Source organism: Lissotriton helveticus, chromosome 9 (assembly GCF_964261635.1).
Source record: "Lissotriton helveticus chromosome 9, aLisHel1.1, whole genome shotgun sequence".
Taxonomy (NCBI): domain Eukaryota; kingdom Metazoa; phylum Chordata; class Amphibia; order Caudata; family Salamandridae; genus Lissotriton; species Lissotriton helveticus.
In genome coordinates this window covers 1,192,719,301-1,192,863,479 of record NC_136070.1, presented here as the reverse complement: position 1 = coordinate 1,192,863,479, position 144,179 = coordinate 1,192,719,301, and positions in this window count along the sequence as shown.

Sequence of the window (144,179 nt, the reverse complement as noted above, 5' to 3'; positions counted from 1 at the left end):
ATTTAAAACAACCTTGGATGACATAAAAAACCAAATAGAACGCCATTCAAGAGAGATTAACGAACGTAAAATTCGGAAGTTCAAGAGGGACACCTTGGATTACAGACTTGGTGAAGTCTACTCATGGGCTGACATCTATGCCCAAAAACGCAGGAACCGCCCATATAATTCCAACACTGACACTTCATCAACCGATAGCGAACCAACACAAAAACCACGCAAAACCCAACCAACCCGGGTACCACAAGATCAAACCACAGCTGAAGAACCAACTACCAGCAAAACACCAAACATTAATCCTTTTTTAGAACAGGGTCAAGCCCAAAAAGGAGACCCAGGAGAGGGAAAAGACAAGGACAAAGAAAGATATCCTCCGACCACTCGGAGCACCACAGCAACAACCAAAGACAAGGAGAAGGAGAAGAGACCCAAAAAGAACCCATGACAGAACAACTAGTCATTAACATCAGCAACCAAGACTTCAGTACCTATGAATTGGGATTACTTCAGAAGGGAACCTCCTTCGTACCCACCACCTCAACAGACCATTTAGAATTGGAAGTGAGCTTTTTCAAGTTAATGCGAAAACTTAGACTTAGACACTTCTTTGACAACATTGTACCAGAGCGTCCACAACAAGAAAAAGATCAACTGTTGGGATTACGTCCCCAGATCTCCTTTCAAGCACCTATAAGCCATAAGACATTGGATCTATTTGAAACTATAGTCAAACAAGATCTCAGCAAGATCAAACACGTCAAACCCAAAATAAGGAATATCACACAAAAGGACCTTGATACACTGCACAAATTGGCAACTAACGACCGAATAACATTCACCAAAGCGGACAAGGGTGGAGCAATCGTGATCATGGACACTACTATGTACGAGAACAAAGTGATGGAACATGTCACTGACATCAATACTTACTGTAAACTGGATTACAACCCGACAGTGGAGTATTCGAAAACATTACAGACCATTATTGATCGAGCTCACAACCAGGGTGTTATCACTGAGAGAACTAAAAACTTCCTAACAACCTCCCATCCAAGAAGCCCATCACTGCGATTGGTGCCGAAAATCCATAAAAACATCAGGGACCCACCGATGAGACCAATCGTTTCCACACGAGGAAGCATACACGAACCAATTGGTCAGCTGATTGACAAATATTTACAACCTACAGTGCAATCCATGCAAACCTACATCAAGGACACCTCACAATTCCTACTGAGACTACAACAACTAACTCGGAATCCAAACGAAAAATTGATCTTATGCACTGCAGACGTGTGTAGCCTATACACGAGCATACCCCATGATATGGGGATCGAAGCCATGGAAGCAGCACTTCTGAACACTGAATTGGACCAAGACCTACAGACGTTTCTGATGGAACTTATGTGTTTCACTTTATATCACAGTTATTTCAAAGTCAAAGAGAACTGGTATCAACAACTCACCGGGATGGCCATGGGCAATTCGGCCGCACCCGTGTATGCGAATATTTTTATGCAGTGGTACGAAAAACAACACATCCTCACCAAAACAGCATGGACCGACAATTTGAGAATGATAATCCGATACATTGATGATTTTTTCATTATTTGGAATAACACAGAGGAGACACTACGAACGGAACTTACCAAGTTCAATGAGATAGACCAAGGAATCCAATTAACCTGGGATATATCAGACATCTCTGTCAATTTCTTGGATGTGAAAATAACTTTAACCCAACAGGGTTTTACAACGGAACTCTATGTCAAACCGACAGATAGGAACAACATGTTACTACATTCGAGCGTCCATGAACCTAATTTGATAAGGAACCTACCATTTTCACAGATGGCCAGAGTAAAAAGGATTACCTCTGATGACACAATCCTAAAAGTAAGTCTTAATGAAATGACCAACAAATTCATCAACAGAGGTTATCCCCAAACCTTAGTCGAAGAAACTAAAGCAAGGATAATGAACATTGACAGGACCAAGCTTTTAACTCCAAAAATAAAATCTGAGCAAACACGGACTGTGGTGGTTTCTAAATATTCAACTGCCAGTAAAAAATACAAACAAGTCATATTGAAACACTGGCCAATACTCAACATTGAACCTGACTTTAAACAGTCATTCAGTCAACCACCGTTATTCGCTTTTACTAGGGCTAAGAACTTGGGAGAAATCCTACAGAAACAACACACTGAGACTACAACATACTTTGGAACAAAACCTTGCCTTAACTGTGGCAATTGCAACAGTATAATTAGAGGAAACATTATCCATCACCCTATGCAAGGCAATGCTATTAAACTAAGGGTCAATGCCACCTGCGACACCAGCAATTTGATATACGGGATAAGATGCCCATGTGGTAAGATGTACGTCGGTAAGACAGAACGACGCATCAAGGTGCGTCTCACTGAACACAAGTCTAACATCCGACTTAAAAACCTGAAGTCAGCATTATCTTCACATTACGTTGAACAACATCATAATGTTTTGCAAATCAAATACATCATTCTTGAAACCGTGCAAAAAATGGAGGGGATAGACAACAACAAACACCTCCTAAGGAGAGAGAACTTCTGGATTCAGAAATTGTCGACCCAAAAACCGATGGGATTGAATGAAAGAATCGAACTGTCCTGTTACCTGTAAACATTTGCTCCAGTGACCTTATCTTGTGATTACTGTGTTTGTTTACCTTTAATACTGACATTGTTTTCCAGCATCTTACCCTGTATCTCCCATTCAGTTTCAGTTTTCACACAATCACCACCAGCCTTTATGCCAATTATAACCCCAGCCACCCCCAGTTTGATCCTAGACCAGTGCACATTTTTATAATGTCTTTAATTTTTATATTTTTCTTATATTTCCTCCAGCCGTCATTTCTTAATTTTTCCAATTGTTTTAAACCGCACAAAGATCACCCCCAAACTATAGTTCGCAAAACCCCATGCTTTCCCCATGACCGCTCGAACTACACCGACCCACACGATAGACTTCCATAGTCTTTCCACCTTTTCTGACACGTGACGCGTCACATGACCGGCACTTTTCAAAATATCCAAACGCGGCCAGAATCCCCTGTGCCGGCGTTCTCGGAGACGACCAAACGGACCGCAACACTTTTCTACCTCATTCCAGGTTAGTTACCGATACCCGACAGAGCCTATCTTTGAGTGCTTCTCCGAAGCACCCAACCAACACGCGCTGACCACATTTTTATCGTTTTTTTACAGAATTGACTAACTTCCTCGGACAGGCATGTAAGTGACACGCCGCCCTCACATTTATTACATTTATTCCGTTTGCCCCTAACTGCCCCCAAACACGCAGGACCTTGCACACTATTATGCACCACCGTACAATTATTTTCGTCAACATGTACATAGTGTGAAACAGTTGATAATATGATCATGTTTATGTATATGTTTGTTGGTTTATTTTCACATATATTGGTACGGGTAGAAGCCTCACTAATGGCCATTTATATCATTGTTTCACAGTGTCGATTCCCTGATGAAGGGCATGATGTTAATGCCCGAAATGCATTGGACACGTTCTATAGACATTGCCTGAAGTGAATATTGTCTACAATAATGATATATGAAGTTATTTTGAAAAATTGAAGCTAAAAATGCAATGAAACATAAAGACATCTAAAGATAAACCTTTTGCATGGAAGTCTTTTTCCACTAGAAAAGACAATAATATGTGTGCCTGCCAAGGGATGAAGCTAGAGACCCTCTAGCTTCACTTCTCAACGTATATTGACTGACGCCGTTGGGCACTCGACGTCACCTTGCGGAGCACCAGAAAATCACCACAACATTACCATAACAGGGTGATCATTTTTCAAACTGCTGTGCATCCATCCGATCTCATCCACTATATTCATATTTACCTTGTCGATATATTTTCAATTTTTTTACCATGTGAGGATTGTTTGTTCACCATGGGAACTATGCTAAAATTAGGTATGGGAAAGGGGGGGACCTTACTATCCCTATTTCGGTTAATAGGGGAGTTAGACAGGGGTGCGTCCTGGCCCCTACTCTATTTTGCATCAACATCAACGGCCTGGTGCGCGCCCTGAGTCAATGCAAGAACATCGATGCCCCGAAATTGGCTCGGGGTTGCGTGCCGGCGTTGATGTTAGCTGACGACACGCTACTCCTGTCTAAGTCCCCTATGGGGCTACAAAGAATACTGGATGGTTTTTCACTTTTTTGTAAGGATAGGGGGTTGGAGATAAATGTACAAAAAAACAAATATATGGTTTGTAACCCCGGGAAATTGCTTCATTCTGGCCCTTGCTTGAATGGCTCTCCCCCCTGGAAAGGGTCAGCGAATTTGAATACCTGTGGGTCACCCTAAATGAAAAAATTACCTGGGGTCCCCAGATCACTAAGGCTAATCTTAGACTAACCCAAATCTGGGGGGTTTGACCAAAGGTTTTAGGGACACCCATCATAAACCTATGAGCCCCGTCTTAGAGTTTTACAAAACTCAGGTGAGAAGTGTGTCACTGTATGGTGCGGAGATATGGGGCCACTCAAATATAAATTCAATGCTGACCACCGAAAATAAATTTCTAAGACAAATAGTCGGTCTCCCGGTAAGCACCCCTCTATCCCCTCTCTGTATGGACCTAGGAGTAAGACCAATCACCGAGGTTGTAGGATGTAGGCCACTTTTTTTCTGGAGAAGGATATGGGCCACCCCGGAACTCGTTGTATATGGAACTGAGCTAGAGGAGATTCTTAGTATTTCAGGAAACTGGAAGTTTCCATGGCTCATGTATGTTAAAAACTGTTTGATTGCTCTAGGATTTTGTGATCTGTGGGAGAACCCCAGATTGGCCTGTGCAAGCATTACTAGGAAGGTCCTGATAAGAAGATACTGGGATGTTCAAATGGGTAAATTGTATCTCAGCCCTAGGGCTGGCTCCAGGCTGTCTATATTCCTAGATGTGAAATGTACATACATGTTGGAGACTGTACTTGAAGTCATTTATCCAACTTTGGCCAGGAAACTTTATTTACAATTTCGATATGGTTGTCTCCCGCTCAATGCATACACAAATCGATGGGTATACGGGTGGGACCGGGTTTGCCCTGCTTGTCCAGCCAAGGAGGAGACTGACCTGCACGTGCTCTTTTTTTGCCGACGATACGCCAAAATACGTCTGAAAGAGCTTATAAACCTGTGCAAGAGCCTGGGCTCTGGACATTGTATGGAAGTCTACAGACTTTTAAAAACAAATACGGATTTGCACATTGTATTTGCAGTTTCCAGGTTTCTGTGCCATATGTGGTGGGCAAGGACTGACATTTTTAAATTGGGATGATTTTTTAATTATTTATTATTGCCATTTTTGTAAAAAACTGGAATTCTCTTGTTTTTAATGTATTTAAAGACCGCTAAATGTTTTATCTTGCTGCTTCTTTTATGGCTCACGCCGAAATAAATAATTTTTTGACTTGACTTGTTCACCAATTCTTGCCATCAAGATAAATGCTCTGCACATTGTTTTCTCATTTCTGGAAATAAAACAAAAAAGGTCTCAAGTGAGCCATTACATGTGCTAGAAGCAAAACATCCCTCAGACAATAGCGGCTGCTACCTGGTAGTAGTGGTGAGGCGGGGGGAGGGGGTGTTAAAAAGAAGAAAAGGGGGAAAAATTAAGAAAATCCCACTTACCTTCCCACCGGTTGGCTCCCCTACATTCTCTTCATTCATGATGCACACAGGAACAGGAGGCACCCAGGCTCCCTGCCCTCAGCAAATCACAACACTGCACTGCAGCGTTGTGATTTGTCTGAGCGCCGGGGTTCGCTGCTCAGATGTGATGTGTTTGTGCTAGTGATCAATGTTCTTTAGTGGACATTCCTGACAACCTTCTCTTGTCTTTTTCCATTATTTTCAAAGCCTATGGCCCTGATTACGAGAGGGACAGAAATTTTCGACCTGTGCATGAATCCCTGTTTACACACCGGTCAGAATGATGAGTTTGGCTGTATTTAACACATACGATAATTATCGAATGCGTTAAATACCTCAGCTGTTGTTAAATTTCGGCAGGTTAAACCTGCCAAAATGTAACAGGGGAATTTGTACAGTATTTACTGTATTATGCGGATTGTGGGGCGTTAAACACCAAAATCCACATGTTATTCCCCAAAAATCATAATAGGTGCTATTTAATGCACATGATAAATAATGTACCCCATGGCATTATTATTTATCATGTGTGATAAATAGCACCTAAATTCGTAATCAGGGCCTTAGTGTTTCAGGGCGTACCTGATATTTAAAGGCTAAGCTTCCACGGAAACTAAAACAATTGGTGAGACAATATCTGCTATTCTTGAAAGGCATATATTTAACAAACACAAGGACTGGCAATGCCTATGGATCTGATAATGGAATAAATTGCCTTTTGTTTTATTGATGGGATTAGGCACTCAATAACACATCATACATGCACTTTATCACTCATTATGGTACTCATGCATCAATTCATGTATACACAAACTCATTCTTACATTCGCCCTCCAACACAACCACTATAAAGCACACACAAGCTCAAAAACAAAGGCATGATCAATTAAAAAAGTGGAAAAAAGAAAATATGCTGTCATCTAAACATTGCAGGCAAATGCTTGCAATAACAAAAGAACCCATAGCAGCAAGTGTCTGTCTTTGTAGAGGTACCGTAAAACGTCTATTGTTGTTTTAGAATTCCAGCATTTCTGCAACATTTAGAAGCAAATTGCTGGTCTTCGAATGGTAAAACAATGCTAAAATATGGATCAAAGTATACCATAATGGTTTCCTGGTTTAGAGGAAGTGGCTGCATAGGATGCGGTACTCTGCCCCAGAAAGTTCAAGCTCAGGAAGCCATACTGCTGCTGTCTCTGGCAGCTGAATAATAATTGCAGCCCCATTGAGGGAAGATTTTTTTTCTGTGGAAGCACACAAGTTCTGCCCAATCAAAACATGTGCTCCTCACTGCCAATATATGGGCGAAGCCAAAGTCCCTCTCTATCGAATTCCTTAAAGCTATATTTTAAGTTGATCACATTATGTTTGGCGAGGGAAACGGCCATTACAACGAAGCCTTTACAACGAAATCGTTAACCACGCATGCAGTACAACGCATGCGTGGTTAACACGAAAGCCTTTACCACGCATACCTTTACTACGAGGTTTGTAGTAAAGGTATATGTGGTAAAGGTAAAAAGAAAAAAAAGGGGGGCTTGGGGGGGTCTCCCCCCCAAAAAAGAAACTCACCTGAAGTCACGTCGGGTATCATCGTCGTTTAAGAGAAAACGGAAAATAAACTTCCGCTTTCTCTTAACCACATATGACGTCACCACACTAGTAATTGTGGTAAATGTAATGCGTGGTAAACGAATTCCGTTGTAACGCATGCGTGGTAAAGGCATGCGTTGCAACGGAATTCGTTGTAACGTCATATATTCGTTTGGCGACAGCTGTCAAACTAAATCTGAAATGCTCTTGGACGTTATTTAGGGGTCGTCAGGTGTCACAGCGACGACTCTGGCTTGACTCAAGTGACCCCATAGCACTGTGCTTGGTACCCAATGCCTCAGAGGAAAGTAACAAACTTGAAGTGAGACAGGTGAGAACTATAGGTGATAGACACACACGTGACAAAGAGACAGCAGAGAGAGAGAGAGGCAAAGACGAGTGAAAGGTGACGACAAGATGAGACAGGCGGTACAGAAAGAGATAGTTGAGAAAGAGAGAGCTAAGGACACACAAATAGAGGGGGGAAAGGTGTGAACTGGTGAAAGACAACTGCGAGGCAGATGTATGTGGGTGAGACTTGTAAGAAAGACAGCTCAGAGATAGACAGGAAGACAAGTAATACAGAGGCAGCTGAGATAGAGGGGAAACAGGTGAGAGAGGTGAGAGATTAACGAGAAAGAGGCTAATGAGAGAGGAGGCGAGGCAGAGGGGGAGTGGATGAGACAGTTGAGAAAGGTAATAGAGACAGTGATGAGAGAGACAGCTTAATGATAAGGGAAGATGGGTGCGAGAGAGAGGTTCAGTAAAAAGATAGGCTAAAAAGACAGCAAGAGAAGTGGGGAGATGGAGAAGTTAGACAGTAATGGCTGAAAGAGGGACAGAAGAAAGATTGGTGATTGGTGATAAAGTGACAGAGCTGGGATCCCAGTTTAGAGAGAGACACAGAGGCAAGTTGCTGAGGGACAGGTGGGGAGGAGGAAAGGTAAGACATATACAAGTGATGGTGGTAGTGATATTGAGGTAGAGACAGCAGGGTGAGAAAGAGACAGCAACAAACGAGAACTTTAGGAGAGCAAGATGTAATAAATAAATACAGACAGAGGAGAAAAATGCAACCGTTCAAATGTCATATGACATCACTTCCTATGATGTCAGTGGGAGCAAATGACACGTGATTTGACTTCTGCTACCTCTGGCATTTTGTTGAATCGATGTCTATGAAACTTAATATTTTGCAAATGTTTTTTAAAGTGTTCAAATACTTTACACATGTTGCCTTGAAGGTGAGTGTACCATTGACAATATTCATATTGACTAGACTAAACATAGGGGTGTTTTTTTAATCAAAACATGTTACCAATTTAGGATATGAAAAGATAAAATGTTCAGCGAGTGATATATTAAAACATGTGAGAAATGCATGTGTAAAAGAAACACTAATTTAACTAGATTGTCAATGGCTCAAAGGAGATTAATGTGACTAATACAATTGATTGGTATTTAAAAATGCAACCATAATATAATAAGATGTCAGCTGCGGTTTCCCCCAAAGTTTGAGATAAGAAATGGAACATATACAAGCATTTGCATTAACTAGTCCATACATAGATAGAGAACTCAAGTGGAAGTATATCTTCACGTCTTGTTTTTTAGGTCTCGCCTGTCGATGCGCATGCGCATCGAGCAAGCGAGACTATAGGGGCTCATCCACTCTTTATCCAACTTGCAAGGAATCGTGGCGATTCCTTGCAGTGCCCGTGACTTTTAAGCTCAATGCGCATGCGCATTGAGCTTAAAAGCGCGTGCACATGCCCCCAGCCGCCTGCCTTGCCTACTCTCCCGCCCCCTCACTTCTTGATTGCACGGCCGCTAGGCCGTGCCTCCCCTACTCTCCTCCTCCTACTCTGTCTGTTCCCGCACTCCTCCCACACCCCCGCTCCGCCCCCTCCCCTGCCTGCCATGTCGCGTCGCATTTCTCCTCCCCCCTCCCCCCAGCCGCCTGCCTTGCCTACTCTCCCGCTCGCCGTCTGTTCGATAGCCATTGTTTTGTATTTCCTATTTGACATTTTTTTTTTCAGCCATGCAAATCGTTAGCATTCCCTTATCTGTTACAAATATAAGTGTTACTGTAATTGAATTTGCTTATGTCACGTCTTATTTCCGTCACGTCCTCGAAGCATAGTCAGAGATAGAGGCGCACTCGGACGTGCAAGCATACTCAGACATAGAAGCAGAGTCAGAGATAGAAGCACACTCAGACGTGCAAGCATACTCAGACATAGAAGCATACCGCGTGCACATGCCCCCAGCCGCCTGCCTTGCCTACTCTCCCGCCCCCTCACTTCTTGATTGCACGGCCGCTAGGCCGTGCCTCCCCTACTCTCCTCCTCCTACTCTGTCTGTTCCCGCACTCCTCCCACACCCCCGCTCCGCCCCCTCCCCTGCCTGCCATGTCGCGTCGCATTTCTCCTCCCCCCTCCCCCCAGCCGCCTGCCTTGCCTACTCTCCCGCTCGCCGTCTGTTCGATAGCCATTGTTTTGTATTTCCTATTTGACATTTTTTTTTTCAGCCATGCAAATCGTTAGCATTCCCTTATCTGTTACAAATATAAGTGTTACTGTAATTGAATTTGCTTATGTCACGTCTTATTTCCGTCACGTCCTCGGAAGGCTGAAGATGGGAGGGAGCCAACGTTTTTGGTGTGATTTCTGGTCTCTTCATTTGCAAGGCAGCTCGGCTGGTTTAAGGCCGCCTGCAGAGATCTGTGTGAGGCTTATGGGTCACAGCTTGCATTATTATCAGGGAGACTTTCACCACCATAAGGCTCAAGCTGATGTTGTGAATGCTGTGGGTGAGGCAGCCTGTTAGTAATACGTGCGCACAAGAAGTTTTCAGTGGGCATTTATCAGAAGTTGAAGTGAGCAGGGATTAACAGGATCTGTGTTCCACTGCTTTTGATTTTACTGTCAAATTTTCAGAGTTCTGGTTCTCTCAGTTTTCGAGTTAAAAGCATAAATCTTTTTAACTTACAAAACAGTTCACGTGAACACTAGCACTCGCTTGCCATTTGCTCCCGCCCGCCTCCGAGAGCTTCACTTGAAAGGCATCCAGTCCCCCGCCCCCTGCTTCACACTTTTCACGGCCGCCAGGCCCTGTCTCGCATTTCTCATCCCCGCCCTAATTATCTACCCCTGCTGTTGCTGCCCACGGCCTCCCCACAGCAATGCCAAGAGCTTGTTTTTGCCAGCCGCTTTCCTTTCGGACGATGCTTTTTAGGTCGTCGTTGTCGTCGTTGTTGATTTTTTTTTACTTGTTGAAAGCGACCCGTTATTCTTTTGGGCAGGTGATTGTTTGCGGGCCACTGGTTGATGTTTCACACTAAGCCTTCTTTGAATGTCACATTATAAATTTCCCATTGCACCTGGAGTGTGCATAGTTCATTCAGTGGGGACCTTTAGTGCAGAGTGCAAGTCGGTAGCATTGGCTACAAAAAATAAAAATGCAAAAGATTTACAACAAAAAACCCATAAACAATTCTAAATGCACTAACTCTAATGCTGCGAGACCTATTGCATTTCCAATGCTTGTTTATTTTGTTTTCTAAGCACTTGTATTTCTGTATTTCCAAAGGGAAAATCCAAACCGAATAGGAGGGAAAAACAGGGCTGAATGAGGAACTAATTATGACATGGAGCTTTTTCTTGATTACCATATTTTCCACTGTTCCAAAGAAATGTGCATCTAGCAACAAAGAAGAAAGTTGATTGGAACCTTTAGGGGGATAATTCGTCCACTCATTTCTTCTTCTATTGCATTCTGGTACTTGTTGCTATATTATTTCATCATAATCACAAAAGTAATTAGAAAGCCTGGCAGCTGTGGCCAAATCTGGATGCAACTAGGGGCCATTTGTTTTGTAATTGTAATTGTAGATTGTATTTAAATATCGCTTACTACCCCTGATGATGTGACACGAATAGCACGCTACTCCGGAACTCAAGATTAGAGGTTAATATATAGCGATTAGTTAAGTGTTATTTTGTTTTGAGCATTAATTGTGTTAGGTTTGTGCTTTTGATTTCTTGTGCGCTCAGTAAAACTTAAAGCAGGGATAAAATAATGGGAATGGATTTGAAAGAGAATGTAGTAAGTTGTTTTTGTAAGTAGTGCTTGTGTCATGTGAATTGGCTAAAAAAGGAGAGAAAGGTTTGAGGAGGAGGATGTTTGGGGGTTCATAGTAGTCAGAAAGGGTTGGAATGAGTCAGGGCGAGGAGGGAAGGGAGAACGGCTTGAAATGAGGATATTTTGTTTTTAATATATATACCCATATGTGTACAGAAGTAGTAATATTTACATGGTTTGAAAACCCCTGTTGTTAAGGAGTTGTTGATGACTGGGATGGCTGTAGAAGTGGATAGTTAAATGTTTTTTTAATATTTGAGGTGTACTTGAGTCATGAGGCAGCCTGCTGGCTTGCTCATTTGACAAGATCCAGATATTCAGTCGATTATAGATCTTTGAAGGAAGGTAGAGTTTGTGCTTGTCTTTCCATCGAGGGTTCTGTCGGAAATGGGTTTGAGATGTTGTTTTTTGTTGTTTAAATAAGAATCCAACATATTTGCTTTTGTTGTATAATGATTTGCCAGTTTGTTACAAACTTCTTGAGAAATTGGGTAGGTAGCTTCTGTGCATTTTTGCTTATAGAATTTTGTCAGTATTTCATATAATTCTTTATTAGCACACTTTGCATTGTGGATTATGTTGGAATAGTGTCGTTTTTTAGGTCTCGGAACTGCGAACAGATTGCGAAGCAATCTGTCGTTCCGAGACTCTATTGTGATCATTCTCGGTTTCAAGGAGTCAAGGGAGACAGACAAGTGAGGTGCACGCGCAACCTTGGAACTGGGATCAGGTCGCGCGCGCCTCCTGTCTCCCATGGCTCCTTGGAAGCACACAGACACGCACGCACACACACACACACATACAGCCCCCCCCCGCCGCGCACACACACATACAGCCCCCCTCGCCGCCGCCAGTGCGCATACACACACAGAACCCCCCCTTACACACACAAATCTCCTACCTCGTCTCGGCTTGTCATCGCGCTGCCTTGCCCCCGCTCCTCTGGTGCGCGCGCACCACTGGTTTCTATTCCCGCGTCGGCCGGTTTCGATTCCGTGCTCGTGCTTGTTTATTTACTTTTGCTGTAGGCGTCCACCGACACTTCTGGTGAGGTAGGCTGCCATATTGGAAGGGAGTCTGCTATGATCACTGGCCTTAAGTCTACATCAGATACCTATATGTAGTATTTTTTGTCACTTTGATCGACAATCTCATATTCTATTTAATTCCAAATACTTACTAAGAAATTGAAAGTATTCAATCATAATGTTCTTGCTTGCATCACTTAAAAATAACACGAACATATATATATTTTTTAATACGTTTCAGCATGGGACAAAGAGTGAAATGTAATTTCTTGTACGCTTGATATACACGTGCTGCACTGTAGTGATAGCTTTCTTACTGTGCCGAATGTTCGGTCGCTGAATATGGGTGATAATCCCACTTGCAGCCGCCTACGCAACCCGGAAGCACAGCTAACTCCAGGTCTGGGAACTGCTTTACTACTCTGATAATAAACTAGCTATTTTCTCGTGCAGTGTCAGTCTGGAGCAAAGTGGTTCCTGGAAAGTGTTTTCGCACCTTCTGTCTCGCGCCATGCAGTTGGAAATGGGAACCACCTTAACGAAGGATAGTGCTGGAGCTCTATCCTGACAGCTGCCCTCACCTCTTCATTCTGCTTCGCTCTCCTAGAGCTGCCTTTGTTTTTATGTTCCCACATTGAACTGTTTATTTTCGGACAGCTAGCAGTCTCTGTGTCCATCGCTTTGAAACCCTGGTAACGCTTTTGCTGTCCATTGTCCAGAAAGGGAGACAGCTTTTTGTCAAGAATGTCCTGCACCGATGAATACAAAAACGCAACGCGTTTAGAGTTTCTTGTATTGCTTCCTAGAATACCTAAGCACCACACGACTAGTGACTGGAGAAACGAAGCATCCTGCATCTAATGTGCCACGAACATAGGAGGGCACTGCACGGGTGCTGTCTATTATTTTAATTTATCCAGTCTTCGGTGATCGTGTTTTTGATCACCGTTCCTAGAATATTGATTTGTCGAGCCATTGAAACAATTGCGAGTCCGCTAGCAGATATCCAACAATGGACAAGAAATTCTTTGACGTGGTGCTGGATGAAGTGCGAAAGGTAAAATATAAAAGTTCGTTTTAAAAGGTTTTTTTGTTTCTAAACCGGAGGTTGGTGCATAGCTGGAAAGTTAACCCGGTCCATGCGCGAATAGCTAGCTGCTCCCGTGCCAGTTTTTTTCCTAGCATGCAGGGATGTCGTTCTGATTTTATAGTAGTGGGATAAACAAGAGACCAGTCCAAGAATGCAAAGAAAAAACTGCTCTAGAGCAGTTACTCATGGACCTGAGAAACTTGGCTAGGCTGGTGGTGGGTAGATAAGGGCGAAAGAAATCTGATACACTGCATGGGTAAATATTGTAAATCCAACGCACAACTCTACTCATTAGAAGGTTTTCGATGTATCAATTTGATATTCCATTCTTCAAATGTCTTATGTTAACACTCCCCATTTCTGCATCTTTCGTACACACTTGGCATGTATTTTATTTTATTTATTTTTTATTTTAAAAGTTTTATATAGCGCTAGCTTGACCCGTATTTGTGAGTGCTGAGTAGTGAGTGCAGACTAGTGAGTGCAGAGTAGTGAGTGCAGAGTAGTGAGTGCAGATTAGTGAGTGGTGAGTGCAGAGTAGTGAGTGCAGTGTAGTGAGTACAGAGTAGTGAGTAGTGAGTGCAGATTAGTGAGTGGTGAGTGCAGAGTAGTGAGTGCAGAGTAGTGAGTAGTGAGTGCAGAGTAGTGAGTGCAGAGTAGTGAGTGCAGAGTAGTGAGTGCAGAGTACTGAGTAGTGAGTGCAGAGTAGTGAGGGCAGAGTAGTGAGTGCAGAGTAGTGAGTGCAGAGTAGTTAGTGCAGAGTAGTGAGTGCAGAGTAGTGAGTAGTGAGTGCAGAGTAGTGAGTAGTGAGTGCAGAGTAGTGAGTGCAGAGTAGTGAGTGCAGAGTAGTGAATAGTGAGTGCAGAGTAGTGAGTGCAGAGTAGTGAGTGCAGAGTAGTGAGTTCAGAGTAGTGAGTAGTGAGTGCAGAGTAGTGAGTAGTGAGGGCAGAGTAGTGAGTAGTGAGGGCAGAGTAGTGAGGGCAGAGTAGTGAGGGCCGAGTAGTGAGGGCCGAGTAGTGAGTGCAGAGTAGAGAGTAGTGAGTGCGAGTGCAGAGTGCGAGTGCAGAGTGTGAGCAGTGTGTGAGCGTGCAGGGTGAACAGTGTGTGAGCGTGCAGGGTGAGCAGTGTGTGAGCGTGCAGGGTGAGCAGTGTGTGAGCGTGCAGGGTGAACAGTGTGTGAGCGTGCAGAGTGAACAGTTTGTGAGTGTGCAGAGTGAACAGTTTGTGAGTGTGCAGGTTGAACAATTCCAATCCAAACCACATAATTCCATTACACACCACATGCATACACTCCATAACACATGACTAAAAGACATTGCCATTTACAATGCCATTAGCTCTAACTCAAATATATCCGAGACCTATTGCATTTCCAATGCTTGTTGCCTATTTGCCTGTAGACTCCTATATTCTGTTGTGTTTGTGTAGGCATGTCTTGTCTTTAGGATTGTCGCTTTGAGCCAGTTACACTCAAGTCTAGCATTTTTTTAGAGTATTTTTTAAATTCTGCATTCATCCAAGGGAATATTTTCTTTCAACGACTTTTGGAACCATCATTGTACAGAACTGATTGTCACTAGATCTGTGTTTGAAGTACGCAGGTTTTCTAGTTCTCCCAAAATTAGCCTATTCCAAGCTCGATATGTAGTTGCAGGCAAGATGGTTTTAGTTGTGGTAGGTTTTGGAGTCTTGTTTTGTAAGGCAACAAGATAGTGTTCTGACCAGGTGAATAGAGTAATTGTTTTAAGGTGACTAGGTCTAGATTGGCGAACATGATATGTAGTGTATGTCCAGTGATGTGTGTGGGATTGGGAACAAACTGTTGTAGGTTGTGTGTGCCTAGACCAGTGAGGATGGTTCTGGGTTGTGACATATTAGGTTTGTCAAACCATATGATGAGGTCACCGCAAATGCATATGTGTGAGTATGCTATAAATAGGTTAATGATTGTATTAATAATGTGTCTGAGAATGTTTCTTTGCTAGGTGGAGGTCTATACAGAAGGAAACTGCATCATGAAATGGTTGGTGTAGGGTTGGAGCTGACGAGGAGGGTCTTTCAATCCTGTAAAGAAACATCCTCAGCTTTGGTGAGATTTGTTGCATCTTTAAATGACAGCTAAGCTTCCCTCTTTTTTGCCTATGCGATTTTGTGTTACAGTTTGATATACTGGTGGAACAGCTTCATGCAATCCCAGTACCATATCCGCCCCCAGCCATGATTGAGTTATGAAAAGTAAATCAGGTTCTGTGTCTATCAATAGATCAAATATTTGATACTTTTTTTTAACGGAATGAGCATTCATCAGTATCCAGTCTAAAGAGTTGATGTTGGAGGCAGTGTGGTCTGATTGGTGGTGTTAAGTGTTGGAGGATAGAGAAAATGTTGTGTTTTTTTATTAATATCTTTCTTCAAAAGGTTCAGAAGATATTTTTTGGGTCTGGTTGTGTAGGTGGTGATGAGTATGCTTGAAATTTAGGGCTTGGGCTGAGAAGTTGCATTTGAAAGGGGAATTTCTTTTGCAATGCACATCGGGAAGCACGATTATGAAAAGTGTTGTAGCGTTCCTTTCTTTTGCATACGTTGAAGGTGGAATGTGTATGGATGAAAAGTTGTGGTGAGACATGAGGGTCCCGCTGTATCGCTCTGAATTTAGCAATGGATGATAGAGTGAGTGTTGTTGTTTGTTTGTTGTTTGAGCAACTGGTGTATGTGTTGCCTGGGTAGTGTGAGGTAGAGATGGGTTTAAATGTGTGTTATGTTTGTGGGTATTCAGAGAAGAGTATATGTGTGTTGGTATGTTGGAAAGATTTTGAATGTGTGAGATTTTGTTTTTGTGAGGTAGTGTTAACATGTTGTTGGTAGTGACTTGAGGTTTAGGGTTTGACTGTGAGCAACTGGTGAGTTGAGTATGTTGAAGGAGAAGGGGGTGGGATTGTGTTTGAGAGTTGAGTTTCTGTGTAGTGTGAGATTGGGGAAATATTTGTCTTGAAAGATGGTTGTAGGCTGGTAGAGGAACAAAAGCGCCTTATTGATGGAACAGAGTGTTGAAAGAGTGTTGTCATTGATTGTATTTAAGTAGAGGAGGATAGCTGTGTGGTAATACAGAATGATCTATGGTTAAATAAAGGTTTCAAAGGGGTGGCAAGGGGAATGCTAGGATAAGGCAGAGGGTATTGAAAGGGTTTTGTTTGGAGAGGGTGTGAGTGTGTGTGAAAAATTCTGTGAGGTTTTGTTTTATTGGTATCAAGCCAAATGTGCATTTGTTTGTTTGGTAGTATAGAGTTGTGATTTCTGTAGGAATATCTGGGTGTAGGGGTTCAGGGATATGTAACAGCGAGTAATACATATGGGTAGATTTTGGTGAATGAGTGAATGGTGTAAAAACATTGTTAGATGGTATATAGTGGAGCGCGTTCCTTGAGTACCTGGTTCTGTTTGTGGTTGTGTTTTGAAGAGTACTTGTAGAATGTGAAACAGGCAGCATCTCTGGCCGTGTTAATGGTGAGAGAAATTGCACAAAATCACAATCTTTTAAGACACTTTTAGAAATAAGCAGAAGCACAGTTTAACACCAGAAATGCTAACCTATAGCTCTAAACAAGCACTTAGAATGTGGTCAAGGAGAACACAGCTATTTGGCTGATAAACAGACTCACGGACCCTGCAGGGTTCTGTGAGAGGAGAGTAAAGAGGCGAGAGAGAGCAGGTAGGAAAGCAGAGGAAGAGAGATGCTACAAAGAAGGAAAGCAGAGCAAACAAAGGGGAGCTGAACTCCTAAAAGGGGAGGGGGAAGGATTCAGAGAGAAAAAGGGATGCAGAGCAGATGATAAGAGGCTGCAAAAAGGAAAAGGAAGGGGATTTGGCAGACATTAGCACACAAACAAAAAAGATTTTCGTTACGTAGCAAGATAATGAAAAGCTAACAAGTTTAAAGTCCAAATGGACCACTGGGTGTACTACAAGTCACAGATTATCAGGTAATATTTGCAAACAGTCAGATCTGGATTAAAGTCAGATTAAAAGAAGGAATAAAGTCACTCCTCTATTCTACAGGTGTGTCTGTCTCTAAAGGGGTCACACGTTCATGCACAGTCAGGTCTTGATTAGGATCAGAGTAAGAGAAGGAGTAAATCCCTCAGCTTACCTGCAGGCATGTCTGTCTCTCAAGGAGTCATAAGCACCTGGACTACAGTGGCCAAGTCCATATACCCATATGCAACAAACACGCCTTGCATGTATGTACCAGAAATGAAGACCTAGGATCACAATTTGGGGTAGTGAACAGAAGTTTTACTGGGGAGCAAGTAGGTAGTTCCTTCCCCCACAGGAGTACAAATACCGATGACTAGAAACAATGGGAGGAAAATGCAGAGTCACTTTCACAAGAGGCACTGGCATAGCCAATTGGTTTAGCTTTTCTTAACCAGACACTGACTAAGCCTGTAGGTATGGATATAGTTGGAAAAGCAACCCAGACCTCTCACCTTTGGCAATACTGGTTCATGTTGCATGCCCAGTCCCAATAATTGCTGTTTTTGGCACTCTGGACCTGCTAAAAATTTGAGATTTTATCGTCTGCTGTTTAGGTCTCACTCAAGACAACTGTGACAAGGTCCAGACCGAGTAAACAAATATCATACATCAGTATTTCGCCCAACCGTAAACACTAAATAGCACAAGACATTAGTCAAGTATAAATTGGCACTTCTTTTTTTATCAATTAATCAATGAATAACATTTAGAAGTTGTTCTTCTGGTTGTCACTTTTGCAATATCGCTTTAAAAAATTTGAGTAACTCAAGACAATATTAAAAGTCAGTGTTTTTTCTACTGTTAATACATATTTTGTAGTATTTCTGCTATTTTCCTCCTGTTTAACAATGTTTTCCTTTTGGAAAATGCAGTAGAAAATTCACATTTATGTCAGCAGTTTTTTCTATCAATGATATACATGATTATTTGGAATACGTTTTTAATTTTTCTTTTCTGCAGAGCTGCTTTTATCTAGGGAAATATATATGAGACTATTCAAGTGTTAGGTCAGCATTTCTTTAAATCAATGATCAATATTTGAGAGTATTTCTTTTGTTTTCCTCCTCTGCAGAAACACTTTCATTTTGGGAAATGAGAATACCGAAGAATTAGCCCGCATTTCCTTCTGGCAATGATCTATTTTTTGTAGCATTCCTTTATGTTTTTTTACTCAGCAATTTTGTTTTCATGTTTGAAAGCACACAACAGTATTCACGTTTATTTACGTCAGCATTTCTTTAAATCAATAGTTGGGAGAATTTAGTCTGTTTTTCTTCTTGCAGTAATGCTTTCATCTGGGGAAAAGCTGGAGCATATCTAGATATTAAATCAAAGTTTCTTTATATTGTTTTTCTCCTCTTCAGTCTAGGAAGCACAAGAAGTATTTCAAATTTTAAGACAGCATATTTAGGAATCGTACAAACAGCACATTAGACAGTTGCGACCGGCACGACTCGCGGGTGGGGGGTGTCGCAAGGTCGTGCGGGGAGTTAATTAATAAAAAAATATATACAGTTTTACTTACCTGGCCGGGTCCTGGATCCAGCATTTTCTCTGCTCTCCTGCTCTCCAGGAACAGGAAGCAGAAGCAGGCAGCCAGGCTCCCTCCCTCCCCTAAGCCAATCACAACATTGCTCAAGCAGGGTTGTGATTGGTCGGGGCGCTGACCAGCCAGGGGCTAATGGGTAAGCCATTTTCTACATGGAGAAAAGGCAGAATGCACATGACTGATTTGGGTGGCTCCAGAGTGCCGACCAAACAGTCAGCGCCCTCAGAAGTGGGCAAAGCACTCCTCTCCTGCCCTAGAGCAGACCCACCCTCCCCCAACTAGACCCTTCTGCGTTCTCGCAGTGCTAGAAGCAGGAACATAAAATGGTAGTTATTACCATTTTATGTTTCTGCTTCTTGCACTGTGAGAAGCAGTGGGGCGACACTCCTCCGCAGTAGTGGAGGAGCCATCTCTGGCATTAGACCATTTTTGCATGCGCAAACGGGTTTCAAACCCGTTTGCGCAAGCAAAAACAGCATGGGGTATGTTCAAACCCTATTTTGCGAGTCACAATTTTTTGCGACTTGCAAAATAGGGTTTTGTGACTTGCTATTAGGAAGGGGCATTCCCTTCCTTATAGCGAGCGCAACCCTATGTAAGAATGGTTTGCGTCCGCAATTGCAGGAGCAAAACACACGCAAATTACCACCTTCACCGAGATTTCCACTGCACAGGACCATGACTTCTTTAGGATACCTTGCTCCACTATGGGCCATATGTATCATAGTTCCGTTTTGTGAATTCTAAATAGCGATTTTTAAGGAATCGCTATTTAGAATTCGCAAAACGGTATGTATGTACAAAATCGCTTTTTTATAGCGATTCCTTACCATTCCTAATTTGCGATTAGCAAATCGCTAATCGCAAATTACCCATTCATTTCTATGGGCCAGGAGGCCCATAGGAATGAAGGGGCAATTTGCTAATCGCAAATTAGGAATTTTTTCAAGGGTGCAGGGGTGTCTCAAGAACACCCTGCTGCCTAAGGGCATGTATGAGCGTCATATGGCACCTTTGGTTTTTTTTGTTTAGAAGTTGGTGGTAATTTGCGAATCCTTATGGGCATTTTTTGAATATTTTTTCTTTGATACATTGCATTTAAGGAATCGCAAAGTTTGCGATTCCTTAAGTGCAATCGCAAAATAAGGAATAGCAATTTTTGCGATTCCTTATTTTGCATCAAACATGTTACATACATACCATTTAGGTAATTAGCATTCGCAAAGGCCGAAATTCGAATGCTAATTAGCTTGATACATATGGCCCTATATCCCTTATAGACCCTTGCGCTCTAAAAATGGCACCCTGCAAAAGGTTTCTACGGTTCAATAAGGGTGGAGCAGGGCAGCACGCTTTCTCGTTACGGGCTGCTTAACAGTGGAATAGCTTGCCTCTCACTCGTCCAACCATTAGCAATATTTGCACATTCAGAAAAGCCCTCTGTTGCAAAGTCATTCTGTGCCCTGGGCACCCCCAAAGTTTTTGCTGACTGATACTGGTGGTAACTGACACTGACTGACCCTGGGCTCTGCCTAACCAGGCCCAGGGCCAGTGCTATGCTGAAAGAGACACATTAGAATACAGTTAAAACACCTACATACATTAGGGTACACAGTGGTATGGTGGGGTTTCCCTGTGATTGGCATGTCCTACTCTATAAACCCCTAGTATATAATAGGGCAGGGGGATTGAAACTACCTAGAAGTCCCTTGTATCCTAGGGCATGGCAGTTCAGAGGCCAGCAGCTCTTTTTGCACCTGCATGTGTGCACTGCTGAAGCTTGAGGTCAGTATAAAAGCAGCCCTGGGTGCCAGGACTGCTTTTAAAAAGTAAATTGTGTCTAAACTAGACTTTGGGGGTTGGGGGACTCAAAAACAGATAGCCTACAATGTTTTGGCATGTTTGCATCTCCCAGGGTCTCCCCTAGGTGTTCCGGGGGTGGAGGGTGGTCAGATATTTATAAGGTAGACCCTTGTTGTGAAAAGCAGCAATTCTCCTAAGACCACCAATGCTGTTCGGCACAAAACACCTTTGATTCACCTTACGAGTATCTATCAAAATAACGAGGCAGGCGCTCGAAACTGGAAAGCAAGAAGTAGGTTTATTACTCCAGAGGAGAGCACATCAACTCAGACACCGGGATGTCTTCGGGAGGTACTCTAACTGCATCTTCGTGTCTCGGCCTTTTATACAGTTTTTGGTGAAGTGCATACGTTTATTGGCATGGTAAAACATCTTTGGAATCCCCACCTCCGGCAGGTTCCCACACAAACCCAGTAGCATTCGTCCCCCACCCAGATCTAACAGATGATCGCTATCTCGCAGCAGGACATCCCGACAGGATCTATAAACACGTGGGATCGGTCAGATCTAAGGGCCTAGGCCAATGATTAAATCAGGCCCCTTTGTCAGCGAAACAAGTCCTGCCGTGTGTAGATAATAAACCATGTCCGCAAGGGTCGGGACCGGATTGAGCAGCCAGGTGCGGGGAGGGAGGTTATCAAAAGGGCTTGCTTGCGCATGGAGGATGAAAGGACGAACGGGTTTGGGGTGGGAAGTGACTCTGGGGCTTTGTCATGATGACAAAAAGTTTTACAGCCCCGGTACATAGTTCAGACTTAGTCAGCGCGCTGGGGGATGATAGTGAGGTCAGGGTGAAACATAGGTGACCAGCAGAGTATGAAATGGCCACAGTGTCTAAAATGGTTGCCGCTTACACGCACGTAGAGGCCCTCGCTAAGCAAGATGGCCCCGGCAATGTTCATGTTTGTCGTTTTTATATCCACAGTCCTCCCTTTGAACATAACTTAGCCAGCTTGTCAGTCTACTTCAATGGCCATAATGTCCAATATCTCTCTGTCCTACATTACTTTCATTTTTGTTAGTTGATTGTCCACAGTCTTAGGGCACAAAGAGTTTAGGCAAAGAGAGCACAAAAGTGGTATACAGTGTATCCCCAAACAACAGCCACATATTGCCAATATTGGAACCAAGAGGATCATTATTATTCTCCAACCCCATTCTTTCAAAATGCCCCAAAACCAGCTTCCAAGTGTCCAAGTCTCTGATTCTTGATGGATTTCTGAAGCCAGCCTGTGGAGGTGTTCAATTGCCTTGAAAACAGAAGGTGAGTTATCAGGGACGTAAGTGCAGCAGCTGGCACCGATGATGCGGCATGCTCCTCCACGGTCCGCCAGTACTACGTCCAGGACAATGCGATTCTGTAAAGCCACCAGGCGGACCGCCTGGAGCTCGGCAGTGTTGTTGGTGAGGATGCCAGCTGTGATGTTCAATGCTGTTTCCACTGCTTGAGATAGATGCCTGATGGCTCGGCTGTTTGCCATCGGACCCCATAGCGGGACCAGGCCCTTTGCTGCATCGAGGAACTGTGATGTGGCAGAGTCCGCTTGGTCTGTGTCTTTGGAACGCCTTTCTCGGTGGTGTTCTGCAGGTGCTGTGTAGGTTGGAGGCAGAACAAAGGCGATGTAGCACGTGCCTCCAGCCTTTTGGGAGCCAGGTGTAGGCTTTGATACCACAGATGAAGTACATGTTGGGTGATGCAACAAATGTAGGGGGTCGGCAGTGTTCAGAGTTCTGGTTATTCGACAAGTGCTGTGACCCACGATCTTTGTCCCGTGGCCTTCGATGCAGACAAGGCCATAGACGTTCACCACACATAGGGCCACTGTCAGAGTTACGGCAGTTCTTTTCTTTAGATAGGAAAAGGTAGGTCTGGCTGGGTTGTTGAACACTTGCATTTCAACTCGCTCTTTGGAGGGGATGTTCATTGGAAAGGTTGCATTGGAGGTGTGAGGGCAAAAGGGAGCAGTCGTTCTTCCTGTTTTGTTCAGCCAGAACTCATTGTAGAACTGTTTGATTGTCCCATCGGATGTGGCATTGTCTTTGTAGCTCTCTTGCAGGAGCATTAACCAGGCGAGGCAGGATCTGTGAACAGAAAAGGGGGAGAGGATGAAAGGAATGGAATGTTCAGTCGCATGTGGTAGCAGCCCACAGACCCAACAGTTGGTGGCATTCACGGCCAGATTGTGCTGGTGCAATAGCTGTACGAAAGAATTATTCCAGAATTCTTTGCGTCGTTCTCGGAGACCTGGTGATTGTAACACCATATAGTGTTCTTTCTTGGTGGTAGATTGCATGGTGGGTGACATTGTTCTGTATGCAGGAGCACTCTCTTCAATGATCCAGACTGTGACCATTAGCAAGAGACAGGTGAGAGATGCTGCTACAAGTGTGCTTGTCTTTGTGCTGTGCAGTTTGGCAGTTTTAGAGTCTTTGCTGTTGTTCTTCGGACGTCTGGGTTCTTCCATCATCTCCAAGAGGCTCGATGACAGGCAGGACCACATACTTTTGTCTAGCGCTTTTCCTGGTAGCATTTGTAGATTTAGCTACCGATCTGAGACTTTTTACTCAGTTAGTGGCCTGCTTCGTCGGAGCACCCTCCTTTCGCCAATCTCAAGTTGTACCCTTTCTTGGATGGTACCGTGGAGTCGGGAAACTCTGCCAGTTCAAGTGTCTCTGTTTGTGGGTAGCAACTCAGGGCTGGTCGATCCTTTGTCAGCAGCTCTTCCTGTACGTCCACTTCTTCGCAGGTTATCAGTGTTGGGGAGACTTTCTTACAATGATGAGCATGCAGCCAGTTTTGTTTTCCTTCCACTCGAAGGGCCGTTCGGGTGGTGATCAAGACTTGCCAGGGGCCCGTCCACCTGGGTTCCAGACTCTTCGTCCTCTGAAAATTTCTTGTCAGCACGAAGTCTCCAGGCTTGATCTCATGTCCTGGGCCCCTGGATACGTTTGGAATGGCTTGCTGCACCTGTTGGTGGATAAGTGTTAGTTCGTTCGTCAATTTATATAAATAATCGGACATTAGTATGTCCGGGACATCATTAATGGAGGTAGGTTTCGGTGCCGCCCAAATGTTCATAGGCTTGCCAAAGACCACCTCGTACGGGGTCAGTCGGTGTTTAGTTGGGGTGGAACGCATTGATAGCAATGCCAATGGATGGGCGTCGGGCCATTTCAACCCGGTCGTGGCCACTATCTTCGCTAGTTTCAGTTTTAGTGTGGCATTGTGTCTTTCTACCAGGCCCGCTGACTGGGGGTGGAAGATGGCATGGAACTTTTGTTTTACCCCCAACCCTTTCAGGATGTTCTGTATTACTTTTGCTATGAAGTGGGGGCCATTGTCACTCCATAAAATTCTACAAAGGCCATATCGGGGGGAAGAACTCTTTCAGTAATACCTTTGCAGTAGCTAAGGCGGTGTTGTCAGGAGTGGGGTATGCCTCCACTCATTTGCTAAAGGCGCACACGATCACTAGAACATATTTTAGACCATGGCACCTTTCTAGTTGGATGTAATCCATTTGGAGGACTTCAAAGGGGTGGTCGGGGACTCCAAACCCTCCCCGTGGAACTAATGTCCCTTTCCCTTGGTTGTGTTGCAGGCATACTATGCATTGTTGTACTAGCCGTTTTGCCGATTCTGCTATCTTGCCGTTATGCCATACTCTGATGATTAGTTCAGTCATGGGGGTAGATCCTATGTGTGCAGGTAAATGTGCCGTGGTCAGTATGGCGATCAGATAGGCATTTGGTAGAAGCCATTAATTTCACTTTTAGTCCTCCAGCAGCCTTCCTCGTCTTTTAGTACCAACCGTGCCCACTCGGTCAGTTCGTCTTGTGTGCCTGTCGTTTGTATGTCCCTTACAGTTGTTCTAGCGTCAGTCCATTTCTCAGCTTGTGACTTGGTCACGTACATTCGTGTTGTGGTTCTGTCCTCGGCTGTGGCTCAGGCGGTAACGTCGGCTAGTGCATTTCCCTGTCCAATGAGATCAGTCACTTTCTTATGTGCTTGGCATTTAATCACTGCTAGCTGCTTGAGGGGGAGGACTGCTTCTGTCAAGGCGGAGACTAAATCTCCATGCAAGATGGGTGTACCGTGTGAAGTCAGGAACCCTCTTTCCCTTCACAGGAGCCCAAAATGGTGAACCACCCCGAAGGCGTATTGGCTGTCGGTGTATATGTTTACTGTTGTGCCAGCTGCTAAGATACATGCTCGTGTGAGGGCGATGAGCTCTGCTGCTTGGGCGGATCGTTGGGCAATGCGGGCTGTTTCTAGAATGGTTCTGGCTGTGGTGACAGCGTATGCAGCTAAGGTGGTGCCGTCGGGGAGTTTGATGCATGAGCCGTTCACCCATAGTTCCCCATCTGGCTATGAAAAGGCAGTGTCTCTGAGATCTACTCTACTCTTTGTTCGTCAGTGAGTGTCACACAGTCGTGCAGTGGAGTCACACTAGGGTCGTTTTCGGGTAGGGGTAGCAATGTGGCTGGATTGAGGGTAGTGTATCATTTCAGAGTAATGTGTGGTGCCAGCAAGGTTAACTCGTATCCTGTCAGTCGGGCGCTAGTCAAGTGTTGGCTTTTGGTCTGGTTGAGCAGTGTGTCGACCGCATGAAGCACTAAAACAGTGATTGGGTTGGAGAGCACTATTCCTTCGCTCTGGCGTATGGATACTGCTGCAGTTGCCACAGCGCACAAGCACGCTGGCAGCGCTCTAGCTACGGGGTCGAGGGTGGCAGAGAAATATGCACAAGGGCGTTATTTGTGACCTATTGACTGTGTTAAGATGGACAATGCACATACCTCCCTTTCGTGTGTGTAGAGGGAGAATGGTTTGGAGTAGTCTGGGGTTCCTAGAACAGGTGCTGAACAAAGGGCATCTCGTAATTCTCTGACTGGCATTCGGGTTTCCAGGGGAGAGGTGAGGGGATGTCTTTGGCTAGGAGGGAGAGAAGGGGTTTGACAATGAGGCTAAAGTTCGGCAACTATTGTCGACAGAAAGAGGTGAGGCCTATCAAAGAGCGGACTTGTTTCTCATTCCTGGGAATGGGAGTATCTAGAATTGTCTGGATCCTGTCGGGTGTGAGTTTCCTCCCTTCCTTCGATAGAAGGTGACCTAAATAGGTTACTTGGGGTTTGCAGAACTGTAATTTCTTTCGGGAAACTTTGTGACCATTTTCGGCAAGGAAATGTAGTAGCTGGATGGTGGCTGTGACGGCTATTGGAGTGGTGTCTGCTGCGAGAAGGATATCGTCTACGTATTGTATCAATGCCACCCCGTCTGGTAATTGTATTGTATAGATGCTTGGGCTCTCTGTGTACCCCTGGGGTGCATACAAGATCTATATGAGCGGGATCTTAGGGTAAATCCGAAAAGATAGCGGCTGTCCTTGTGAATAGGTATGGAGAAGAAGGTGTTTTTAGATCAATGACGGTGAAAGTGATAGCAGTGGACGGAATTAGGGTCAGAATGGTGGTGATGTCGGAAACTACTGGGTACTGTGGCACTACAATTTTGTTTACCTCCCGCAGGTCGATGATAAAGCGATATGCTTTCCCATCTCCCTCTCCTTGTCTCTTTATGATCGGCAAAATAGGACTGTTGCAAACATTGCTCACTACCTCTTCCACTACCCCTGCCTCTACCAGTGAGTGTATGATTTTTGTCAGTGCTTTCTCACCCTCAGGTGATATCTTGTACTGTGGTACCTTCAGTAGAGTCGCGTCTTGTCGTATTGTCACGTGTACTGGGTCAATCATCATTCGTTCTACGTCTGAATCAGCCCTAGCCCACAGATATGATGGCAAAGTGTCTAGTAGGGATGTGTCTGTCTCAGAAATGGGATACATGTGCTGGGAAGGATTATTTCTCTGGTGTTGGTGGTTGTCATATAAGATGACCCGTACCATGTCCGGTGAACATCTGATAGTTGCACGGAAATGCTTCAACAGTTGAGACCCATTATGGCGTCTGGGGTGTTGGACGAGAGAAGGGAAACAACCTTTACAACACAACTTTTACAACGCACTACCATTACAACAAACCTTTTACAACGCAACATCCATTACAACGCATGCAATTACACCGCAACCATTACAACTCATGACACTACAACGCACACCACTACAATGCATGTCATTACAACGCATTCATTACAACGCATACCATTACAACGCATAACATTACCATTCAACACTTACCCTACTGTTGCACCCCCTGGAGTTAGAATAGTAAATTTGACCCCTACACTATCCAACACTTACCCTACTGTTGCACCCCCTGGAGTTAGAATAGTAATTTTAACCCCTACACTATCCAAAACTTACCCTACTGTTGCATTCCCTGGAGTTAGAATAGTAATGTTTACCCCTACACTATCCAAATACTTACCAAACATGCAATGTAATGTTATGCGTTGTAATGGTATGCTTTGTAAAGGTATTATGCGTTGTAACGGAATGCGTTGTAAATATAGTTTTAAAAATTTCGTTGTAATGGCATGCGTTGTAATGGAATGCGTTGTAATGGATGTTGCGTTGTAAAAAATGTGTTGTAAAGGTATGCGTTGTAAAAGTGTGCGTTGTAACGTCATACATCCCGAGAGAAGGAATGTCGTGTCGATAACATTATTTTCAAGATTGAAAGGGATCGGTCTGGACAAAGGGTTGGTGGAGGGCATACCATCAAATCCTATCACATGTGAGCCAGACAAGGGTGCCCTTGGAATCAGTCGTTTGGATAGTGCACTACGTGTTGCTCCCGTGTCTACCAAAAAATGGCGACTTTGTGCCCAGGACCTTTGCGGTAACATAAGGGCCTTGCTGATCAACATAGAGCTCGACTGGATCCCTCCCTTGCCCTTGGCTGTCCTATGCAAAGTTGTATGTGTTGTCGTAATCTGACTGTTGGTACTGATTCTGTCTGGGATGATCAAATGCGTTCGCTCTTCCTGGCATTTCCTCATTAGCTTCATTCGTGTACCCTCTCCCACGTCCTCTTCCTCTCTGTTCACTTACTATTTCCCTCGTCCCTCTGCCCCTACCGGTTCCTAACAGAACCGGGCATTGGGACTTCCAGTGTCAGTACTCCTTACAAAACGCACATTGATCCTGTCCTAGGTCTTGACGTCCTGTATATGGCGTTGATGAATTATTTCTGGGCGGTTGCGCTCTAGGGGTATTCTGCTGGTATCCTCCCTTATATTGCTCCCTTCCTGTATTTACCCCTTGAAGTTGAGCTATCATTACCCGTCCCATCAAGTCCTTCTTTTTCTTTTCTGTAGCCCCATCATTTTCATTTTTCTGGTGTTCAATAGTACTCGGCCATCTGGAGGATGGCTGCTGGTTTTGAGGCTGCCCAACTGCTTTCGCTGGTCTGCTGCTTCTGTGATACTTCTGGCAGCAGTCCTTTAACATAATTTTGGACAAACAAGTGGTGTCCGGTTGCGGTGGACATGTCTTGTCCGCTGTAATCGGAGAACACTGTTTCGAACCTGGAGAAATACTCCGAGACATCTTCTTGTGGTTTCTGGTGGCACGCGGTTACTATAGACCAGTCGATCTTTTTCTCCGGGATCATGGTTTTTACTTTTTGTACTATCTTGTCGGGGAGATCTAATATAGCTTTTACTGGCTTCTGACCAGGGTTTCGTTGTTTGTCTAGAACACCGAGTTGTTCCCAGGTATGACCGAGCAGCTCTGTGTGGTCCATATTCCTAATTTGTTTCCACACATCTGCTGGCAGACATAGCCCAAAGAATAAGTCGATGTCGGCAAGAGTCATGATGGTTGATCCCAGAGCGGTACCTAGTTCTATATAAAATGCAGTGGGATTCTTTCGTAAATCGGGTAAAGATTTATGGAACGTCAGAAAGTCTTGTCTGTCCCATGGCTGATATACCCAATTGTAGACCACCCTTCCTTTAGCGTCCTGATGTTTTATATCGTCATTATTCGCTTGTCCTCCTGGGGGAACCCAGTAAGTGGCTGCTTCTTTTATCGGCATCATGTCATCTGGTTTTTCTGTCGGGGGCCCTGCCATTATAGATGTCTTATCCTTAACTACCCGTCCTTGTTCTATGAGATGGCAGAATACCTCTAGTGTATACTAGAAGAGTTCCGCTACATCACAATCGTTTTCATCTCCCGTATCTACTTTCCTATAAAGAGCCATTAGTCGTTTGGGCCCTACGTCCTTGTGCTTTTCTTCGTAAGCTGTGAGAGTGTGGTAACAGAGACGTACAACAAAGTGTTGCTTGTGGTTCTCGACATAGGAGTTGCATATGTCGGTTATGTACTCTTCTGTCTCCTTTCTATCTATGAGGGTTTTAACTATTTTATCGATGCCTGCTCGTTCGTTTTTACTTAATCGGGGGATCCTTGGCAACCCTTTCTCTTTTGATTCAGCTCCTACCGACGTGTCTTTTGATGGGGTATTAGGCACAAGAGATTCGGTTGGTGCAGAGGCCACGGGGACCAAGGCAATGGAGCTTTCTCCGGCGATGCTTTGGGATTCCTGGCGTTGTACTACAGGATGAGTAGGGGCATAAGGAGGTGGCATGTAGATGATCGGGGCACCTAATAACAAATCGTCATCTACTCTTTGTTTTGCCGGTAACTCAGCGTAAAGAGTCGAGGGCGTTCTAACAGGGTATTGACCTGAAATCTTTGACTCTTGTTCTTTTCTATCGGCTTCTCTTTCTTTTATGTCTTCTTCTAACTTTTTACAAGCTTGGTGAGCTGATTTTCGCATTTATTTATCTAATCTAGCTTCATCTCTTTTCTTTCGTTGGGCTGCTTCTTTCTGCCACAAACCAAAGCTATCAAGCATAGCTGGTGTCATTTTCTTTTTGTGATGGGCTATTTCTAGCGCTTCCATTTTAGCGGGGTCGAAAGATCCCGTCAGTGGCCACTGATTTACCCGGTCCTTCCTAGTGCGTTTATGCCACACTTCGCTATAAGCTACAGTGGCTAATCCATATTTTACGTACATGTCCTTATTAGGGGTGCCCTCCGGTGGTGCCGGATGACTGACCTCTAATTAACGGTCTGGTCCAAAACAATTTCCAAACAATTTAGACATAACAGGCATGACGTATTCATCGGTCAATATAAATATCTCAATAGGGCTGTAGACAAAAGTCTGCACTACCTGTCCTTCGCTATCTGCAAAGAGAGAGAATATTCCTATTCTCTGTTGTTTGCAAGCAGGGAATGTCTCAAATAACTTCAAAGGGGAATACTAGTATTCGAGCTAACAATCAAACAATCAATTAGAGTTGTTTTTCATGACCTTACCCGGACCGTATGGACAGTTCTTCTTCTTCCCCTTCCAGTGCCCGTTTGTCCTCTCACTCCAATATCAGTGCGGCACTCCTGTCAGGTCCCAGTCAGGACCGTAGGTCACTCGAGAGAGGTCCGTTCGGCACTGGTGAAGTTCAGGTTGATCGGCAGCCAGACGAGGGTCTTCTCAAGGCAGGTTAACTCCAATTGTTTAGATGTTCACTCCATCGTTAGGACCTCTCTTACCAGACCCACGTATCGCTGATGGGCCCGACGTTGGCGCCAACTGTGAAGAGCAGCAATTCTCCTAAGAGCACCAATGCTGTTCGGCGCAAAACACCTTTGATTCACCTTACGAGTATCAATCAAAATAACGAGGCAGGCGCTCGAAACTGGAAAGCAAGAAGTAGGTTTATTACTCCAGAAGAGAGCACACCAACTCAGACACTAGGATGCCTTCGGGAGGTACTTTAACTGCATCTCCGTGGCTCGGCCTTTTATACAGTTTTTGGTGCATTGCATAAGTTTATTGGCATGGTAAAACATCTTTGGAATGCCCACCTCCGGCAGGTTCCCACACAAACCCAGTAGGAATCGTCCCCCACCCAGATCTAACAGATGATCGCTATCTCGCAGCTGGACATTCCGACAGGATCTATAAACACGTGGGATCGGTCAGATCTAAGGGCTTGTGCCAATGATTAAATCAGGCCCCTTTGTCAGCGAAACAAGTCCTGCTGTGTGTGGGTAATAAACCATGTCCGCAAGGGTCGGTTAGTGCCTGGGACCGGATCGAGCAGCCAGGTGCGGGGAGGGAGGTTATCAAAAGGACTTGCTTGCGCATGGAGGATGAAAGGGCAAACAGGTTTGGGGCGGGAAGTGACTCCGGGGCTTTGTCATGATGACAAAGTTTTACAGCCCCGGTACATAGTTCAGGCTTAGTCAGCTCGCTGGGGGATGATAGCGAGGTCAGGGTGAAACATAGGTGACCAGCAGAGTATGAAATGGCCGCGGTGTCTAAAATGGATGCCGCTTACACGCACGTAGAGGCCCTCGCTAAGCAAGATGGCGCCGGCAATGTTCATGTTTGTCGTTTTTATATCCACAGTGTGGAAATCGCAAATAATCTCTATTAGCATAAGCTGAAACCATCTTGTTTGTGGCATCCATTTTGTCAGCTATGTAATTCTCCCATCCTCTGCTGCTCGTCTTTTTCCCTGCCTGTGTCTATTTTAGTTGACTTCCTGACTCAGCTAAAAGCAATGTGCATGCTAAAGAGTTTGTAGCTGCCAGAGCACCTGGTCTCAGACGTAACTGTCAATCTCTTAGTGCTGTCATAAGCACTCCTGATCCCCCTCCCACTTTGCTGACAAAGTGATTTCCCATCTGCCCATGTTTGTTGGTAACTATTCCTGTGTATGCTTGTACCTTCTATTTGTAACTACAAGCTTACCAGTGCAGAAAACTCTGTATATAAGCGGCATAGTCTGTGTATTCAAGCCACTACCTCCTGGAACACTTGAGGGTGTTGTATGGATGTGGTCTCACTCATGAGTGATTAAACTTGTAATTTTGACTTTCAGCTTCAGTGTCATTCTCTATTTTATTAGTCTAAGGACCCTTGGACAGAGAAGGATGAACCCGGCACCGGTGTGTCCCTTAAAAAAGCACAATTCCACACCCTTATACAATTAGTTTATTATGCCCTGGGTTAAGTGAAATTTCACATTTCACTCCCCACGTTGTGGTAAAGTGCTGCTCAAATTCGACCTGATGCTAGGAACACTGTGGATGGAGGATCTTTAATATTTCTACTGATTCCGAACCCCTAAAGTCTCCCCTTGTTGCACATGGGTGGGGTCCTGTAGAAATCAGTGAAGTACTTTAAAAAATATATTTTTGTAAGCCCTAATGCTGGAAAAATGGCCTAAGTCATTTTCCCCATTGCAAATCCCAGACCACATAGGTTAACATGACAAGAGGTTAGTAACTAATAACTCTTGACAGGGAAAGGCTAGCAATACCATTCAAAGACTTCCCAGAATGGTACTAATAAATCCAACAATGTCATATTGTTGAATTTCTCCTAAAATGCACAGACAAGAAGTTATAAGACTTCTTTGTTTGTAGATCTAAATTCAGCTTTCCAGTGGTCTGTCCTGATTGGTCAGAGGTAAGTGGATTAGCCTGGCTGCTTTGAAGAGGTGATAAAGAGCCCCTGGGGTTAACCAGCTCTACTGGGAGGGCAGTGTGCTGCTATACAAGAATGCCAGAGCAGGAGGAGGAGTCGTAAAACACAGTCTTCAAAGGAAAGGGGATGGCCTCAGTGTCAGTTTCCACTCCACACTTGTGACCCCAACCAGACCTAGGATTAGGGAAGGTATGTGCAGATGGTGGGGGAGTGTATATGGAAAGTAAGCCATCCTAGGGGTGTGTTTAGCCAGCTCTTACCTCCCTGCTGGAAAACCAGCCATTATGAATTTGGAGGATTTGGTGCACTCTGGGACAAAATAATGCCACATTCTACAGGATGTGGTCATATTTTTGGGGAGTTGGCCTTCTCCCATAGGGCAGCAGTGACCTCCTGCTTGACCCAGAGAACGGGGAATACGTATCTGAGAGGGGCAGATCCTCTCAGATATGCTACTTGAAACCTACTCAAGCAAGACATTTGGAAGCTGAGAAGATTTCTGTGCAAAGATTTCTTAGGCCTGACCTCTGAAGACTGCACCATCTGAAGGTACAGCCCTGGTTCTTATCTTGCTGAAAAAGAACTAAAGAGTGGACTCCCTGCAAGCTAAAGGTTAGCAGAGCTTACCTGGACCATCTCCACCAAGGATCCTCAACCAGGAGAACACCAGTGGATTTGTAAGGGTTTTGTCCAAGTGGATGGTGGGAACTGGAGTCCTCAACTTTCAAGGACCATCGTGGAGCTTCCAGACCCTTGGGGTGAGTTTGAGACACTTGGGATGCCTTGAGGAACTTCAGGAAGAAGTTCAAGAAGTTTGGAGAACTTTAAAAAAAAAAGCTCCATAGAGGGACCGACTCAACGTGGCCAGCCAAGCCGCCTGCCTTCAACCGTGAGCCGGCCAAGCCATCCAGGTTTGTCCCGCTAAAAGCTCCGTAGGTTCCGCTTCCAGAGTTTGACTGGGAGTAGAAGAAATCCAAGGCCGGCGAACCCTCACCGAATCTGGCCTTGTGAAGAGCATCGAGGGACACCGCGAGAAAAAGCTCCATAAAAGTTTCTAAGTCCGAACGAAGAAAAGGTGACCGGGAGCAACCGCGAAAGCCAAGCAGCCTGCCTTCAAGCGCGTGTTCGCCTGGATCTTGGGTTTGCCCCGCTGAACCTCTCCGGAGGTTGGACTTCCATAAGTTTGACCGGGACCTCATTGCAAGGCTATCCGGTGAACCCTCATCGAATTCGGACTGGCTGAAAGCTTCGAGGTATCCCGGGAAGAAAAGCTCCAGAAAAGTTTCTAAGTACGAAGGTAAAAACTGTGACCAGGACCTACCGCGAGTGGTAGCTGCCAAGGGTTCCATCACGGTCGGCCTGAAACTTTAACTTTGAAATCTTTGAAAAATCGTATCTCCGGATCCCTTCATTTGATTTTTGTCATTTTGGTGTCATTTTAAAGATACAAATATTTCTTATTTTTATAAATTAGTGTTGTATTTTTATTATGTGTGTGTCTTAATTATTTACTGAAATTGTGTTTTTATATTGAAGTTAAGCCTTCCTGCTCGCAGCCAAGCTACCAAGGGTTGAGCAGGAAGACCTATGCTGAGTCCTATCTTTTGTTTGTTATAGCCGGGTCTGGTGGATCAGTGGACTAAAGTAGTCACTGCAGGGGCCTGTGTTCGATCTCATGGCTGCAGGTTCAAATCCCGGTGGGTCCACTCAGCCTTTCATCCATCTGAGGTCCATAAAATGAGTACCATTGAGTTGGGTACCAATAAAAATCTGTTATTCAGCACCAGGAAACCTAAGGGTAATCGTGCGCTTTCCAAATACACCTGTTATGTAATTGCCAGTGGCAGACCTACATTTTCCCCTACCAATAATCTACTTTCCAACACCCTCAAACTGTGGCTTATACAACGTAACTCTGTGTCCATTTTTGCCTTCTTTATGCCCTTCATTCAGGATAGTCAGTGCCAGGATGCCTTTCTTAGGTAACGGTTATGTTCTATAAATGAAATAATAATAATAATATTAATAGCAATACCCTTTTGTTAACCCCTTAGCTGCAGTGTTAATTTTGCCGTGGTGCGAGGGGGGATGTGGGCCCGGCGCCGCAGTGCTCAGGACGGCTCCTGGCCATCATGAGTCACGGTAGTCATGTGCTCATGACGGCCGGGAGTTGTCCGAACTCCGCCCACCGATTAATTCGCCCGCACAGGTGGGGAATTAATCGCGCGTGGGCAGAGCGGCAATGTTCGGACGGCTCTCGACCGTCATGAGCACATGACTACTGTGATCATGACGGCCGGGAGCTGCCATGAGCACAGAACGAGTTAACTATCAGTGGGCTTAGAGCCTATCCATTACTTACCATTGGTTGCCTTCTTTCCAATTCTCATTTACTTGCTTCTTATTAGTTAGTTTCCGTAGGCTTCCTTCCTTTGTATCTGTATGCGACTCCCCTGGAGCATGGATGCATTACTTGTGTCCTTGCACTGCTCATTTCTGTAGGTGATACTTTTTTCTTCGCATTTCTGCCAGAGTGTATCTTTTTTTTATTTTTATTTTTTTATTGTGATATGTCAAAAGATAAATGGTGCTGTACAGTTGCTTACATGCAGGTAGAAGGTGAAGCATTAGGCGGATTAAGTAGTAGTACACAGCCATTCAGTCCACAACCCTGAGGTCGGACGGCGTCTTAATAATACAACACCATGCGATAAGCAAATCACTACCTGCATGAGGCACAGATAAGGTCGCTATACCACATGTTTTTATAAACAAGAACAAATTAATCAAATAGTGTAGTCCAGCAGAGTAACTTGAATTAGCAATCAATACAACCCAAGTGTCCAGTTCCGGCCACCAAGTCGCATCGGCCAAGGCCCCCGCCGGTATGGAAGCACTTTCCCGGGGTCAAACCCCGCCTCGCAAAGGCCCATGTAGGTCACAACAAGAGTGTATCTTTTTTATGTGGCTCTCTCGTGTACTTCTCCTCTTCCAATGTCCATCCTATTTAACACTCACCGTCCCGCCTTTGTTGTCAATGTTGCTTACCCCACCTGCCCTTCCTCTCTCCTTTCTTATTCAGTTGTTTGTCCCCACCAAGCTCTTTCCATAGTGCTGGAGATCCCAAGTTTGGAACACGACCCCTCCAAATCAACCGAATCAATTACAGGACACTACTACTTGCCATGGGGTAAAAAGGTCATGTTTGTGTCATAGTGTGAATAAACATGACATCATAAATTTCAAGCAATAAATGTACACAAAAAATTATGAATTATAAAAATAGTGAACAAGCATACAAGAAAATGTGTGAATAACACTTATCAGAAAATTGTGCAAATAATGTCAATGACTGTAACATGCTTCTATTTACATCTATTTCCCTGAGAACTCACAGCACTGAGAGCCGTCCATCCAATCCCTCTGCACACTGGACCACACAGGTGAAGCCACCTATAACCCTGGGGTGCAGTCCCAACCCCTTGTGTCTGGACCACCTGACACGGTCCCGCACCCCTGCACTCACCTGCACACCAAGCAGTCAAAATGAGGCAGACTGAAAATAAGATCCCTTACTCTACACTGGCGATCATGAGACTATTCCTTGGTGGCCAGTGTGGATGTCCCTTACAGCACTTTAGATGGCTGTCCATCAGCTCAGTGCTGTCCTCTGTGGTAATTTGGTGTAGAAATAAAAATGATATGCCCGTGAATAGTTGCTCGGGGCTAATCCAACACCAGGGTGACCAGGGCAATGAGGTCCTTCAATCCTCCCCACGAAAAAAACAGAGACTGGGCAAGTGCCCAAATGTCATGAAAAAAGAGATCTGTACTCAAGTCAGAAAGGTGTACCCCACCACGATGGAACATCTTCTCACCCTTGATGAGCTTGTGAGGAATATTCCTCAGGCAGCCAGGTACCGGACACAGTTTGGCCATTTCTACATTGAGTCACTGCACACATACATTGACGGTCCTTGGTCTGGATCCCTCACCCCACTTGTGAGGATGAATCATGAGGGACCATGCAATGAAAGCATCAGGGAATGATCAGCACAACCAAACTCATTCAGAATGGATTGCCTCAATTCCTTCTGGCCCATCTTAAGCAGTTAATTACCACCCAAGTGTACAGAAATTACGTCTGGGAACTGCAGCCTCTCTTGGCCTTTTACATCCTCAACCATCTTTTGTAGCTGAGGGATCTGGAGATCTCCTACTACACACCATCTGAAAAAGACATTCCTCAAGGCAGGCGGCTTCAGCCTGCGAAGCTGCTGCAACTTGTAAGCTGTGTGCCATAGGAAGAAGTGACTGAGGATCCATACAGTTTTGGAAGGCATAACTACTAAACCAAAGTGGGAAAGAGGCAAGTTAGCAGAGGCAAGGTCAAGGCTCATTTCACAATAATTCAGGGTGGATACAGCATTTTAAGCATGTGAAGGTGTAGTGTAGTTCCTATAAAACCTATACAGGATCTGCGTGTTCGGAAGACATACACTGTAGGATTGGTGTCAGACTGAATCTAAACGCCCCCACCGGGTTTGTTGGCCTTCTGTATCAGCTAGCTCACAGTGCCATTAGAATATCCTCTTACCAAGGAGAGAATAGTTCTTGGCAACCTTCGAACATGACAACCCTGATTCTTCAGGACCGTGGAAACAGTGTACTACCTTTCGCGTAGTCAATAGTGCTCGCTTAGTTTCAGAGAGATACACAGAATAAACGGTCTGGACATTTTTCAATAAGCATTTATTGAACTGTCGTTATTCTAGTGTAAAATAGATGAGCTGCAATAATAACCACTAGACAGTAACAGATATAAATGATTAGAAGCCCTATGAAATTAAAGGATGATAGAGTTCTACCGTCTTGCAATAATCATAAATACATATGAGTACATAAAATACATGATAATAAAAAGTGCATACTCCTACGATGCCTCCCTAACTAGATGTAGCTAAGTTTACCTAGCATGTGTGTAGGTGTTTAGCCAAGAATCCCTCTAGGATAAAGTCAACCCCATTACCTGAATTGAGAGACTGTGGGATCGCGTCTTGGTCTTGAGTTGGACATCCCGCAAGGGATGTTGAACCACTCTGAGCTAGAGTATCTGCATGCAGGAACCTCAGCGTCTCTGGTCAGTGTGTCGGCTGGGAAGTCCTGGTCTCCTCTGCCTGTCTTAGCAATATGTGATGTATATACCCATAGGTCTCCCCGGGGATTCTACCTCACTGTATTACTTAGTCGGACTTAGGATGACATCGGGAATAAACTTTGTACATAGATATTATACAGGAGATTGTAGTCCTGCTGTGCTTCCAAGAATCCGCATGCATAATGTATGAGGCTTTTACCAGGGAAAATCCCGCGTTCTGTGTGTAGTGTCGTATCTAGGTAAAAGGTCAGTCCCTAAGAACCGGTATGTGTGTAATGTAGGGGAGAATATAGGTGAAGGATTATGATGTTACCTGAGCCTATATTAGGGTGCCTATATGGAATATAACATCCACTCCTCATCCGACTGGACAACATGATTCAAATTCTAAATGCATTATTAGGCTGACTAGGCACTGGTACCAAATAACTTTAGTAAAACAAATAGTTGTGCTAATAAAATGTTTTTAAAATTCTAAAATATCTTTTAACAAATATGGAAAAAGGAAATTGTCACTCAAGACATAGCTCCAATATAGCTCTAATATGTTTGAAGCATGTGAAGGTGTTGTGTAGTTCCTATAAAAACCAATTCAGGATCTGCGCGTTTGGACGACATATACTGTAGGATTGGTGTCAGACTGATTCTAAACACCCCCACTGGTATGTTGGCCTTCTGTATTAGCTAGCTCACAGTGCCACTAGAATCTCCTCTTACCAAGGAGAGAATAGTTCTTGGCAACCTTCGAACATGACAGCCCTGATCCCTCAGGACCATGGAAACGGTGTACTACTTTTCGCTCAGTCACTCGTGCTCAATTAGTCTACACAGAATAAACGGTCTGGACGTTTTTCAATAAGCATTTATTGAACAGTTGTTATTCTAGTGTAAAATAGATGAGCTGCAACAACCACTAGACTGTAACAGATATAAATGATTAGAATCACTATGAAAGTAAAAGGATGATAGAGTTCTACCATCTTGCAATAATCATGAATACATACGAGTATATAAAATACATGATAATAAAATGTGTACTCCTACGATGCCTCCCTAACTAGATGTACCTAAGGGTACCTAGCATGTGTGTAGGTGTTAAGCCAAGAATCCCTCTAGAATAAAGTCAACCCCATTACCTGGATTGAAAGACTGTGGGACCCCGTCTCGGTCTTGGGTTGGACACCCTGCAAGGGATGTTAGACTTCTGCGAGCTGGAGGATCTACATGCAGGAACCTCAGCGTCTCTGCTCAGGTGTCGGCTCGGACGTCCTGGTCTCCTCTGCCTGTCTTAGCAAGATGTGATGTAGGTTCTACCTTGCTGAATTACTTTGTCGGACTTAGGATGACGTCAGGAATTAACTTTGTACATAGATATTAAACAGGAGATGGCAGTTTGCTGGGCTTCCAAGAATCCTCATGCATAATGTATGAGGCTTTTACCATGGAAAAGCCTGCGTTCTGTGTGCAGTGTCGTATCTAGGTAAAAGGTCAGTCCCTAAAAACAGTTATGTGTGTAATGTAGGGGAGAATATAGGTGAAGAATTATGATGTTACCTGAGCCTATATTAGGCTAACTATATGGAATATAACAAAGGACCATCACCCAGTTCACTTGACTTGCCTGAAGGGAAAAACCCACACCAGCCCCAAAGGTTGCTGCCCCTCTCTGCAATGAATGGGAGGAATAACTGGACAGATCAACTCCAATCGCCTGACTTGCCTGAAGGGAATGAATTTGAGGGATAACGGGATGGATCAACCCCAATTTGCTTGACTTGACCGAAAGGAAACACACGCCTCTGCCCTATAGGTCACTGCCCCTCTCCGGAATGAATAATAGCATGACAAACAGTTGCCATTCACCTGGATAAATAAAGCTCGGCTCCCCTGCTCTGGGTTTAAGACCAGGTAAGTTTTCATGTTGGCGTTCGGACAAATGGAGGAACCATCAGCTGTCTGGAGTGTAATGTAGGCCGTTTTGCGCCCTGGTCGGTTTTGGACCTGCTACGCCTGATGAACAGTTTGCTCTGGGAACTCTGGGCATCTGTCCACAGAAGGCCACTGCTTGGAGTTGGCCGCTAACTCTGAAAGCTCTGTAAATCACTACAGCAAACGCTGCAGAAAATAACACAAACTGACAAGGCAAACTGCATACCTTGACCATCGCATCTAAGATACCAATGCTTTCCTGATCAGGAAACTATTGGCTATGTCCTGCACCCCCTGCCCTTCATGAAGAAACGTGAGCCCTTGCTTATGATACCGGACTGCCCTGTCGGCGCAATTCCTCTAAGAAGAGGCATAGGGAGGAAAGTGAGAATACGTGATTATTGTTCAGGAAAGCCCTAGAAGTGAGGAAGACTAGCTCATAGTTACCCTTGTACACCTCTCCAAGGAATCTGCCACTAAACTAGGTAGGACAGCACACCAATCCTCCTCAGATCCTCCGGGAACTCCATCATCTTCACCTCTGCATGTGGGTGGAACATCCAAAACGTCTGCAACTTGGAGTGAGACAAAGCATCAGCTGTGCTGTTATGAACCCCAAGACTATGGTTGGCTTCAATAAAACATTGCATTTCAAGCAGTGAAGAACTAAGTGCTTCAGGAGCCTGTGGAGGAGCCTTCAAGAGACCATTAATCTGTTGATGGCATCAACCACTGACATAGTATCTGGCCAAACTATGACACTCTTGTCCCTGAACTCCTCTGACCAAATGGTGCCTGCTGCAACAATGGGGAATAGCTCAAGGAAAGCAACATATCTTGTAACACCATTCTCATACCAAATAGGAAGCCAGTCACCCCAACACCATCTGGCACCCAGAATTGCCGAAAATTAGCGCTTCCTGCTGCATCCATGTGCAAGACCAATTCTTGATTGGAAATGAGCAGTGTTTGCCAGGCCACAAGTCCTTGAACTGATCTAGAAAACTGCACCAGATTTTCAGCCTTCCTTCACTTCAGCAGACAGCAGCTTGTGATGGTGCTGCTTAGTCAAACTAGACATTGGCACTAGTGAAGGGGCGAGAAATGGGAATGACCTGAGTGCAAAGTTGAGCTGGCCTGCGAGTTATTGGAGCGGGTGCATTATACCTATTTGTGGGACAATACCATGTCGACTAACTCACTGAATGCCCTGACCTTTTCCAGTGGAAGACAACACTCGTTGGCCATGGAGTCAACCTCAATGCAGGAGAAGTAGAAGGCCCCACCATTTTGTCAGCCATGAGTGTGAGTCCTTAGCTACGTAGCAGCGTAATGAATGCCCCCAACGCCCACTGGCATTTCGAGGAACTCGGTGGGCCCATGAAAAGGAAAACTTAGATAGGTTCATGATACAGAACAGCATATTGGCATGCACATGTCATAGTAGAATTCACAATTAAACTGAAAACCCAGCGGGTGATAACCTTCCGGGTGCACAGGGAGAAAGTGGAATGCAGACTCACTATCTGTCTTAGCTAGAAGTGTGCCATACCCCAGACACCTTGACCTTCCAAGTGCCTGATCAACTAAAGCATATTTGACTGAACACACCCACAAGTTGTTGGTGTTATTGACAGATGCCCCTTTTAAGGCAGACAGATTATGGATCAATCTAAACTGACCAGGCTCCTTCTTGGTTACCATGCCCAATGGAGAACATACAACGGCATTCCGTGACGGGTCAGTGAATGGGCACTCTGCTCAGCCCAAGGATGCTTCTTTGAGGAGTTTCTTGGCACCGCGCCACTGTGGGCCTAGACAGATATCTGATTCCTGTCTGTAGAAATGGGGGCAACCCCAGGAGTCAAAATTAAGAAACTAAAGGGAAATCTAAGATATAAAGTCTGTGCTATCTTTCTGTTTGGGTACCAGTTAAGCCAACGTAACAGCCAGTCAACCCTAACTGTCATAGGTAAGAGAGGCTTAACTGGAAGCCTTGGGTGTCTTTACCCTTCTCCTTTGACTTTGAGACACTTAAACGCTGTGTGTGAAGCAATCCCACAGAAGGGGCAGACATGCTTGAACTTGCACATCCCGGTTGGGGTGTTTGCATGCTTTTCTATTGAAAACCCAACAGGATCCCGTTTATTTCTGCCAAAGAAGTTGTAGCAAGAGGGGTGTTTCAATGGAGTTTTATTATTGACTGATTTCAGCCATATGTTATTCTCTGTCTGATCCCACCCTATATCACGGTGCTCAAGCTTGGCCCACCTGTAATCCTCGACACTCCGTACCCCCATAGACATGATGAGTCTTAAATCTCTTGTTAGCGCAAAATATCATTGATGTAGCCAATTCAGGTTTCTTCTTCAGCATAACCAGCATGTAAACATTAAACTGTAACAGCCAGTTAGGTATATTTTCCTCAACTCTGGCCATTTTATCTTTTGTTGACGCATTCCCCTCCTGTTCCTCAAACTCGAGCTCTCTTCTTTTTATATAAATTAGCAATAAGACATTAACAAAATTCCTCTTTCTAGGTTTTCTCCTTCACTTCAACTGGTAAATGGAAGGCCAGTTTTCTCAGTTTGGAAATTATTGTCTCTTGCCTGCCAACCCCCTTCAAAGAATCTTCTTTCTGCCTTTGCCCCTCACATTTCTTCGCTGTGTTCGCTGGTTTGGTCCAAGGGTTGGCACATTGGAGTACAGGACAAAGCCCATTGAAACTTACCTGATACCCAAAGTAGATGTGGCGGACAGGTTACTATTAAGTGAGTAACACCAGCTTCCCTAGCACCAGGGGCGAGAACCTTCAGGGATTGCCTTATCTCTCCCAGAATCTTACAAATGTCACTTGTTTGCCTTGCACCTGGGGGACAGGAGCTGGAGGTTTAGAGGAGACTACGGGGACCTGTTGACTGCTGCCGGTAATTGGGGCAACTGGGGTGGTCATTGACGGGACATGTGGGCTGCCATTAGAATTAGGGCTGCTGAGGTGGTCGCTGGAAGGTCAGGTGACAAGGTAGCAGGCTGACTGCTAGTTCCCAACTCCTCACGAGACACCCCTTGACTAGGTGAGGCTGGACTCTCTGTCACATCACCTTTTAGGACTTGTCTCTTAGCTTTCTTCAGGACTGGGGGGAAAACAGTGTATGGTAGAATGTGAGACCTCCTGGGGCACTCAACTGGTTGAACCTCAGGTTCCAGATCTAGTGAATCCAGTGAGGACTCTGAAGACCCACTCTCATCCCCTAACTTCACAAGCATTAGCTTAAGTATCTGGGTAAGTTCAGGATACCTACCCTTTCTCTTATTTACCTGCGCTGGCAAACTGCCATCCCATAGACAAGAAAATTATAAGGAAGTTCAAACACAGTAGGAAGACAATTTAGCAACAATTGCCCAAACAATGCTTGTAATTGTCCCCACAACTTACATGTGCACTGCTAATCCTTGATTCTAGCCCTGGGCAGCTGTTCAGCCTGGAAATCAGTCCCTCTGCTCCACACAGCACCACACAGCCTGAGAGCCACAACCACCCCAGGCCAGGAAGGTTGAGCCGGCAGGAGGGCGCACGACAGAGCACACAAGGACCAGTGATGCCAAAATCTGGTCCAAATTCTATGTGGTTCAAGTAAGAAAAAGTACTCAGTTGAGGCTGGGAGGAAAAAGGGGGGTTAAAATGACTGCCTCGCTGATGTGGACACCAACCACTGATAAAGGTAAAATTAGGATAATATTGGCAGCTGTGCTTATGCAGTACCATCCTCCAAGGGATATTTGCAAGGGAATATCTGTTGGGCCAGATGCTCGGATGAAACAAAAGTAGAGGCTAAAATTGGTGACTGCATTGATGCGGTACCGCACCCCGAGGATATTAACAAGAGAGATGGAATACACCGTAGTGTCCGATGAGACAAAATAAGAGAGGAGATCACTTCCAATGTGATACCGGCAGTCACCCCAACAGATCACAATGATCGCTCCGATTGTTGTGGACATGGCACCCACTGATGTAGTCCAGTGGGCACAGTCTGCAGGGTCCATATGGCTGCTGGCAGCTGGGGCAGTTCTTGGTCCTGGTATTGCAATGGTACAACAAAGAGGGGGGAGGCTATTAGTTGGACCCAGTGCTTCATTTGTAAAAAAGGAAGTGCCAGGTCCCTTGTCAGGAGGCCACTGCAGCTTGCACCACCCATTGCTCCCACTAGCAATGCCCATGAAAGTACTATCACTACTAGCCATCACACTCATATAAGTTTGATAATTCAGCCTTTAAATATATATTAAGATAACTAATACATGCCGCCCAAGCTATTCGTAATGCTTTGGGTTGCAGGCATTATTGATTTTGAAGTATATTTAATTATTAAACAACAGCTGTTGTGCTCCTCAAAAAAATAAGACAAACAGTGCCACCATGTGGCAGGCTGTCATAAGAGCAGGTGTTGACAATAGTGTGCTGGTGAAAAGCACCGGAAACCACTGGCTCAAATTAAGCACTGGTTGGACTCCCTTAAATGCCCCCTAGCCATCGCAAACCGTGACCAGAAAGTGACATGCTATTTTTGTCAGTGCCTTCCTGCCCATCATCATGCGTTTTCGAGGTCAGGGACAGGAAGCACTTCCTGCACCCATGGGCCTCCCCTGGCTAGGACCACTGAGGCATGAGAGCAGAGGAGGGGTGCAGCTCCATGGGTGCCCCACCACTATCTCTGACCACACCTATTATTATTATTATTATTATTATTATAGAGCTTATAGAGCGCCTGGTTACTCTAACGGAGTGTCCCCGCGTTAGAACACCAAATTAGTACCCAACCTATGGGTGTGTCCTCTGATTATTGTTGTCTGTTTTGCTTGCCCCACTTGCCCTCCTGCCTTCTGTTGTTATCCATGCCACTTGCCCCCACCTGCTCTCCTTCACTCCGTTGCTGTCTGTGTTGCTTGCCCCACCCACTCGCCTTCATTCCGTTGTTGTCCACATTGCTTGCCCTCACCATCCCGCTCTTTCTGTTGTTGCTCAAGCATTGCCGGCCCGCACCCCTCATGTGCCCATGTTGCTTGTCACCACCTGCCCCTTATTTCTATTGGTGGCTGTGTGATTTGCCCCAAACCACCTTAAGTCTTACCAATGCTGTTTGTGTTGCTTGCTCCACTCACCCGCATTCATACAGTTGTTGTCTGCATTGCTTGCCCAGGGCAAAGTGTTGCTTTTAATATCGTCAGTGTGAGCGGACTCTATGTGATATCAAGCATTCATTCAGTGCTTGAAAAGGAAATATAAAGTGAAGGGGCACACTATCCTACAGTACCGAATATATGATGTTACTACGCAAAAAATTACAATGCATGCTTTTACAAAGCATTTTTTACATCGCAACTACCGTTACATCGTATAATTTTACAAAGCATGACATTACAACGCATTTTAAAAACTACCATTACAACATATTCCATTACAATGCATACCATTACAACGCATACCATTACAATGCATAATACTTTAAGGGCAACAGTAGGGTCAGTGTTGGATAGTGTAGGGGTAAAAATTACTAATCCCACTCCAGTGAGTGCAACAGTCGGGTAAGTGTTGGATAGTGTAGGGGTAAAAATTACTATTCCCATTCCAGTCAGTGCAACAGTAGGAAACGTGTTGGATAGTGTAGGGGTAAAAATTACTATTCCCATCTACCCCAAAACCCATACCCACCCTAAAACTAAATAATCTCCATTACTTACCATATAATGCTTTGTAATGGCATAAGTTGTAGTGGCATGTGTTGTAGTGACATGCGTTGTAATGGCATGCATTGTAATGACATGCGATGTAAAGGCAGTTGCGTTGTAACAGTTGTGTTGTAAAAGCCGTGCGATGTAATGACTGTGTTGTAATGGATGTTTCCTACAGTACGAGTTTGGTACTGCGAATTAACAGTACTCAACCATTGTAAGTATTGCATCCCTGCTGAGAGTTTTTGGGGCTTCCCCTTTCAAATTAAAGATGCACAGATACCCAGTCATTGTGCGTTTAAAGCACTGGAAAGGTCAAATAGGAGGGAATTGTGATATTCTGTGCTGTGCTTCAGCATATGGCGCCCACTGATTGGGAATGTAGAGTATTGGTTGCAATTTATTTGAAATTATGTTTAGGTCAGGACGAAATTTTAATTACACTTGCGTAATTCACGTAATTTCAAGGATTTGCATGTCACTTATTACTCGAAATTTCCCAAGTCATGCTATTACACCACACCATATAATTACGTTGCCGTTCATGGCAAAATTATAGCAGGGGAAAAACACAACAATCAGAACATATACATCTGTTGTTCACAGAAATTTAATTTTTCATGTCTCGCATGAAATACGTCCTCACATTAAAAATGGACACAATGACACATTTTATGCTAAAATATAGTGCTGAATGACAGATTTGTATTTTGGGTATTTATACAAAATGTTGCAAAATGTTCCTGAAATTTTACATAATTGCCCTAAAACAAATTGCACGAATTGTGTACACGGCTATCATCCCTGCTGAAATAAATACAGTACATAGCATCATATAGTGCTTATGAACATTTGCATTTATGTGAGTGACATGTAGACAATAAATTAACATATATGAATAGTACAGTAATGCGATAGAGAGGCAGACGGAAGAAGTTACAAACAGTTGTCACTGCTACATAATTAATCTACATATTTACACTGCGAGCCGTGAAAGCCTATTTCTCATGTGAGTGGCATGGAAGTCATTTGGGGACTTATTTACAAGCTCCTTTCACCGACGTATGTCACTTTTCCTCTTATTAAAATAGACGCACCGGTGAAGCAAGGGCTTGTAAATAAGTCCATGAGGCCTCATTTATGAAGAATTTTGCATCGCTGTGTGAAAACAGAGATGCAACACTTTTCACTGTGCCCTCCTTGCGACACTAAGAATGCGCTGTATTTACTGTACCGACCTCAGCGTTTGGTGCGGGCGTTAGTGATTCATTCCGCTGCTTTACTCTTCGGTTCCATTTAGCATTACCGAACTGCCTGGCTTCATGATCGATTTACCAAGCCAGCAAGACACCCCTGGCCCCCGTGCAAAAAAGGACACAAACTTCTTTACCCAGCGCCGCCTTGCGATTTGAGGCTTCTACCACTCCCGGCAGAGTAGGTCCATATGGCCTCTAACTAGTCCGTTGAATCATTGTTGGATTAAAAACTTTGGTTTTACTTTCATTAGTGTATATAGTAGGATTAGAAATGGTGGCATATACTTGACGACACTCCACCATTCCACACTGGCTTTTGTTGGTCCTGAGGAGAATCCCTCGAGTTGAAGGGATTCGAAGCGCGTACACCATCGGGTCTGCCTAGTTGCCCGTGTTGCTAATTTATTTTTTTGCAATTCCTTGTTTGGCAACATTACACCCAACCTTGTTGTTGTATATATTCTCTTTTGAATTAATTCAACTGTCTAAATTGAATTGAATATGGTGTATTTTAGACTGTTTTTCATGTAGATATTGTTGTTGGCAGACTCATTACTCCTCCTTTGGTGCATTCACTCCCCACTTGAGTGAGTATGTGTATTGAGTGTATGTTTGTGTGAGGTATGATTGTGAAATGCTTGACTAGTGATGAATGAAGCCATGTGTGACTTTTGTTCATATTTAGTGTTCACTCCTATTGTTGGTATATAATTTAATTGTGATCTTTGTCTGAATTTCAAATTATTTCCTAAAGAGCAATTGTTTAAATAAACAGCTATTAAATAGCATTTGGTTGCATTGTCCCGTTGTCTTTGCGTTCCGGAAATTTTGGTTTAAAAGAAGATATCAGTACTGGCATTTTCTCTGGTTGTTCAACTTTATTGGTCTCAGCCTTACTGATTAGAGCCTCACCCCCTTGTGTTAGTAGTATTTACTGTACGGCGCTCCATGTCGCAAGGATTTACAGATATGTCAGTATTCCTGAAGTATCTGTAGGCACAAAAGTGGCACATTGCTGGGGTGTGTCTGAAAACAGACACAACTCCAGCAATGTGTTCTTTCACCTGAGGCAAACCCCATGTGGAAAGCCCTGCGTCACTCCTTATGCCTGCTTCAAGCAGGAGTAGGGATTTGGTGCAGTGGCTTCCTAGAAGTGATGTAGTGAAATCTCATAGATTTCACTGTGCCACTACTACAAGTCTTTTTGCGGGGAAACGCCCACCCTGCTACATTATACCCAATTAAGTATAATGTAGATCAGGGGTTTACAAAGTGACACATCTGCCTAGATGCGTCACTTTGTAAATATGGCGCAGTGTGGCACATATGTTATGCTGCCACAGCATCACAAAAAGTGACGCAACGGCGATGTAAGGGGCTCATAAATAAGGCTGTGAGTGTTTGTCAGCTGTCGCAGTTGCTACACCGAGCTTATCCTTCTGTACTCCCGGCACTGCCCGTGTTGCTATGAGGGCAGCACTGAAGCAGGTATAGAGTGCAATATGCACTGACAAAGCCAATCGATTCATCACTGGCAAGCTGATGTGATGGTTATTTTTGTATGTTAGCAATCAATGAGAACTAGCTCTGGTTTAAATTGTATGTATGTCTGCGGGTGGAGGAAAACCATTAGGTTTTATGAAGACCCTCACCTACCAACCTAGTTGGTGGCATTCTTCATCATCGGGCCCCACCCGAGGTACCGAGTGTACCTCAGGTGTGCTTCGACACCAGATTACTGCGGAGTGGGTTTTTTGGTTCGTGAGGGTGCTGTGAGTGTGCTCTGAGTGAGGTTTAAAATACTATCCTGGGTGTCCCAAAGACTGTTTTAATGGTGGGCCCCAGGCAGTCAATAAAAACAGAGGCTTTCGGACGTGCACGGTAGGCTTATGGCCTCCGACGTCCTGTGCGGTCAACTAGTTTCAGCCAGACCTTTTCTTCTACTGGCTTTCGTCAGGACCTTATATATGTAGGGTGTTACAGGGGTTTGTATGAGTTTGTCAGTGCCCTGTGTGTAAAGCACACGCTACGGTGCTCATATGTGCAAGAGGTGTTTCCTCTCAAGTTGTACACCTGATTTTAGTGAACAACTCAGCATGGAGCTCAGCCGGGGGCCAGGACCATGTGCACTTGCGCGATGTCGCTGGGCCCGCAATTAACCTGTTGTCCGGGCAGAGGCTCCGTCTTCTTGCAAGTATATGCAGCGAAAATAAATAGAATAAAAACAAAGAAAACGTCTATACCTACATTTGGTGACTATATGCATGCAATAAAAACTTTGAGTTAACAATCACATATGATTTCAATAGACTACAATGTGTGCTTAATAGCAGGCTGGAATACTGAGAACAGGTATAGAAAACTTTTTTTATTTTAATGCACGTTAGAGGAAAATATCACTCTTATTGACACAAAGCAAAGTTGTTATTGGTTTTACATTACTGTAATCTGAAGCCTAAGCACATATGGAAAATTTAACAATTAAAAGGGAAAAAAGAATTTAAATGAAAAAGGATTGACAAAGTTAAGTATTGGACAATCAGCCCAAATAATGAAATGCTCTTCTGTTTTTTTGTGGCTTTGCAAAGTTGATCAGTGAAAATGCCATAATTCACACTGCGAGTAAGCCAATGGCTGAAGTGGGCGACCCACTGCTCCATGCTGTTTGGTGCGGGAAGGGAAACAGCAAATACCACATCTGCTGAACAACACATTGTTTTGCAACGTGGGTGGAACAGCGAATACGTTTGAGCCATGCATTCCATTTACAACTCAAGTCATTACGACGACATGAGTTAGGTAAAGCGGCATTGGAATTTAAAGTCTAACACTTTCCCTACTGTTGCTGGGACTGGAGTTGGAATAGTAAATTATACTATTCCAAAGTTCAGCGCCCCCTAAGGCAAGTTGTTGTATTTTTTGTTCCACCCATGTTGTTACGGAACGCATGGGAAAGGAAAGCGTGGTTGTGTCATACTACCTTGTGGGAAAAGCAAAATGTGAATGACAGTGGAACAGACCAATGGGTGAATGGTGCTGACCCAAAGGCCCTCTACGTTTGTAGTATTTATTATTTGCTTGAAATGTCAAGTTTAAGGAGTCGGTTGAAGTCCTGCCCCCTTTTTGCTTGCAATATCAAGTTTAAGGAGACGGTCGAAGTCCTGCCCCCTTTGTGCTTGGAATGCCACGTTTAAGGATACGGTCGAAGTCCTGCCCCCTTTGTGCTTGGAATGTCAAGTTTAAGGATACGGTCGAAGTCCTGCCCCCTTTGTGCTTGGAATGTCAAGTTAAAGAGACAGTCGAAGTCCTGCCCCTTTTTTGCTTAAAATGTCAAGTTTAAGGATATGGTCGAAGTCCTGCCACCTTTGTGCTTGGAATGTCAAGTTTAAAGAGACGGTCGAAGACCTGCCCCCTTTTTAGTTGGAATGTCAAGTTTAAGGAGACGGTCCAAGTACTGCCCGCTTCTGATACTACTCCCATCTTACTTTGGTAGAATATCTGTAATCATTTTTGAAGATGGAACGAGGAGTTGAAAATGAAGCTCTGCAGGCTGGAGACAATGGGCCCGATTCACAGAATGAACTTAAGACTAAATCCTAAACTTACTACTATTTGGTATTCACAGAATGCACTTACTACTTTTGGGATTCACAGAGTGAACTTACTACTTTAGTCTTAAGTTCATTCTGTGAACCGGGCGCAATGAGTGTCCCCTTGGTGATCCCTACAACATACACCCAGGTGAAATGTACTGGTTGGTCCCCGGTGAGGAAAATTTCTTCCCCAACCAAATTTGCATGTAAATATAGTACACTGCTGAGTTTGGTTTGAGCTTTCCCTTATTGTTGATGCTGAAGTTCCATTCAATATTTACACATTTTAATCTCAAACCTTCCTTTTAATTTCTTGGTTTTTATCTCTAATTTTCTCATTTGATTGTTTCCTTCTAGGGACAGACAGAGTCTCCATAAACTCATGGCAGTCGAACGGATTCATTTGCAATTTCCCTCCTCAGAAAATCTGTTCCAACAATCGTCGAAAATTGATTTTCTAAAGTGCCACTGCTAATGCTTTATTTTTGCCTCTTGGGGGCTTTTGTAAGTGCAGGTAAAGTGAAAAAGATAGTGCGTTGTAATGCCTATGTCGTAGTGACATGCGATGTAGTGTCATGCGTTGTAATGGTATGCATTGTAATGCCTGCCTTGTAGTGACATGCATTGTAAAGCATGTTGCGATGTAATGACTGCATTGTAAGTGCAGTGCGATGTAATGGTTGCGTTGTAAAGGTTGTTTCCCCCTGAGTCCATCTCTGCTTTCATTCTGCCTCGAATGCAGCTCTTAAACATCAACAACTGCTTAGACACTCACTTTGCTCATAGAAGTGAAAATAATTCTTCTTCATCAGGTATTTTATATCCTTTGGACGACATTTGTAGTTGTGCTTTGTGCACTTTAAAGGATGGAGAAATGGTGGATCGGCTTTCCCTCTCATCGGCCCCAAGTGGCGGAAGAGCATAGTCTGTGGTTGGGATTTGGCAGTACTAGGAGTGATAGTGTGGCCCTTACAGGGGTCCCCATCCTGGTGCTGAATACGGGTGGGGTGAATGACTCTCGCCTCAACTCTCTAGGGCAATAAGGTTCAACATCTAGAGCTAGTGGATCAGTGAAGTAATGGATACAGCAAAGGAATCCGTGTCACAGGTTCAAATGTCAAGGGGCCAACTAAGGTGCAAGTACTAAGTAAATAATGAAAGTTAATTAAAGCCATCCAATCAAAACAGATCATGCACCTGGCCTGCTGTACAGAAACTAAAAGGATGTTATTAATTTGTTACCTGGAAATAGCGCCAAGAGACACATTCGGTGCAATGTTGTGCTCTCAAAATCTGTGACTGGGCTTCTGTTGTGTTTTTAAGGAAGGGATTGCCCACTGCATAAAAGAACTGGAAACAATACTGGCTGTTTACTATACCATTAACAATACTTATCACACTATGCACTGTGCTCCTTAAAATACTGTGAGCCAAGAAACGCCTTTACCTAAGGGAAGAAAGAGGCCAGCTCACAGAAACATGTAGACTGCCACGATAGGAAGCAGTCTGTAGTGTAAGGGCTAGCCAGATGTCTGGGCCTAGTGGCACGGTTGCATGACGTTTCAACGCATGCTTTTACCACGCATGCCTTTACAACGCAGGTATTACAGCGCAAGTCGTTACAACAACTTGTGTTGGGGGGCGCTGGATAGTGGAATAGTTTAATTTTCTATTCCAACTCCAGTCCCCGTGGATAGTAGGGAAGGTGTTGGATAGAAAATTAAACTATTCCCTATCCAACAGCGACCTCCAGCAAAAGTCGTTGTAACGACTTTCGTTGTAATTCCTGCGTTGTAATGGTAGTGCGTGGTAAAAGTTTAGTTGTAAACGATGTTCCCCGGTGGCACGGACCTGGGCTATGAAGGCAGGTGGCATTATCCTGGAAGCAGCAGCAAAGGCTGGACTACTTTATTCCCCTGCTGAAGTAACTTCTTCCTTGTACTGACCAGAGATGGCAGGTCCGGGGCAAGCAATGAATGAGCGCACAGGCTGACACCCACAATATGGCAGGATTTGGAAAGCAGATATCAATTCTGGAAGACAAGCACAGAGTATGAAAAGGTGTCAACCCCCTGAATATTGGCCATTGACCACAGGGGGTGTGGCATAAGGGCCAGAGCTGCAGGCGTTGGACCTGGGGAACCAGGTTCGGATCTGGCTTTGGCTCAACATCCTGTGAATCTGGGCAATTAACTTTAATGCCCCGTCCTCAAAAAAAAAGATGTGTTCTTGTGTGATGTAACAGGTGCTTGTGTAAAGCACTCCAATACATTCGCGTCGAGTTGGCGCTATAAAAAAACTAAAACTGCAATAAATAAATAGATAAAATACCAGCTCAGCACTCTTCGGTGTCTGTGTGTCTCTTCCAGAGTAGATCGCCTGTCCAACCATGGGTCAAGGGGTAAGGGTTCGATCAGGTACTTTCCAGGTGAATTAGAGGAAACAGTCTCTTGCAATCTGCAAGGGTTACAGGCTAGTGTTATAGGGAAGCTTGCACAAGCTCGTGCTGGGAGATGGAAACCAGAGGTGTCTGCATTTCCCAGCTAGAGGGGGTCTAGTGGCAGCTGTGCAGCTTTCCATCCTCTGGCATTTCTATACGAGGTGGGCCTCCAGACCACAGGGAACCAGGTCAGCTGCACGCCTTCCTATCTCCCTTGTTGCACAGGGACATGCAGTCTGCCCATGGCTGCAGGGCTCTGCAGCTCTTCCTCTGCCCAGACTGACTGTTGGCAGTGACAACAATTCCATGAGGAAGGTGTCCCTTTCCAGTCAATGATGTGAGTGTCCTTCTCAAGAAGGTCCCTCCAACTCAATGAAGTTTCTTCGATTCGTTTTATGATGTTGGGTGTTCGCCTGACATAGGAGCCAATCAGGACAGACTGTGCTCTATTCTTTATGTACCATGAATTCCTGTTCATGAGGTGAGACCTCCTCCACCTCGGGGCCACCGACAAGGGTGGTGTCCTCAAGAAGTCCTCCTACCCACCCAGGGTCCTACCGTGCCAAGTGAAGGGCCCCATCCTATGCAATTGGCACCTAGGATGGCACCATAGTTTATGCTGTATGTTTTCCTAGACATGGACTGAGCTCTGCACTCCTCCTGGGTTTGCGCCTTACCCATCACTGGCTCCCACCATCAAGATGAGAACCATGAAGGTTGTTGAAGAGCTGGAAGGGAAAGGAGGCAACTTCTTAGATGGTCAGTTTAAGTTCCGCAGGTGACCTGCCAGCGGCCGGTGCAGTCAATGCCCCATCTCAATCTAGGGTTCTCTGCCAGCTTCACTGGGATCATTTTAGCGAAAGTGATTCTGGTATGTAGCCGGAGAGCTTTAATAACAAATGGAATGCGGGATAGCCATTCTTATTCGGATTTATTTTGTGTCTCGGAAGCATGTCCCTCCAAAAGGGCTTTTGTTTCTGAAACATAAATAACCAGCAGCCCTGAGGTGCAGGAGTTTTCTTTCCACCACTTGAGGCCATTGAAGATTGTTCCTGCCCAGCACCGCCCAGCACTGGCGTGCAAGTGGTGGCCTCAGAGCGTTGGCACAACCCTTGCGTGGCGGTGCCAGGCAGGGAAAATACATGTTGGATGGACTCCAGTGGCTGTGTGACAGATGAGCCACTGGGAAGAGGTTTCCAAGGATGGAGCCATCTGAGAATGCCTTAGGTAACCTGCCCCCCTCGAAGTGGGGGGAAGGGAACCAAAAAATTGGCACAGTGAATGAAGCACTGACTAATGGTGGCTTGCCCGTCCCGCCACCCTCTAAAGGACGCTAGAAGTTTTTAAATGAGAAAAGATTAGATGTTTTCTTTAATAAGAAATAAAATCACTTTCAATAAGCGCCCCAGATTTTGTAGTTTCTCAGAAGTTGGATGAGTCTTCGCTCCTACCTAACTCCGAATCAACCTCCAAGTCACATACTCAGCCCTTCCTAAAAAGTCTAAAGACATTTCTGTGATTTTTCCATTGGACGAAACGTAACTGCTCAAAATCCTCACTTTATCCAAATCAATAAAAACAGGCTCCACAATTGGAGACGAATGATGATATGTGTACAGTGCGGTACACGAGGACTATCCACAGAAAACAAAAATTAAGGAGCAGATTTACAAGCCCCTTTCGCCACTTTTGCGTCATTTTTCCCATGTTAAAAATGCCGCAAGAGTGGTGCAAGAGGTTTGTAAATCTGCCCCTAAGTGTCCTGTATTGTAGGCATACAGCTGGATTTATCAAAGGAAAATCGTCTCGCAAAGGGCCAGATTCTGAGAATCTGGCCCTTTGCGAGCGCTATTTTTGCATTTGGGATTCATCATCCCAAATGCAAAAATCGCATTTGTAGAAATCGCAAATTTGCGAATAATTGCATTTAAGGAATCTCAATTAGAGATTCCTTAAATGCAATTCATCAACCATTTAAAAATTACGATTTCGCAATCTGGGGCCGCTATTTACCGCTTGAAATCGCTTCCTTATTTGCGATTCGCTAATTGCTAATCGCAAATAAGGAATGACTCCCCATTCCTGGCCCATAGGAATGAATGGGAATGCCATTCCTTATTTGCAATTAGCAATTAGTGAATCGCAAATAAGGAGGCAGTAGAAATCGCTATAATTATTGAGATTTGTACATGAATCCTGTTTTGCGAGTCTTTAATAGCGATTCCTTAATAATCGCTATTAAGGACTCGCAAAACGGGACTTTGATGAATCTGGGGGATAGTGCCTAGCACTTTCCAAAGCTCCCTGAACTCAGAATGATACTTAAAATGAGGCATAAAGAGATTTGGGGGCATATTAACAAAGGCCAGCGATAATTATCGCTGGCCGTGCTTAGCGATAATTATATTAGAGATTCCTTAAATGCAATTCATCAACCATTTAAAAAATGCGATTTCGTAATCTGGGGCCGCTATTTACCGCGAAGTCTGACTTCGTGGTAAATAGCGAAAACTTAGAAAAATGCACTTTTGTGCATTTTTCAAAGTTGTATGTTACACACACACATGTCCTTTGGACATGTGTGTCCGCAACACCAGTGTACAAGAGCATTTCAGGGGTGCTACAGGGTGTCCTTTGGACACCCTGGCACCCTTGAAATCGCTTCCTTATTTGCGATTCGCTAATTGCTAATCGCAAATAAGGAATGACTCCCCATTCATTCCTATGGGCCTTTAGGCCCATAGGAATGAATGGGAATGCCATTCCTTATTTGTGATTAGCAATTAGCGAATCGCAAGTAAGGAGGCAGTAGAAATCGCTATAATTATTGAGATTTGTACATGAATCCCGTTTTGCGAGTCTTTAATAGCGATTCCTTAATAATCGCTATTAAGGACTCGCAAAACGGGACTTTGATGAATCTGGGGGATAGTGCCTAGCACTTTCCAAAGCTCACTGAACTCAGAATGATACTTAAAATTAGGCATAAAGAGATTTGGGGGCATATTAACAACGGCCAGCGATAATTATCGCTGGCTGTGCTTAGCGATAATTATATTATCGCAGGCTATCTCTGTTTTTTATTGTCCTAATAGCGTGTAATTAACAACGCGTTACTCCAGGGCGATAAAAATTCCAGAGATAGCGAGGTCATTGCCCTTTTGCAGGGAACATTGCTGGTTTTCCAGCGATGTTCCCTGCAAAAGGGTGATAACCTTGCTGATACGACCCACAGGGTAGTATCAGCATAATCCACCCCCTATGTTAGGGATGGCTACAGTTTTCGCCAAAATCTAATGTGTGCTAAAATCCTGTGGGGCTGCCTTGTAAATATTGCGATGTAAACATCAGCGATATTTGCAAGGTAGTCCATCTGGGGTACGCCCAGTAACGTCCACTTTGCAACTCATTGGAGATGCAAAGGGAGTCATTGGGAAAAAGTGTGCCAACATGCGATTATGCATGTTAGCACCCTCTTGCAAATAGGGCGCTGGTTTTATCTCCACTTTTTTGGCTTTGTAAGCCAAAAAAGTGGAGATAAATCCCTTGCAAATATGCCCCAGGGTGAGTTGGCCATGATCAATCAGTTTCCCTCAGAAGATGAAGCGGGGTTACTACACAAGCGTCCTTCATTCGCTTCCAGTGATGTAGACCCGAGATCCAGGGTTGGATTGGAATTGAAAATCGGCCCAGGCACGAAATAAAAAATTGGCCTACATTTGCATAATCACACCTCAAATCATTGCTTTGGCTTAATCTTATAAAAAACTTTAGGAAGGGGAGGTTGGGGGGTGTAAAATAATGCATGCAAACAAACAAGTTAGGCCACTTCTACTCGGGGCCCCTGCCCCCACTCAACATGTGCATACATTAATGGACGGCCAGCGAGACAATGGGAGTGACACCTCTGCCTGTTGCTAAACGGAGGTAACGAGCGCCCATCACCCTCTAGAAATGCCACTCACACACCCACTGGCTGTTTGCACAATAGAGACAGCGCCCAAATGGCCCCCAGGCTGCTCAAAAAAGCAGCCCAGAACTCGGACACCGGCCCCTCGGGCATTGCCCGAATGCCCGCGTTACCAATCCGACGCTGCCGAGATCACATCTCCAGAGCCTCTGGTAATGCACCAATCACTCTTACTCCTAGAAGCGTTGCATTATGGGATCCATACGGGCCCTTTTGGTTGCTGAGCCTTAGTTCCCGTTTTGCTTCTCCCTGAGAAGACACTTGTGAATAGGAGGCACTGCCCAAAGGCAGAAAACCCGAGATAGAGACCTCTTCGCCAGGTACAGACCGGATAGATTCCGCCACACAGTCCATTTCTTTTATAAACCACATATTACTGATCGTCAGCCTCTTTCTACTCGTTCCCCGTGCGGAGTTTAAATGAACTGTGAAGCAAGAACATAGATCTGGTTACCCAAGATCACACAGTTTGATTAAGCGGGGAAGCCGGGTACTCCCGATTTCACATTCAATAACTCATCACCCCAGCTCGAGGCCACCCTGGCTGTGACACAGGGAAAGGACCTGCAGTGCGTCTACATAAGAGCTTCCGCTGTGCATCGACCTCTGCTGTGCTAATTGCCATGTACGGTTAAATTAACTTTATTACCGGTGGATCGTGAAAAGTGGGTCGCTATTGTGTCATTATTCGGTCGTAAATAGTGTCTAATTCCAGGACAGGACAACTGCACGCACTTTACATCGCCCTCGACAAAAGAAGCGCTCAGTGCCACCATAAATAACGTCCCAGGCCTCCAAAAAATGCCTCCCTCCATCTCGCGCCCTTTCCCGCTTCTCTCTTCCCCGCAGTGCTGACTGGCAGCGCCAGGTGCCTATTATCCCAGCACGGCTGATGAGGCCATGGGGAGCCCTCTGAGGAAAGTGTGAAGTGAGGAGGGCCTCTGGGGGAGCGTGGAAGTGTTAAGTGTAGAACATCCATTTAACAAACTCACTTTGCCTCTGCTGAACATCTGAACGAATCTGTGCGAATTCGTCATCTTTCTTTCTTTCTTTCTTTCTTTCTTTCTTTCTTTCTTTCTTTATTTCTTTCTTTCTTTCTTTCTTTCTTTCTTTCTTTCTTTCTTTCTTTCTTTCTTTCTCCCTGCCTGCCTTCCTTTCATCCTTCCCTCCCTCTGTTCTCTGTTTCTTGCTACCACTGCTCCCTCCTTTTTTAGGTTTTGCCTCGCCAAAAAGATGCGCTCTGCGCATCTTTTTCGCGCAGGCGAAAACCTGATGAGAATTGTAGTGTGCTTTGGGTCGGCCCTCCTCATTCATTGGCTGGCTCCGTAAATGGAGCCTTGCCATTGGACGAGGGGCCTGTCCGTCAATGCCGGACCAGACACGGGGGCGTTCCCGACATTCTTTGGCTTTTGCCGACGTCACGCGACGTCAGCCGAAAGCCGGGAACGCCCCCGAATCTGGTCCGGCCGGGCCGCAGGCAAGCGGGAAGTCGGCGCCGGTCTTTCTATGCCAGGAGAAAGGAGTGCAGCTGCCAGCGAGGCCCCGGTGCAGGAGAGCCCCGCCCGCGGCACCCGAGAAAAGAGCCCCGGCAGAGGTAGGACACCGTAGGGTAGGGCTCCCTGCTCCAGGCGGCCTCTTCCCTGCTTCTCACCTCTCTCCTCCCGCCTCCTTCACCTCTCTCCTCCCTCCCCCTCACCTCTGTCCCACACTCCCTCCTCCTCCAGCTCCCCCCTGTCCTGCGCAGAGTTCCGCTTTCGTCAGCAGCTCCTCGCCCTATGGCGGAGCACGGCCGGGTTCACTCTCAAGTCACAGCCGCAGGGCGACTCCACATCATCCCTTTTTGGACTTTTATTTCCCTGGTCCGGGATCTGTGGCCGCGCGGGGCCTGAGGGGGCCTCCCTTGGCTGTCAGTCACTGACATCAGCAGAAGCCCTCTCTCTCTCTCTATTTAATGCTAGAATTATTAGTGCGCCAGCCCGTCCAAGATTTATCTCGCAAAGCGCTTGCGGTGCCTCCTGGTTTCTTCGGGGCGCTTTAGACTCAACTACAGACTCCAATCCAAACTTGGCACACATTCCAAAAGTAGATCAACTATCAAAAGCCTGGTCTACGCCTTCGAAATAAGACACACAAAAGCAAGCAAGCAGCATTCCACACAAAACAAAACACTTCCAAATATCTACATGACAGTAACAAAACAGGGGTGTCCCCTAAAAATATAGGTAACAAAACCAAACGGCAAATCACACATAAACAAACAGAGGCTTCAATTACATAACACCACGCACTTTTTCAGGGCACACACTAGATCACCAAAGATAACAAACACAAATATTCCCCACAATCAGCACACTCGCAAAAACACAGTGTACACGCGAAAAAAGCTTCGAGAGGTCATATAAGGCAAGCATACCCTGTGCAAAACGTGATATGTGCTCACAAAACACAGTTTACTCTGACAGATACGTGGTAAACACTCACAAAACACTGTGCACTCCCTAATACTGTCTAAATTCTGGGGCGCATTTCATACACTGACCAGAATAATCACCCAGAAATATAGTGCGCACTCACCAAAGGTGCCGGATAACACTTAGCGGCCGGAGGGGGGAGGGGGAGGGGGGGGGGGCACATGCCCAGAACTCGCGGACCTTCATGTACATCACCACAGAAGAGACAGACGTGGCACCGCACACTGAAAGGTCTCTGACGCAGAAGTAAAGCGCACTCTATCGTCCATGCGGTTTCTTGGCGCTGAACTACGATTGCCGTTCCTGAGAAGATGTAAGACTGGAACCACTGATTGTACGACTGCAGACAGGCCTCATTGGTGGGTGCACGGTGCCACCCAACCGCTGCTGACGAGGAAAACCCTGAATAGTGTGGCGAATGGGTGCCCACTCTGCACGCTGGGATTGTTAGGGCGACTAGCAACAGCAGCCCGCCGCCAGTGGTAAAACGAACCTTTACTCCTCTGCCCTGCCCGAAAACTAACACGAACTATGAACCCAGAACTTAAAGTAGATGCCAACTTTCTTCTTAAACCTCAAAACGTTTGGTTAAAATATAGATGCGTTTTGAACATCAAATATTTCAACATTCAAGCATTTTCGCTTTATGTTTTCGGTATTTTCGTCAACTGTTTTAGTTCTTGTAATTATGAATGAATGGATGTTAGATCTAAGAACATTAGCTTTGTTTTCACACCACTGTTTTCAGTGATCGGAAATGCTAATTTCTGACCCATTTTAAAGAGCAAACTGGCTAATCCCGATATCTCGACATATATGCTATTTTTGGGTGTATTAGGGTGTTTGCATGGCACCTCGGGCAGGCCACGCCAGAATGCCCACGTCATAACAACAGTAACATAGGTCTTTGCTTCGCGCGCAGCTTATGGTAAGTCATATATGTCTAGTCCCCCAGCCAGCCTCGTTGCCTGCTTGTGCCTCCGTGTGCCCCTGTTGCCTGCTTGTACCTCCGTGTGCCCCTGTTGCCTGCTTGTGCCTCCGTGTGCCCCTGTTGCCTGCTTGTGCCTCAGTGTGCCCCTGTTGCCTGCTTCTGCCTCCGTTTTCGTGCCATAGACAATAATATTGATGCATTAACCTCAAGCCTGGATGTTGTCAAAAAGCGGGTGGTTGCACATGAAACTTGCCTGGATGTCCTGGAAAACAGATTGTCGCGGAGAAGCCTCGTTGCCTGCTTGTGCCTCCGTGTGCCCCTGTTGCCTGCTTGTACCTCCGTGTGCCCCTGTTGCCTGCTTGTGCCTCCGTGTGCCCCTGTTGCCTGCTTGTGCCTCCGTGTGCCCCTGTTGCCTGCTTGTGCCTCCGTGTGCCCCTGTTGCCTGCTTGTGCCTCAGTGTGCCCCTGTTGCCTGCTTCTGCCTCCGTTTTCGTGCCCCTGTTGCCTGCTTGTGCCTCCGTTTTCGTGCCCCTGTTGCCTGCTTGTGCCTCCGTTTTCGTGCCCCTGTTGCCTGCTTGTGCCTCCGTGTGCCCCTGTTGCCTGCTTGTGCCTCCATGTGCCCCTGTTGCCTGCTTGTGCTGTGTGGGTGTGTGTGGAGGGCTCTGTGTAGCTGTGTGTGTGGGAAGCTTTGTGTGGCTGTGTGTGTGGGGGGCTGTGTGGGTGTGTGTGTGGGGGGTCTGTGTGGGTGTGTGTGTGGGGGGTCTGTGTGGGTGTGTGTGTGGGGGGGCTCTGTGTGTGTTTGTGTGTGTCATTTGCGAGAGATAAAGCTAGTGGCATTGTAAATGGCAATGCCATTTATTTATGTTAAAAAAACATAAATAAAAATAATGTCAAGAGCAATGCCAATAGCTCTAACTTTAACAAAGGCAAAACCATTGCATTGTAAATGCTTGTCTTCTTTTTTAGTTCTGTGCGTTCGTATTCTCACCTCGCAACTCAACCACTAACTTTCTACCTTTCTTGATATTTCTTATTTTTCCCTTTATGTTCCTTTCATCCCTCTACCCTTTCTCTTTGTCCTGCTTCTACTGCTCATTCCCTTTCTTTATTCTTTCTTCATTTCCAGGTCTGTGCATACTTATTCCCACTCAACCCTCTCTCCCTCTTCCTTCTGTCTCGGTTATGTCCTGTTTTTGTTGTTTTTATTTCACCCTTTCCTTTCCGCCTTCTTTTTCCTTTCTGTCTTCTGCCTTTTTTTTACTTTGCCCCACATTATTTTGGTTAGTGCTTGTTGTTTTGTTCCATTTTGCATTATTCTCCTCCTTCTCACAGGGCAAATGCACCTGCCAGAGATCTGTGTTTACCCAGAAGGTTCAAATCGCAGCATGGTTGATGAAACCTTTGATGGCTCTAAGATCAGCAAAGTGTATAACACTTCTTGGTTAATTAAGGCGTCTGTTTGCTCTGTGTTGACACTCTTGGGAGTTTTATCTCTTTACTGCCATACTTAACACCCTCAGTCCTGTGAATCCGGGGCTATTGGGCTTTTTATTTATCTAATGCATGAACCTGTATTCCTGGTGGGTTCTTGTTCGTGGGGCCCCACTCCTGCCTGCCTTTGCAGGCTCACCTGAGGACAGTCAGGTTTACACAGGGCTTTAAATGGGATGAAAAAACTAGGGGCCTCTCAAAGGGGCGTGGCAAATGTAATTAAGGGCGCGGCTTAAAACACACAGTAAGCTTAAAATCAGTGCTTAGCATAATAGTGTGCTGCCCGACTATGGCTTCGTAGTACAGTATAGCATATTGAAAAAACTTCCATTCTGAAACGATGAGCCAGTGAAAAAACTATAACGAGGCTCTTTGAAGTCATATCATAGGCAGTGAAGGGTTGCACTGCTGTTGTACTGCTGGGGAGCTAAACAAAATATTCACCCTGAGGGTTGTGGCAGAAATGGAGAGCCCGAAAGGGACCCGCCTCAACACCTGGTTTTTGAAACTGCCAGTGCTGAGCACAGGCAAGACCCAGCCCACTTAAAGCCCTGTGTTTATACTGTGGCATGTTTGGGTCCAGAGTTACAGAGTTTTTATCAGGTTTGTGGTACTTTTTCAATGCAGGTCTGACCGAAAGTTTTCTGCTTTGATATACAAAACAACACAAATGATAATTTGCATTAAGTTGTAACAAAAGAAACATAACACAGCACAATGAGCTGCCGTGTGTCACTTTGTGTTAAGGAGGTGCATGGGTGTTCCTCTGCACACACCCAAGGATTTAGATGCAGATAAATATCTACAAAGACTTGTAGGCATGCATATACGCCAAAATTCTGCACATCCCCGTGGCTGGTGTATTGGTGAGAAATATCTATATTGCAGACCATTTTTTAGGTCGAGCCTGTGCAGCGCAGGTGCTGCTCTGCAAGACATTCTGTATTGGAGTATGTACTTGAAGCCCCGCCCAATCTCCGTCCATATTTGTTGTTGGCTTGTGTCATTGTCCTTCATAAATGATACACCATAGACAAAGGCAGCCAGGTAATAGAGAACTGCACTATCTAGGCTTGGTCACGCTCTTGCAACGTCTGGAGGAAGCAGGCGTCGCCGGCCCCGCACTCCAGTGGTTCCGCTCTTTCCTTGCCAACCGATCTTTTTGCGTGGCTGTTCCGCCCCATCAGTCCAAATTCTACCCTCTGGATCTTGGAGTCCCTCAGGGCTCCTCGCTGAGTCCCACGTTATTCAATCTTTACGTGAGACCGCTGGCTGAGGTTGTCAAGCACTGGGGTATGACTATGGTGTCATATGCTGACGATACTCAGTTAGTGGTCACGCTCAGCGGGGACGCTGATGTGGATGCTCCTAGATTCCAGAACGGACTTCGGGCGGTCGCCAGCTGGATGACCTCCAACTGTCTCCAGCTGAACGCAAAAAAGACAGAAATTATGATCTTTGGCAAGCAAACGGAACTCTGGAGTGACAGGTGGTGGCCTTCGGATCTGGGTCCCACGCCTACTCCGGGTTTCGGAGCTAAAAAATCTTGGGGTGTGGCTTGACCCAACTCTCACCTTCGTCTGCCATACAAAGCGCACGGCGGCTTGCTGCTTTGGCATCCTGCGCGGCCTACGTCCTGTACTAAAATTCTTTGATGTGTCGACCAGGCAACTCGTGGTGCAGGCAACAGTGATCTCTCGACTCGATTATGCCAGCTCCCTCTTGGTAGGGCTGAATCGGGCCGAAATCACCCGCCTTCAGCGCGTACAGAATGCAGCGGCTAGAGCAGTTGTTGGCCTACCCAGATTCTGCTCTACTACTAACACTCTGCGTTCGTTGCATTGGCTGCCGATCGCGCAAAGGATCCAGTTCAAAGTACTTTGTGTGGCCTACAAGATCCTTAAGGGCTCCCCTGCTTTGATTCTTTCGAATCTCTTGTCTCTTTATGTCCCGGTCCGTTCTTTAAGATCATCGAACCTTCAACTTGCAGTCGTACCCCGTTTCAAGTGTAGCCGTGCTGGCGGCCGCTCATTTCAAGTACGTGCCGCGGTTCTGTGGAATTCTCTTCCCATAGAGATACGTGCCCTTGGTGATTTGCTCTCCTTCCGCAGAGCTGTCAAGACTTTTCTGTTCCCTTAATCTTCTTTCTATATTCTCTACAGTTGTGTTGTGTTGTTACCTTGTCGGGCGCCAGGACGCTCCTTTGCTGGAGCATCTGTGCGCGTAATAAATGACCTTAACATAACATAACATAACATAACATCTTGTAGATATTGCCCACCTCAAATGGTCAATTGCCACTTAACCATATATACGACTATGCAAACAAAGAAGGATGAGAGGCAATATAAGCATGCAGTATGATTTAGAATATACAGATAGATACACAAGAGTTATTGGTTGCAGTCTTGGATCTGCCTGAGTGAGCTTTTGACGTCAGCTGGACACGGAGAGACTGCGCTACACTGCGCTTTCGTACAACTTATCGTTCAGATCTGATACTACCTGGCCGTGCTTTACGCTTTAATCCGGAATTGTCCAATATAAGACATACGGGCAGCTACTCGAGCCTTAGTAGGCCTTTCTTGAACCGCTCGTCCTACACTGGACGCATCACCGGTGCCATTTACCTTGGTACTACACTCACAGTGCCGCCCATCGCCCTGAAGAAGCCACTGTATGGGAAAAACACGTTGGCTGTCTAAACTGATGCCAATTGGACACATTTGAAATAAAGAATCCTAGACTGCAATCAACGACTCTTGTGTATCTACCTGTATAATCAAAATCGTACTGCATGCTTTTCTTGCCTCTCATCCTTCCTTGTTCTTCATAAAGTCTGGCTTCTGATTCATTATTAGGCCTGGTAGTCCCTCCTTAGTACCACCTTGTCTTCATTTGTAACCTCCCACGAGGACTGGCCCTTTTACTTCGAGTTTATCTTACTGCAGGAGGACCGGAGGGTCTCTCGTGTGCAATGTGATCACTGGCTTGTTTATTACAATGCCTTTTATTTATTTTTAAAATCCAAAACATAAATAAAAGGCAATAGCTCAAACTTGCGTAAATGCGAGTTCTTTTGCATTGCAGATGCTTGTTTTCTGTTTGCATTTGGGCAGCATTTTTCAGACAAATAAATCCAGGAAATTGCCTTGCAGCATAGGGTCTGTGCAAGTTGGATTTGAATGAAGATGTTCCCATTTCTGTTTGGGATCAACTATGGTCCAAGTTACATTCCAATTCTCGCTCTGCAAGTACCACTAAGACACTGTGTTTTCAATAAGAGATAAAGATGAAACAGGCTAAAGGAAGTAAATGCAGGTCCTGCAATGGAGATAATTGTGACGTCTTAAATATTTTTTAGAATGTTCTAAGGTGATACTATTTTGAACGCAGGTAAGGGAAAAGAGTACCATCACATGCCCAGTACATTTGTCTTTTGAAACAAAACACATTTTTCTTGAAGGTGAGGCCACCTTTTGTTCAAATAGCCTTAGGATTGGAAGGTTCGGGGACCTTTTTATTGACATAGCTCTGCAATTTATTTTGCCCAATGGGAAAAAGCACGTAATATCACTTTTGGCTGATGTAGGAATATGTATTTGTTAAAATAAGTCGTTTCACAGAGGGAATTAGTCAGTAGTCCATGTGGCTATCCAGAGAATCTTGTTGCCAATTACTTTCTTGTTGTATCAAAACATGCTCAAAGGGTTTCCACAGTAGCTAAATTCTTTCATGCGCTTTGAAAATTTTTATTCTCAACTAGCTGTACCCGGCCAAGCGTTGCTGTGGCTCAGTCTGGTTAAATGGAAGAGAAAAATAAGAGTAAGCGCACGTTTCTAATATGTTTAATTTCACAATGCTTGTGGGTATACAATATGTTTTTGTTGTCTCTATACTTTCCTTGTAGTTGTCGCACAGCAAGCAAAACAATAGGGTCTGTTCGGTCTTTCGATTAAAAACATGCACGTATTGGACACGTGCGTATTCAAATCCAACGGTGTGTATATATAAACACCGCTAATGTTGCAAAGTGAACCAACTCCTCCCCCCTCCACCCACTTCCCGGTCTGCCATCCTGACAACAAGTGTCCATCCTAATGTATGTAGACTATTGTCTCTATGCGTCCCTTGTTAATGTTGCAAATTGAACCAACTCCTCCCCCCTCCCTCCACCCACTTCCCGGTCTGCCACCCTGACACCAAATGTCCATCCGAATATATGTAGACTATTGTCTCTATGTGTCCCTTGTAGTTGTTGCGCAGCAACCAAATCGATAGGGTCTGTTCAGCCTTTCGATTAAAAGCACGCACGTATTGGACACGCGCGTATTCGAATCCAACGTTGTGTATATATAAACACGCACTTAATCGAATCCAACGTTGTGTCAAAATTTCAAAGCAACCGATGAAGAACTTTCTGAGATTTAAGCTGTCGAACAAACGAACATTTACACTTTTTATGTGTCTGTTCAGGCTTTCGATTAAAAACACACACGTATTCGACACGCACGTATTCAAATCAAGCGTTGTGTATATAAAAACACTTGCATATTCGAATCCAACGTTGTATCAAAATTTCAAAGCAATAGGTCAAGAACTTCGGAGATTTACGATTTTGAACCACCGAACATTTACATTTTTATTGATATAGATGTTTATATTTATTATGATTTAAAAAAATAAAGTTATATATTTGTACTATAATGGTAATTACATAACCATATGAAAGCTGCATTGCTCATTTAGGTATATATGCTGGTTATATTCTGCTTTTAATTCATATTGTTAACTTTTCTACAACGTCACCCCTTTGTGTCTTTCAATCACTTCTTTCCCATGCGTAAAATTCACAAAATGCTCCCATTTGTTACTGGTTTCAGTCTATCTTATAAACATATTAAAAGTATTATACTGAGTTTAGTTTTTTTTGTAGAACTAGAAATCTCATTTCTATATTTCAATGGAACATTTTGTGTTCTGATATCATTTGGTCATATAGATACTGTAGTTCTTTTTAAAGACTATGGGCCTTATTTACAAGGAGGCGTTAAGAGACAAATAGTGGATTAACGCCGCTTTGTAAATAAGGAGAAGGGCATAGCGCCACCAGAATATCACTAAAAGTCATGTTCTTTTGGCGATATCCCCTTGTAGATACACCCATATGTTTTAATAAAGAATACTTAAAAAAGTGTAAACCGTATGTTGCCTGGACAGTTAGCAAAACAAAAACTAAATAAAATACATTACTTGTTAGAGAAATAGAAATAAATTCAGTACATTAATACAAAGGATAGGTAGTTAAGCATTAGATTGATTAAAGTGCAGAGTTTGGGAATTGCAGTTCATTTCATTACAAAAAGTGAACAACAAGGGAATTTTACATTATTCCAAGAGACCAGGTAACAGCGAGCATTATGAGTGAAGATTCCATTTGGAATGTGGAATCAATGCAGTCCTGGGATCTCTTGAGATATGCAGTAATTAGGTGGTATTGTAAGTGATGCTCAGTCCACCTGGATACAATGATTTTAACCCCTTGCATGCAGCGCAAATTTTCTCGCTGTGCGGGCGATTTGAATAGTGGGCGGGATTCGGACAGCCCCCGCTGTCCTCCGCACACGCCCACTGTGATGCATGATGCCCGGGGGCCGTCATGAGCATGCAAGGGGTTAAATAGTACATCTAGAATTTTCCTCCGGAGTCCAATAGTGCTTCCTTTAAGACATGCATGCACTAATGTTGCCTTTGCAGTAACTGTTCTGTGTTCACAGAAGTTTGCACTATTGCTACCTTTACAGCACCTTTTCTATGTGTCACAGAAGCTTGCACTGCTGCTAACTTTTCACTAACTCTTCCATGTGTCACAGAAGTTTGCACTGCTGCTACCTTCACAGTAACTGTTCTGTGTGTCACAGAAGCTTGCACTGCTGCTAACTTTGCAATAATTGTTCAGTGTGTTACAGAAGCTTGCACTGCTGCTAACTTCACAATAACTGTTCAGTGTGTCACAGAAGCTTGCACTGCTGCTATCTTCACAATAACAGTCCAGTGTGTCACAGAAGCTTGCACTGCTGCTAACTTTACAATAACTGTTCAGCGTGTCACAGAAGCTTGCACTACAGATGCTTGCACTGCTGCTACCTTTATTATTATTATTATTATTAAAGGCTTTTGTAGCGCGCTCTATTACTAAAAAAATAGTATCCTGGCGCGATGAAGGCTGAGCAGTATGAGAGAGGACGGATATCTGAAAGAAAACATGAATAGAAAGATTAAACTGTGGCATTAAAAAGGTGAGTCTTTAGTCCTTTCTTAAAAGTACTGAGAGTAGATGCAGTTTTTATATAGAGGGGAAGAGCATTCCAAGATTTTGCTGCTCTCACTGAAATTGATTGGCCGCCCAGTCTACAATATTTGTATTTAGGAACGGACATTTGACACAGGTTGGCCGATCGCAAGGGGCGGTTAGGGACATACAGACAGAACCTTTTTCTCAAGTAGGCTGGGCCTGTTTGATGGGTAGCACGGTAGGCAAGCACTAACATTTTAAACAAAATCCTGTGGGCAACTGGGAGCCAGTGAAGAGCACGGAGAAGGGGACGAGCACTGGAATGCCTAGGAGTATTAAACAAGAGTCTGGCAGCGGCATTTTGTATAACCTGAAGGCGGTGGATCAGGTATGCCGGCAATCCGCAGAACAATCCATTCGCGTAGTCTAGCCTAGAGAGTACCAAGGCACGAATGACAGTCTCTTTAGCCTCTTTCGGTAGGAGAGGGAAGAACCTACGTAAAGTTTTCAGGGTAGAGAAACAGACCCCAGTAAGTTTATTTAAATGGTCCTCAAAATTAAGGTTCTTACCGAACCAGACCCCTAAGTTTTTCACCGGGCCAAATGTGGCTTTTGGGGGGGGTAAGTCAGCAGGCCAGAGACGCCCACTAAAATCCTCAGGAAAAGAGCCATACAGCAGGATCTCGGATTTACTTTTATTGCACTTTAACTGGGCACGTGCTAACCATTGGAAAACAGAGGACAAACAGAATTGGGCCGCCGACGTATCTAAATTATCTTTAGACCAGGTAAACAAAAGTTGTGTATCGTCGGCGTACGCCATAATTTTCGCCCCTAACTGTTCAGCAAGGTAAATCAAAGGGGTAAGATAAATGTTAAAAAGCAGAGGGCTTAAAGTAGACCCCTGTGGGACTCCAGTAGAAAGTAATTTAGGGGTAGAGGCAAAGGGAGGCAACCAAACTTGTTGTGTACGGTTATTTAAAAATGAGGTCAACCAATCCAATGCAGGGCCAATAATACCTATGTCGGCTAGTCTGGAGAGTAAAAGAGAGTGAGGAACCGTATCGAAGGCAGCAGAGAGGTCTAGTAAAATCAGAGCAGCTCTGCCACCTTCGTCTAGACACTCTCGAATAGCCTCAGATATTTCGACCAAAGCCGTCTCGGTGCTATAGGCGGCCCTGAAACCAGACTGAGCTGGGTGCAGGGCCTCCGTGGATTCAACAAATTTATCCAGCTGAATGAAGACAGTCTTTTCGCAGATTTTTGCAAGCGCTGGGAGCAAAGATATTGGCCGGAAATTAGATGGAGTGGCCGGATCTAGTCCGTTTTTTTTAGCAATGGGAGCAATTTTGCTTGCTTCCAGCAGGCTGGAACGGTAGCCGTGAGAAGCGAGAGGTTGATGATCTGAGTAACCTCGTTTCCCACTGTTTCCGCTAAACCCGCAAATACTCTAGCCGGGCAAGGGTCAGAGGACGATCCAGATTTTAAAGCAGCAACAATAGCAATGATGTCAGAGTTCAGTTGTGGGGTGAAATTGGCCAGTTGCTCATTGCGTAGTGGCATTAAAGGAAGCGGAGTTGCTAAAGACGATGAGAAACCATTACTAGCAATTTGCAGATCCACCTGAATCTTAACAATTTTTTCAGTAAAAAACTCAGATAGTTCTTCACACCATTCCTTCGTTGCGGGCAGCAGAGGTTGTGACGCACAGGGAGATACAAAACTTTTTACAATCGTGAAGATTTCCTTACTATTGTTGTTAGCTTTATTGATACGACCAGCATAGTAGCTACTTTTGGCAGATCTGATGGCTGCGTAATACTTTTTTTGCGCAGTCCGCAGATCCTTTTTAGCCTCGGGGAGATAGGCTTGTCTCCACACCCTCTCCAGTTTCTTACAACCTGATTTAAGGTCGCGGAGGGCATGAGAAAACCAGGGTTTAGAGGGGGTAGAACGGAGTCTACAGACCCGGCTGCTATTAATTGACGCAGTGGTCGCACATTCCACCCATAGATTAAATGCGCTAGCTGCTGCCTCAATATCAGGAGGAAGCAGTGGGCGAGAGGCGGCAAGGCCATCTGAAAGGGTGTTTAGGTTAATCTTCTGTGTATGGGCAGTTTGGGGGTGGATCACAGCAGAAGTCAATAGAGGCCAGGAGAATCTGATAAGCTTATGGTCCGACCAGGTTACTGGCCCAGGATGGGCCATATTGATGTCAAAATTCGAGCATACCAAATCCAGGACATGACCTCCTAGATGGGTTGGAGCAGCCACCCATTGTTTTAGCTGGGCCATAGAGAGAGCTTCCGAAAGGCGAACCGCCTCCGGCAGGTCCGAGCTATCAACATGGATATTGAAGTCCCCCAGAAGAAGATACCGGGAGTGACGTAAAATCCGAGGGACTATAATCTCTTCTAAGGCCTGCATAAAATGACCTACATAGCCTGGAGGACGGTAGACCAACGTGCCACCTATGGAGGAGTGAGCATTGAATGTTAGAGAAAAGTGGAGCACCTCGGCTTCAGCCAGTTGTTCTTGGGGGTCGTCGGAAAAGGTCCACTGTTCTCTAAAGACAGCCGCAATCCCACCTCCTCTACCCTGAGGGCGATCAGATCTAAAAAATTTAAATCCACGTGGAATGGCAAGTTCAACAGAGGGGGCACAAGTTTCATTGAGCCAGGTTTCCGTTATAAAAAGTAAATCCAGCTGATTTTCACTCAGCAGCTCAAAAATATCAGCTGCATGTTTGACCAATGACCTAGCATTAATCAAACCGGCTTTGACCAGTGAAGAATCAGCGGGACGTAAAGTCAAATAATTAAGAATGGGCTGAAAACGAAAATTGCACTCCTGGCAGACCCGGGATGCACTGTTAGCCACTTCCCAAGTGGCATTGCACGTACAGGACCTGGTTTTCAGTGCCATGAGGTACCCGCGAGAGTACCGCATGGGGTTGTTATAGGGCCGTCGTGCAGCGTTGACAGAGTGGTTGGCCCTGGGCCCGTCCGGGGCACGGACGGGCACAGACGGGCCCTCCTTTAGCGCTCCTTCGGTGCGCAGACGGCGCGCCCGCTGCGCGTGGCCGCTGCGCGTCTTGAAGTGCATGTTTATTTGTAGCCCAAGCCCCTCCCTCCGCTGGACCGCTAACTCGGGTCCAGCCGGGTCCGAGCCTGACTCAAGATGGCGCCCGTCTAGCCCTCCACATCAATCGGCACCTGGGAGCCGCGGTGGAACGGGGCACAGGGGGACCAAATCTCAAGCGCTATAAGAGGTAACAGTTTTAAAAGTTTTTAAAAAGCACAGAAGTTATTACACAACAATTCATAAAATCGAATGCAGGTAATCCAGAAATGACTCGGTAATTCGGTGGGAACCTGAAGAGAGCAGAGGAGAACCCTCGCAATCTGCTCGCCTTCACTAAGCGAGATATCGAGGTGCTGCCACCACCTCCAGCAAACGCCCAGACCCACCTACTCCAAATCTATTTGTAGCCCAAGCCCCTCCCTCCGCTGGACCGCTAACTCGGGTCCAGCCGGGTCCGAGCCTGACTCAAGATGGCGCCCGTCTAGCCCTCCACATCAATCGGCACCTGGGAGCCGCGGTGGAACGGGGCACAGGGGGACCAAATCTCAAGCGCTATAAGAGGTAACAGTTTTAAAAGTTTTTAAAAAGCACAGAAGTTATTACACAACAATTCATAAAATCGAATGCAGGTAATCCAGAAATGACTCGGTAATTCGGTGGGAACCTGAAGAGAGCAGAGGAGAACCCTCGCAATCTGCTCGCCTTCACTAAGCGAGATATCGAGGTGCTGCCACCACCTCCAGCAAACGCTTTACAATAACTGTTCTGTGTGTCACGGAAGCTTGCACTGGTGCTAACTTTACAATAAATGTTCTGTCTGTCACAGAAGCTTGCACTGCTGTTACCTTCACAGTAACTGTTCTATGCGTCACAGAAGCTTGCACTGTTTCTGCCGTTACAGTAACTCTTCTGTGTATCACAGAAGCTTGCGCTGCTGCTAACTTTACAATAAATGTTCAGTGAGTCACAGAAGCTTGCACTGCAGATGCTTGCACTGCTACCTTTACAATAACTGTTCTGTGTGTCACAGAAGCTTGCACTGCTGTTACCTTTGCAATAACTGTTCTGTGTGTCACAGAAGCTTGCACTGCTGCTACCTTTACAATAACTGTTCTGTGTGTCACAGAAACTTGCACTGCTGCTACCTTTGCAATAACTGTTCTGTGTGTCACAGAAACTTGCACTGCTGCTACCTTTGCAATAACTGTTCTGTGTGTCACAGAAGCTTGCACTGCTGTTACCTTTGCAATAACTGTTCTGTGTGTCACTGAAGGTTGCACAGCTGCTACATTTTCACTAACTCTTCCATGTGTCACAGAAGCTTGCACTGCTGCTGCCATTGCAGTAACTCTTCTGTTTCACTGAAGCTTTCACTGCTGCTACCTTTATAGTAATTGTTTTGTGTGTCACAGAAGCTTACACTGCTGCTACCTTTGCAATAATTGTTCTGTGTGTCACAGAAGCTCGCACTGCTGCTGCCTTTGCTGTAACTCTTCTGTGTATCACAGACGCTCGCACTGCTGCTGCCTTTGCTGTAACTCTTCTGTGTATCACAGAAGCTCGCACTACTGCTGCCTTTGCTGTAACTCTTCTGTGTATCACAGAAGCTTGCACTACTGCTGCCTTTGCTGTAACTCTTCTGTGTATCACAGAAGCTTGCACTACTGCTGCCTTTGCAGTAACTCTTCTGTGTATCACAGAAGCCTGCACTCCTGCTGCCTTTGCTGTAACTCTTCTGTGTGTTGCAGAAGCTTGCAATGCAGTCTTTGCAGCAACTCTTCTGTATGTCACAGCAGCTTGCACTGCTGCCTTTGCTGTAACTCCTCTTTGTGTGTGTGTCATATAAGCCTGCACATTCCAGAAACTCTTCTGGGTGTCACAGATTATTGCAATGCTGTTTTAACAGTAACTCCTCTTTGTGTGTGTCAGGGAAGCTTACACCGCTGCATTTGCTGCAACTCCTCTGTCTGTGTGTCAGGGAAGCTTGCACTGCTGCCTTTGCAGTGAGTTTTCTGTGAGCAGGGCCGGACTGGCTACCGGGCAGTTTGGAATGCTGCTGAGCTGGGGCCTGATTTCGTTGATGGGGAACTGCGTGTACTAAACGAAATTCGTTTTACTTTCATTATTTCGAAGCACAAGCAGGTCTCCATGAACGAAATCAGCCCCCACTGCAATTAAATCAGTCCCCAGCTCGGCAGCATTCCAAACTGCCCGGTAGTCAGTCCGGCCCTGTCTGGGAGTCACAAAAGCATGCCATGATGCTGCCCTCACAGTAACTGTGCTGAGTGTCACAGAAGCATGCAACAGTGCTACCTTCGCAGTATCTGTGCTGTATGTGTCAGGGAAGCTTGCAGTGCTGCCTTTGCAGTGAGTGTTCTGTGAGTCACAGAAGCTTGCCATGATGCTGCCCTCACAGTAACTGTGCTCAGTGTCACAGAAGCATGCAACAGTGCTACCTTTGCAGTATCAGTGCTGTGTGTGTCAGGGAAGCTTGCACTGCTGCCTTTGCAGTATCTGTTCTGTGTGTGTGTCAGGGAAGCTTACACTGCTGCCTTTGCAGTAACTCCTCTGTGTGTGTCAGGGAAGCTTGCACCGCTCACTTTGCTCTGTGTTCAGTTTATGCGAAGGACGCTCGCTTTGCTGCACATTGTGCTACTGCTGCCTTAACTAGTACTTCCCCTAGGGTGACCAGATCTTGAGAACCAAAAACCGGGACATTTGGGATAAATAGGAGAAGGACCACCATTTTTCATCCACTGAATGGCGTAGAATGGCAGCTGTCATCAACATTGGATCACAGAAGATGCATTTAGAAAGTAAATAAAATGTAATTTCTGCAACCAAAATCATACCTATTAATTAAATTGCTTACTTAGAACAGCTGCTAACTAGCAAAGTTTTAGAACGCCATAAAAAGTGCCTCTCACTGTATTCAGTCCACCCCCTCTAAAAACCGGCACATGAGACAAAATTGCCGGGACAGCTCGTGAAAAACCGGGACTGTCCGGGCAAATCCGGGACGCCTGGTCACCCTAACTTCTCCCTGTACTGTACGTCTTCCCTATATGATGGGGAAGTTTGTGCAGCTGCTATTGGTCGTGTGCTGTTAGGGAAACTTGGTAAGTCTTTTCTCTATACAAAAGACAAACCGATTGGTTTTGTCAATGGTGGGCTCTTGGATATTTCAAGGACTAGTGTAGCGCCGTAGCGCTTTATGAATCTGGGCAACCTTCTCTGCGTTGTAGCAATGCCATTCTTAAGATTTCCGAGGGCGCTGCGTCTTTAAGGGCTCGTTGAGGGTGCCGCCCCCTCTGCCAGCCCGGCCAGGCCCCAGCGACTCTCTTAAGATAAATATGAGGGCGGCATGAATTAAAGATACCGCGCCGCTCCGCTCTACATAAATGATGCGCTCTTTGGAGTCTCCTTGGAGCGGCCGCAAAGTACATTAGCGGGGAGGCGGGCCCGGGGCTCGGGCGAGGAGCGCCGAGCGCGCAGAGGCGGCGGGGACTTCCAGCGCGCCCCGATGATCTATTTAGGCACTCAGGATATTGAAGAGTGCGATCCAGCCGCTCGACAAGCCAAGAAGCATTAGAGAGGCGGGGAAGACGGGTCTTTAATGAGAGTGCGCCTTCCAAACGAGGCTGCTGCCGAGACTCCGGCGGCTTAGCACGGGTACTTGGGCCCTAAAGCAAGCAGGCGAAATGGCCTCTTTTCCCCCGGCTGTAAAAGCCCTTATTGGGGTGCAGGTGGGTGGTCCCTAATACCGCTGAACCTCGGTGCCCCTGCACTTGTTTCACTATTGACAGCTGTGTCCCCTAGGGATACAGCATTACTACGTCCTCTCGGCTTCATCCCTAAACTGCAACCTCGGTATCCCGCTGGGGCCCGGTGCCACTGCACTTGTTGCACTATTAATAGCTGTGCCCTGGAAATACAAAAGACACACAAATAATGGACGGAATGCGGAACAAATAAAACATTCACCCACAGTCATGAGATCTGGGTTAAATTCATGGCCACCCCAGTTTAAACCCAGCCGTATACAAATCAGTCTTGACCCTGCTCGTCTTGTGAACTGTCCACCCCGAACTCCCAAGCCAGGTCCTCCCTGGACCAGAAAAAAGCATCTTGGGACAGATTTCGGGATATCACCCCTCATCAGCCAGGCTAGCTTGAATCCAGTGGCACAGTGAGCCCGGGACCCACGTCTGGGCATATTCGGTGCACTTAAGCGAGAAAGCAAAAGCACACAAATGATGGATGGAATGCGGAACAAACCAAACATTCACCCACAGTCATGAAATCTGGGTTAAATCCATCGTTCTTTTGCTCACCATGCCACCCCAGTTTAAACCCAGCTGTATACAAATCAGTCTTTACCCTGTTCGTCTTGTGAACTGTCCACCCCGAACTCCCAAGCCAGGTCCTCCCTGGACCAGAAACAAGCATCCTGGGACAGATTTCGGGGTATCACCCCTCATCAGCCAGGCTAGCTTCAATCCAGTGGCACAGTGAGCCCAGGATCCACGTCTGGGCATATTCAGTGCACTTAAGCGAGAAAGCAAAAAGACACACAAATGATGGATGGAATGCGGAACAAATCAAACAGTCAACAGCAGTCAAGAGATCTGGGGTAAATCCATTGTTCTTTTGCTCACCATACCACCTCATTTTAGACCCAGCCTGGGAAACCAGCATTGCTCCATCTTCTTAGCTCCATCTCTGAATTGCAACCTCCTCTCCCTTCTGGGGCCCAATGCCATTGCACCTGTTACACTGTTGATAGTATCCGTCCTACAGCACAAACCATTTTTTAAGCTCAGTCTCTAAACTTTAACTCCTTCCCTGCACACTTCTGATTGTTTTACGCCGGCTTTCCCGCCCTGGTCCACCGCGGCAGAGTGCGGTTTGTGTGGAGGGCGTGGCAGGCGGCATCAAGGTCATTCGCAAAGCACTTCCAGTCTAGGAGGTGTGGCAGGCCGATCAAGGTCATTTACAAAGCACTTCCGGTCTAGGAGGGGGCGGAGTAACTTTCCTGCCCACTCTCCTACATTTGATGAATGTGCCAGCGTATGCATAGTGTACGCGCGCAGCAGACGCGCCAAAGGCAAGCCCGCCTGCGCCCATCCACGCCCACCGGGACCAGGGGCCAGGACCCCTGCTTCTCTCAATCCAATCCCTAGTATTGCACACCGCTACTTGAGAGATACACTCCTGGCACTATCCCAACATGTACCAAGTGACAAAACACATTGTACGAAAGCTCACCCTGGGTATATGGAGGGCCAGTTTTCCTGTCTTGGCTGCAAATGGTGCAGCCTAGTACAGTCAGACCGGCCACATAGAGTAGCGGACGACCAGCTGAAACTTAGCTGCATTTATTTTAATGCCATGTCAGTACCCAAACACTCCCTTAACATTTGGGACTCCTTAAATGAGATGAACCCTGATCTTGTTTTCATAACTGAAACCTGGCTGGACGAAAATAATTCCCCTGACATCGCCAATGCCCAGCTGTCAAATACAAAATATTAAAACAAGACAGGCAGGGATGGAAGGGAGAGGGGCTGGCTATTTTTACAAAGACTACCCCACTTGCCTTCATGTCTCAGTGGCACAATTAGGAGAACATAAAAAAACTATAATTTTAGGTGTCAGAGAGGACCACATAATACTTGGTGGAGCAGTGATCTATAACCCACCCGGACATCAAGCAGAACTCAGCGCCAAACTGCTTACCCAACTATTTCCCTCATGTTAAAAATACAAGAACTACTTAGTAGTAGGGGATTTTAACCCCTTCGACGCTCATGACGAGCTGGGCTCGTCATGGCGTAGCCTCCTCGCACGCTCATGACGAGCCCAGCTCGTCACGTAACATGCGCTTTCGCAAAACCCAGCGTACGGGCGGAATTCCGCCCGCACGCATGCGGTTAATGTCCACTTTGAGAAAGCAAACAATTCCGCAGCGACGCACCTGGAAAGCGATATGCAGATTCTCCAACTAAAGCAGTGGGTCAAAGGGCCAACACATATTGCAGGGCACACATTAGACCTAGTATTGTCTAATATAGAGTCCACTCTTATCCAGGAGATCAAACCTCTTACCTGGACAGATCACTCACTTAAATCATTTTCACTCAGCTTGCCGGTTAACTCACCTAAGCCTCCTAACCCCTCGCGAGGGACAAATAGAGTCTGGAGCCTGGTCACTCACGACTCTCTTCAGTCCCACTTTCTCCTCAACAACCCAAAGACCCTGAGTGCTCTCCCGGTTAATATGGGAGCAGTAAGCCTTAAAAGTGAAACCACAAACATACTGGACCTGTGTGCACCTAAATTAAAACCCAAACTGATACAAAGATCCCTATCCCAGAAGTGGTACTCACCTGAACTTAGAGTACTGAAAAGAAAGCACAAAACAACCGAACACTATTGGAGATTGTCCAAACAAGAAAAGGATAGGTTGAGGTATAAGACAGAGTTGAGGAATTACAATAATGCTATTAAGAAGGCCAAGAATACCTATTTCGGGCAGCGAATAAATGAGAAATGCAAATCGGCAAAATAGCTGTATAAAATAGGAAGGGAACTCTGCAAACCAGCGAGTATGTCCCAAATTCTACCCCCTCGGAAGAACTCTGCAAAAAGATCAGCAAATTCCTCTCTGACAAAATTAATAAAATGTATTCTTCATTCAGTACTAACACCCTGTTAGTCACAACTAACTGGGAACACCTGACCCCCCACCCAGACGCCTAAGCATGTATGTGTAGTTTCTCCCACTTCACAGAGGAAGAGGTCGCAAAAGCAATGGGGGAAGTCAAATCAGGGTCCCCCCTTGATCCATGCCCTCATTTCATTTTCGCTCTGATTACATCCACAATATGTCTATCTGTCACTTAGCTACTCAATAAATCTCTTGTCACTGCAGCATTCTCAGAAACTTGGAAGCAGGCTATAGTGACCCACCTGCTGAAGAAAGCAGGTAGGGATGTTCAAAATCCTGAAAACTATCGGCCTGTCTCTCAATTCCCATACCTATCCAAAGTCATGGAGAAGTTGGTTAATAGACAATTATCCAACTTTCTCGAGTCCAACAAACTATTAGATTCCTCTCAAACTGGCTTCAGAGCCACCAATAGTACAGAGGCATCCCTCTTGGCCGTCCTAGACAATATAAGATCGATCAGGGGAAGGCTGCAGCCCTGACCTTGTTGGACCTGTCGGCGGCATTTAGCACGGTCTCACACAACCTCCTGCTGGAAATTCTCCATGAAAAGGGAATTCACGCCAAAGCTCTTCAGTGGTTCAGCTCTTTCTTGAGCAACAGATCTCGTCGAGACGCTGATTGCGAGTGCGCGACGCTGATCGCGAGTACGCGACGACCACAACGAACAAGGGTTTTCCGTACATGGGGACCTCAGTTTGGTGATTCCATTGACTTTATGTATGGACTCCGTGAGATTATCTTATGACATCACAACCCATGAGGCGTGATTGATTAGAAAATGCAAAATATCGATTGTGCACCGGCGCAATAATATCCAGACCATTTTAGATTCCCGACCATCTGTATCTGGATGAGCAGTAACGGACGGGATGCGATTAACCATATGAGGTGTTTAGAGATAAGCACACAGGACTTCGTATCAGTGGTCTATCCAGTGTAGAATTAATACAGAAGGCTGTCATCCAGTAAGAAAGTAATCACGATTGTGAAACACTGGCTTTTATTCGGGGACCCACGCACTTTAGATATATATGAGATTTGTGAAAGAGACAAATATCAGTAAACAGTCTTGATAAAGGTGGTGCACATTGGGCAATACACGAAAAGCGTTGACGCCACAAATATAGTTAAATTCGAGGAACCGCTTTGTCAGTACTTGTTATATGTGATTCTGACTTAGTCATGAAAGATTTCAATGAATTAACAATGTTTGATGATTGAGTATAACATCACAGGTTTCAGTCTCTTTTTCATGTATATTGGGTATGGTTTTTTAATGTGTAAAAAAAAATGCTATTTTTGAATTATCAGATTTTCAATGTGTAATGATGAAATTTTAATGTTTTTAAATCTTTGATCGATAATAAATTTATATTTTCATAAAAAATGTCTTGGTTCTTTCAGGATTATGATGTGCTTGCATTGATAACTATGGGATTTACACTGTTGTGGCACTGATTTATGGATATAGTGGGAAATATGACTAATTGAGTGTGACTGTAGAGGATATAGATCATAAGGGAATTGTGATTTTTTTTACCTATTCCCTCTTGCCACAGCACAGGAATCTTTTCTTGAGTCCTAATATGCCCAGGGGTTGCTCCTCTGCTACGGAGGAGGAGTGTCGCCTCCCCCTGCCAGCACCCTCCAAATCATGAAAAATAAAACGATAATAAAATGGGTTTAATTCCTTAACCGCGGTGCAAATTCCGCCGTGGTGCGGGAGTTCTAATGAGTGGACGGGGCCGCGTCAGCCAACAGACGTGCGCAGCACTAGCGAGGTAGTGCTTGCGGCAGCCGTTTGCCGACGCGAGCACGGAATGGGTTAAAACCTGTTTTATTATTATTTTATTTTCCTTTCCCAAGTCTTGGGGGTGGGGCAACAGTAACAACTGGCACTGAGGGTAGTGGTATGTGCACTCCCTTCACTTCATATGACGATTTGGCCAGCCGTTTCAGGCCGGCCAAACCGTCATGTGCAGGTAAAGTTCTCTCCAATCCATCAATGCTGCTGGGCTGGAGAGAACAGTCACAGACTCACAGTCTGTCCTTGAGCACAGGTTGAGCGCACTCAGGCCAATCCTGAATCTGCTCTCATGGGAGAGCAGCTTCAGGACGGGCTGGGAGCCTGTGCCTTCAGATTGAAGCAGAGAGAAGTCAAGTGCAATGCAATGGAGAGCAGCTGGTAAGTACATTTTTTTTATTTTTTACATTGATCTCCCTCATCCCCATTTCCCCACCCCACAAGCCTGCCCGCCTCCTTTCTGTGACAAGAGCTGCTCCTGAGTATGCCCCATTTTCACTGTATCACCCCTTGACCTAGATCTGACCATTCAATGAAGAGTCCTCCTTTCAAGTTGCCTATGCCTCATTTACAGTGACTCCCAAACCAATCATGCTCTTCTTGTTCATGACCCCCCCCAAACATCGCACCTCTTCTCTGGCTCTAACATCCTACAACCCATCCTCCTCTGGACCATTAACACCCCCCTCTTCTGACTACCAGCCTCTCACCACTAGTCACCAGTATTTTGCCTGGAACTCACACATTGCCTTCCCCTTTCCTCCTAGAAGTTCAGGCATCTCCCCTTCCCATGACTCCAGCACCCCTCCAACTTGGTCCTCTCTCTCAACTACTCTGCGTTCTCCTAATTCTTTTGCCCACTCACTTCTTTCTCTTGGCTTCATTCCATCAAGCCGTGTTCTCCCCTTTCACTTCAACTCTTCTAGCCAAGCTTTCCTCTTAGTAACCCCCGAACCTCACCCCATCAATAACTCCTTAGCCTAAGATTTGTTTCCAAATTCCATTTGGTGTCTTCACCCCAATTCCTCCCTTACCATACCCCCTTCCCTTCTCTCCCCCCCTATTCTTCCCTCCTCTCCTCTTTTAATTAACTCTTCCTCCCCTCTTAACCACCATCTCCCCTTCCACTACAGCCTCTATTCTTCCTTTAAAGACTCCCTGGTAGACTGGATCGCTCGGTTTATCTGACCCATGACAACCTGCTAGGAGAGGGGCCCTGCAGAAAAGATTGACAGAGGGTTCAGAGGGTTCAAAGTGTGAGTTGGGTGAAGAGTCATGGATTCTTGCAATTTATTTGGGGCCCCGGAAAAATTAGGAATAGCTGAAGAAACAGTTGGAATGTTGTAGACTCTGGAAGTGAGGGCTTGACATAAGGCAAAACATTCATATAACAGTTGCTGTAACTCCCGTGTTTGCTGCAGGACGTCCGATCTAAGGTCTGAGCCTGGTCCACTGGAACTTCTTAACCCATAGCTTGCAGTTGATTGATCTGGACAGACTGAACTGAATCCATGTCTTTGGTGCTAGGGCTGTATTTTGAAGTTGTAAGCTGTCATGAATCTGTTGCCTGATTTAAAGTCTTAGGCTGCGGCTCAGCCCAGTGGCTCAGGTTTGCACCGCCTTAGTCTGCCAGAGATATTGGCGAACCTATCCAGTAACCATATTGCTGCTGACACTAGGTAAAGACCTAATCAGAAAGTGCCTCCCCGATAAGACCCAGGATGGATTAAAAAGCCCAAAGGCAAAAAAACATCTGAGAGGATATTGACGTCCTGGGGCTGGAAATCTGACCAATGCTGACCAGAGACAATGATGGAGAAGAACAGATCCTTCCAGAAGAATCCAAGGAGGATCCAGGAGAGCACTGGAGGAGGAGGATAACCTAGTCAAAAAGAAGGATAGAAGGATAGGATTGCTCTTTCCTATCCTGTTTTCATCTGGGATAGGAGGATAACCCAGATGAAAGGAGAAGAGGAATAACAAACAACCCCAGAAGAGAATTGCCATTCAATCAGGGGCACTGCAACAAGACAACAGGACTGCACAACGGATTGTGATGCAAGGAATGAACCAATGTCCCTCCTTTTATTGGCCAATGGAACAGAAAATACCAAAAAGTCCATATTGTATTGGGGAAAATGTTATTGACCTTAATACTTGATGGCCACCTTGAATTGGGCAGAATATTATTGTTTGGAAATCTACACAAGGGTTTCTGGGAGAGAGCAAGGTTTGGAAGCTTTTAAGGCGCCGATAGCATCTAATAGAGACCACCCATGAAGAGGAAAAGTAGCGTAGGGAAAAACATTGGCAGGCCAGCTGAATGAAGGTAGGTTTAGCTTGAGAGTGCCGCAGCCCACTGGTACTCTCACAGAACTCCCTGCTCTGAGAGAACCTGGCATCCCGCCTGCCCAAGATAGCCTCAGGCACTGACATCAAGTAGGATGCTGGCATCAGTGCAACAATAATATGCTATTATTGAGGGATAGCAGGTAAAGGGCATTAAGAATAGCTTAAGGCTTGGCCTCTCATGAGTCATGGCTGCTTCCCACACATATATGAGACTGGGGGTGAGGGGTTGAAATGTTTCAGTACTCCGTCCATCATCTTGTTGTGTTTGCTCCATTGAAAATGCATTTTTTGTTTCTTAATAATTTGGCATCATTCAACGATTCTCAGTGAAACTAGATACTTACATAGTAGATTCCTTAAAGCAGGTTTCATGCAGATCTGTCAAGATGGGGTTGAAATAGGGGGTTCCAAAAATGACATTTACCATTTTAAGTTCCCCAGGATTTGCCCCTTGAAACTGTTGGTTTCCTTCGACTGTCCTCTTTCAGCCATTGGCTTGAAACTTTGCCAGTCAAATGTTGGGTCAGCCGAGGAGTATGCATCTCTAACCAAAAGCTATTGGCCGTATTTGACATTCAGCGACAGGCATGTTGGGAGTGAGTAGGCAGTGGTGTGGTCTAGATATGCATGAAGACAGTGGGCTCGATTCACAAAAGCAATCTGAGACAAAGTCCTAACCTTACCACTTTCGGTATTCACAGAAGGAATTTAAGAGTACTAAAGTTAGGATTTTATGTCAGTTGATCTTAAGTTTTGGTCTTAAGTTAAACTTAAGACAAACTTAAGTTTAACTGAGACAAAATCCTAACTTTACGACTAGGATTTTGTCTCAGTTAAACTTAAGTTTGTCTTAAGTTTAACTTAAGACCAAAATGTAAGATTGACTGGGGCAAAATCCTAACTTTAGTACTCCTAAATGCCTTCTGTGAATACCGAAAGTCGTAAAGTTAGGATTTTGTCTCAGATTACTTTTGTGAATCGGGCCCACTGTTCCTACTAGGTCTTCTAGGTCCAAATAACAAAGAAACAATCAGCTTTTTCTTCACTTTGTTTATTTATATTTATTATAGCATTATAGTCTAGTGCAAAGATGTATAACACTTGTTAAAGTCCCTCTGCCCATGTGATAGGCTTGTGCTACGGGCCAGGGCATATAATAAGGGAAGAGGGCCTTTAACAGCCATTATAGCCAGAGGCAGAAGGGCTGTAACGCTATAAAAAGGAAGAATAGTCCGAAGGAAGAATGGTCTAAAAAACACAGAAACAAAGAAAAAGGTAAGCATTGCAAAGTGGGCGCAGAAGGTCTTTACCATCAATTACTAGTCCAGAGCCACTTCATTGTTTTCAGTGTAGCTCACATCATCCTAAAGTTCCAATATAGTCTTAGAGCCCGAAGTAGCAGGGTCTACCAGCCATTTCAGGCCTGCTCCAGAGTTAAAGGCCCAGGCCGAAGGCGAGGGCCTTTAACAAGGGAGCGGCCCTTTGAAGGCTAATAAAGCCCGCTGCAGTGGAATCTAAGGCTATTAGAACATTCTGCCCCCTAGAGGGCAGAATTTTCTAATTTGTAAAACAAAGGAGCCCTAGGGGGTTGAAATCCCCTTGGGCTCCGTGAGGCATTTGTTCACAGCAACAGCTGTGAACACACGTTCTAATGTTGATGCACCAGGCTTATTCCAGCCATTAGAAGCCCAGAGCACTCCACTGTCTTCAATGGAGAGCTCAACATTTCAATATTCTAATAAAGAATTATCACTATGCCATCAGAAGTACTGTACACAGCAGTGAATGGTGAATAAGGGCTTTTGCAGCTGAGGTGTTTACTCAATTAATTTTGCTGAAATATGGTAATTACGTGTGACACAGACAAGACGAATAGGTTTGTAACTCAGACATTACATGATTGTACATTTAGGCCTGCATTAGTTAGGCACTCATTATTTATGCACTTCCTGCGCCGAGCCAGAAATGCTAAACGAGCAATCATTCCTTCCCTGCACTTTCTGTGCCAAGTGAGAAATACTGAAGGAACATTTACACCTACCATATATTTGTTCCATGTCAGGTCTGCAAAGTGGCTCAAAGGGATGAACGCTCGCCACTGAAACAAGCAGTGATCTGCAGATTACAAGTATGAATGGAGAAAGAATGGGTCAGTTTTCTGTGAAAGGTTTTGTGCATTTCATGGTTTTGTCCATTATTAACAATGTGCAGAATGTGGATTTATTCTTGAATTTACATGTACACTCTGCCATGGTGCTACTGCATATGAAACGTTCACTATGTCCTGTAAAAGATCTTTTTCCTGTCTTATGTTCAGTAGGCCTCAATTAGTTCTTGGTGCCATTTTGCTTAAAATGGATGTCTCCTCTGGCTCTTTCACTGTTTATTATTTCTGCAACACACAGTCAAGCAGAGTCATATTTGTTTATTTCCATTGACGCTGTTCTTGAAGAAAACTTTCCAAGGTGGACCCAGTAATGTAATATTTACAACGTCCTTCCACAAGCTCACTATATGGCTTTTATTCATAACAGTTTGCTGTTCTTGTAACTAGTTTGTCCTGCCGTCTCTGGATGCCATTAGCATAGAGTGAGCAGAATCAATATTCATGTAATGGGATAGTGCTTAGATAGTAAGGTGATATTATGTTTTATTGAACTGTATTCTGATTTCCTGAGAATATAATTCTTTGCTCACACCATGATGAATTTGCAGAATTTGCAGAATTTGATGATTCCCTATGCAAGAAAACTGCATATGAACCCTTGATGTTGGGGTTGATCCAGAGCGTTCCTAAATACTTGGCAATGCTATTAGGGATACTGTCTGTTTTCTCATTGATTTTGCTGCTCTAATGGGACCTAGAATGTTTCTGATTTGTACATTATTCTGTAATGCACTATTTACCAAGAGACTTAATGAGCATGTGCGATATAAGAACTAAAGCATTATTATAGACAGAGAAGAGAGGTGTTTTATGAAAAAGGTGATTCAAGGGTATTCCAAATTATTTATTATTTATGCCCCTATTATAAATGCCCCAGTGCTCCTCCCGGTAGCATGGACTCCCAGAGATATCAATGCCACAATACAATTAACCCTGGTTGGAAGGGGGTGAAGTTACAGAGAGATTGAAAGTGAGCCCTGTAGGGTCCCCTTAGCAATCAGGAATTATCAAAGCAATTGGTGATTCCTCCTTTTGCCCAGAATTTCACCTGGAGCAAATCTGCTGTAATCCGGCGGGCGGTCATCGGTGGAGTAATCATAATCAGACCCTAAGTGCTTTCAAAGAGAGCTGCATTCTCCCTATCCAGATTCTTGATTGGCCTAATGCTCAAATCTAATTTTCAGGGAATGCTGCTTCACTGAAAATTTTTTGGGGCTCTTATCTTGGCTCCAGGAAATGCCAGAACCATTTGGTTTGTCTTGTGACTTTCTTTTATACATCCCTACATTCTTTATAACATAGAGAATTCTGTTTCTTTTAAATATATCCTTTCACAGGGCATTACTTATGTGTGTGATTACTGTGTCATACAGTGGCTAGGCTCCTGGGTTATGGTGTAAACTTTGGCTGGTTCAAGTGGGTCTACCTTTGAAGGGCCAGGTATCCAAAGGAAGAGAGCTGGTTATTTAGTCTGTGTGCTGCTGTTCTAGAGGCACTAGAGCACCCCTGACGAATGACAGTGTCAGTCACTGACTTTGCATAGTAAACACTGACTGCCCCAGGGCACAGGCAGCAGGCCCACAGTGTGTCAAATCAGAAGTCATCTTCATTCCTAGTACACCTTATTTTGCTCATGCCAGAAATGATAATGAAGCACTTAGCTCTTTTTTGTACTTACTTTGCCAAGTGAACAATAAAAAAGGGACACCCTGGCAGTCTCTGATTTACCGTGCCAACCGGGAAAAGATAAAGAAGCAACCGGCTCTTCTCTGAATTATTGTGTAAGAAATTATAAAGGAACTGTGTGTCCTTGTCTGCAGTCACTGTGTCATGTCAGAAATGATAAGGGAACATCCCTCAGATCTTCACTGAAGTTACTATGCCAAGTCAGAAATTATAAATGGGCTCAACCACGCTTCTCTCTACTTCATTAGGAGAATCTTGTGAGGTCTGATTGTTTCTGCTATAATCCGGGTTACAGGTTGGGTGGGAATAACACCTCCTGAGTTGTGAAGCTGGTTATGGCATGTGTAAGTGACAAGGAAATACATGGCAAAGTATATAAAGGGAGTGGTCCTTCAAGTAAGGGGCTAATATGTGGAAGTTGGTGCGGACGTAGGGATTCCTGCAAAGATTCACCATTAACAAGGATATAACACGTAATGGTGCATTAATACCTCACCTGATAATTACTCTACCCTGTGGTATCAGTCGTTCCACTTACTGTCCTGTTTCAGAAATCATACAACTCCTCTCAGGGCCCGATTCACAGAACTAACTTAAGACAAAATCCTAAACTTACTACTTTTGGTATTCATAGAAGGCATTTAGTAGAAGTAAAGTTAGGATTTTGTCTTAAGTCTGTCCTAAATGTCTCTTAAGTTTGTCTTAAGACTGTCTTAAGTCTGTCTTAAGTCAAACTTAAGACAACATCCTAACTTTACTACTACTGAATGCCTTCTGTGAATACCAAAAGTAGTAGGACAGATTTAAGACAGACTTAAGACAGACTCAAGACAGACTTAAGACAGACTCAAGACAAACTTAAGACAAACTTAAGACAGACTTAAGACAAACTTAAGACAAACTTAGGACAGTCTTAAGACAAACTTAAGATAGACTTAAGACAGAATCCTAACTTAACTACTACCAAATGCCTTCCGTGAATGTCAAAAGTAGTAAGTTTAGGATTTTGTCTTAAATTAGTTCTGTGAATCGGGCCCTCAGCCTTTATCTTCACTCAATTGGCCTGATTCACAAATGCAATTGACACTTTTAGTAAGTTTGCACTTTTGAGTAAAAGCTGCCACTAAAAACAAAACATTAGAAAATCCAGCCCTACACATGGCCCACTACTGGTACTGCAACATCATCCCATTGAATGTAATGAAGGTAGAGACTTGAAATAAAATCCCAGAATTAAACAATGTAATACAATAAAAAATATAGCTAAATATAAATTAATGTTTAGAGATAAATATAAATGGTGCATACTATTTAATAGAAAAATATTTGATTAACCTATTTTGAATTTAAAATATAATGTAACAATGTAACAGATCAAAGCAGTAACCTGATCCTAAATTCAGAGGAGAATTGGAAGCCTGTGCTAGTGGGGGGCCCAAAGACATTGACAGTGACAAGTTAGACAAGCCCCAATGAAGGAAAGAAGACTACAGGCAGTGGAGTAACAAAAGGCCCCACAGCCCGCAGTGCGGGGGCCGGAGTGCCAGAGACCCCCTCCCGCACTGGGAGGTCCATGACCTGACAGCTCCGGAATGGGGACCATTTTAAACAGGACGCCGCTAAGAAACCTACCTCCCTGCTGCTGCCATATTTGAGGTGATCCCACTACCGGGGCTGACGGTAGCAACTCGCTGGACCCGCTTCGCGGGTCCCGCAGCGCGGCTGTGACCGCGGGAGTTGCTGCAGGTGGGGCTTGTTGTTGTTGGATGACCGGCAGGGCTGCGAGCACAAGGCAGGGACTCCGTGGACCAGGAGTCCCTGCGTGCCTGTAAAACACCAGCTGGGCTGCTCTCCCTGCCAGCTCCGCCCCCCCCGCCCACGGAGTTAAAGGGGGTTGAGGCAATCAGCAAGTGGGACCATTTTAAACAGGACGCCGGTAAGAAACCTACCTCCCTGCTGCTGCCATATTTGAGGTGATCCCACTACCGGGGCTGACGGTAGCAACTCGCCGGACCCGCTTCGCGGGTCCCGCAGCGCGGCTGTGACCGCGGGAGTTGCTGCAGGTGGGGCTTGTTGTTGTTGGCTGACCGGCAGGGCTGCGAGCACAAGGCAGGGACTCCGTGGACCAGGAGTCCCTGCGTGCCTGTAAAACACCAGCTGGGCTGCTCTCCCTGCCGGCTCCGCCCCCCCCGCCCACGGAGTTAAAGGGGGTTGAGGCAATCAGCAAGTGGGACCATTTTAAACAGGACGCCGCTAAGAAACCTACCTCCCTGCTGCTGCCATATTTGAGGTGATCCCACTACCGGGGCTGACGGTAGCAACTCGCCGGACCCGCTTCGCGGGTCCCACAGCGCGGCTGTGACCGCGGGAGTTGCTGCAGGTGGGCTTGTTGTTGTTGGCTGACCGGCAGGGCTGCGAGCACAAGGCAGGGACTCCGTGGACCAGGAGTCCCTGCGTGCCTGTAAAACACCAGCTGGGCTGCTCTCCCTGCCGGCTCCGCCCCCCACCGCCCATCGCCAATCACCGTCTACGCTAATAACAGTCTACAGTGTACCCGCTGCGCGGGAGTGCGCCGGGAGAAGCCCGGGACAAGGGCGGGACCGTCTGTGGCCGTCCGAGGCCGGTAGAGACTGGACTGGACCTAGGCTCTTTGATTTGAGGTCGCATTTTGAATTTCATGTGATAGTTCCTTTTCGTGCGCCATATTGGTTAGTTTAGGGGGGGTCATATTTCTTTATTAATGTATTAAGCTGTTATTTCTTTTGTTTGTAATACCACCCTGTAATAGTGCCCACGTTCCCCGCTACCTCCGCTCCTGGTTCTGCCTTGGCAGGACTTATGGAGTGCCGTGAAACCAGAAGCATGGCAGCTGCGGGAGGGAAAAAACTGACTGGGACACTAGATGATTTTATTGTGCGCACCAACTCCCTGATTAATGAGGGCATTGTATTAATGGAAAGAAGGGTGTCCCATGAATTAGCAATAGCAAGGAGATCGTCGTTAGGCCTTATTGGCGTTGCACGCACCCCAGATAAACCCTCACATACCCCCAAGCTAGTTCAGGCTGTGGCTGATATCCATGTTATGGATGGTAGTCAGATAGACTCCTCAGTCCCATTGCCCATAAACCCCCAGGATGAGCATTCTACCTCCCGGAAGAGCTGTACGGTGCAAGTACAACCAATTCCCCAAGTGATTGACCAGACACAATGTATAGATGAACAAGGAAGGGGGAAGAGGGAGGGGGCAATCCCTAAGCGTAAGCAATCATTTGCTTGTATAACTAAAGCTAAAAAAGCCCGTCCCACACTTGCTAGTCAAATCAGTGAGGAAGCAAATTACATGGCCGACTCAGTAGAGGTAAGAGATTGTGTAACTGAATCCACCGGTCAGATAAACGGGGCAGTTCAAAATGGCCAAGATACCGTCAGTCTGCCCCTGACCATCATCGACGATACTATTTTGGATGATTCTTTAGCGGATATTCTCCAGGATAGCATCACAGCTGATAGGTCTCATCATGACATTAATGGGGAAGTTGTTGGGTTAGAGGCTTCATTGGGTTGTAACTTAACGGAAATTCTAAAAAATTTACTTGCACCCCTAGAAGCTAGACTTAACGGCATTGAAAAAGTGCTACATGATATACACAAAGATATTAGGTTTCATGATAGTAGCTATGCCAATAGGGCCGCTAACGCCCCCACTATATTAACTAAAGCCCAACCAGTTGCCAAGAATACTGCAACAGAAAATCGGAAAATGACAAAGGTCCAGACTCTGAACTTGCCAACCCCCGTGATGAATAAGACAAGTACACATGCACAAACTCATATATTAAGTAAGCCCACTGCTAAAGCTAACCCTAGTACTCCCATTTTGGGTGTCCAAATTGACGACAAGCTAACAATGAAGCAGCAGGCTACTAAGGTCGCGGCAACCTGTTTTTCTACCCTCAGATGGCTACAAAAGATCCTATGGATGCTTCCCATTCCCTCCCGTAGAACGGTTGTCCAGGCATTGATAACATTTCGCCTGGACTATGGGAACATACTATATTTGGGGGCTGATGTAGCCACTGTTAAAACATTACAGGTGGTACAAAATGCTGCTGCGCGACTTTTGAAGAATGTTCCTAGAAGAACTTCGGCAGCACCTGCCTTGCATGATCTCCATTGGCTTAAGGTCGCTAGTCGTATAAAGTTCAAGACACTGTGCTACATGTTCAGAATAAAGGAAGGCACTGCACCTACATACCTACAAAAGCTGGTGCAACCTTACAGGCCCAAACGTACTTTGCGATCCTCGGAAATTGGAAATTTCATTGTACCAAGATTTAAGCTGGTAAGGATGGGGGGACGCTCCTTTTCCTATCTTGGTCCTAAATATTGGAATGCCCTTCCTACAGCCCTTAAATTAGAGACCAGTCTTCTTCGTTTTCGCAGAACACTGAAAACGCTGTTGTTCACATAAGTAGCTGGTTCCTGTATGATGGCTTATCTGACATCTTCTTCTTCAGTCTATCCCTAGCGCCGGGAAACCCACTGTGGGTAGCTGTGCGCGGTAAAAAGTTCAAATAAATGAATAAATAAAAATAAATAAATAATCCCTGCCCCACAGATTGACCCAGTCCCCACTGTAATAAATCAAACACGGCGCAATATCCATCTTCCTCCAGATGCTTGCCCGTATGTGATTATACTGACTGGGGTAACAGAACTGGCTCCCTCACAATCAGAAACTTTCCAGGCACTTAAAAATAAGGTATGTCACTGGCTTATGAATAATCACCCCTTACCACCAAATCTTTGTGGCAACATGCTAATGGCTGAAAGAACGCCATGGGTAGGACATAACCGGAAAACCATACATGGCGACTGTATAGTCGTGACCTTCGAAGACTCACAAGTTGTAGAACACATCTGTAGGAGAAACCCTCGTAAACAAAATGGTTCCCTGGTCACGGCTAGACCCCTGTCCTTTTTCTATATGCCTAAAGAACAACAAGATAATAGATGGAGCTGGCTGAAAAACCCAATCCCTCATAGAGGAAGCATGAGGCAAGAGGTAATCAGGGAAAGATACCCCAATGGGTGGTACCGGACTAGCGAGGAGGGGTGGAATTTAGTCCAACGTAGAGGAGGCAGGTATAATCAAGACCCCAGATTCCAAACAGATAAGTGTAGGGGCAACAGCATGATGGGTGGCTATAACCACGGTCATGCCGGGGTCCCTTATACATTAAATAACCCATATAACGCCCCGATGACAAACCAGTTTGCGTGTTTGACGGACTTAGATTGGGTCGATTGACAACAGGTGATCACCCCATCAGATTTGGATAAACTAAAAAGTGTTGATTTGGTGTCCCTGATAGAAACGAGTCAGAATAACAGTGCCAAAGACATGAATGATATGGTAGTAGATTCAATCATTGATGACCCTGGAACCGGTAATGCTGAAACAACTAGCTCAGCACATGAACTGGAGAATAGGACTGTCTCAAGAGTAGTAAGAGGCATCAAGGTGGGAACCTGGAACATTGCCGGGCTTAGAAATAAAATTGATGATCCTATTTGGAGGAAATTTTTAGGCTCCGCTGATATCATTGCCCTTCAAGAGACCTGGGACACCAATAACATACTTACCTTAGATGGTTATACCACGTATTTCCTCCCCGCGGTCGCCACCTCTAGCGGTAGAGCAAGAGGAGGCCTGGTAACATTAGTGGCTGCTAACATTGTAGGAACATATACTGTGATCGACTCTGGTTCACCTTATTGCTTGGTTGTCAAAGTTGTTTGCAGAGGGGCTCATAATGTGCTAATTGTGAATTTTTATAATTCTTTTGATAGAGCAATCTCAACAGGTAACCTGACAGCATTGGACTCCTTCTTAACAGCTTACATGGAATTGCCAGAGAATGATTGCTATGTAATTTTGTTGGGTGACTTTAATATCCATAGATGTCCTGATAAATGTCCGCCTAATGATCTTTCTGCTCCTCCAGGGCAGATGGACTCTCACTTTGAGCATACGGAACAGGGGTCATTGTTGGAATCTATCCTTGCTGAAAATGGTTTGATGTTGCCGACGGGGGATGACCCTGATATACCAACTTTTAAGGGTAATGGCCGCGGGTCAATTATTGACTACATTTTTATAAGTTCAACATTAGGGAGTAACATTGTAGAATACTCCCCGGAATGGTCTCATTTTAGTGACCATAATCCCGTCTTTTTACGAATTAATGGAGTTTTTAATGGTCCCGAAATTAGATCAAATATTAGGGTCAATTTAGATCTTCAGACCACAGATCAGGCCCGGAGAATTAAGTGGGGCAAAATTATCCCCGAGGACTTCTCACGCAACCTTTTCCACACTAGAGGCGAGGAGATTCGCATCTGTATGGATAAGGAAGCAGGGGACAAGGAAGTAGCGGCTGCATATCAAACGGTTTGCCGCCAGATCATGACTGACTTAACAAATAACAGTAAAGTAAAAGACTCAGGATCTACTGGGTGGTTTGACCGTAATTGCTCAACATGTAACCGCAAATTAAAGGAGGCCCTGAAATGTAAGCCTATTGATAGGAAGCAAGTAGCTTTATTAAGGAAAGCTTATAAAGGAGCAGTAACGCAGAGGAGGCGGGAAATTAGGGAGGATGCCTGGGTAGAACTGACCTCTATAGACGTTATAAAAAACAGTGCAAAATTCTGGAAAGTGATTAACAAACCATACTTCTCAGATTCAAGCAATAATGTCTTAGATTGCGCCATCCAAGAGGACAAGTGGTTTTCACATTTTAAACTAGTTTACGAACAAATGTCCGTAGGAGGCGACAATAGTAGCAGGGGGTCTACTTCCTCCTATTCCCTAGAAGTGAACGAGGCAGAGGTGGTCGAAGCTATCAATAAAATGACCAGTAATAAGGCCCCTGGCCCTGATGGTGTGCCAGCAGACCTTTTTAAATCTGATATAGAGACATGGTCTAAAGTTTTAACCAATATTTTTAATAGAATTCCAACAACAGGGATCCCCAAGACCTGGTCGCAGTCGGTAATTGTCCCCATTTTCAAAAAAGGTAACAGAGGAGAGCCAAGTAATTACCGCCCAATCTCCCTTATAGATTCTGCAGTAAAGGTACTTGGTAGGGTGGTATTATCTAAATTATCCGATTGGCTCGAGGAGACAAACACCCTCGCTCCCGTACAGTACGGGTTTAGAAAGGGACATAGTACCATTGACCAGAGCCTTAACCTTCAATTGTTAATCGGAAAATATACCTTAGCAAAGCCAGGATGCCTGTATATAGCCTTTATGGACCTGTCCTCGGCTTTTGATCGAGTAAACAGGTCCAAGCTTTGGGAATTACTTCTCAAAATGGGCATCGATGAGAACATAGTATACTTTCTTGCTGATCTCCATCGGGATCTCACTGCCACAGTGAGATACGATCGGAAGGGGAATAGGACAGGTGAGATTGGAATATCTAATGGGGTCAGGCAAGGTTGCATACTAGCCCCAATATTATTTACTTTATATATTAATGAACTAGCAAGCGTTCTGGGAATAGCCTGTAAAGATATTCCAAAGGCAGGCAAGTTTTTATTGCCCGCTCTGTTATATGCGGATGATGCCGCTCTTATATCGCGCACACCAGTGGGTTTACAAAGTCTTTTAAACTCATTCTATGAGTTTATGTCCGCTTTGGACCTTGGTGTCAACTATACTAAATCCCATGTTATGGCCCTGGGCACGAGGGGCAGGCAAAGGAAGCTGATGACCTTACATTGCAATGGAAATAGGCTATCCAGGGTATCCAAATTCCCATATTTAGGGGTAGTCTTTGATGAAAAATCCACCTGGCTTCCCCAATTAGTGGAGAAGAGAAACGCATTCGTAAGATCTATCTCGGCTGTTTTGAGCTTTTCTCGTAAACTGGGAGTAAAACCACTGGAAGCAGTATTAAAAGTTTACGACGCCAAATGCGTCTCTATCGCAATGTATGGTGCAGACTTATGGGGATTTAAGAATGTCAAGCAGCTACAAGTGGCAGAGGACACATTTTTAAAGTCTATCCTCTCAGTCCCCCAATCGACACCATGTTTTATTGTCCACCAAGAGTGCGGAGTGGGCTATTTAGAAGATCGAATTGCTATTGCCCCCCTTTTGAAGTGGATCTCGGTATGGTTAAACCAAGAGGTTGAGGTAAATCATGAGATCTTGAAGGATTGCCTCAGACTAGCACACTGGGACTCTATTCCATGGTTAAGCTATGTGAAAAAAATTGCAGTCTCATTAGGACGCCTGGAACTTTTTGAGGAACCATCTAAACTGGTTAAAGCAGATATAAAATGGGTTAAGACCAACTTTAAAATGCACAGAGGGATGAATAGAGAGGGTTTGGAGTTGATCAAGCCATCTGTGAGATCCCATCAGTTGGTTGTTACATCGGATGACGATTTAGAATTATATCTGAAAGTTGTCAACAATGCCAACCATAGATATCTTTTAACTAAGTTCAGATTAAATAAGATTCATCTACTTATCTCTGGGAGGACATGTTGGACTAAGGAGATGGACCTGAAAGTATGTACCTGCGACGGTTTCTCAATAATGGATACGGCCCACTTTATGTTCTTTTGTGGGCACCTCAGGGAGATACGGAAAAAATTTATTGTACCATTGTTAAAGGACAAGGGGTTTAAACAAGTGAAACCTGCGCTTTTATATCTCCAATTGTTGTCCAACACATGGGAAATTTTTAATGTTGCCACTTTCTTGAATACAGCTATGAGAATGAGGGAATTAATTAAATAGTTGGAGACGATACCAAGGATACTGTTAAATAACTGATTTATGGGCTCTTAAATTAGACAAATCGCTGTAGTTTTAAAACTTTTATTTTTTGCAATGTATCTCTTTTTTAATTGATAATGTATTGTTTCTGAAAATTAATTCATATTGTACTTTGAATGTCTCTTTTCTTTTATCGTGATATGTTTACTTTTATGGTTTTCTGTATAAACCGAATAAAGTATTTGACTTGGACTTGGGTACCGGGTGTAGGGGGGTCCCCTGCATGTACTTTGCAGGGGGCCGCTCAAGTTTTGTTACGCCATTGACTATAGGTTGCGGTCAAAGCTGCAAGCAATGGGTCTGAAAGGTCTGAAAATGACACTGAAGCAAAAGGGCCCATTCCCAAAGTCATAAGAAACATCAGAACAACCTTTCTTGGTGAGCAGGTTGCAGCAGCTAGCCACTGCTGAGATGGTACATGGGCAGTGGTTGCGAATATCACAGGATGGGATGGAAAGTTAGTTATCTCTAGGTTTTCAACACTGAGTGTAGACATTTACATGGAGACATGACTCACCCTGAAGGAGCCTGTGGACTACTACTGCAGGTGGCAATGCCAGGTAAGTCACGCATTGCAGACACATGGGGGAAAGCAGCAGCTATTTTGCAATTTTCCTTGCAGGTGACCAGCAGGATAAAGGGAGACACAGTGGCAGCAGAGCTCTCGTATGTCCCTCTCCCAAGGGGTGTACATATATAAGGAATGGACTGCCACAAGATAAGGCAAGATGTCAGATTCCACGAAGGACTAACAACAGCACTCTTTTTCATAGCATTATAGAGTCCGAATGAAGTGTGTGCTGGTCCTACCAAGTTTGTGAAGAATTTCATGACATCCAGAAGCCAATTTAAAGCAAGTGACCAGCCTTCTTTGTTTGCTCAAGCACAGTTCCAGTGAGACAATCAGTTCATGGGTCCTCCACAACACCCAGAACTTTCCTAGGGTGAAGCACATCCAGTGAGCTCTCCTTGTGGTGGGTGTCATCAGTTGCTGTTGATCAGGACCAAAGCAGTACTGGCGTTCATGTCTACTTCTCCAGTGGAGAGGGCGGGTTATCCAGCCACACTCAGTACTGCCTTGGCTGAAGGGAAAGTAATCCAGAGCCCATGGCAGGAGCACCAGCCCCTCTGGTCGGCCCACACCCGGTTGTAAGATCACATCAGTTCCACTGGGTGTGATGCAGTCCATAGATACTACAGGCAAGGGCTCCAAAAGGCTGCTTTATCAAGGACATCATTATGTGTGGGTCACAGAAGAAATCAGCAGTGATCGATTAACATGCATAGCCATTGTATGGGTGAACTATTCAGCCCTTAATCTCAACCCTTTGCTTATTGAACGGAAACCACCACAGGACACATGATGAGAAATGTGTGTGTAAGCTTAAATTAGTGTCCTGTGACATCCTAAGCCGGTGACCCTCTTCCCAACAGCAAGAACATCTGTGCTGGTAACCTTCCTTACATGCTGACCGTGGAGATGAAACCGAACCTTTTGATTTTGAGACGTGCTGTCCATACACATTGTTCGCCGTATATCAATATACAAGACAAAAGTTAAGCATTTTACTAATTATAGTATTTTGGGAAGCAGGACGATTTCTAAATTTAGGCTACTCACATGTCAAGTAATAAAATACTATGGGGTTGTTCACAAAGGTAATCTATTTGTGTAGATTTACTATAAGTAACTTTGCTCTTATACTTTTGAGTAACCTTACTACATTTGGCTATTCAGTATTTACAAGTGTAAAGTTACTCAAAAGTGTAGATTTACGTGTCCTCACCCCTGAAATAGGGGGTGGAATAAGCAACAATGTCAAATACAACCGTAAAGTTAGTACTATTAGTGACTTAACCATCAAGTTTGATATTTCCCATGGTTTGTAAAGACCTCTGCAAATGGGATAGAGACCTGTGCATTGAAAGTATAGGGAACAGTTAAAAAGTGTATTAAACATTTTTAGAAAATTAGGAAAAATACTTTTATCTTAAAGTTTAATGTAAATTATTTTAGATATTTATTTTTAAAGTAGACTAATATAATAAATAATTAAGCGTTAATAACTTAATTTTAAATTAAATATTTTTTTTCAAAATAAAATTATTGTGTGAAGTTTAAATTAAGGAAAACAATTCCACCTAAAGTAAATAATTATGCATTCGAAATGATTAAAAGTGATGTATTGAATTATTTAAATATAGTTGAATGTTTATGTATAAACTAATATTATATTAACTTTTAAACTTGAAGGATTATTAAAATATTTAAAAATAAAATAAATATGTTTTAGTTACAGATAATTTTTTCAATATTAAATTAAATGTATTTATATTGGTAAATGGTTTAAATAATGTAATTCATTTTAACATGGTTATTTAAAGCCTATTCCTCGATTATTTTCTATGGAAGGGACGTTGCAATACCAGTGGTTGAACATCCGTAGGCTTGGACGTACTCCAGATCTGAGCTGGAGTACATTTACAACTGTTTTGGACCGTTTTTGGCTGTAGTAATTGTGGAAGGGCAGTTTGTCAATAGCAAGTTTTGTTGGTGACTGTATGTCCCTCCTAAACCCCTCACTAACCTTTCCTAAAGACCACCTTACTCCTCCCTTAATTCCTCCCATTTTGTAGTAAGTATTCCTCATTTTCTAGCCACTCTCCTCTGTCCGTCCCACCTTTACTACTAAAATATATATACATTCACAGGTGGTGTGGTTTTGTGTAAAGTGCAGGAATTGGCGCCTCTCGAGTTTGCGTCAATCGTTCTTCCCAATCAGTGCGGTGCAAAACGGTGAGGGAATAAAGACCCTGAACCCTCCTTCTGGACCGTTTGCAGGACCCACTGTTAGACTATAACGCTTGTCCTATACACAAGCTAATAATATCTGTCTATGTCTCTTATGGTTTCCTCATGATCATGTCAAACACACAAAAGGAAACATTGTAATCAATCCGGGTCACTTGCTAGACGCGTGGAGCGACAAGGAATCTGAAGGCGTACTCGCCGAGAAGAAGATCTGAGACAGAGAATTTTAATAATCGAAGTGACATTGAGAATACGGAGTTGATCACTGGGTACTACTCCTGTACTAGTGACAGAGATACCATAACATGGGAACATTTTAAGAAGTTTGGAACACGAAGGTAGAACCGGGATCAGCCAAAACGGAAGTAGAACCGGCAGAGAGAACGGGACAAATACCGTCCTTTTGTTTATCAGCCCTGAAGAAGTTGTGTGGGATAGCTCCCACGATGAAACACGTGTTGGCTGGGCATTTCCATATGAAATTAAGGAACATCAGAACACCCAATGACTAATTATTGGAAAAGATTTTGAGAACCATTGATTACACTGTTTCTTTTTGTGTGTTTGACATGATCATGAGGAAAACATAAACGGCATAGACAGATATTGATCTGGAGGACACTAGCGTGTGGGTAGGACACGCGTTATACTAAAATATATACTTACGTGTGAGGAGATCTTCATAGTTGGGGCAGAGATCTCATAACATAAAATATAGGAGTAGTAGCGTAGATCTCCATGCATAAATATGTGAATATCATTTTGTAGTTCTTTTAGTAGTATTATTGCAATACTAGTAGACATACTACAAAATACAGTTCGTGAATAGGCCCCTGTTCTTGTACAGGCCTCAACTGTGACCTGGGAGATTTGTATAAATACTGGCGATAATTTATGTCTCTGCAGGAGTCTGGTGACTGACTGGGATGTGATGTGTCTTCCCTCAATAAAAAACGACCTCAGAGCACCTGGATAAAGCTGTGTTCTGGTATTGCCTGTTGTGCTGCAAACAACATTGTTGTTTTACTTCCACAAAGCATGGAACCGTGAGTTGGATGACCATGACAGGAATTTTGGAAAGCTGCAGAGCAGATGAATCTGCCCTGCCAAACCAAGAGCCCACATTTGATAAGATGTAATGTCAATGGGGATTCCGGTGTGTCTGCAGTCCCGATCTCGGCGCTTACGCCATATGACTGAGGGGCACTCAGGTTGTCACAATATACATGGGAAATTGGGTAAGGACATTTAAGGGTATTAATTATGCAAATTGAAAGAGGGTTTCTATATTCTAAGTTGTGGGTTCAAAGATGTACGTTCAAAGCAGTAGGTTCTGAGTCCTAAAGTACAGTGCATCAGTCTGACATAAAATACACAGTGTGAGAGAATAGATGATTCAAGGTGTAAGAATGGGATACTGGGTGTTGAATATGAATTCTGAGTTCTGAAAGTGTATGTGCCAGGCATAAGTTGAGTTTGTACACAAATTGCCAGCCACACACTTACTCAAATCCTCTATTTTTGAGGGAACAAACCATAAGAGACTTCCTGGTTCGTTCGGGTATATCACTCAAACCCTTTTATTATTTATTTATTTTTTGTCTTTTTTTTAAAGTATTGATGTATGAAAGGGACACCTTATCGTTTGTACACCTTATATACAATTATTTACAATTCGCGATTATTTACAACACAAACACATACACATACACATAACTAGTTGTATTATACAAAGTGAATTGCTCTGATATATATATATACACTCAAATATTCATACTATGAAGAAAAAATCATCCGTAATTCCATAAAGACCAGAGTCAAAAGTATAAACTTGATGACAATCATAAATCAATGAACTACAGCTGAATGTAGGCAGTTCAAATAAGGAAAAATAGACTCCAAATTAATTAATTCAGTCCATTCAACCAATAAATGGCTAATCTTTTTACGCCAACGCGTTTCGAATCCGGTAAGTCAACTCTACGGATTCTCATCAGGGCTCTTGTCTTAATATGGGATATCTGCAAGTGTATAAAATAAGACTTGTTTTAGCTACATTTTTGACAGTTGTTTAGCTTCCAACTACATTTAACTCGGATTCCTCATATTACCTGTTGAACCAGCAGCCGCCGGTCAAGGGTAAGGTATTAGTTCTGACTGAGTTTCTTTTCTTTTCGGGATCTAAAAACAAATGCAGGTAATATGACCTGTTCTTGCTCACTTTTTAAGACCAGAATGGGGCACATATGTTATTAACATACCTTACTGGATCATGCTCGTGATCCTACGTTTCCACCAAATGGGAGTTAATTTTCAGTCTTGTATTACAGCCTGAAAATAATGAGAATAACGTTTTACGCGCTTTTTATGCACAGACGGAGAGAGTATGGCACTCGTAGCTCTACTCGGCATACCTGCTCTGAGGGATTCCTCGCTTGGGCTGTTCGTGTTCTAATCGGTTGCAGCGGTAAACGCTTTCTGACCATGTGGGCACCGCTTTCCTCAATCCTTATTGTTTGCGCTTGCTTTCCCTAGAGGAAATGACGGCGTTTTATTAGGTATCAGAGGCTACTGCAATATTAGTGGCAAATTGAACCCATGTTAGCTCTAGACTTACTTGAAAAAGCTGTGACTCGGCATCTAGCTCTCATTCACTTAGTTTGGCAGCCATGTTGGAACATGGCTTTGGACCTACTTATAGCTACTTACTTGGCGGCCATCTTAGAGTGGGGTCGCTAAAGAAAGCTCTCATTCACTTAGTTTGGCAGCCATGTTGTAACGTGGTTTTTGACCTACTTGTAGCTACTTGCTCGGCGGCCATCTTAGAGTGGGGTCGCTAGAGAAGGCTATCATTTAGATGTAAGAAAAGGTGAATTTAAATCACATATGAGAACATACGCGCAATTACCATCGACCCTTTCTTTTAGAGGCACTTTACTAGGTAAAGCTCACACTCTAGATATTTCAGAAAGCGAGTTAAGCCCGCTGAGTGCGCTATTAAACTTAAGTATAAGGTAGGCCTCTTTTTTTAGTAGAAGTTTATCATGGTCGATGGATCTAGACTGTTGCAGAACATATAGAATTGACCACTTTAAGTCATTCTCAGTGTGTTTATTTTCAATGCAATGCTCCACCTTAGGTGCTGTAAGCACTTTATTCTTGATTCTAGACTTATGTTGCGTTATGCGCATATTCACTTGTTGTGTTGTCTTGCCTATGTAAATCTTATTGCATGGGCAAATGACTACATACACAACATTTCGTGTTTTACAATTTGAGAAACTTAAGTGTTTCCACTTAATATTCCCATGTTGGAATTCCTTCCCTTCCACAGTAGTCCCACAGGCCACGCATGTCCCACATTTATGATGTCCCTCAATGGGTTTCATTCTCCATTGAGACAATAGGTCACTCTTAGGTTTGGGTAATGCTATCTCGGCTCGGACAAGATGTTGTCCGATGCTCCTGTTCTTACGATACGCAAAAAGCGGACGGGGAAATGGACAGTCCAGGTTTTCTAGTAAGTGCCAATTTTTTAACACAACTGTCAAAAATGTAGCTAAAACAAGTCTTATTTTATACACTTGCAGATATCCCGTATTAAGACAAGAGCCCTGATGAGAATCCGTAGAGTTGACATACCGGATTCGAAACGCGTTGGCGTAAAAAGATTAGCCATTTATTGGTTGAATGGACTGAATGAATTAATTTGGAGTCTATTTTTCCTTATTTGAAATGCCTACATTCAGCTGTAGTTCATTGATTTATGATTGTCATCAAGTTTATACTTTTGACTCTGGTCTTTATGGAATTACGGATGATTTTTTTCTTCATAGTATGAATATTTGAGTGTATATATATCAGAGCAATTCACTTTGTATAATACAACTAGTTATGTGTATGTGTATGTGTTTGTGTTGTAAATAATCGCGAATTGTAAATAATTGTATATAAGGTGTACAAACGATAAGGTGTCCCTTTCATACATCAATACTTTAAAAAAAAGACAAAAAATAAATAAATAATAAAAGGGTTTGAGTGATACACCCGAACGAACCAGGAAGTCTCTTATGGTTTGTTCCCTCAAAAATAGAGGATTTGAGTAAGTGTGTGGCTGGCAATTTGTGTACAAATTTATATGAATGGTCCAGCTAGCCCCACGTCCCTGGACCTGACTCCCCCATTCTTCAGGCATAAGTTGAGGGCATACCTGTGAACCTGGTCTGAGCACCTAGTTCAGCCATCTCAAAGTCCTCACACATGTTGAGTTCCTTGAAAACTAGCATTAAGCGTTATGTAAAAAAATAGTGATATTGTCTCTATCTCTTATTTAAAAGCATGTGCATGTAATCTATAATTGGTGCACACTTTTGTCAAGGCACTGCAAAATTACTGGTTCGACCCGGCACTGACGTTAACGCCTGGCTGCAGGAACAGACTTGGTACTATAAAAAAGTTTTTTTTACCATGTGTTGTAAATAAGTGTGATCAGCCGTTTCGGGTATAGACACATGAGAGTGTATTAAGGGGCAGTGCGCGTGCACTGGAGTGCTCGTAGCATCTACCAGGCATCCGCTACTAAATGTCACTTTCGTTACAGACTTAGACAGAGAGTGCTCTGGCTACCCAATTGCAATGAGAGGGAAAGAAATGACCGGGCTGTACAACATCTGCCTCCTGAGTGAATGCTCTACTACACGCCACAGACATATGGCTCTTGATAGTAAACAGGACCGGACTGGCCATAGTGGGCAACTGGTGTTTCCACGGCGGGCCGGAGGGATGGGGGCCGGTTTTTTGGGGGGTTGAGGCCGGTTTGGTCACTGGGGGCTGGTTTTGCACAGTGCTGCAATATCGGTCCCCAGTAACAAAGGTGGGAGTGGTGCTTTTTCCTAGCACTGCTTGCCCCCGCTCCCGCCCTCCCCGCTCCCAGGGTTGAGCAGCAATCTGCCAGGGCTGGTTGCTGTTCCCAGTCCGGCCCTGATAGTAATAAGCAACTAGATATATTTTTTTCTGCCAGTTTTATATAGCACACACTCTGCAAAGGGAATTGGAGCGCTTTACATGAGCACCTGGTACAATACACAATGTCTGATTTATTTTCTTTTAGGCACGGGAAAGTTAAATAATATGCCCAGAATCACAGGAATGATGAGCTGACATCGGGATTCAAACCTGGTGCTTTCCAGCTCAAACTCAGCTGCTCAGGGTTAGAGGTACATACTCAATATTAACACATTTGTGATTAAGATGGCACACAAAAATTATCTGTCGAGTCTGCTTTAGGGAAGGCCACTACCCTGGAAAAGACAACGAGAATCCAACAAGCCGGATCCCGGAGCGCAGATCTCCACCCGTTACGGACGTACCCGTCCTTTTGGCTTTGTGTCCCAGTGACTTGGGGACGCTGGGAATGTTTGTATTCAACTTTCCTGCTTTTTCCCTTTGATCAACCTGTGTCGCAACCGGGTCGGAATTATCACCGGCTTTGTGATTTCCTGACCCTTTGCCAAACCTACAGCCCTGAAGGGCGACCACTGTGCCCTCGGCCTGGTTGCCCCCTCGCTCCCCGCCTGCTGCCTGCCACTTACCTGCTGCCTGCAGCCGATCCATCCCGGCGCCCCAGCCGCCGCAGGGCCGCCCGCCTGATCGCCGATCCAGCCCGGCGCCCCAGCCGCCGCAGGGCCGGCCGCCTGGATTCCGTGCCGGTTTTGACGCGACCCCGCCCCCCCGCCTACCGATAGGCCCATGCACTCCCCGCCTCCCGCCTGACCCGCCCTCCAGGATCCCTTCTTATGACGCCCCCTCAGCGACCGCGCAGCGGACGCGCGCAGCGGGAGCACCGACTGAGCGCCGAAGGTGCGCCAAAGGTAAGCCCGTCTGCGCCCGTCTGCGCCTGGCCCGCGCCCAGCGCCAGGACCCCTGTCCTCCGCAGACCCCAGCCCACCCGCCGGACGTACGACGCCGCCACCCTCATCGCACTCAACGACGGACGAGCCCCGGGATGCTACCGTGCCACCCCGAGACGCACCCACGGACCCCTCATCTGCCAGTCCTGCAAGTTCACCTGCATCCGGACCTGCCTCGCACCAGCACCCGCCAAGACGAACACCAGCACCAACCACCTGAAGTGCATCCTGCTCAACACCCGCTCAGTCCACAGACACGCCATCGAACTCTGGAACCTCATCGACACCACAGCACCAGACGTTGCCTTCCTCACGGAGACCTGGATGAACGCCTCTTCAGCTCCCGACATCGCCATCGCCATCCCAGAGGGCTACAAGATCACCCGGAGGGACCGCACTGCCAACCAGATAGGAGGAGGCATCGCCATCATCCACAGGGACACCATCCGCATCACGACCAGCACAGACGACATCCTGACCACCGCCAAACACCTACACTTCCAGATCCACACCGACCCGAAGACCACCCTCAGAGGCACCCTGATCTACCGACCCCCTGGACCACGCACACGATTCAGCGAGGACATCGCCGACTTCGTCAGCCCGCATGCCCTCCCCTCCGCTGACTACATCCTCCTGGGGGACATCAACTTCCACCTGGAGAACAACAACGACCGCAACACCACCACCCTGCTGGACAACCTCGCCAACCTCGGACTCAAGCAGCTGGTGACCACCCCCACCCACCTCGCCGGACACACACTCGACGCCGTCTTCTCATCCAGCAAAGACATCACCGTCAGCCACGCCACTGGACTCCACTGGACGGACCACAGCTGCGTCCACTTCACCTTCAGAAGAACGACGACCCACCACCACCAGCAACAGGTTGCCCGAAGAAGCTGGAGCAAGATCACAGCCGACCAGTTCGCCGCTGCCCTGAGCCAGCACCCTCCCGCCAGCTCAGCGAACCCCAGCCAGGCCGCCGACAACCTCACGAAGTGGATCAGCAACTGCGCGGACGTACTCGCCCCACTGAAGACCCCGCCCAGCAGACCCGGCAGCAAGAAGGCCCCATGGTTCACCGACGAACTCAAGAGCTCCAAGAAGAACTGCCGAGCCCTCGAGAAAGCCTGGAGAAGGGAGCCAACACCGGACAACATGACCACCCTCAAGCTTGCCACCCGGAAGCACCACCAGCTGATCCGCGACACCAAGAAAACTGCATTCAAGGACCGACTGGACAACAACGCACACAACTGCAAGGAACTCTTCAACATCGTGAAAGAGCTCTCCAACCCCAACGCCGGAAACAACGACATCACCCCATCGCAAGAACTCTGCAACTCCCTCGCCTCCTACTTCCACAACAAGATCGCGGACATACACAACAGCTTCAACACCCAACCGACGAACGCCACGCCCGACTCAACCGAACCACCGCCCCCCACCACCACCCTCCGCGCCTGGACTCCTATCAGCACCGAAGACACCGTCCGCACGATGAACTCCATACACTCCGGATCTCCGACCGACCCTTGCCCTCACCACGTCTTCAACAAGGCCGACGCTGTCATCGCACCCCACCTGCGGGACATCATCAACACCTCATTCGACACCGCCACCTTCCCTGAGAGCTGGAAGCACGCCGAACTCAGCGCTCTACTCAAGAAACCAACAGCGGACCCCACCGAACTGAAGAATTACCGCCCCATCTCGCTCCTCCCGTTTCCAGCCAAAGTCATCGAGAAGACCGTCAACAAGCAGCTGGCCGCCTTCCTTGAGACGAACGGATCCCTCGACCCCTCACAGTCTGGCTTCCGAGCCAACCACAGCACCGAGACCGCCCTCATCGCTGCCACCGATGACATCCGAACCCTGATGGATAACGGAGAAACAGCGGCGCTCATCCTCCTAGACCTCTCCGCGGCCTTCGACACCGTCTGCCACCGCACCCTAGTGCAGCGCCTCTACGACGTCGGAATCCAGGAGAAGGCACTGGAATGGATCATCTCCTTCCTCGACGGAAGAACCCAGAGAGTCCGCCTACCTCCGTACAAATCAAAGGCCACCGAAGTCATCTGCGGCGTACCCCAAGGATCCTCGCTGAGCCCAACCCTCTTCAACGTCTACATGAGCCCCCTCGCGGCCATCGCACGCCAACACAACCTGAACATCATCTCCTACGCCGACGATACCCAGCTGATCCTCTCCCTTACCAACGACCCCGCCGCCGCCAGAGCCAACCTCCACGAAGGAATGAAAGAAGTAGCCGAGTGGATGTCGACCAGCCGCCTGAAGCTGAACTCGGACAAGACGGAAGTCCTCATCCTGGGATCCTCGCCCTCCGCCTGGGACAACTCCTGGTGGCCCCCCGCCCTGGGAACTGCACCCAAACCGACAGACCACGCACGCAACCTGGGCTTCATCCTGGACTCCTCCCTCTCCATGACCAAGCAAGTCAACGCAGTCTCCTCGTCGTGCTTCAACATCCTGCGCATGCTACGGAAGATCTTCCGGTGGATCCCCACCGAGACCAGGAAGACTGTCACCCAGGCCCTCGTCACCAGCCGACTGGACTACGGCAACGCCCTCTACGCCGGAACCACCGCCAAGCTCCAGAAGAGACTCCAACAGATCCAGAACGCCTCAGCCAGACTCATCCTCGACATCCCACGACACAGCCACATCTCCGGACACCTAAGAGACCTGCACTGGCTCCCGGTCAACAAGAGAATCACCTTCCGTCTCCTCACCCACGCACACAAAGCCCTACACGATCAAGGCCCGAGCTACCTCAACAACCGCATCAACTTCCACGCTCCCAAACGACACCTCCGATCAGCCAGTCACGCCCTCGCCGCCGTCCCCCGCATCCGAAGAACGACAACAGGAGGAAGGTCCTTCTCCTACCTGGCTGCCAAGACCTGGAACTCCCTCCCGACCGACCTGCGCCTGACCCAAGACCACCTCGCCTTCAGGAAGAAGCTCAAGACCTGGCTGTTCGGGCAGTAGCAGCACCCCCCCCTAGCGCCTTGAGACCCTCCGGGTAAGTAGAGCGCTCTATAAATGTATATGATTGATTGATTGATTGAAGAGTCACAATTGTACCACGTTGTGACGAAACACGTGTCGGCTACTGTGTTTCTTTCTGTATTGACCTGGATTGATATATAAATCCCCTTTTATGAAACTCCTGATTTCGACCTTCGTAATTTCAGCAAGAAAAATTATTTAATTTTGGGTTTTACACTAAAACCCACTATCCTCATACGTGTGCACAGGACTTTCAGGCACATGCATCAAAGGAAATTGCATTCGCAAATGGTGCGAATCGCAAAATTCGGCCGTTTGCGAATGCAATTCCGATATTTGGGATGCATTAACATTTTTGAAATTTCGCAATTTTAAAAATCGCAAAATTGCGATTTCTTGAAATGCGATTGCATTTAAGGAATCTCAAATTGAGATTCCTTAAATGCAATGCATCCAACATTAAAAATTTGCGAATTCGCAAATAAGAGGAGCAAATTACCATGAGGTTGGACCTCATGGTAATTTGCGAAAAACTTTGAAAAATGCACTTTTGTGCATTTTTCAAAGTTTCATATTGTGCACACACATGCCCTTAGGGCATGTGTCTGCACAATATATGTGCACAGATTGATTTCAGGGGTGCAACAGGGTGTCCTTTGGACACCCCTGCACCCTTGAAATCGCATTCTCAATTTGCGATTCGCAAATTGCTAATCGCAAATTGAGAATGTCTTCCCATTCATTCCTATGGGCCTTCAGGCCCATAGGAATGAATGGGGAGGTATTCCTTAATTGCGAGTCACAATTTGCGAGTCGCAATTAAGGAATATTAAGAAATCGCAATTTATTTAGCGATTTCTTGATGCATTGCATTTTGCAATTCCTTAATTGCGATTCCTTATTTTTCGCAGTTAAGGAATCGCAAAATATAATATTGATGCATGTGCCTGATAGTTCTATAGCAAGTGCTGCCTGCGAACTGACTTTCTGTTGTTTTTGCAACTCTGATTTTAGGATCTAGGAAGGGATCCCTAGTCTCAGAGCTGCGCAACAGCTGCACTAACACATTGCCCTCATGCATAGCAACCTACAACAATAGTAGGGAGTGAGAGGAACGGACCAAAAAGCATTTGTTGGGTATTTTTTCAAAAACATGAATGTTTGGGGCCTCTTTAGATGTTTAAATTCCAACATTTTTGATACATGTTGCTTTTGTTAACACAAGCAGTTTACACTAGGATAACAACAACTCCGTTTTCCTCATCATGCCTATTGGATTGCAAAATCACGTCCTATCACGTAGCGGTCTTCATTCACCACAGGAGCAGTATCGAGTCAAGTCAAGTCAAGTTAATAAATTTATATAGCGCGCTACATACCCAGAGGGTCTCAAGGCGCTTGAAGAGGGGTGGGGAATTACTTCTCGAATATCCAAGTTTTAAGTTGCTTTCTGAATACTAGGTGGTTTTGAGTGAGGCGAAGGTGCATGGGAAGTGAGTTCCAGGTTTTGGCTGCTAGGTAGGAGAATGATCTTCCTCCCATGGTGGTTTTGTTGACGCGGGGAACAGCAGCGAGGGCTTGGTTGGAAGAACGCAGTTGGCGGGAAGGGGTGTAGAAGGAAAGACGTGTATTGAGGCATTCGGGTCCAAGTTCGTAAAGAGCTTTGTGTGCGTGAGTGAGGAGGCGGAAGGTTATCCTCTTATTGACGGGGAGCCAGTGGAGGTCTTTCAGGTGATGAGAAATGTGTTCTTTACGCGGGATGTCTAATATGAGTCTGGCTGATGCGTTCTGGATGCGTTGGAGTTTTTTCTGAAGTTTTGCGGTGGTACCGGCGTAAAGGGTGTTTCCGTAGTCCAGGCGGCTTGTAACCAGTGCGTGGGTGACCATTTTTCTAGTTTCGGCGGGGATCCAGCGAAATGTTTTTTTGAGCATGCGAAGAATGTTGAAGCAAGATGAAGAGACGGCGTTGACTTGTCTGGTCATCGAGAGTGAGGAATCCAGGATGACGCCTAGGTTCCGTGCGTGATCCTGCGGGATGGGTGCTTTTCCAAGGGCTTCTGGCCACCAAGAGTCGTCCCAGGCGGAGGGGGAGGTACCTAAGATAAGGACTTCTGTTTTGTCAGAATTCAGTTTCAGACGGCTGTGCTTCATCCATTCGGCTACCTCTTTCATTCCTTTATGTAGGTTGGTTTTGACGATGTTTGGGTCTTTGGTGAGTGAGAGGATCAGTTGAGTGTCATCAGCGTAGGAGATGATGTTGAGGTTGTGTTGGCGTGCGATGGTTGCGAGGGGGCTCATGTATACGTTGAAGAGGGTGGGGCTGAGTGAAGATCCTTGTGGCACGCCGCAGATGACTTCAGTGGCCTCTGACTTGAATGGTGGGAGGCGTACTCTCTGAGTTCTTCCGGCAAGGAATGAGGTGATCCATTCCAGTGCTATTCCTTGGATTCCGATGTTTCTGAGTCGTTGTAACAGGGTGTTATGACAGACTGTGTCGAAGGCTGCGGAGAGGTCGAGGAGGATGAGGGCGACTGTGTCTCCATTGTCCAGTAGAGTTCGGATGTCGTCTGTTGCTGCGATGAGTGCGGTCTCAGTACTGTGTTTGGCTCGGAAGCCGGACTGTGAGGAGTCGAGGGATTTGTTGGCTTCGAGGAAGGCGGCGAGCTGGTTGTTGACAGCCTTCTCGATGACCTTGGCCGGGAATGGAAGGAGCGAGATGGGACGGTAGTTTTTGAGTTCGGTGGGGTCAGATGTGGTTTTTTTCAGAAGGGCGCTGAGTTCGGCGTGTTTCCAGCTTTCTGGGAAGGTGCCGGAGTTGAGGGAGCAGTTGATGACGTCTCGGAGGTGTGGTGCTATGATGGAGTCTGCTTTGTTGAAGATGTGGTGAGGGCATGGGTCTGTGGGGGATCCTGAGTGGATGGAGTTCATCAGGCGGATGGTGTCCTCAGTGGAGATTGGGTTCCAGTCATTAAGGATGTTCAAGGGGGGTGAAGGTACGGCAGAGGGTTGGGTGTGTTGGTCTCCGGGTTTGTTGTCGAAGCTGTTGTGGATGTCTGCGATTTTGTCGTGGAAGAACGAAGCTAGGGAGTCGCAAAGGGTTTGAGAGGGGTGATGTCGTTGGAGTTGGCAGTGGGGTTGGTAAACTCTTTGACGATGTTGAATAATTCTTTGCTGTTGTGGGCGTTTTTGTCTAGTCTGTCTTTGAATGCGGTTTTCTTGGCAGTCCAGATCAATTGGTGGTGTATGCGTGTGGCGTTTTTGAAGGCGTCCCTGGTGTTGGTGTTTGGGTCTTTTTTCCAGGCCTTCTCAAGGGAGCGACAGAGTTTCTTGGATTTCTTAAGATCCTCGTTGAACCAGGGGGCGTTTTTGCTGCCTAGTTTGATTTGACGTTTTTTCAGAGGTGCTAGGTTGTCGGCGGTGTTGGTTAGCCATTGAGTGAGGTTAATGGCTGCTTGGTTGGGGTTCGATGAGTGGGCAGGGGGGTTTTGAAGAAGCGATGTGGAGATCTGGTCGATGGTGATTTTGTTCCAGTTTCTTCGCAGGGAAGGTTGAGGATGGTTGTGGGTTGTGGTCTTATTGTAAACAAAGTGAACGCAGCTGTGGTCCGTCCATTGGAGAACTGTGGTGTGACTGAAGGAAATATGTTTGCTGGAGGTGAAGATAGGGTCGAGAGTGTGTCCTGCGTGGTGTGTGGGGGTATTAACAAGTTGTTTGAGTCCGAGGTTGGCGAGATTGTCCAGAAGGGTGGTGGTGTTGTTGTCGTTGCTCTTTTCCAGGTGAAAATTGAGGTCTCCCAGTAGGATGTAGTCCTCGGAGAGAGGGCGTGTTGGGTGATGAAGTCAGTGATGTCTTCAGTGAATTGTGCACGGGGTCCTGGTGGCCTGTAGAGGAGGGTGCCTCTGAGTGTGGTCTTGGGGTCGGTGTGGATCTGGAAGTGAAGGTGTTCGGCGCTAGAGAGGTTGACGTCCGAGCTGGTCGTGATGCGGATGGTGTTCTTGTGTACAATGGCGATGCCTCCTCCGGTCTGGTTGACGCGGTCCTTCCGGGTGATCTTGTAGCCTTCCGGGATGGCTATGGTGATGTCTGGGGCTGACGAGGCGTTCATCCAAGTTTCTGTTAGAAAGGCGACGTCTGGAGAGATGGTGTCTAGTAGATTCCAAAGGTTGATGGCGTGGCTGTGGACCGATGGGGTGTTGAGTAGGATGCATTTAAGGTGGTTAGTGTCGGATCTCTGTTTGGTGTTTGTGGAGGTGGAGTTGGTCTTGGTGCCGTCATACTTGCAGGAGTTGCATGTGAAGGGTCCATGGGTGTGTCCAGGTGCGGCTTGGGCGCAGTTGGGGAGTCGACCGGGGTTTAGTGCTAGGAGGGTGGAGGCGTTGTATGTAATACGGGAGGGGTGGGTGGTGCGGGGACCAGGGGGTCTGGCGCTAGTTGCGGTCCAGGCGCGGACGGGCGTAGACGGGCTTACCTTTGGCGCGGCCGCAGCGCGTGGACGCTGCGCGTAGGTCCATCTGTCCATAAATGGAAAGTGGGGGGGGGGGCGGAACGTGGGAGGGTCAGCTGGGAGGCGGTAGCGGGGAGGCGGGCCAGTGGAAAGCACAACAACAAAATGGTGGGAGGGATAGGAATCGAAACCAACACAGTACAATGCCAGCAATGAAGGAATGCACTGTAGGCAGTGAAAGCGCAAAGGACTGAATACTGCTGCGAATATGTAAAAGCGCTACCAAATGCCGTTAAGTTAAAGCGCTACCAAAATGAGCTAAGCACAAAGCGCTATGATTTTACACACGAGGGCTGATTGAAGGTGCTTCAGCTGTGGGCAAATGCAGTTATGTTAAATCGCTACCACAATGAGCAAAGCACAAAGCGACAGTATCGAGTGCCGAGTGCTGAGCGTGGAGCGTAGGAGGAGGAGCCGGAGGCCGAGCTTGAGCCTGAGCAGGGTGCGAGAGAAGCTAGCCATCACCATCGCCATTGTCATCGCCCGGGCGCTAGCTCGGACGCCGGACGCCAGTTGCCATCTCCCGCGATTAAGGCAGTATAGTAGCGGCTGCGGAGAGTGGCGAGTACCGCGGGCGGCAAACAGCAAAGCAGCAAAACAGCAACCACCTTGCCCCGCGACCCCCCCCTCCCGACTCCGCTACCGGTGCAGCAGGCGCTTGCCTAGCCGGGCGTTTGGAAGGGGAGGAGGTACAAGGAGAGCCTGGGGAGCCTGGTGAGCCAGGGGTGCCGTGAATAAGATGGCGAGTTGTCCCCAAGTGCTAAGTACAGGAGAAAGAGGAACTGGAAGCAAGCTGGGTGCCAGAGCCGGGTGTGTAAGGAGCCGGAGCCGGGAGCTTGAACTGCTCGTGGCTTGAGGAGTTGTGCCGAGCCGCTGTCTTTACCTAGCCGACCCAGGCGAGGCGAAGGAATCAAGCGGCACCAAGCCACCTTCGAGCTCGACTTTTTGGGAACCCGCCGACGGCGCCTGACAGCAGCAGCAGAAACACAAAGCAACGGACAAAGGATCAGGTCTTCAAGGCGGTGAGGAGTTGCAAGGGGGGGTTGGCATGGACGCGGAGGCCGAGGAAGAGTCAGTGGGTAGTAAGTGCGGCAGGGAGCGGGGGGAGCCTGTTGGTAGCCCACAGCTACTGCCCAACCTGACCAGCTCGTTACAATCTCCCCACGATCCCCTCACCTTCTAGGCACCAGCACGAACAGATAGACAAGACAGACAAGGCAGACAGGCAGTTGCAGCGAGTGCCTGTCTTTTCCACTGGGCATCCTGTGGAGTAGCAAAGTGGAGGAGTAGAAGGAACAGGCGCAGGGTGTGCAGCAACAATATATTAACAGCTAAAAACAACAACTAATCAAGTTGCTACTTAGCCCAACATTTATCATTGATCAAACACAAACCAAATCCAAACTAAGCACTCAAGCCAAGCAAGCACTCCGAGACAAACTGATCCTTCCCCAACAACTAAATGAACTTCCCATCTTCCCAAAAAAAAAACACTAAAATTATAAATAAATATAGACAAGAAACTTCATCCCGGTCAACCTCAGTTTTGGTCATCTGGTGATAGGTTTTCAATGGTAGTAAGTTACTAAAAGGTGAGCACGCATCGCCAGTTTACCTTGGAGCAATGAGGTCGGGGAGGACAAGAGGGAACCCACAGCAACCCACGAAACGGAAATCTAAAAACAAAACAGTGACCATTAACTCCGAGAACAAAGAAGTTAACTCCCTTACAACCTCCTTAATACCACCAATTTATTCGATTTTCGGCGCAATAACCCCTACAAGTACATTCACATTTTTGAAAGACCCAGTAACAGCCATTTATACAATGCCAGCAACCCTAAATGGACTTCAAAAACCATTGACACCGAGTAAACCAAGCATGCAGTTGCCAGTAACATCCACTACCATACCTGATACAATCATCAATATAACACATGGTACCGATACAGAGGATCCTGGCAGGAGTACAGCATCAGCCCTTGAGGCGTACAGGCCAACTGGTCAGGAGATTAACAAGTGCACAATTCAAACACAAGCTCAAGTGCACACGGAAAATGGTGGCCATGACCAGGCGCAACTCAAAACAAAATTCATCACACCGCAAGGTCCCACTGACAGGATCTCAGACAACACCATGGAAAATGCCCTAGAAATAGCATAATGCATATAAGCCAAAAGAGCTCAGTAAGGACAAACACGCCTCCAGAGTTAACAATTAGCGACACAAAATTAGACCAACTAGGGGCTGGCACCAACTCAGCCATACATAACGACCAGGGATGCATTAACACCAGGGGCCTCATTTATGAGAAATGACGCATCGCTGCGTGAAAGCAGCGATGCGTCACTTCTCAGTGCGCACTCCTTGCGACATGATTGATGCGTCATATTTACAGTATGACGCATCATGTCGCAAGGAGTTACAGATACGTCAGTATTTCTGACGTATCTGTAAGCGCAAAAGTCACGCATTGCTGGGGGGTGTCACAAAAGTGACGCAACTCCAGCAATGCGTCCTTTCACATGGGGAAAGCCCCATGTGAAAGGGCTTGCGTCAGTCTTACGCCTGCTGTGAGGCAGGCGCAAGATTTTGACGCAACAGCGTCCTAAAAGTGACGCAGTGAAATCTCATAGATTTCACTGCGTCACTATTACGAGGCTTTTTGCGGGGGAACGCCCCCTCTGCATACATTATACCTAATGCAGGTATAATGTAGCGCAGGGGTTTACAAAGTGACGCATCTGCTTAGATGCGTCATTTGTAAATAGTGCGCAACAGGAGGCATGTTTTACGCCGCCGATGCGTCACAAAAAGTGACGTATCGGAAGCGCAAAACTGACGCAAGGCCTCATAAATGAGGCCACAGCAATTTAGATGAGGCATATAAAGACCAACCAACCAAGCACTCGACACCTAGACATGAGTCATGTCTAAATCATACAAAGTTTGTTTTCACCAAAAAGGATGTGGTGTGTAACTCCTGGTCGGAACCCAAAATTCTCCTTGACAATAAGGAATCACTAAAAGGTCAATGTACAAACAATGTCAATGACAAGCAAATCAAAAACATTAGGGAATCCGATCTGGAAAAAATGAAACCAATCAATAAACTTGAAATTACAGCCAAGGATGTGCAAGTAAAAGCCCAGGTTGGCTGCCATGCAAGCTACCAACTGCTTCAAGATCCAACAAAGGAAAACCTAATTGAGATATCTAGTGGGTCGGAAGAGGAAGCATACCCACCCTTGGACCAATCGAAAAAAACAAATCAAGTACCCCCCCAGGATGCAACAATAATAGAAATATCGAGCGTTTGGGAATTGTCCGGCTCTAAACACCGAATTCCGACGGATAAAGTATCTTCCCTGGCCAATGTGGGCACGGAAGAACGAGTCACCATGGCAGAGGAAAATGTCGAGGAACATCCCAACTACCTAGTGAATACATCCAATCACCAGGATAATCAGAGCCAACAAGCCGAAAAGCTCGGCTCTAATCAAAATCTGGAATCCATAATAAAACTCCATGGAGCCCTAGGAAAATACTAGAAACATCAATTAAAACGCTGAACATGCAGTAGGATAAACTCGACATCCAAATCAATCTCATGAGCATAATCGCTGAGTATATTTTTGATATCAATAAAAAACTTGATGCCATGGCAACCACATTTGAATGCCTTCATAATCGTAATACCCAACGGGTTCTTTCCCCAAACTGTACATGTAGTCCCATACTTGAAAAACGAAGGGACCTCCCGTCAATCCTCAAAAGTATCTTGCAGGAATGCAGACGTACAAATCTTGGCTCCAACCACCTATTGGAAGAAAGAGACCAGCATAAAACCATACCTAATCATGCCACACTTAATTCAGATGTGAGGAGTGAAAACACCCTGATAGAAATAGAAACTTTACAACAAGTGGCAGATACAAACACTCAGCAGAGTAAGGCAACAAAAACAAAATCTGGAGAACCATCGGAAGAACAGAACACATCCCAGGACCAGATTAACAATCGCCAACATCCGACAGCAAAAGAACAAACAAAAGCAGATAAGATAAATGCCACAAATAATCAGGAACAAGTTTTAACTAAAAGACAAAAAAAGTGCAAGAAAAACCAGAAACCAACAATTGAGCAGTAGACCCGCCAATAAGCAGGCCTTGATCAATTACCCAATCTTTAATCTCCCTAAAACTCTAACGAATCTTGAAACTAAAACATATAAGGGAGAATATAAGTCAAATACTATGAACAAGACCCCAAGAAATGAAGTACAACAGCCAACTGTACTGGTACCCAACTGTAATGTAAGACCCCAGGTGCCGACATCAAATGCACTAATGTCCATAGAGGAATGCAACGATGATGAACTCTCAACCCCCTCTAAAGAAAAAAGTCGTGCAGACTGGAGCCTAGAGAGTGTGGACGCTGAACCCACTCAATTGAACAGAAACACGCAGAGCCCAAAGGGTCACCTTAAAAACAGTGGGACAAAATCAAAACCATCAGTCGATATATCTCAATCAGACAAGGCACAGATCATAAGAGTCCAGGAGCAGACCTCAAGTACAATGGCGAAGAAGGGGCACCCAAGGGAGGCTATTGCTAAAGCTGACAAAAACACACAAAAAGTATCCCTCACCCTGCACACAACATTAAGTCCTGTAACAGCAACCTCCAGAAGGGACGTTAAAACACAGATGCAAGTCACAGTGATAGCTGACAAAAGTCTGCAAGAATATCTACCACTCAGAGTAACAACAGACCTAGATAGACTCCAAACAGATGGTGGGCCGGATTCAGGAATAAGAACAGGATCACTGCAAGCAACCACCATCAATGAACATGCATTAATCCATGGGTTGCATTGCCCGGTAAAAGAAGCACCAAACTTACCTACACAGGCAACCGCCCCCCCCCATATATACAGGGAGGGAGGGTAACAAGCACAATACGAATAATTCACCCAACGAAGCAAAGGATAAAGAAAGAAAGAACACATCGAGACATGGGTCAAACGTGCTAATGCAAGGAAAAAAAACGAACATAAATGGAAGGATCCTCTTCATTCCAAATTATAAACCACAAGGCCCACAAGACTACCTAAATAGAGGAAACATCCCACACTTGACATCTGTAATTCTGAGTCCCAGCCATCTAACAACTGATGATTTATTATCAATAGAATTTGTAAACTCAGAAAACTACTCAATGCAGGACGGCACTTTAACAACCTGGAGGAATAGCGAAACAGTCACGAAATTACTCAATGAAACCACTAAATTTGATGAGTGGGGGATCACCCTGAAAGCAGAGGTAACACCAGGTTACCCGTCCCCTCTCTTGATGAAACACCGTACAAGAGCAAACAGTCCAGTGGCAAAAAGAATCACATACTCGGTATTGCAAGGTGCCAGGGGCGCGGAAAATCGGAAGCCCGAAGTTCAATTCCGATTAATCCATGGAACACGAGAGGACTGAAATAATACTCAGGGCACCCACTTGCATCAAAACCCAGTAAAAATTCTATCCTGGAATATCGCGGGAGCAAAAAACATCGTAAGTGATAAAAATAAAACGGACTCCTGGGGTACCTATGACATCATTGCACTACAGGAAACATGGCTAACATCTATAGTTGATGTCCCGGGCAGGATAGGATTCCATGTTAGTGCCACTCGAACCCAAAACTATGGCCGAGCAAAGGGGGGTCTTTCGGTCTATATCTCCACAGCACTAAACATCAAGTCCTCCCAGACACCAGCATCCACTTCAGATATGCAAATAATTAAACTAGAAATGGGATCCCTGGTTGGTATCGGAACTGGTATTCTTATTAATATCTACGCCCACCCAAATTCTAAGGTTAAACAAGAGTTATTCAAGAAACTCAGTGGTGTAATAACAAAATTCCACCTAGAAGAGCCAACATGGGAAATAATACTCACAGGCGATTTCAATGCCAATCTATTACACCCTCATGAGGATGAAGAAACACAGGAAATCCCGCACGCGAAGAGATTGGATAAAACGGGACGACAGTTGTTGTGGGAGCTAGAACAACAAGGACTACGAGTGTTAAATGGGAGAATAAGCCAGGACAGACCCCCGAACAGCACCCACATCAGTCCTAGCTCATCGACAATTCTGGATTACACCGTTGTCTCCCTTCCACTCTTGGGATTAATTAAAAAGTTCCAAATTATATGCTCTCCAGATAGTGATCATTTGGCCCAGCATATTGAAATTAAACTAACACCTTCAAAACACCTAAATGCACCAAAATTAGCAGGGGACACTTCAACGATAAACTTGAAATGGTTAAAGTGGACAAGTGTCAAACTCCCGCAAATAGCTCAAGATGCAAAGAATTTGCTGCATAAGCTTACCCTAGAAAATGAACTAGCCATGGAAACGTGGGTTGCCTTTGTGGATAAATTACCAAAGACCAAACTCCATGTCAATACAAGGCATAAGGCAAAGAACATTAGCCATTTCAGCCAGGCAACACGCTCTCTAAGAAGGCGCTTGCGACAGTCCGTGAGGAGAGCACAAGGTCACAGTTCACAATCCATGGTATGGCAGGACGTACGTTTCATAAAGAAACTTTATAAGAAACAAATTTGGATCGAAAAAAAACACGAGGTCACTGATTTTTGGACAAAAATAATACATAATGCAAAAAAATCTGATTCCAGAGCATTTTGGTCTCAAGTAAATACACTCAACAGATCATCTAGCCCTATATGCATGACCTGCATTACTTAAAAGGCATGGACACAGCATCTAGTTGATACCTTCTCAATAAATCCTATGAAATCTCCTCCGCTAACAGACATTTCAGCATTTCAAAGATCCAATGCAGATACAATAGCGCTTGATCTTATTAACATCAATCAGCAAGATCCAGAACCACATGAGGAAGCAGACATACTACAAATAATAAAGAAAAGCAGGAAAGATAGTGCACCAGGACCGAACGGCGTTCCTCAGGCAATTTACAAGGAGGATCCTTACTTCTGGGCCAGCAACTTTTACAAATTGTTTCGGATAATAAACATCAGTGGTCGGATTCCGGAAAGCTGGCGAGGGGCGATCATCAACCCAATCTACAAAGGTGGTGACCGAAAAAATCCTGTAAATTACCACCTGATAGCGCTCATTGACGCCGAGGCAAAGTATTACGCCTCATTGGTATTAGCCGACCTTACAAAATGGTCTGACAATAACAACAAAATACCTGTATACCAGTCAGGGTTCCGCCGTGGCATAGGTACCATGGCAAACGCCGTAGCGATAAGCCTGATTGCCGAAAAAAGCCTTCAAAACCATCAAGTACTACACTTATGCTTCGTGGATTTTAAGGCGGCTTTTGACCGTGTCAGCCGACAATTACTCTGGGCAAAATTGAAGCAGCAGGGCCTGCCGGACGCGATCTTAAACCCAATAATGGACCTATACACCAACACCTGGATGCAGGTAAAGATTGATAACAGCAATCGGCTCACGAGGAAGATCAGCACCTGTGATGGTCTAAAACAAGGCTGTGTCTTGGCCACTCATCTGTTTAACTTATTCATGGCCGATTTGACACCAAGGCTTGATGGGACCAATGCACACCCCCCACGCTTAGGAATAATGCCCCTCACGCATCTCTCCTACGCTGATGACGTTGTTCTCCTTAGTCAGACGAAAATAGGACTGCAACGTCTCATAAACGAACTGGCTGAATACACCAAACAGAACATTCTGCAAATAAATACCACGAAAACAAAGGTCATGATTATAACTCACCGTCATACAAAAGTACTGAATTATACAATTGACAATAACAAATTGTAAGTAGTGGATAATTATAAGTACTTGGGAATATACTTGGATACACGGTTCACCTTCTCTGCGCACTTCAATGACATCGAGAAGAAAGGGACAGCGCTACTCCATGCATTCAGCAGTTTATCTAAATCGCTTAAGGGCCCCCTGTTCACCCCCCTCCTAACAGTCATCAAAGCCAAGCTACTTCCAACAATAGCTTATGGCAGTGTGGTACATTGTGGAAAGAGCGCGCCGCTCTTGGACAAAATCCAAACAAGGGTGTATGAAACCATATTCAGATTGCCATGCGACGCCTCAACCGCCCAGGTTCTGCTTGACTTTGGATTGAAGTGTCAAACATTGCAAAAAAAATACGATACAGTTAGATTCTGGTACAATGTGTGGCTAAACCGTGAGATACAAATTAACCTTGCTATCTGGGAAGCCATGCAAAGCAACCCAAACTCTCGGCACGCAAAGTATTTAAAATCCTCCCTAGAAATCACAGCGCTGGCGTCATTGTGACAAAAGCAGTTACCAGTGTCTTCATTCAAACAGGCTGCAAAAAAGGCAGCTAATTGGCACTCGTTGATTGATGATAAAACAATCCTGAGACAACGCTCACACTCCTGGATGATAATCCAATCATATAAGAAGCTGGCCCCGGCACCCTATCTAGGGCTAGCCTTTTCCTCACATCTGAAATCCAAATACCTAACCCTACGAATGGGTAATTTGCCTACAAATGCTGACCTACAGGGCTGGAGGACACCAGGCTCAAAGGAGTGTAACTTATGTGGCGCTGTGGTACAAGATCTCATTCATCTGATCTGCATTTGCCCGCAACTAGACAGTGAACGTCGGCACCTGCTCAAGGCAAAATTCAACAAACTAGGAATCCGCACATGCCGCTCAGCCATAGTCCAAGTGTTGGACTCAGCGGACCCTCAATTTATCTGTCGAACAATTAAATATGTTATCAATTTTGAAAAAAACCAAAAATTGTGTCAAGACCTACTACAAATTTGATCTTCCTGAACTTTTTAACCTGTATTTTATAGAATTTGAATTAGCACTTACAATTTTTTATACCAGTACCACTATTATGTTTACCTTTTAAATCAATGATTGTTTTATTATTCTATAAGAATGTGCTTTCTTTGATCCATCTTAAATCAATGTTGCATCTTATATTGTAATGGTTTTTATTAACTACACAATAAAGAATTTCTATTGGATTGCTTTGTGAACTGTAGATCCATCTCAAACTGTTTATAACTACAGTAAAAGACCACAGTAAAGCAAACTCCTGGCTGGTTTTCTCACACCCTCGCCAAACACATTTAAACACATTACACTGTATTACAATAACAACTACACCAAAGAATATGAGACCTATTGGCTTTACCAATGCTTGTTTTAAATGTACTGCTCCTACGTTAGTGTCTGCCCTCTTGGAAGGATAAATAAAAAATAAAATCAAAATGGTGAATGCATACCCATGTGTGGTGACGCATGCATGCATTTATGTCATCATGCTGGACCACTGAAGTGTTACGGTACACATGTGATAAAGCGTGCCCACATAAATGTTGTTTTTCGCTTTTTTCTTCAACATCAGCAGACATTTTTTGGTCTGGCTTTGGCCAAGAGCTTTATTAGAATTATAGATATATAATGTATTTATGTATATGGGATTGCCAGCCTTCCTTCCTTTTCTTCGTTTGGTCTATTGTGTCATTAAAAACATTTTTTTCCACTCACTGCAGCAATGATTCCGCCCACTTCAGCCATTGGCTAATTTCACTGTGAGTGGCCCCATTCTGCTCTTTTACAATCAACATATCCGCACGCAAAGCAAATCTCTTCAGTGCCAGGGACCAGTGTAGAAATTTAAAAAATGTAAGACTCAAAAATGATTTTGCTTTTAGCATGTTTTTTTTAAATGAAGCCAGAGACCCTTGCAACAAATGTTGTGTACTTGTTTCCTTTCTGCCAATCCTGAATAGCATCAGCAAAAAAAGAAAATGCACCCGGTCCCAGTCGAAGAACTTTCTAGACACAACATTGAGAAGTTGTAGAGCTTCCCTTGAGCAGTGCACAGCATGGAAACAGTGTGTATTAGAAAGGCACAAGAGTGCTATGCATTAGATATATCATTACAGTACATATGGACCTCCTACTTTACGTTCAGTTGCTGCCCCGGGCACTTCCATAGCATAAAGCCGGGGCAGTATCCCAGAAAAAAGGTGAAAGTTATCCGTGCGAGATGACCCCTCCTGGGACATTCCCACGGACGCTGTGTTGTGTCATCTGCTCAGCAGCGTGACCTCTGTGACCTTTGACTCGATGCGCGTCTTCTTAATGAAGTGTCCCCGCGATGGACACCGACACATGCTCGGAGACCTGAGCGGCCTCCCGGGAGGGGGCGCTTTGTAGTTTACTCTCCGACCTGTCAAGGATGAGAGCTCTCCGAGTGGGTCTGAATCCGGGTCACGTTTCAGGGTCAGAGGCGCACACAGGTCAGGCACATTTCCTGTCAGCGCACCTGTACCGTACAGTATGTCTTCCATATGTTATTGTTTGCGGTTCAATAAAGCAGAGAGTATAGGGTTGCAGGGCCGGTCCTAGGCCTTCTGAGGCCCCGGGCGAAAGGGAAGATGCGAGGCTCCCCTAGTTGCATATTGCGTCACAAGAAGTGACATCCCAGAAAGCGACATCGCAGTACTATTGATCTTATTTGGCATCACTGAAGCTAACTAATGTGGATATCAGTAACATGGACTAAAAGTAGAGGGGATTGAAAACAGGTGAGCAAATATCAATTTATTATAAAAAGTAGATCAAATTAAATATTGCAATCAAACAAGGTTGAGAGAATGAACACAATGCTTGTTGCAAAATGCAGTGAGGTCACAAACTCCAAACCAGATCGCTTGTAACCACAAAAATGTTTGAACATCTGGCCCATGGCTCTTCTAGCTGACAAGTTAAAACTTTTTGATTCTGCTGGTTTTAGTTTGAAAGTGAAAATTACATAGATTGGTCCAAAGATCGCCGATCTTGCACCAGGAAGCTCAGCACCTACAACAGTGATTACTCAGGATCAGGCACGTTGCCCATTGGGCTCAAAGGGCTTCAGCATCTTTTTAATTGAGATTTTTCAAACAAAAAGTACAGGCACAGTATAGAAGAAAGAGGAGCAATCGCATAGTGGGGTATGAGGACTGTGAGACGGAACAGCATGCTTTGCTATCAAATTGTAGAGTCAAGGTACCATCATGACGTAACATAACATAGTAACATTTAATCTTAGTATCCTAGGTCATAGGTGCTTGAGATGAGTAAGGAGCTATAAGAGGACTGGCGAGTGTTGAAGCGCAGAGAATTCTAGAGGAGGCCACCTCACCTACCGGTAGTGAACAGCAATGTAGAGCAGACTTTTTGTGCAGTGGCGAGCGTTACTATTACGTAATCTTTAAGGGTGTGTAATATACTGACCTTGGAAGGTTAAAAGTGTTAGCTTGCCTAGGCACGATTTATGTGTAGGAACCGCAGGTCAGGAGTGAGCATCTGATTTACTGACACATCTTGCCAGTAACGCATATAGAGCATCTTCTGGTCTATGCCGTACTTCAGGACAAGAGGATAAAATGCGTTTTGAAGCTATATGGTTGAGATGTGATAGCATGGCCATCGAAATGATCACTGCAAGAAGTCACTCAGCACCACCACAGCACCACTCAGCACCACCACAGCATCACTCAGCGCCACAGCACCACTCAGCACCACCACAGCACCACTCAGCACCACCACAGCATCACGCAGCACCACCACAGCATCACTCTAGAACACTACAGCATCACTCTGGAACACCACAGCATCACTATGCGCTACAACAGCATCATTATGCGCCACCACAGCATCACTCAGGGCCTCCACAGCATCACTCAGGGCCTCCACAGCATCACTCAGCGCCTCCACAGCATCACTCACGACCTCCACAGCATCACTCATGGCCTCCACAGCATGACTCAGCACCACCACAGCACCACTCAGCACCACCCAGCACCACCACAGCACCACTCAGCACCACCACATTATCACTCAGCACCACCACAGCACCACTCAGCACCACCACAGCATCACTCAGCACCACTCAGCACCATTCAGCACCACCACAGCATCACTCAGCACCAGCACAGCATCACTCAGCACCACCACAGCACCACTCAGCACCACCACAGCACCACTCAGCACCACCACAGCATCACTCAGCACCACCACAGCATCACTCAGCACCACCACAGCACCACTCAGCACCACCATAGCATCACTCAGTGCCACCCCAGCATCACTCAGCACCACCACAGCATCACTCAGCTCCACCCCAGCATCACTCAGCGCCACTACATTATCACTCAGCACCACCACAGCACCACTCAGCACCACCACAGCACCACTCAGCACCACCACAGCATCACTCAGCGCCACCACAGCATCACTCAGCGCCACCCCAGCATCACTCCACACCACCACATTATCACTCAGCACCACCACATTATCACTCAGCACCACCACAGCACCACTCAGCACCACCACAGCACCACTCAGCACCACCACAGCATCACTCACGGCCTCCACAGCATCACTCAGGGCCACCACAGCATCACTCAGGGGCACCACAACATCACTATGCGCTACCATAGCTTCACTGAAAGCCACAGTATCACTCGTCGCCAGCACAACATCACTCCACGCCATCACAGCATCAATCTGTGCAACCATTCAACAACAACTGGTTCAAATATATTCTCTCAATGTTTCAAGCTTTATTACAAATGTCACAAAACGATGTTAATATTTCACTTCTGTTCTTGGATTTTCTTCACAATAAAATACACTGAACATAATCTTCACAAAAGTTATTTACAAAAGTTTAAGCTGTTGCCATTATAAATTACAATCACTTTTATTTAAGTATTAATTAATTAAAAATTAAAGCCATTGTTATTTGTAATATCAATACATCTAAGTCACGTAAATACAAAACATGTTGCTTTACAAATGCTATAGGTGTCACATTTGCGAAAGTTATAACTATTGGCATTGTAAATGACAAAGCTATTAATTTAGCTATTTTCAAAACCAACACATAAATAATAAAATTGTCATTTACAAGACCAATAGCTCAAACTTTCCTAATGCGAGACCTATTGCATTGCAAATGCTTGTTTAAAAGGTCCACTATACTTAAACGGCAAGGTGCTGTTCTACTAGTAATTTATGACCGTGGTTTCCACTGCAACTGATTTTGCTTCACTTACTTTTTCACGTCTCTGCTTCCTGCCCAATAGCCACCGATGGCTACAATGCCCACATTACAAAGATGATAACAATTTTGTAGTCCAGGACAGGCTCATTGGAGGCATACATTGCCACCTTCACTGACTTGCCGAATGTATCACCAATATATATATGAGTCCTGCTTAAAACCTACACTCTTTCTGCGCTTTCTGAAACAGACACCGATGGCTACAAGGCCCAGGGAAGGGGGCCCCCACACCATGACCTTCCAGCTCGACACAGTGCTATGAGGCCCTGGGAGGGGGCCCTCCTCCCCTGGGCCTTCAAACCGTAACAAGGCACTTCCCAAGACACTGCAGAGAGCTCATCAGAGAGCAAAAAAAAAAAAAACGTCAGCTGAAGGGGTGTGCTTCAATTGTAGCTGTACCTAGCTTAGATGGCAACAGTAAATATATTTTCGATTTGTATGTAATACTGCCCCCCCTGTCAGATCAGTACAAGTCAAATATTGCTTCTGCATAAATGAAATGCGTTTAATTTATCGAGCTGTTCAATTAAGATACGAGACACTGCCCTACCAAGATCCGAAGTATAACAAAAGCCAGTTGATCTGGCTGCTCCCTCCTCCCCTCACCCACCTTCTCTTACCTGTGTCCGGCTCGTGCTCGAAAGAAACAAAGGGGCCTCTGTTGCTTGGATACAAAATGCCCAAACAGAGCCGAGAATGGCCGGTACTTAACTGAGGCGCTGCCGGGGCCCCGGTAGTGAGCTGTGAAAGTGTGACCTTTCACAGGGGCGCGAGGCCCCCTGTGTTTTGCTGAGCGCGAGGCCCTGGGCGGCTGCCCACACTGCCCATGCCTAGCGCCGGCCCTGGGGTTGTAGGTGTCTGATTAATGGGTGTCTGTGTGACAAGGTCCGACGGGGAATATTATCGCGTGGGAAAGTGACCTCATCCTGAGTGAGCTCAGACTACGTCAAAAAAAAGAATAGGGGGCAGATTTACAAGCCCCTTGCGGCACTCCTGCCTCACTTTTCCCTCTTATAAATGACGCAAAAGTGGCGCAAGGGGGCTTGTAAATAAGCCCCTAAGTGTCAGGGCCCTCAGCAGGAGGCCACTGCAGCTTGCATCATCCATTGCCACTGCCAGCACTGCCTATGACAGTACCAACACAACTACCAACCATTGCACGTCTGTGTGCGGGTTCAGCCTATTTTTGGCCTCAAAAGCTCTAAGAACGGCTTGGGCGGCATGTATTAGTCATTTTAATGAATATTGAGTTAATAAACAACTGCAAGCATCACCACCATGTGACAGACTGTCATACGTCGCGGTGTTGACAATTAAGTGAGGTGCCGAGCACCGGAGGCCGCCGGCTCAAATTAAGCACTACATTTAGGGCGCGCATGTGCTATTAATGGAAATATACGACTCACTAGCTCAGAGTACCTTGTTGAGAGATGGCAGTATTCTCCCTTTAAAAGTATTGCACCATTGCTAAGAAGTGCCTATATTGTCCCGTTGACTTAAAAGAAGGTCACGTACTCAGTACCTGACCCAGGGCCTGTCCTAAATCGGATGTTCCAGGACAGAACTCTGGGTGGAAAGGAAATTTGGTGTTTGTTGTTGGAGCGGGGAGGAGGGTGGTCATTGTGGTGTGAGGGCAGGAGGTGTGAGGAAGATGGGTGGAGGGCAGGGGGTTGATTGGGTGCTAATAATTACACAGAGGTACATTAAGGGCTAATTACAGAGGGCCCGATTCACAGAATGAATTTAAGACTCAATCCTAAACTTACTACTATTTTGGTATTCACAGAATGCACTTACTACTTTTGGCATTCACAAAATGAACTTACTACTTTTGGTATTCACAGAAGTTAGGGTTTTGTCTTAAATTTGTTTTAAGACAAACTTAAGACAGACTTAAGACAAACTTAAGACAGACTTAAGTTAGGATTTTGTCTTAAGTCTGTCTTAAGTCTGTATTAAGTTTGTCTTAAGACAAACTTAAGACAAAATCCTAACTTCTGTGAATATCAAAAGTAGTAAGTGCATTCTGTGATGCCAAAATAGTAGTAAATTTAGGATTGAGTCTTAAATTCATTCTGTGAATTGGGCCCAGAGTCTTTAACAGGACCTCATTGAGACCAAGTGGGATAGACGAGCTGCTGTTTGAACGACATTAATTCAGGCACCCCCCTGATGCGCCCATGGCAATACCTGACCATACCTACAGGGTCAGCAGATTTTGAAATGAAAACCAAAAATCCGGACCTTTAAAAAAAATAAAAGGAGGACTACAGCTTTACATCAAGCGAGGGGCACAGAATGGCAGCTTATCAAAATAGAAACACTCACAACAACACAATAACGAAATAAATAAAAGGCAATGTTTAAACCCAGTATAATACCTGTTAATTAAATTGATTTCTGATAACAGCTGCTAACTAGTCCTGCTTTGGATCACATAAAAAGGTACTTCCCATTGCTTTCAGCCGACCCTCGCGGAAAACTGGGACATCAGCCAAATTTGCCTCACTATGCCGGGTCAGCTGGTGAAAAACGAGACTGCTCATCTAATCCGGGATGCCTGGTCACCCTAATTGACAATCATTTTAAAGCCCTGGGATCAGTCAAATTTCAATGTCTACAGACAATGCCTAATTTGGGAGAAAAAAATAATCCAAAGGCCCAAATGTCTTCTTAGGAGCCCACCGCTTCAGATGCTACTGAAGGCCTAGTTTGCCCACCCGTGCTGCATAGTTTTCATCGGTCCGGGGAGGAATATCTTTTACAGCAGCATTGTCTCATTTAAATTTCTTAACTAATAATTGGACTTGTTATGAATTTCCAGAAATTATGCTATTAAACCACATCTCATAATTTCTGATATTTTTGGCAAAAATGTAGCAACGGAACAACGCGAATGACCAGATTGAGCGTGGCTGCTGTTTGCAGCGCTTGTGTTCTTTTGTGCTATGCGTCCCCATATCCAGGGGACAAGTTGGGGGTACACGCCAGTACACAGCGTCCACCCACTCTTTTTACAGGGTGGACGCCGTCCCCCATGCCAAGAAGTTGGGTCCCACAGGAATATGCTGAACTTGTCCCGGTGTCATTTTCAGACAACGAGACTTGTTAAGCAGCGCATGTACGTTGTCTGCTTTCGATTCCCAGCAGCACTGTGCAGGCGGTGAGGGGGATTTTTTTTTTCACCTCCAGCTGGGCCACAGTTAATCTCTTCACAAGTACTTAAGAGATGCAGCTTTTGCCTTTGTTCAGTCCTTGTGTATAATATATGAATGCACTTTAAGAATGTCAGGTGTGTTTGTCTGTCCCAGTATTTACACAAATAACAATTTCAATAGCACTATTTTATTTCTTTTATAGCGCTATGCAACCCAATGCAGGGTGTCAGAGCTCTTTATGTAACATACACATTGCACATTGACAATAAATCATGTACATGTGTAAATCAATGTACAAGATGACTTACATGAGACAGTGAGGACTACATGGTGTAGGAGTGACATGTCCTTTATACCTCACTATTGTCTTTTAGAAGGATTTCAATTTATGAAGTGCAAGTAAAAAAAGGATCTCTGTTAAAAGCAGTAACCCACTTTGCTCTCTACATAAAATAATAATCTGTCATCTGCATGTTAGATTTGATTTGCAGGATACACATTTACCTTCTCTTCTACTTTGATTCAAATCTGGGACTTCACAAAACACACATCTCTCCAGCAAGTAAGTAGTAATCCACATTTGTAAAGCGCACAATCACTCGTAAGGGTCTCTAGGCGCTGGGGGCCGTCGGGAAGATTAAGCAAGCTATTGCCCAGAGTCACATGGTGCTGGGCTAACCTGCCGCCGGAGCCGGGGATCGAACCCTGATCCCCAGATTCCAGCGTCAGTCGCCCTGGCGGCGGCGCCACACCTCTCCCCAAGTGCATTAACCACCAGAGTTATCTCACCATTTTTACTATTCACTAAGATTTACTGGGCACCTGCACAGCAGAAGCCTTAACCCAATCAAATATTTTTAAATGTAGACTTTTTAACCAATTAAGCGTAACAAATCTCTACCATGCTTCTCTTTGTTGCCAATTTCTTTGTGGCAGGGTTTAAAACAATAAGGGCCATATGTATCAAGCAAATTAGCATTCGCAAAGGCCGAAATCGCAGAATTTTGGCCTTTGCGAATGTTAATTTGCTAAATGGTATGTATGAAACATTTTGGCGGCAAAATAAGGAATCGCAAAATTTGCCATTCCTTATTTTGCGATTGCACTTAAGGAATCGCAAATTTAGCGATTCCTTAAATGCAATGTATCAAAGAAAAATAAATTCAAAAATGCCCATAAGGATTCGCAAATTACCACCAACTTCTAGTTGGTGGTAAGTTGTGAATTCTTTTCAAAAAGCAATTTTTTAAAATCCAAAGGTGCCATATGATGCTTATACATTCCCTTAGGGCATGTATGTGCGCCATATGCCCACACATGTCATTTTCAGGGGTGCAGCAGGATGTTCTTGTGACACCCCTGCACCCTTGAAAATATTCGCAATTTGCTATTAGCAAATTGCTAATCGCAAATTTCCCCTTCATTCCTATGGGCCTCCTGACCCATAGAAATGAATGGGAAATTTGCGATTAGCAATTTGCTAATCGCAATTTAGGAATGTTAAGGAATCGCTAAAAAGAAGCGATTTCCTACATACATACCGTTTTGCGATTTCTAAATAGCGATTCCCTAAAAATCGCTATTTAGGAATCGCAAAACGGTATGTTGATACATATGGCCCTTAATGTATTAGTTGAGGCCCAGATTTTGCATTGGGATCGCGCCACTTTTTTGGCACAATCCCACTGCCAAATCTCATTTGTTATATCTCATAATGAGCTTATGTACTCATGATATAACTGATAAGCATATGTGTGAGGTCTTCATATCTGATGTCACTATTTTTGATGTCACTTCCAGTGATGTCACTTCCCTTGATATCACGTGCACTTTCACGCGTTGTGACATCATGCGCCGTGAGGGCATGTGTCATGATTTCACTTGCATACTGTCTATCCTGGTTAGTCTCCCCACTTCTTTTTGAAGGACTTGTGCCCTGCCAATATCCCAAAATGGACGTGAGGACGCATTTGATGGGACGAGGCTATCTCTCCCCTGCTGGAATTTGTGTCTGACCTGTGACGCGCTATTACATTAAAAAGGTGGTCCGACACATGTGACCGGACCATCAGCTGTAAAGGCCATTTAAGAAATGCAGTGGCGGTCGTTTACTTTTGCAGAACACAGGTAAGTGCTGTTTGGACTTTTGAGTGTGTGACTCATGGGTGTCTAGCGCTGCGGTGGGTGTTTTTGATTCCCTAGCACTCCGCAACCTGGAGTCCAAACATGCTGTTCTTTTAGTTAATTTCAATTTGGTTTTTTTTGGGCTCTTTTATTGTATTGGGGGTAGAAAAAGCATTCAGTAATTGTGGGCGGCCATGGGGACATACAGCCCTGCTGCCTTGCTAACGAGAGATGTGATGCCGCAAACAATGGGCGTGAGCTAATCCCCTGGGGTAGCTGTATGGCCACCGCAGCACTACAAAGGGTGCCTATGCCATAACCCATCTGCCATCTACCAAGAATACCCATGCAAAAATGTAGTTAATTAAAAAGTCTGTAAAGCCTCATGAAGTTAAACAAATACATATTTTGAAAAACCAGCAGGACATGTTCTCATTCTGGCCTGCAGTGTGCCTCTATTGATGGACAGAACAGAAAAGCAATATAGCACTGTACTGGGGTGAAGCCTCGCTCAAGGCATGTCTCCAGTCATGCCTTTGAACTACCTCTCATTTGAAAATCAACATTGAAAACACATTCAAAAAGTGCCTTACAAAGTGGTGCAGGGAATCAAATGTGAAGTGCGCAAAGTTGAAGTAGGAAATGGATATCTTGCACAAAAAAAAAAAAAATTATGGCAAAACGCGTTGTCATCATTCTCTGCAAAATGCTAATATTTGTAGAAAGATAAAGGCATCTTCCACACACACTGTACTGTGGGAACGCACGTGTGTGCATCCTCGCTTGTTAGAAGCTGCCATTCTACAGTGGTGCCAGCTTTTCTTTGTGTACTGAAGCCATGCAAAGTCAAATTGCATCCTTTCCAACCTCACATGCAGTAGACTTCCATATTCCAGACCACCATCTAAACTTAAGCTTCCCAAAGTGGCATCATCCATTTTTGCTGCAAATTAGCATGTGAAATGCCACCCTCAGGGGTTGTACTAGCCTATCTTCGGTGCATTACCCACCTCTTTAAGTCTCCTCTGCCCTGTGTGATTGTGTTTTCACAGTGGGTAATGTAGTGTTTTGATGCTGCCTGCCTGGCTCTTTGTATAAGATTTTGTCTAAGGCTCAGAGGGTGGATTATTAGGTAATACGTTTCGCCATAATCAGCCATGGTATTTACATTCAACATACAGCGCATCCTCAATCCAGGGTGTGTGCAAAGGATGGAAGGTAGGAGGCCCCTAGAAAACAGGGGGGACACCCCCCTACACTCTCTGCACCAGCACTGGTCCCCATGTACAGCAGTGTGTTGTGCTGCTGGCCGGTTCACGCTGTATAAGTACCAAAACTTCACACACCACATAACAAAGGCTTCCAGTGCTTTGGTCTGGTGTCCTACCACCTCACTCCTGTCTTCGTGACCCCTTTCTTGGGGTTTCCTAAGCCACAGGCCTTGGCTTCCTCCAACTTTATGAAGTGTGTGAAAAACTTGGCAAACTATAGACATTTGTGGTATAAAAATGCAGAAAACCTTTTTTACATATACCTAGGAAATACCATTTCCAAATAAACTTCACTAACCAGTGCACGCTTCCCTCGCTACACTGTTGTATAGGTACTAATGAGTGAGTGAGGTTCTGGTAATGAGTGCGGTTTGGGTGAGTGAGGTTCTGGTAATGCTATCTTTCGCTTAATACTTTAGAAAAAAAAGTAAAACTGCATTATTACTGACAGGAGACAGCCTAAATGTCCCGTGCACTGTACAATTTTAGTCTGCCTCAATAGTCACTCATCCACAAGGTCACACACTTACATAGTTATTAACTCACTCATCCACAAGCTTACACAATATATATTTATAAGCAAGTTCCAACCATACACCTTATAAGATGTAGCATGCTACCCAAGTAGGCCAGGGCTTCAACACCCCACATAGGTATTAAGTGCTACACAAATATTGCAATACAATACAATACAATCAGTGTGCGTAGGAAATTGAAGTAAGAGGTAGCAACAGCAAGAGAGGTAGAGTGATGTAAATAAAGCAGGACAAGGAGAATAAAGGAGGACTTTGATATGTAGAAAAGTGAGAACTTGATCCATACTGGAAAGGGGCACAGAAAAACATAATGGGAATAGGAAGAAGAAATGTTCTTAGGAACACAAGCATTACAGACATTAAAATGGAATGGAATTATCTAGCTTGGTGTGGCAGAGAATAGAGAAAGGAACAGACTAATGGATGGATGGAAGGGGACAGAAGGGCATAGAGGGTACACAAGAAGGGATATGTATCCTTGAATGCCATCCACAAAAGTATTGAGTTACAGGAATGATCTAGTTAGGATACCAACTGTGAAAATATACCTCAGGTATGTATATGTAGCTGCATGTAGATGTACTATCCTTAATTCAAAATCTATACGCTTTGAGACACCCACCCACGAAATCCCATGGTGGCAGTTGCTCTCGCTCACTACACTTGCTCGTACAGGCTAATTCAGAATTTTGTTTTATGCCCTACCACTTTCAAAAATCACCAGCCGCCACTGCAGGGGCCACTAGTGTCGGTCCCGGTGATACTAAAATGTGCAAACAATGTAATTTTACAGACGCCTTCAAAAGCTAGAGATGTTAATGCTACTTTGCTACTCTTCCTTCCAAGATGGATTTTCACATGGTCATCAGCCGTGGTCCAGCAGCATGTCACGTTTGGCTGGTGCTGCAGGCTGTTCCAGGCGTGAGCGCGCGCCCTTCGGCTGCCGCACCCCGGTGGGGAAGAGGTCTCGCTCGCTGCAGTATTCATGAGACGAGCTTTCAGTGGGCACGGAGCCCAGGGGCTGGCGGGGGGAAGGGGCCGCAGCTGAGCAAGACTTCATTACTTTATGATGCAGAAAGAGCCTGGCGCGCTCCGCAGAGGAGCCCAGGCGCCCGCCATGGCTGAAGTGGGCATGGAGACAGGGCACCCACTGGGAAGCTCGGCTACTGCGACGCGAAGGGCCTTTTAGGAGCTCGGCCATGGTGTCATCTAGCCCCTACATAGATTGTCACTTCACCGATCACAGCCAAAGCATTGCCAAGAACCAATGAATGTCTCATCTGGAGTGGAGGCGAGTTGGAGGAACCTTGCAGAAAAGGGAGGCGGGTGGGAAGATATAGTGAGGGAGGAGAAAGGGAAACAACAAAGGGAGAGAGAGATGGGTTAATGCAGGAAAGCAAATCTGACACACCAAGGAAAGAACAAGCATTGGAAATGCAATAGGTCTCGCAATAGAATAGTTAGACATTTTTCTTTTTGCAAATGGAAGAGTGGCGTTGCGTGGATGAGTGGCGTTGCGTGGATGAGTGGTGTTGCGTGGATGAGTGGCGTTGCGTGGATGAGTGGCGTTGCGTGGATGAGTGGCGTGTGTGAGTGGCGTTGCGTGTGTGAGTGGCGTTGCGTGTGTGAGTGGCGTTGCGTATGTGAGTGGCGTAGCGTGTGTGAGTGGCGTAGCGTGTGTGAGTGGCGTTGCGTGTGTGAGTGGCGTTGCGTGTGTGAGTGGCGTTGCATGTGTGAGTGGCGTTGCGTGTGTGAGTGGCGTTGCGTGTGTGAGTGGCGTTGCGTGGATGAGTGGGGTTGGAATGCAATAAGTATCGCATTAGAAAAGTTGTAGTTATTGGTCTTGTAAATGACATAATTAATTTATTTTTGCGATGTTAAAATTGCTATATTGATGGCTTTGTCATTTACAATGCCAATAGTTATAACGTTAGCAAATGTGACACCTATAGCATTTTGAATGCAACATGTTTAGTATTTACGTGACTTATATGGCAGCTCTTGTCGTTATGCTACATCTCTAGATAGTTTTATCTTCTGCAAATGTGACACCTATTGTAACACAATATGTGTTGTGAGGGTGAGTGAGGGTGAGTGAGGGTGAGGGTGAGTGAGGGTGAGTGAGGGTGATTGAGGGTGAGTGAGGGTGAGGGGTTGAGGGTGAGTGATGGTGAGGTGTTGAGGGTGAGTGAGGGTGAGTGAGGGTGAGGGGTTGAGGCTGAGTGAGGGTGAGGGGTTTAGGGTGAGTGAGGGTGAGGTGTTGAGGGTGAGTGAGGGTGAGTGAGGGTGAGTGTGAGTGAGGGTGAGGGTGAGTGAGGGTGAGTGAGGGTGAGTGAGTGTGAGTGAGGGTGGGGGTGAGTGAGGGTGAGTGAGTGTGAGGGAGGGTGAGTGAGGGTGAGGTGTTGAGGGTGGTTGAGGGATTGAGGGTGAGTGAGGGTGAGGGGTTGAGGGTGAGAGGGTGAAGGTGAGGGTGAGTGAGGGTGAGGGTGAGGGGTTGAGTGTGAGTGAGGGTGAGGGTGATTGAGGGTGAGGTGTTGAGGGAGGGTGAGGGTGAGTGAGGGTGAGGGTGAGGTGTTGAGGGTGAGTGAGGGTGAGGAGTTGAGGGTGAGTGAGGGTGAGGGTTAGTGAGTGTGAGGGGTTGAGGGTGAGTGTGGGTGAGGGTGAGTGAGGGTGAGGGGTTGAGGGTGAGTGAGGGTCAGGGTGAGGGTGAGGGTGATGCTGAGGGGTTGAGGGTAAGTGAGGGTGAGTGATGGTGAGGCTGAGGGGGTGAGGGTAAGTGAGGGTGAGTGAGAGTGAGGGTGAGTGAGGGGTTGAGGGTGAACGGTTGAGGGTGAGTGAGGGTGAGGGTGAGGTGTTGAGGGTGAGTGAGGGTGAGGGGTTGAGAGTGAGTGAGGGTGAGGCGTTGAGGGTGAGTGAGGGTGAGGGTGAGTGTGGGTGAGGGTGAGTGAGGGTGAGTGAGGGTGAGTGAGGGTGAGTGAGGGTGAGTGAGGGTGAGTGAGGGTGAGGGGTTGAGGGTGAGTGAGGGTGAGGTGTTGAGAGTGATTGAGGATGAGGGGTTGAGGGTGAGTGAGGGTGAGGGGTTGAGGCTGAGTGAGGGTGAGGGTGATTGAGGGTAAGGGGTTGAGGCTGAGTGTGGGTGAGGGTGAGGGTGAGGGGTTGAGTGTGAGTGAGGGTGAGGGTGATTGAGGGTGAGGTGTTGAGGGTGAGTGAGGGTGAGTGAGGGTGAGGGTGATTGAGGGTGAGTGAGGGTGAGGGTGAGGCGTTGAGGGTGATTGAGGGTGACTGAGGGTGAGTGAGAGTGAGGGTGAGTGATGTGTTGAGGGTGAGGGGTTGAGGGTGAGTGAGGGGGAGGCTGAGGGGTTGAGGGTGAGTGAGGGTGAGGGGTTGAGGGAGGGTGAGGGTGAGTGAGGGTGAGTGAGGGTGAGGGGTTGAGGGTGAGTGATGGTGAGGGTGAGTGAGGGTGAGTGAGGGCGAATGAGGGTGAGTGAGGGTGAGGGTGAGTGAGGGTGAGTGAGGGTGAGGGTGAGTGAGGGTGAGTGAGGGTGAGTGAGGGTGAGGATGATTGAGGGTGAGTGAGGGTGAGTGAGGGTGAGTGAGGGTGAGGGTGATTGAGGGTGAGTGAGGGTGAGGGTGAGTGAGGGTGAGGGTGAGTGAGGGTGAGTGAGGGTGAGGGTGAGTGAGGGTGATTGAGGGTGAGTGAGGGTGAGTGAGGGTGATGTGTTGAGGGTGATTGAGGGTGAGGGGTTGAGGTTGAACATTTTTTTTTTTATTAAAATGTCTGACGCAAAGCGCCACCTTAACGCTACCTACATTTACCAGGTTAGCGTTCTAGTTTTTTTTTTCTTTGCATACGTAATCGGTGGAATTCTCCAGAACATGGAGAATAGCCGGATGCGGAAGGCGTGTTCCTGTTCGTGTGCTGTTGGTGCGTCGTATGATAGGTAAGAGATTTCCTCGACGTGTTTTTTTAATCTAATTTAAAGTAGTATTGATAGTATGCATAAAATAGTTAATAAATATGAGTGTATTTATATAAACAGTGACATATTTTGTTAGCGATTGTAATTATTTTAGTTATTTATGTAATTTATATGTAAGTAAGTGTTTTTATTTACTACCTATAGTATGTTTAAGTTAACGAATGAATAGGAGTGTATTTTTAATAATGTTGACATTGTTTTTTTTTTGTTTGTAATATTTCGAAATGAATATTATGTAATGTAATTAAAGTCTTGTTTTTATTATGCGATATGTAATGTATTTATTTTCTTAAAGTGTTATGTAATGTATTATTAGCAGTTGTTTGTTATTTGACGTACAAGAGCTGTTCTTTGAGTTTCTAAGTACTCTTTTCGCCATGAATATTGTACACTTCAAATGTATTAATTGTATTACGAGTTGTTTTGTGAAAGTAAGAGACATATGTAATGTTTATTGATGAAGTTAGCGCTGAATCCAAGTTGCGTAATATGTTTTTAATATTTGATGTAATTCCGTGTGATGAACTGCTATTGTTATATGCCTACGGCTTTTTGTGTAACTCGTGACAATTGTGTTTAATCCGTCCCATTTACCGGATGAATAGTGCTAGTTTATTACCCAAGTTAAAAATAGGCTGTTTTACTTTTGTGTTTGTACATCCTCGTCCTCGCATCCTGACAGATATTTCTTCGTTCTTTTGTTGGTGTTATTTTGTCCTAATAATTGTTGGTTTGGTGACCTGAAGCTTGATAAACATCATAGCGCGTATTTTTACTTTGTTTGTTATTTTCTAGGATGTCTTTCTGTTGCGTATCTTGAGGGTGTATTTGTAGGGTGAATTAGGCTGTTAGTTTATTAGGGGGAATTAGGACTCAGAATTTCTATCTTGGAGTTAGAGTGTGGATTAGGATAGTTTATTTCTATTCTTCCTTTTGTTGTTGTATGTGTGTGTGTGTGTGTGTGAGGGTGAGTGAGGGTGTGTGAAGCTGCGGGTGTGTGACGGTGTGTGAGTGAAGCTTGCACTGCTGCTGTCGGTGCTGTACCTGTTCCATGTGTAAGGGAAGCTTGCACTGCTGCCGCCTGTGCTGTACCTGATCTATGTGTGAGGGAAGCTTGCACTGCTGCTGCCTGTGCTGTACCTGCTCTGTGTGTGAGGGAAGCTTGCACTGCTGCTGTCGGTGCTGTACCTGTTCCATGTGTAAGGGAAGCTTGCACTGCTGTTGCCTGTGCTGTACCTGCTCCGTGTTTGAGGGAAGCTTGCATTGCTGTTGCCTGTGCTGTACCTGCTCCGTGTGTGATGGAAGCTTGCACTGTTGCTGCCTGTGCTGTACCTGCTCTGTGTGTGAGGGAAGCTTGCACTGTTGATGCCTGTGCTGTACCTGCTCTGTGTAAGTAAATGGAGAGGAGGGAGAGAGTTGGAAGAGAGAGTGAAAGAGGCAGAAACGTGGAGAGTAAAAGAAAGAGCGAAGGAATATGTAAGCTGAGAGATGTGGCATAACAGAAGGATAGGTAGTGCGGGCACTGCTGCTTAGGGTTTCTGCGAGATTTGTGTAAGTAAATGGAGAGGGGGAGAGAGTTGGAAGAGAGAGTGAAAGAGGCAGAAACGTGGAGAGTAAAAGAAAGAGCGAAGGAATATGTAAGCTGAGAGATGTGGCATAACAGAAGGATTGGTAGTGCGGGCACTGCTGCTTGGGGTATCTGCGAGATTTGTGTAAGTAAATGGAGAGGGGGGAGAGAGTTGGAAGAGAGAGTGAAAGAGGCAGAAACGTGGAGAGTAAAAGAAAGAGCGAAGGAATCTAAGCTGCGAGATGTGGCATAACAGAAGGATTGGTAGTGCGGGCACTGCTGCTTGGGGTATCTGCGAGATTTGTGTAAGTAAATGGAGAGGGGGGAGAGAGTTGGAAGAGAGAGTGAAAGAGGCATAAACGTGGAGAGTAAATGAAAGTGCGAAGGAATCTGTAAACTGAGAGATGTGGCATAACAGAAGGATTGGTAGTGCTGGCACTGCTGTTTGGGGTATCTGCGAGATTTGTGTAAGTAAATGGAGAGGGGGGAGAGAGTTGTAAGAGAGAGTGAAAGAGGCAGAATCGTTGAGAGGAAAAGAAAGTGCGAATCTGTAAGCTGAGAGATGTGGCATAACAGAAGGATTGGTAGTGCGGGCACTGCTGCTTGGGGTATTTGCGAGATTTGTGTAAGTAAATGGAGAGGGGGGAGAGAGTTGGAAGAGAGAGTGAAAGAGGCAGAAACGTGGAGAGTAAAAGAAAGAGCGAAGGAATATGTAAGCTGAGAGATGTGGCATAACAGAAGGATTGGTAGTGCGGGCACTGCTGCTTGGGGTATCTGCGAGATTTGTGTAATTAAATTGAGAGGGGGGAGAGAGTTGTAAGAGAGAGTGAAAGAGGCAGAAACGTGGAGAGTAAAAGAAAGAGTGAAGGAATCTGTAAGCTGAGAGATGTGGCATAACAGAAGGATTGGTAGTGCGGGCACTGCTGCTTGGGGTATCTGCGAGATTTGTGTAAGTAAATGGAGAGGGGGGAGAGAGTTGGAAGAGAGAGTGAAAGAGGCAGAAACGTGGAGAGTAAAAGAAAGAGCGAAGGAATATGTAAGCTGAGAGATGTGGCATAACAGAAGGATTGGTAGTGCGGGCACTGCTGCTTAGGGTTTCTGCGAGATTTGTGTAAGTAAATGGAGAGGGTGGAGAAAGTTGGAAGAGAGAGTGAAAGAGGCAGAAACGCGGAGAGTAAAAGAAAGAGCGAAGGAATATGTAAGCTGAGAGATGTGGCATAACAGAAGGATTGGTAGTGCGGGCACTGCTGCTTGGGGTATCTGCGAGATTTGTGTAAGTAAATGGAGAGGGGGGAGAGAGTTGGAAGAGAGAGTGAAAGAGTCAGAAAAGTGGAGAGTAAAAGAAAGAGCAAAGGAATCTGTAAACTGAGAGATGTGGCATAACAGAAGGATTGGTAGTGCGGGCACTGCTGCTCGGGGTATCGGCGAGAATTGTGTAAGTAATTGGAGAGGGAGGGAGAGAGTTTGAAGAGAGAGTGAAAGAGGCAGAAACGTGGAGAGGAATAGAAAGAGAGAAGGGATCTGTAAGCTGAGAGATGTGGCATAACAGAACGCTCGCTAGTGCGGGCACTGCTGCTCGGGGTATCGGCGAGATTTGTGTAAGTAATTGGAGAGGGAGGGAGAGAGTTGGAAGAGAGAGTGAAAGAGGCAGTAACGTGGAGAGGAATAGAAAGAGAGAAGGGATCTGTAAGCTGAGAGATGTGGCATAACAGAACGCTCGGTATTATTGGGGAATGCTGCTCGGGGTATCACCAATATTTGTGTAAGTAAATGGAGATGGAGGGAGAGAGTTGGAAGAGAGAGTGAAAGAGGCAGAAACGTGGAGAGGAATAGAAAGAGAGAAGGGATTTGTAACCTGAGAGATGTGGCATAACAGAACGCTCGCTAGTGCGGGCACTGCTGCTCGGGGTATCGTTGAGATTTGTGTAAGTAATTGGAGAGGGAGGGAGAGATTTGGAAGACAGTGAAAATTGCAGAAAAGTGGAGAGGAATAGAAAGAGCGAAGGGATCTGTAACCTGAGAGATGTGGCATAACAGAACGCTTGGTAGTGCGGGCACTGCTGCTTGGGGTATCTGCGAGATTTGTGTAAGTAAATGGAGAGGGGGGAGAGAGTTGGAAGAGAGAGTGAAAGAGGCATAAACGTGGAGAGTAAATGAAAGTGCGAAGGAATCTGTAAACTGAGAGATGTGGCATAACAGAAGGATTGGTAGTGCGGGCACTGCTGTTTGGGGTATCTGCGAGATTTGTGTAAGTAAATGGAGAGGGGGGAGAGAGTTGTAAGAGAGAGTGAAAGAGGCAGAATCGTTGAGAGGAAAAGAAAGTGCGAATCTGTAAGCTGAGAGATGTGGCATAACAGAAGGATTGGTAGTGCGGGCACTGCTGCTTGGGGTATCTGCGAGATTTGTGTAAGTAAATGGAGAGGGGGAGAGAGTTGGAAGAGAGAGTGAAAGAGGCAGAAGCGTGGAGAGTAAAAGAAAGAGCGAAGGAATATGTAAGCTGAGAGATGTGGCATAACAGAAGGATTGGTAGTGCGGGCACTGCTGCTTGGGGTATCTGCGAGATTTGTGTAATTAAATTGAGAGGGGGGAGAGAGTTGTAAGAGAGAGTGAAAGAGGCAGAAACGTGGAGAGTAAAAGAAAGAGCGAAGGAATCTGTAAGCTGAGAGATGTGGCATAACAGAAGGATTGGTAGTGCGGGCACTGCTGCTTGGGGTATCTGCGAGATTTGTGTAAGTAAATGGAGAGGGGGGAGAGAGTTGGAAGAGAGAGTGAAAGAGGCAGAAACGTGGAGAGTAAAAGAAAGAGCGAAGGAATATGTAAACTGAGAGATGTGGCATAACAGAAGGATTGGTAGTGCGGGCACTGCTGCTTAGGGTTTCTGCGAGATTTGTGTAAGTAAATGGAGAGGGTGGAGAAAGTTGGAAGAGAGAGTGAAAGAGGCAGAAACGTGGAGAGTAAAAGAAAGAGCGAAGGAATATGTAAGCTGAGAGATGTGGCATAACAGAAGGATTGGTAGTGCGGGCACTGCTGCTTGGGGTATCTGCGAGATTTGTGTAAGTAAATGGAGAGGGGGGAGAGAGTTGGAAGAGAGAGTGAAAGAGTCAGAAAAGTGGAGAGTAAAAGAAAGAGCGAAGGAATCTGTAAACTGAGAGATGTGGCATAACAGAAGGATTGGTAGTGCGGGCACTGCTGCTCGGGGTATCGGCGAGAATTGTGTAAGTAATTTGAGAGGGAGGGAGAGAGTTTGAAGAGAGAGTGAAAGAGGCAGAAACGTGGAGAGGAATAGAAAGAGAGAAGGGATCTGTAAGCTGAGAGATGTGGCATAACAGAACGCTCGCTAGTGCGGGCACTGCTGCTCGGGGTATCGGCGAGATTTGTGTAAGTAATTGGAGAGGGAGGGAGAGAGTTGGAAGAGAGAGTGAAAGAGGCAGTAACGTGGAGAGGAATAGAAAGAGAGAAGGGATCTGTAAGCTGAGAGATGTGGCATAACAGAACGCTCGGTATTATTGGGGAATGCTGCTTGGGGTATCACCAATATTTGTGTAAGTAAATGGAGATGGAGGGAGAGAGTTGGAAGAGAGAGTGAAAGAGGCAGAAACGTGGAGAGGAATAGAAAGAGAGAAGGGATTTGTAACCTGAGAGATGTGGCATAACAGAACGCTCGCTAGTGCGGGCACTGCTGCTCGGGGTATCGCTGAGATTTGTGTAAGTAATTGGAGAGGGAGGGAGAGATTTGGAAGACAGTGAAAATTGCAGAAAAGTGGAGAGGAATAGAAAGAGCGAAGGGATCTGTAACCTGAGAGATGTGGCATAACAGAACGCTTGGTAGTGCGGGCACTGCTGCTTGTGGTATCTGCGGGAGCGTAGGCCCTATCACGTAGTTGGTTCATTCACATCAGTACACGGAGTTTTGTTTTCTTTAGCACAATGTTTTGATCCCCTTTACTTTTACGGTTGGCAACTGCTGATGATGATACAGTGGGGAGTGAAGCGAGTACCAGTTTGACACATCCTCCATGGTGGTTGCTCCCGTGAGGCGTTGCCAATACCCCTCCCCCTTTTTTCACTAGAAAAGGTTTGAGGGACGGTGAAGTACAGCACCAGGGATTAATGGGCACACACACATATGGCTTTAGGAATGTATAGTTCAAAGTAAATGTGACAATAGACACTGAAAGTAGTAGTAGGAGCTAACACATCCACTACTAGGCTTATCTCAATTTATAGAAAGAAAGGGATAGTTCACCTTGCAATAAGGTCAGGCACATTGTTCATAGCTGCCTGTGCTGTACCTGCTCCGTGTGTGAGGGAAGCTTGCACTGCTGCTGTCGGTGCTGTACCTGTTCCATGTGTAAGGGAAGCTTGCACTGTTGCTGCCTGTGCTGTACCTGCTCCGTGTGTGAGGGAAGCTTGCACTGTAGCTGCCTGTGCTGTACCTGCTCCATGTGTGAGGGAAGCTTGCACTGCTGCTGTCGGTGCTGTACCTGTTCCATGTGTAAGGGAATCTTGCACTGCTGTTGCCTGTGCTGTACCTACTCCGTGTGTGATGGAAGCTTGCACTGTTGCTGCCTGTGCTGTACCTGCTCTGTGTGTGAGGGAAAATTGCACTGTTGCTGCCTGTGCTGTACCTGCTCTGTGTGTGAGGGAAGCTTGCACTGTTGCTGCCTGTGCTGTACCTGCTCTGTGTGTGAGGGAAGCTTGCACTGTTGCTGCCTGTGCTGTACCTGCTCCGTGTGTGAGGGAAGCTTGCACTGTAGCTGCCTGTGCTGTACCTGATCTGTGTGTGAGGGAAGCTTGCACTGTTGCTGCCTGTGCTGTACCTGCTCTGTGTGTAAGGGAAGCTTGCACTGTTGCTACCTGTGCTGTACCTGCTCCGTGTGTGAGGGAAGCTTGCACTGCTGCTGCCTGTGATGTACCTGCTCTGTGTGTGAGGGAAAGAAAAAAGTGGGTGAAAGATGCAGAGTGGGTGCAAGATGCAGAGTGTGGGTGCAAGATGCAGAGTGGGTGAAAGATGCAGAGTGGGTGAAAGATGCAGACTGGGTGACTGAAGCAGAGTGGGTGACTGAAGCAGAGTGGGTGAATGAAGCAGAGTGGGTGAATGAAGCAGAGTGGGTGAATGAAGCAGAGTAGGTGAATGAAGCAGAATGTGTGAATGAAGCAGAGTGGGTGAATGAAGCAGAGTGGGTGAATGAAGCAGAGTGGGTGAATGAAGCAGAGTAGGTGAATGAAGCAGAGTGCGTGAATGAAGCAGAGTGGGTGAATGAAGCAGAGTGGGTGAATGAAGCAGAGTGGGTGAATGATGCAGAGTGGCTGAATGATGCAGAGTGGCGGAAGGATGCAGAGTGGCTTAAAGCATCGGAGTTCGCGCAAGCTACAGAGTGTGTGTGTTATTGCATGATAGTTCTATGTGTGTGTGACTATGTTGTATTAGTTGAGTGTAGTTGTAGTTGTATGTATCCTTCCTTTACCAAAACAAGACCAAAGAAGTTCAAAGTTTTTATTTCACACATTTTAATTTTTATTAAAAACAATAATAATTACTTTGAAACTTTGTACAAAAATGTGAGATCATGGCAACATGAGATATTTAGTCGGAACATATGTCTTCATCGTCTTTCTCTTTTACAATGTTTATGATTTTCCCATTACAAAACACCACTTCACAAGTTTGTGGCAAATAATGTACAAGTGCATTTCCAATGTTGTCCACCTCATCATCCAACATAAACCATTTAATTAGTATGTCATTTTGAATTGGCATCGATTGATAAACGTCTGTGTTTGTCACCCTAATAGTTATAATACTTGTTTCATCTTTGGTGCTTTCGACGCCATAAATTTGTATGTCAATATTTTCCTGTGGTGGGGCTGTTACCTGTTGAGACAAAACAAATGCAACAATTAGTCCTTAGATTCTTATACTTTATGTTTTTGTAAGTCCAGTCTGAAAGAGAGATTTTTAGTTTGAGAGCAAGAGAATGTGTGTGTGATAGAGAGTGCATGAAAGGTACAGAGTGGGTGAAAGGTACAGATTGGGCGAAAGGTACAGAGTGGGCGAAAGGTACAGAGTGGGCGAAAGGTAAAGATTGTGGGAAAGGTACAGAGTGGGCGAAAGGTACAGAGTGGGCGAAAGGTACAGAGTGGGCGAAAGGTACAGAGTGGGCGAAAGGTACAGAGTGGGCGAAAGCGCCAGAGTGTCTGAAAGAGCCAGAGTGTCTGAAAGAGCCAGAGTGTCTGAAAGAGCCAGAGTGTCTGAAAGAGCCAGAGTGTCTGAAAGAGCCCGAGTGTCTGAAAGAGCCAGAGTGTCTGAAAGAGCCAGAGTGTCTGAAAGAGCCAGAGTGTCTGAAAGAGCCAGAGTGTCTGAAAGTGCCAGAGTGTCTGAAAGTGCCAGAGTGTCTGAAAGAGCCAGAGTGTCTGAAAGAGCCAGAGTGTCTGAAAGAGCCAGAGTGTCTGAAAGAGCCAGAGTGTCTGAAAGAGCCAGGGTGTCAGAAAGAGCCAGGGTGTCTGAAAGAGCCAGGGTGCCTGAAAGAGCCAGAGTGTCTGAAAGAGCCAGAGTGTCTGAAAGAGCCAGAGTGTCTGAAAGAGCCAGAGTGTCTGAAAGAGCCAGAGTGTCTGAAAGAGCCAGAGTGTCTGAAAGAGCCAGAGTGTCTGAAAGAGCCAGGGTAGTTGAAAGCTCCATCGTGCTGGAAAGATAGAAAGTGCTTGAAAGGATGCAAGTGGGTGATATGTCCAGAGTGGGTGCGAGAGTGAGAAATTTGTATATAGTTAGTGAAATATTAGTTCTTATTTCCCAAGAATTTTTTTTGTCTGCTTACCTCTATTTTGCTGTGCCTCGTTGTATTCAAAATTTTCTGTGCATTAAATTCATGGACAGTTACATGAGTTAGCGTGACATAATCTCCAAGATGTATGTTAAATAGTGTAGCTTCTCTCCACAGTGTCACTTTGATGTCATCTGTTGCATCTTTTAAAGTAATCGATTTCAGTGGAGTATCTTCTCCATTGATAAAGACTGTCTTTACGTCCTCTTCCTACACCAAAGAAGCATTGTATTAAATTCCGAAAGAAAAAACACTTAGTAATAGTGCGTTGTATGAATGGCAATCTAAGGTGTCATATTTAAGGACCCAACAGAACCTCCTTTATAAAAGATAGCATTGTTTATTTCCAAAAATGGATTTGTAGAGAGTGCTTGTATTTATAGTAGACAGCGAAACACTGGCATATTATGGTTTAAAAACTTCGTGCTTTCTACATAGTGTGACAGAGTGTATAATGCTATGTGTTTTTAGCTTGTTAGTGAAGTTAGCAAAGGTGTAATGTGTGTGTAAGCTAACTAGGCATTTTTAGTTGTGACATGATGACATATTTGCGTTGATACTTACGCCACATATTGTCCCTGAAACGGTCATAAGACTTTTTAGACTTGCACGTTTTATTTCCTTAATGGGAGAAGCAGATGGTGCAGGCGGATGCAAAATGTTCTTCGCTTGTTGGATAAGGCCCTCCTCAATTTTCATTGCCGGAAATTTTGTAACTTTTGTTTGCTTAGTAATTAGAATTGTTTTGTTTTTGATGATGAAGTTGCGTATCAGTAGTCCACAGTTACTTTGAGTTTGCTCGTATAATTCTTCTTGATAACAAGTACATTTCATAGTACC